This window comes from Pseudophryne corroboree, chromosome 6 (assembly GCF_028390025.1).
Source record: "Pseudophryne corroboree isolate aPseCor3 chromosome 6, aPseCor3.hap2, whole genome shotgun sequence".
Taxonomy (NCBI): Eukaryota; Metazoa; Chordata; class Amphibia; order Anura; family Myobatrachidae; genus Pseudophryne; species Pseudophryne corroboree.
Window position 1 is genome coordinate 131,395,133 of NC_086449.1, and position 144,179 is coordinate 131,539,311.

Genomic DNA, 144,179 nt, shown 5'->3' on the forward strand with positions numbered 1-144,179 from the left:
ACTGATACCACCTTAGGAAGGAATTGGGAACGAGTCCTCAATTCCGCCTTATCCATATAAAATACAGATCAGGGCTTTTGTATGACAAAGCCGCCAATTCTGATACACGCCTGGCCGACGCCATGGCCCACAGCATGACCACTTCCCACGTGAGGTATTGTAGCTCCACGGATTTAAGTGGCTCAACCCAATGCGACTTCAGGAAATCCAACACCACGTTGAGATCCCCCGGTGCCACTTGAGGCACAAACGGGGGCTGACTATGCAGCACTCCCTTAACAAAAGTCCGAACTTCAGGCAGTGAAGCCAGTTCTATTTTGGAAGAAAATCGATAGAGCCGAAATCTGGACCTTCATGGAACCCAATTTTAGGCCCATAGTCACCTCTGACTGAAGGAAGTGCAGAAATCGACCTAGCTGAAATTTCTCCTTTGGGGCCTTCCTGGCCTCATAGCACGCAACATATTTCCACCATATGCGGTGATAATGGTTTGCGTTCACTTCTTTCCTAGCTTTAAATAGCGTAGGGATAACTTCCTCCGGAATGCCCTTTTCCTTCAGGATCCGGCGTTCAACCGCCATGCCGTCAAACGCAGCCGCGGTACGTCTTGGAACAGACAGGCCCCCTGCTGCAGCAGGTGCTGTCTGAGCGGTAGAGGCCATGGGTCCTCTGAGATCATTTCTTGGAGTTCTGGTTACCAAGCTCTTCTTGGCCAACCCGGAACAATGAGTATAGTTCTTACTCCTCTCCTTCTTATTATTCTCATTACCCTGGGTAAGAGAGGCAGAGAAGGGAACGCATACACCGACTGGTACACCCACGGTGTTACCAGAGCGTCCACAGCTATCGCCTGAGGGTCCCTTGACCTGGCGCAATATCTTTGTAGCTTTTTGTTGAGGCGGGACGCCATCATGTCCACCTGTGGCCTTTCCCAACGGTGTACAATCATTTGGAAAACTTCTGGATGAAGTCCCCACTCTCCCGGGTGGAGGTCGTGTCTTCTGAGAAAGTCTGCTTCTCAGTTGTCCACTCCGGGAATGAACACTGCTGACAGTGCTAACACATGATTTTCCGCCCATCGGAGAATCCTTGTGGCTTCTGCCATCGCCATCCTGCTTCTTGTGCCGCTCTGTCGGTTTACATGAGCGACCGCCGTGATGTTGTCTGGACTGGATCAGCACCGGCCGGTGTTGAAGCAGGGGTCTAGCCTGACTTAGGGCATTGTAAATGGCCCTTAGTTCCAGAATATTTATGTGTAGGGATGTCTCCTGACTTTTCCATAGCCTTGGAAGTTTCTTCCCTGTGTGACTGCCCCCCAGCCTCGAAGGCTGGCATCCGTGGTCACCAGGACCCAGTCCTGTATGCCGAATCTGCGGCCCCCTAGAAGATGAGCACTCTGCAGCCACCACAACAGCGACACCCTGGCCCTTGGAGACAGGGTTATCCGCCGATGCATCTGAAGATGCGACCTGGACCACTTGTCCAACAGATCCCACTGGAAAATCCTTGCATGGGACCTGGCGAATGGAATTTCTTCGTAAGAAGCTACCATCCTTCCCAGGGCTCGCGTGCATTGATGCACCGACACCTGTATACGTATTAGGAGGTCTCTGTCTAGAGACGACAACTCCTTGGACTTCTCCTCCGGGAGAAACCCTTTTTATCCTGTTCTGTGTCCAGAACCATACCCAGGAACAGTAGACGCGTCGTAGGAACCAGCTGCGACTTTGGAATATTCAGAATCCAGCCGTGCTGTTGTAGCACTTCCCGAGATAGTGCTACTCCGCCGAACAACTGCTCCCTGGACCTCGCCTTCATAAGGAGATCGTCCAAGTACGGTATAATTATTTCGGCCATTACCTTGGTAATGACAATCCTGTACCACAATTTTGAGGTACTCCTGGTGAAGAGGGTAAATAGGGACATGCAGGTAAGCATCCTTGATGTCCAGTGATACCATGAAATTCTCCAGGCTTGCAATAATCGCCCTGAGCGATTCCATTTTGAACTTGAACCTTCGTATATAAGTGTTCAAGGCTTTCAATTTTAGAATGGGTCCCACCGAACCGTCTGGTTTCGGTACCACAACATTTTGGAATAGTAACCCCGGCCTTGTTGAAGGAGGGGTACCTTGATTTCACCTGCTGGAAGTACAGCTTGTGAATTGCCGCCAGTACTACCTTTCTCCGAGGGCAGCAGGCAAGGCTGATGTGAGGTAACGGCGAGGGGGAGTCGCCTCGAACTCCAGCCTGTATCCCTGTGATACTATTTGCAGAACCTAGGGATCCACCTGTGGGCAAGCCCACTGGTCCCTGAAGTTCCCGAGACGCGCCCCTACCGCACCTGTCTCCACCTGTGGAGCCCCAACGTCATGCGGTGGACTCAGAGGAAGCGGGGGAAGATTTTTGATCCTGGGAACTGGCTGCTGGTGCAGCTTTTTCCTTCTTCCCTTGTCTCTGTGCAGAAAGGAAGCGCCTTTGACCCGCTTGCTTTTCTGAAGCCGAAAGGACTGTACCTGAAAATACAGTGCTTTCTTAGGCTGTGAGGAAACCTGAGGTAAATGTTTTTCTTCCCAGCTGTTGCTGTGGATACGAGGTCCCAGAGACCATCCCCAAACAATTCCTCACCCTTATAAGGCAGAATCTCCATGTGCCTTTTATAGGCAGCATCACCTGTCCACTGCCGGGTTTCTAATACCCTCCTGGCAGAATGGACATTGCATTAATTCTGGATGCCAGCCGGCAAATATCCCTCTGTGCATCCTTTATATCTAAGACGACATCTTTAATATGCTCTATGTTAGCAAACTATTATCCCTGTCTTAGAGTATTAATATTATCTGACTGGGTATCAGACCACGCTGCAGCAGCACTATTTATGCTGAGGCAATTGCAGGTCTCAGTAAATAACCTGAGTGTGTATATACAGACTTCAGGATAGCCTCCTGCTTTTTATCAGCAGGCTCCTTCAAGGTGGCCGTATCCTAAGACGGCAGTGCCACCTTTTTTGACAAACGTGTGAGCGCCTTATCCACCCTAAGGGATATCTCCCAACGTGACCTATCCTCTGGCGGGAGAGGGTACGCCATCAGTAACTTTTTAGAAATTACCAGTTTCTTATCGGGGGAACCCACGCTACTTTACACACTTCATTCATTCATCTGATGGGGGAACAAAACACTGGCTGCTTTTTCTCCCCAAAAATAAAAACCCCTTTTACGTGGTACTTGGGTTCATGTCAGAAATGCGTAACACATTTTTCATTGCCGAGATCATGTAACGGATGTTCCTAGTGGATTGTGTATATGTCTCAACCTCGTCGACACTGAAGTCAGACTCCGTGTCGACATCTGTGTCTGCTATCTGAGGTAACGGGCGCTTTTTTTGAGCCCCTGATGGCCTTTGAGACGCTTGGGCAGGCGCGGGCTGAGAAGCCGGCTGTCCCACAGCTGTTTTACGTCATCCAGCCTTCTATGTAAGGAGTTGACATTGTCGGTTAATACCTTCCACCTATCCATCCACTCTGGTGTCGGCCCCACAGGGGGCGACATCCCATTTATCGGCCTCTGCTCCACCTCCACGTAACCTTCCTCATCCCACATGTCGACACAGCCGTACCGACACACAGCACACACACAGGGTATGCTCTGACTGAGGACAGGACCCCACAAAGTCCTTTGGGGAGACAGAGAGAGAGTATGCCAGCACACACCAGAGCGCTATATAATGCAGGGATTAACACTATAACGGAGTGATTTTTCCCCCAATAGCTGCTTGTATAAACAATATTGCGCCTAAATTTAGTGCCCCCCCCTCTCTTTTTAACCCTTTGAGCCTGAAAACTACAGGGGAGAGCCTGGGGAGCTGTCTTCCAGCTGCACTGTGAAGAGAAAATGGCGCCAGTGTGCTGAGGGAGATAGCTCCGCCCCTTTTTCGCAGACTTTTCTCCCGCTTTTTTATGGATTCTGGCAGGGGTATTTATCACATATATAGCCTCTGGGGCTATATATTGTGATGATTTTGCCAGGCAAGGTGTTTATATTGCTGCTCAGGGCGCCCCCCCCCAGCAGTGACCGGAGTGTGAGGTGTGCATGAGGAGCAATGGCGCACAGCTGCAGTGCTGTGCGCTACCTTGGTGAAGACTGAAGTCTTCTGCCGCCGATTTTCTGGAACACTTCTTGCTTCTGGCTCTGTAAGGGGGCCGGCGGCGCGGCTCCGGGACCGAACATCAATGGCCGGTTCCATGCGGTCGATCCCTCTGGAGCTAATGGTGTCCAGTAGCCTAAGAAGCCCAAGCTACCACCAGTTAGGTAGGTTCGCTTCTTCTCCCCTTAGTCCCTCGCTGCAGTGAGTCTGTTGCCAGCAGATCTCACTGTAAAATAAGAATTTACTTACCGATAATTCTATTTCTCATAGTCCGTAGTGGATGCTGGGGACTCCGTAAGGACCATGGGGAATAGCGGCTCCGCAGGAGACTGGGCACATCTAAAGAAAGCTTTAGGACTATCTGGTGTGCACTGGCCCCTCCCCCTATGACCCTCCTCCAAGCCTCAGTTAGGATACTGTGCCCGGACGAGCGTACACAATAAGGAAGGATTTTGAATCCCGGGTAAGACTCAAACCAGCCACACCAATCACACCGTATAACTTGTGATCTGAACCCAGTTAACAGCACGATAACAGAGGAGCCTCTGAAAGATGGCTCCCAACAATAATAACCCGATTTTTGTAACAATAACTATGTACAAGTATTGCAGACAATCCGCACTTGGGATGGGCGCCCAGCATCCACTACGGACTATGAGAAATAGAATTATCGGTAAGTAAATTCTTATTTTCTCTAACGTCCTAAGTGGATGCTTGGGACTCCGTAAGGACCATGGGGATTATACCAAAGCTCCCAAACGGGCGGGAGAGTGCGGATGACTCTGCAGCACCAAATGAGAGAACTCCAGGTCCTCCTCAGCCAGGATATCAATTTTGTATAATTTTACAAACGCATTTGCTCCTGACCAAGTAGCTGCTCGGCAAAGTTGTAAAGCCGAGACCCCTCGGGCAGCCGCCCAAGATGAGCCCACCTTCCTTGTGGAGTGGGCATTTACAGATTTTTGGCTGTGGCAGGCCTGCCACAGAATGTGCAAGCTGAATTGTACTACAAATCCAACGAGCAATAGTCTGCTTAGAAGCAGGAGCACCCAGCTTGTTGGGTGCATACAGGATAAACAGCGAGTCAGATTTCCTGACTCCAGCCCTCCTGGAAACATATATTTTCAGGGCCCTGACAACGTCTAGCAACTTGGAGTCCTCCAAGTCCCTAGTAGCCGCAGGCACCACCAATAGGTTGGTTCAGGTGAAACGCTGAAACCACCTTAGGGAGAAACTGAGGAGGAGTCCTCAATTCCGCCCTGTCCGAATGGAACATCAGATAAGGGCTTTTTTAGGATAAAGCCGCCAATTCTGACACGCGCCTGGCCCAGGCCAGGGCCAACAGCATGACCACTTTCCATGTGAGATATTTTAAGTCCACAGATTTAAGTGGTTCAAACCAATGTGACTTTTGGAACCCAAAACTACATTGAGATCCCAAAGTGCCCTGGAGGCACAAAAGGAGGCTGTATATGCAGTACCCCTTTTACAAACGTCTGAACTTCAGGGACTGAAGCTAGTTCTTTTTGGAAGAAAATTGACAGGGCCGAAATTTGAACCTTAATGGACCCCAATTTCAGGCCCATAGACACTCCTGTTTGCAGGAAATGTAGGAATCGACCCAGTTGAATTTCCACCGTCGGGCCTTACTGGCCTCGCACCACGCAACATATTTTCGCCAATTGCGGTGATAATGTTTTTGCGGTTACATCCTTCCTGGCTTTGATCAGGATAGGGATGACTTCATCCGGAATGCCTTTTTTTTTCCTTCAGGATCCGGCGTTCAACCGCCATGCCGTCAAACGCAGCCGCGGTAAGTCTTGGAACAGACAGGGTCCTTGCTGGAGCAGGTCCCTTCTTAGAGGTAGAGGCCACGGATCCTCCGTGAGCATCTCTTGAAGTTCCGGTTACCAAATCCTTCTTGGCCAATCCGGAGCCACGAATATAGTGCTTACTCCTCTCCATCTTACCAATCTCAGTACCTTGGGTATGAGAGGCAGAGGAGGGAACACATACCCTGACTGGTACACCCACGGTGTTACCAGAGTGTCTACAGCTATTGCCTGAGGGTCCCTGGACCTGGCGCAATACCTGTCGAGTTTGAATACTGCTGACAGTGCTATCACATGATTTTCCGCCCAGCGAAGAATCCTTGCAGCTTCTGCCATTGCCCTCCTGCTTCTTGTGCCACCCTGTCTGTTTACGTGGGTGACTGCCGTGATGTTGTCCGACTGGATCAACACCGGCTGACCTTGAAGCAGAGGTTGCTAAGCTTAGAGCAGGCCTGGCCAACCTGTGGCTCTCCAGATGTTGTGAAACTACACATCCCAGCATGCCCTGCCACAGTTTTAGCATTTCCTAATAGCAAAACTACGGCGAAGCGTGATGGGACTTGTAGTTTTACAACAGCTGGAGAGCCACAGGTTGGCCAGGCCTGGCTTAGAGCATTGTAAATGTCCCTTAGCTTCAGGATATTTATGTGAAGTGATGTCTCCAGGCTTGACCATAAGTCCTGGATATTCCTTCCCTGTGTGACTGCTCCCCAGCCTCGCAGGCTGGCATCCGTGGTCACCAGGACCCAGTCCTGAATGCCGAATCTGCGGCCCTCTAGAAGATGAGCACTCTGCAACCACCACAGGAGGGACCCCTTGTCCTTGGTGACAGGGTTATCCGCTGATGCATCTGAAGATGCGACCCGGACCATTTGTCCAGCAGGTCCCACTGGAAAGTTCTTGCGTGGAATCTGCCGAATGGGATTGCTTCGTAGGAAGCCACCATTTTTACCCAGAACCCTTGTGCATTGATGCACTCTTGGTTCGGTTTTAGGAGGTTCCTGACTAGCTCGGATAACTCCCTGGCTTTCTCCTCCGGGAGAAACACCTTCTTTCTGGACTGTGTCCAGGATCATCCCTAGGAACAGAAGACAAGTCGTCGGAACCAGCTGCGATTTTTGGAATATTGAGAATCCAATCGTGCTGCCGCAACACTACCTGAGATAGTGCTACACCGATCTCCAGCTGTTCCCTGGATCTTACCCTTATCAGGGAATCGTCCAAGTAAAGGATAACTAAAATTCCCTTCCTTCGAAGGAATATCATCATTTCGGTCATTACTTCAGTAAAGACCCGGGGTGCCGTGGCCCATCCCTACGGCAGCGTCTGAACTGATAGTGACAGTTCTGTACCATAACCTGAGATACCCTTGGTGAGAAGGGTAAATTTTGACATGAAGGTAAGCATCCTTGATGTCCCGAGACATCATGTAGTCCCCTTCTTCCAGGTTTGCAATCACTGCTCTGAGTGACTCAATTTTGAATTTGAACCTCTGTATGTAAGTGTTCAAAGATTTTAGATTTTAAAATCGGTCTCACCGAGCCGTCTGGCTTCGGTACCACAATAGTGTGGAATAATACCCCGTTCCCTGTTGCAGGAGGGGTACCTTAATTATCACCTGCTGGGAATACAGCTTGTGAATGGCTTCCAAAACTGCCTCCCTGTCAGCGGGAGACGTCGGTAAAACAGACTTTTGGAAACGGCGAGGGGAATATGTCTCGAATTCCAATTTGTACCCCTGAAAATATTACCTGAAGGATCCAGGGGTCTACTTGCGAGTGAGCCCACTGCGCACTGAAATTCATTGAGAACGGGCCCCCACCGTGCCTGAACTTGTAAAGCCCTAGCGACATACTGAGGGCTTTGCAGAGGCAGAAAAGGGTTTCTGTTCCTGGGAACTGGCTAATCTCTGCAGCCATTTTCCTCTCCCTCTGTCACGTGCAGAAAAGAGGAACCCTTTTGTCCGCTTGCCAACCAGGACTGCGCCTGATAATACGGCGTCTTATTTTGAGAGGCGACCAGGGGTACATCCCCTTTTTTTTTTTTTTTTTTGTAAGGCAATACTTCCAAATGCCGTTTGGAATCCGCATCACCTGACCATTTTACTGGTAGAATTGGACAACGCACTTATACTTGATGCCAGTCGGCAAACATTCCGCTGTGCATCATGCATTTTTTAATTGCTCTATAGGCAATAATATACTGTCCTTATCTAGGATATCAATATTTCCAGTCAGGGAATCCGACCACGCCAACCCAGCACTGCACATCCAGGCTGAGGCGATTGCTGGTCGCAGTATAACACCAGTATGTGTGTAAATACATTTTAGGATACCCTCCTGCTTTCTATCAGCAGGATCCTTAAGGGCGGCCATCTCAGGAGAGGATAGAGCCCTTGTTCTTAAAAGCGTGTGAGCGCCTTATCCCCCCTAGGGGGTGTTTCCCAACGCACCCTAACCTCTGGCGGGAAAAGGTATACTGCCAATAACTTTTTAGAAATTATCAATTGTTATCGGGGGGAAACCCACGCATCATCACACACCTCATTTTATTTCTCAGATTCAGGAAAACTACAGGAAGTTTTTCCTCACTAAACATAATACCCCTTTTTTTGGTGGTATTCATATTATCAGAAAAGTGTAAACATTTTCCATTGCCTCAATCATGCAATGTGTGGCCCTATTGGAAATCACGGTTGTCTCTTCACCGTCGACACAGGAGTCAGTATCCGTGTCGGCGTCTGTATCTGAGGTAACGGGCGCTTTAGAGCCCCTGTATGAGACGTCTGGACATGCACAAGCTGAGTAGCCGGCTGTCTCATGTCAACCACTGTCTTTAATACAAAGTTGACACTGTCACGCAATTTCAACAGTACATCCACTCAGGTGTCGACCCCCTAGGGGGTGACAACACTATTACAGACACTCTACTCCGTCTCCACATCATTTTTCTCCTCATACATGTCGACACAAACGTACCGACACACAGCACACACACAGGGAATGCTCTGATAGAGGACAGGACCCCACTAGCCCTTTGGGGAGACAGAGGGAGAGTTTGCCAGCACACACCAGAGCGCTATATATATACAGGGATAACCTTATATAAGTGTTTTTCCCTTTATAGCTGCTGTATTGTTTATACTGCGCCTAATTTGTGCCCCCCTCTCTTTTTTAACCCCTTTCTGTAGTGTAGTGACTGCAGGGGAGAGCCAGGGAGAGGGAAAATGGCGCCAGTGTGCTGAGGAGATAGGCTCCGCCCCTTTCTCGGCGTCCTTATCATCCGTTTTTCTGTATGTTTTGGCAGGGGTTAAATGCATCCATATAGCCCAGGAGTTATATGTGATGCATTTATTTTAGCCATATAAGGTTTTTATCGATTTATTGCGTCTCAGGGCGCTGCCCCCCCAGCGTCCTGCACCCTCAGTGACCGGAGTGTGAAGTGTGCTGAGAGCAATGGCGCACAGCTGCGGTGCTGTGCGCTACCTTATCTGAAGACAGGATCGTCTTCTGCCGCCGATTTTCCGGACCTCTTCGCTCTTCTGGCTCTGTAAGGGGGCCGGCGGCGCGGCTCCGGGACCCATCCAGGCTGAACCTGTGATCGTCCCTCTGGAGCTAATGTCCAGTAGCCTAAGAAACCCAATCCACTCTGCACGCAGGTGAGTTCGTTTCTTCTCCCCTTAGTCCCTCGATGCAGTGAGCCTGTTGCCAGCAGGTCTCACTGAAAATAATAAACCTAAACTAAAACTTTCACAAAGAGCTCAGGAGAGCCCCTAGTGTGCACCCTTCTCGTCGGGCACAGAAATCTAACTGAGGCTTGGAGGAGGGTCATAGGGGGAGGGGCCAGTGCACACCAGATAGTCCTAAAGCTTTCTTTAGATGTGCCCAGTCTCCTGCGGAGCCGCTATTCCCCATGGTCCTTACGGAGTCCCCAGCATCCACTTAGGACGTTAGAGAAAATAAAAAACCTAAAATATACTCTCTCTCTAGGAGCTCAGGAGAGCCCCTAGTGTGCATCCAGCTCAGCCGGGCACAGGATTCTAACTGAAGTCTGGAGGAGGGTCATAGTGGGAGGAGCCAGTGCACACCAGGTAGTCCTAAAGCTTTCTTTAGTTGTGCCCAGTCTCCTGCGGAGCCGCTAATCCCCATGGTCCTTACGGAGTCCCAGCATCCACTTAGGACGTCAAAGAAAGTAGATTTACCCGCGGTAGCTGTGGAAACCAGGTCCGCGAGACCTTCCCCAAATAAAACTTCACCCTTGTAAGGTAAAACCTCCATATGCTTCTTTGAGTCGGCATCACCCGTCCATTGGCGGGTCCACAGGGCTCGCCTAGCAGAAATCGCCATGGCGTTGGCTCTCGAACCTAGCAGTCCAACGTCTCTTTGAGCGTCTCTCATATATAAGACTGCGTCTTTAATGTGACCTAAGGTCAATAAAATGATATCCCTATCTAGGGTATCAAAGTCAGCTGACAAGGTATCTGTCCAAGCTGCAACTGCGCTACATACCCATGCCGATGCTATTGCCGGTCTGAGCAAAGCACCCGTATGCGTATAAATAGATTTTAAGGTAGTTTCCTGTCTGCGATCAGCAGGATCCTTGAGGGCTGGCGTGTCTGGAGACGGTAGCGCCACCTTCTTGGACAAGCGCGTTAAAGCTTTGTCCACCCTGGGCGAGGATTCCCACCGTACCCTGTCCTGTGTAGGGAAAGGATACGCCATAAGAATCCTCTTGGGAACCTGCAGTTTTTTGTCTGGAGTTTCCCATGCTTTTTCAAATAACTCGTTCAGCTCATGAGATGGGGGAAAGGTTACCTCAGATTTCTTTTCCTTATACATGCGCACCCTCGTGTCAGGGACAGAGGGGTCATTTGTCTGGAGTTTCCCAAGCTTTTACAAATAACTCGTTCAGCTCATGAGATGGGGGAAAGGTTACCTCAGGTTTCTTTTCCTTATACATGTGCACCCTCGTGTCAGGGACAGAGGGGTCATCTGTGATATGCAAAACATCTTTTATTGCAATAATCATATAATGAATACTTTTGGCCACCCTTGGGTGTAACCTTGCATCATCGTAGTCGACACTGGAGTCAGAATCCGTGTCGGTATCAGTGTCTGCTATTTGGGATAGAGAACGTTTTTGAGACCCTGAAGGGCCTTGTGACACAGTCAAAGCCATGGATTGAACCCTGTTTTTTCCCTGGACTCTGCTTTGTCCATCCTCTTATGTAATAAGGTCACATTTGCATTTAAAACATTCCACATGTCCAACCAATCAGGTGTCGGCGTTGCCGACGGAGACACCACAATCATCTGCTCCACCTCCTCCTTAGATGAGCCTACCGCTTCAGACATGTCGACACACTCGTACCGACACCCCCACACACAGGGATATATTTATATGGAGACAGTTCCCCAATAAGGCCCTTTGGAGAGACAGAGAGAGTACGCCAGCACACACCCAGCGCCAACTGACACTGGAAACAAATTCCCAGATAATATAGCGCTTTTATATCTAATTATCTGTATAATACACTCGCTGCGCCTTACAAATGCCCCCCCCCCCCTCCCCTCCTCTTTTCTGCCCTGTGTCACCGTGTTCAGCAGGGGAGAGTCCGGGGAGCCAGCTTCGCTGCAGTGCTCTGTGGAGAAAATGGCGCTGGTTAGTGCTGTGGAATCAAGCTCCGCCCCCTCCAGCGGCAGGCTTCGGTCCCGCTCAATTTTGTAATACTGGCGGGGGATTTTTATATCTACTGCCTCCGCAGCCTATATATATATGTATTTGCCAGTCCTAGAGGTTTATATTGCTGCCCAGGGCGCGCCCCCCCCTGCGCCCTGCACCCATCAGTGCCTGCAGTGTGTGTTGTGTGTGGGAGCAATGGCCTTACCTCAGGGAAGATCTGAAGTCTTCTGCCGCCTTTGAAATCTTCTTTTCTTCTTATACTCACCCGGCTACTGTCTTCCGGCTCTGTGTGAATAGGACGGCGGCGCGGCTCTGGGACGAACAGCAAGGGGTGACCTGCGTTCCGACTCCCTCTGGAGCTAATGGTGTCCAGTAGCCTAAGAAGCAGAGCCTATCAGTTAAGTAGGTCTGCTTCTCTCTCCTCAGTCCCACGATGCAGGGAGCCTGTTGCCAGCAGTGCTCCCTGAAAATAAAAAACAAAATTCTTTTTTCAGAGAAACTCAGGAGGAGAGCTCCCTGTAATGCACCCAGTCTCCTCTGTGCACAGGAACTAACCGAGGTCTGGAGGAGGGGCATAGAGGGAGGAGCCAGTGCACACCCATTCTAAAGTTCTTTGTAGTGCCCATGTCTCCTGCGGAGCCCGTCTATACCCCATGGTCCTTACGGAGTCCCAGCATCCTCTAGGACGTAAGAGAAAATTATTTTGTAATATCCCACTTTATGGGCGGTATTCAAATGACATATCACGCCCAATCTCCTTTCTAAAGTGATCCCTGTTATCGCGCATATCACGCCATAGTAATCAGGTTTAGCTGCATAAAGAGTTGTGCACCCTCGCTACCCTGGGGGTAGCGAGCTGAAATGATTATACCAAGCCCGTCAGCAGAAACAGAATATGTGTGTGTGAAAGGGGGTGAAAAGAATTGAATACCACCTTATATATGTAATGCGCTGTCTGCTTCTTCTGGCAAAATAGGAGTCTATAAATAGTATAGTTTTTCCACAATGACATGTCATTACCTCACTAAAAGGAAACCCAAGGCTTGAATGCTTTAGTTATGTCCCCAATGAATGGATAAGCAACATTATAATATATACTAATTTGTCCCACAAACACAGCAACATAAGTGTATTATGTCATCAAATCATTTAAGTAAAACTTCAGTTAAGTGCTAGTATAACGGTCAGCGACTCTAGGTCAAGTAAGTAACTTGTGAATGTAATAATAAGAATTTACTTACCGATAATTCTATTTCTCGGAGTCCGTAGTGGATGCTGGGGTTCCTGAAAGGACCATGGGGAATAGCGGCTCCGCAGGAGACAGGGCACAAAAGTAAAGCTTTCCGATCAGGTGGTGTGCACTGGCTCCTCCCCCTATGACCCTCCTCCAAGCCAGTTAGGTACTGTGCCCGGACGAGCGTACACAATAAGGGAGGAATTTTGAATCCCGGGTAAGACTCATACCAGCCACACCAATCACACCGTACAACTTGTGATCTAAACCCAGTTAACAGTATGATAACAGCGGAGCCTCTGAAAAGATGGCTCACAACAATAATAACCCGATTTTTGTAACTATGTACAAGTATTGCAGATAATCCGCACTTGGGATAGGCGCCCAGCATCCACTACGGACTCCGAGAAATAGAATTATCGGTAAGTAAATTCTTATTTTCTCTATCGTCCTAGTGGATGCTGGGGTTCCTGAAAGGACCATGGGGATTATACCAAAGCTCCCAAACGGGCGGGAGAGTGCGGATGACTCTGCAGCACCGAATGAGAGAACTCCAGGTCCTCCTTAGCCAGGGTATCAAATTTGTAGGATTTTACAAACGTGTTTGCCCCTGACTAAATAACCGCTCGGCAAAGTTGTAAAGCCGAGACCCCTCGGGCAGCCGCCCAAGATGAGCCCACCTTCCTTGTGGAATGGGCATTTACATATTTTGGCTGTGGCAGGCCTGCCACAGAATGTGCAAGCTGAATTGTATTACACATCCAACTAGCAATAGTCTGCTTAAAAGCAAGAGCACCCAGTTTGTTGGGTGCATACAGGATAACAGCAAGTCAGTTTTCCTGACTCCAGCCGTCCTGGAACCTATATTTTCAGGGCCCTGACAACATCTAGCAACTTGGAGTCCTCCAAGTCCCTAGTAGGTGCAAGGCACCACAATAAGCTGGTTCAGGTGAAACACTGACACCACCTTATGGAGAGAACTGGGGACGAGTCCGCAGCTCTGCCCTGTCCGAATGGACAAACAAATATGGGCTTTTTTGAGAAAAAAACCACCAATTTGACACTCGCCTGGTCCAGGCCAGGGCCAAGAACATGGTCACTTTTCATGTGAGATGCTTCAAATCCACAGATTTGACTGGTTTTAAACCAATGTGATTTGAAGAATCCCAGAACTACGTTGAGATCCCACAGTGCCACTGGAGGCACAAAAGAGGGTTGTATATGCAATACTCCCTTGACAAAGTTCTGGACTTCAGGAACTGAAGCCAATTCTTTCTGGAAGAAAATTGACAGGGCCGAAATTTGAACCTTAATGGACCCCAATTTGAGGCCCATAGACACTCCTGTTTGCAGGAAATGCAGGAATCGACCGAGTTGAAATTTCTTTGTGGGGCCTTCCTGGCCTCACACCACGCAACATATTTTCGCCACATGTGGTGATAATGTTGTGCGGTCACCTCCTTCCTGGCTTTGACCAGGGTAGGAATGACCTCTTCCGGAATGCCTTTTTCCCTTAGGATCCGGCGTTCCACCGCCATGCCAACAAACGCAGCTGCGGTAAGTCTTGGAACAGACATGGTACTTGCTGAAGCAAGTCCCTTCTTAGCGGCAGAGGCCATAAGACCTCTGTAAACATCTCTTGAAGTTCCGGGTACCAAGTCCTTCTTGGCCAATCCGGAGCCATGAGTATAGTTCTTACTCCTCTACGTCTTATAATTCTCAGCACCTTAGGTATGAGAAGCAGAGGAGGGAACACATACACCGACTGGTACACCCACGGTGTTACCAGAACGTCCACAGCTATTGCCTGAGGGTCTCTTGACCTGGCGCAATACCTGTCCCGTTTTTTGTTCAGACGGGACGCCATCATGTCCACCTTTGGTATTTCCCAACGGTTTACAATCATGTGGAAAAAACTTCCCGATGAAGTTTCCACTCTCCCGGGTGGAGGTCGTGCCTGCTGAGGAAGTCTGCTTCCCAGTTTCCATTCCCGGGATGAAACACTGCTGACAGTGCTATCACATGATTTTCCGCCCAGCGAAAAGTCCTTGCAGTTTTTGCCATTGCCCTCCTGCTTCTTGTGTCGCCCTGTCTGTTTACGTGGGCGACTGCCGTGATGTTTTTCCCACTGGATCAATACCGGCTGACCTTGAAGCAGAGGTCTTGCTAAGCTTAGAGCATTCTAAATTTACCCTTAGCTCCAGTATATTTATGTGGAGAAAAGTCTCCAGACTTTATCACACTCCCTGGAAATTTTTTCCTTGTGTGACTGCTCCCCAGCCTCTCGGGCTGGGCTCCGTGGTCACCAGCATCCAATCCTGAATGCCGAATCTGCGGCCCTCTAGAAGATGAGCACTCTATAACCACCACAGGAGAGACACCCTTGTCCTTGGATATAGGGTTATCCGCTGATGCATCTGAAGATGCGATCCGGACCATTTGTCCAGCAGATCCCACTGAAAAGTTCTTGCGTGAAATCTGCCGAATGGAATTGCTTCGTAGGAAGCCACCATTTTCTACCAGGACCCTTGTGCAATGATGCACTGTTTTTAGGAGGTTCCTGACTAGCTCGGATAACTCCCTGGCTTTCTCTTTCGGGAGAAACACCTTTTTCTGGACTGTGTCCAGAATCATCCCTAGGCACAGCAGACGTGTCGTCGGGATCAGCTGCGATTTTGGAATATTTAGAATCCACCCGTGCTGTTGTAGCAGTATCCGAGATAGTGCTACTCCTACCTCCAACTGTTCCCTGGACTATGCCCTTATCAGGAGATCGTCCAAGTAAGGGATAATTAAGACGCCTTTTCTTCGAAGAAGAATCATCATTTCGGCCATTACCTTAGTAAAGACCCGGGGTGCCGTGGACAATCCAAACGGCAGCGTCTGAAACTGATAGTGACAGTTCTGCACCACGAACCTGAGGTACCCTTAGTGAGAAGGGCAAATTTGGGACATAGAGGTAAGCATCCCTGATGTCCCGGGACACTATATAGTCCCCTTCTTCCTGTTCGTTATCACTGCTCTGAGTGACTCCATCTTGATTTGAACCTTTGTAAGTGTTCAAAAATTTTTTAGATTTAGAATAAGTCTCACCTAGCCTTCTGGCTTCAGTACCACAATATAGTGTGGAATAATACCCCTTTTCTTGTAGTAGGAGGGGTAATTTAATTATCACCTGCTGGGAATACAGCTTGTGAATTTTTTCCCATACTGCCTCCTTGTCGGAGGGAGACCTTGGTAAAGCAGACTTCAGGAGCCTGCGAAGGGGAAACGTCTCGACATTCCAATCTGTACCCCTGGGATACTACTTGTAGGATCCAGGGGTCCTGTACGGTCTCAGCGCCATGCTGAGAACTTGTCAGAAGCGGTGGAACGCTTCTGTTCCTGGGAATGGGCTGCCTGCTGCAGTCTTCTTCCCTTTCCTCTATCCCTGGGCAGATATGATCTTATAGGGACGAAAGGACTGAGGCTGAAAAGACGGTGTCTTTTTCTGCAGAGATGTGACTTAGGGTAAAAACGGTGGATTTTCCAGCAGTTGCCGTGGCCACCAGGTCCGATGGACCGACCCCAAATAACTCCTCTTCCTTTATACGGCAATACACCTTTGTGCCGTTTGGAATCTGCATCACCTGACCACTGTCGTGTCCATAACATCTTCTGGCAGTTATGGACATCGCATTTACTCTTGATGCCAGAGTGCAAATATCCCTCTGTGCATCTCGCATATATAGAAATGCATCCTTTAAATGCTCTATAGTCAATAAAATACTGTCCCTGTCAAGGGTATCAATATTTTTAGTCAGGGAATCCGACCAAGCCACCCCAGCTCTGCACATCCAGGCTGAGGCGATCGCTGGTCGCAGTATAACACCAGTATGTGTGTATATACTTTTTATGATATTTTCCAGCCTCCTGTCAGCTGGTCCTTGAGGACGGCCCTATCTATAGACGGTACCGCCACTTGTTTTGATAAGCGTGTGAGCGCCTTATCCACCCTAAGGGGTGTTTCCCAACGCGCCCTAACTTCTGGCGGGAAAGGGTATACCGCCCATAATTTTCTATCGGGGGGAACCCACGCATCATCACACACTTTATTTAATTTATCTGATTCAGGAAAAACTATGGTAGTTTTTTCACATCCCACATAATACCCTCTTTTGTGGTACTTGTAGTATCAGAAATATGTAACACCTCCTTCATTGCCTTTAACGTGTGGCCCTAATAAGGAATACGTTTGTTTATTCACCGTCGACACTGGATTCAGTGTCCCTGTCTGTGTCTGTGTCGACCGACTAAAGTAAACGGGCGTTTTAAAACCCCTGACGGTGTTTTTGAGACGTCTGGACCGGTACTAATTGTTTGTCGGCCGTCTCATGTCGTCAACCGACCTTGCAGCGTGTTGACATTATCACGTAATTCCCTAAATAAGCCATCCATTCCGGTGTCGACTCCCTAGAGAGTGACATCACCATTACAGGCAATTGCTCCGCCTCCTCACCAACATCGTCCTCCTACATGTCGACACACAGCACACACACAGGGAATGCTCTGATAGAGGACAGGACCCACTAGCCCTTTGGAGAGACAGAGGGAGAGTTTGCCAGCACACACCAAAAACGCTATAATTATATAGGGACAACCTTATATAAGTGTTTTCCCTTATAGCATCTTTTTTATATATTTCTAACGCCAAATTAGTGCCCCCCCTCTCTGTTTTAACCCTGTTTCTGTAGTGCAGTGCAGGGGAGAGCCTGGGAGCCTTCCCTCCAGCCTTTCTGTGAGGGAAAATGGCGCTGTGTGCTGAGGAGATAGGCCCCGCCCCTTTTTCGGCGGCCTCGTCTCCCGCTCTTAACGGATTCTGGCAGGGGTTAAATATCTCCATATAGCCTCCGGAGGCTATATGTGAGGTATTTTTAGCCAAAATAGGTTTTCATTTGCCTCCCAGGGCGCCCCCCTCCCAGCGCCCTGCACCCTCAGTGACTGCCGTGTGAAGTGTGCTGAGAGGAAAATGGCGCACAGCTGCAGTGCTGTGCGCTACCTTTAGAAGACTGAGGAGTCTTCTGCCGCCGATTCTGGACCTCTTCTTATTTCAGCATCTGCAAGGGGGCCGGCGGCAAGGCTCCGGTGACCATCCAGGCTGTACCTGTGATCGTCCCTCTGGAGCTGATGTCCAGTAGCCAAGAAGCCAATCCATCCTGCACGCAGGTGAGTTCACTTCTTCTCCCCTAAGTCCCTCGTTGCAGTGATCCTGTTGCCAGCAGGACTCACTGTAAAATAAAAAACCTAAGCTAAACTTTTCTAAGCAGCTCTTTAGGAGAGCCACCTAGATTGCACCCTTCTCGGCCGGGCACAAAAATCTAACTGGCTTGGAGGAGGGTCATAGGGGGAGGAGCCAGTGCACACCACCTGATCGGAAAGCTTTACTTTTGTGCACTGTCTCCTGCGGAGCCGCTATTCCCCATGGTCCTTTCAGGAACCCCAGCATCCACTAGGACGATAGAGAAAATTAGATAATGACGTGGTACAGATGTGTCGCTATACACTAATGCTGCAGCCCCTCTCGGTACGCAAGGTCCAGTGCAACTTAACTAGGACGCACCAGGAGGCTGCACTGATTAATTTGAGATGAGACACACACTTGTATATGTGTGTGCGGCTGAGTCTGAATCTATATGAAAATGCAGCAGCCGCGGCTTTTATTCAAGTTCTGTTGTGCTTCGTATGCAGACAGTCACACACAGATATACAAGTGTTTGTAAACAAAGTGGATGTTTTAAGAAAACGAGGATGTGTTTAACCCAAATATATGAACAATACAATAATTGGTTAATACTTGTAATCATTTCTTTAACACGCAAGTAATTTTTTCATTTGTCTTTTATTCAGTAGTTTTTATCCTTCGTTTTTTGGCTTTTTTTATTTTTAAGTCCTTTTGTTTTTCCCCCTTTTCGTCGCCAAACAAGGCAAGAAGTGATTACAGTCAGGTCGTCATTAAAATGAGAGACCAGGACACAACCCTCGGTAATAGCCTTGTTCCACCCTCCCCTCCCCCCCGCACACACATGCCACCAACCCTGCCACGGTCAACCCATTTCCCTGTGTGCTTTCGAGCGGTTGGATTTACACCAGCGCAGGGTAGGATGAGGAAGAGCAGGAAGTGATACAGGAAGTATGGAAGAAAGGATTCCTAAGGAGATAGCAAGGGGGAGAGAGAGAAAAATTGGAGAGGTCCAAAAAAAGGTACAAGCTGCAGAAAAAAAAAAAAAAATACATTAAAAGAAAATGGAGTGAATAAGAATAAAAAAAAAAAAAAAAAACCAACGGACTTTGCAAGGGGGAGAAAAATAAATGTATAATGTTACAGAGATTAAACCCAGCCTCACCAATCTCTAGTCCTAGAGAAAGAACCATACAGAGTGCAGGCTGGTACTGCAATTGACATCACAAAATAAAAAAAAGACAACAATTAAGTCTACACATCAGGCAAGATGGTTTAAAAAGTAAAAAAAAAAAAAATACAGTAAACCCTGCTATTACCCTCACAGGGCAAGAAAACAGCAGGAGCAGGGGTTTTCCCCGCGCAGCTATAAAAAGGATATTCGATGGCACCTTAAACACTGGAAAAGTCAGAATGGGGAGGAACTGGCAAAAGCTCCCGCACTGTCAGAAGTTTTCTTCTGTTTTGGAACAGGGTATGGATTCTAGGCTTGACTATCGAAACTAGGTGGACTAAGGACTGTCCCACACGGAAAAGGCCAGTACTAATTTACTCGGTCCTGGAATATATACAGGTTATTGGTGGTCGCCACAGCAATGATGTTCTCTTTAGGATGCCAGGCTGTATGCAGGATCTTCTTATTGAAGTCCAGACTGTCCACCGTGATCTCATCCTTCTTTCGTTTGCCGCTGGCGCACACTTTACGTGGTTTCAGCACCATGCGGGGCTTGCTGTTCTCCCGCGAAGCCTCCAGGGTGATGTCACGTTTGGTGTTGCGGTCAAACATTCGGAAGAAGTTGTTGTAGGAGCCGGTCATGACAACACTGCAGGCAGAGACAGACACAGGACTGTGAGTCACCATTACAATATAATTAAACAACATTCTAGAAATGGCACATACACCCTAATGGTTGGTACCAGGTCCAGGGTTGTCGGATACGATAAAAAGAAAAGATTACCAGCAGAGCTACATCTCGTAGTACACTATACCCCCACTCAACACAACCAACTGGACATCAGAAACGGTCATAGTATTAATGAGAACGGCCTGCAGCCAACTGGATGGTGGCAGCAACCTAACGCAATCAGATGCAGTCACCAGCTGAGAAATGAACCTGTTAGATACCATTAGTATGTACTTATTACCCATCAACCCTCACACCCAAACTTACTTGTCAGGTCCGTTCCAACAGCACTCGAACTTGTCAAAGATACAGTCATTCTCATACAAAGAGCAGAGCTTACTCCTGAGGTATTCATGTACCTGCAGAGACAAGGCAGTGTAAATATTCCTGTGTGTTCATGTTTACTCTGTAAATACCATTTAGTAATACATATGAAAATACCACTATAGTAAAATTACAGTCTGCACAGTTCCTCAACCTTAAAACATGTAAGGCCATTATTTCACATTCATATATCTCAAGGGTGGCGTATTATAAAGCCGACATACTCTATACATCTGAAACAAGTATAATAGCTAAACGTGTTCAGTAGGTTTCTTTACTGGAGCAGATAAAAGGTCTCATTTGCACTGAACACAGGGCAATCAATCAGTAACGTCACCTGTCTAAAGCAGTGGTTCTCAAACTCGGTCCTCAGGACCCCACACAGTGCATATTTTGCAGGTAACCCAGCGGGTGAACAGGTGTATTAATTACTCACGGACACATTTTAAAAGGTCCACGGGTGGAGTTAATTATTTCACTTGTGATTCTGTGAGGAGACCTGCAAAACATGCACTGTGTGGGGTCCTGAGGACCGAGTTTGAGAACCTGTGGTCTAAAGTATTAAACGTAAAGTAAATGTTTGTGGTTGACATGGTTTATGCAAAACTAAATGCAGAGCCAGAAAAAGAACTGTACAGTGACAGCCTGGAACACATGAATGTTGTGGATTGAATCGCTTATACCAGAGGTTCTCAAACTCGGTCCTCGGGGGCACACATAGTGCATGTTTTGCAGGTCTCCTCACAGAATCGCAAGTGAAATAATTAGCTCCACCTGTGGACCTTTTAAAATGTGTCAGTGAGTAATTAATACACCTGTGCACCTGCTGGGTTACCTGCAAAACATGCAGTGTGTGTGCCCCCAAGGACCGAGTTTGAGAACCTCTGGCTTATACAGTCAATGAGGTCACATGACTGCAGTCTCAACTTCTCCACCTTTATCAATTAATGGATTTTAACCTCACGGCTCATATAGGAAAAAAAATAAGAATTTACTTACCGATAATTCTATTTCTCGGAGTCCGTAGTGGATGCTGGGGTTCCTGAAAGGACCATGGGGGATAGCGGCTCCGCAGGAGACAGGGCACAAAAAGTAAAGCTTTAGGATCAGGTGGTGTGCACTGGCTCCTCCCCCTATGACCCTCCTCCAAGCCTCAGTTAGGATACTGTGCCCGGACGAGCGTACACAATAAGGAAGGATTTTGAATCCCGGGTAAGACTCAAACCAGCCACACCAATCACACTGTACAACCTGTGATCTGAACCCAGTTAACAGTATGATAACAGCGGAGCCTCTGAAAAGATGGCTCACAACAATAATAACCCGATTTTTGTAACTATGTACAAGTATTGCAGATAATCCGCACTTGGGATGGGCGCCCAGCATCCACTACGGACTCCGAGAAATAGAATTATCGGTAAGTAAATTCTTATTTTCTCTATCGTCCTAGTGGATGCTGGGGTTCCTGAAAGGACCATGGGGATTATACCAAAGCTCCCAAACGGGCGGGAGAGTGCGGATGACTCTGCAGCACCGAATGAGAGAACTCCAGGTCCTCCTTAGCCAGGGTATCAAATTTGTAGGATTTTACAAACGTGTTTGCCCCTGACTAAGTAGCCGCTCGGCAAAGTTGTAAAGCCGAGACCCCTCGGGCAGCCGCCCAAGATGAGCCCACCTTCCTTGTGGAATGGGCATTTACATATTTTGGCTGTGGCAGGCCTGCCACAGAATGTGCAAGCTGAATTGTATTACACATCCAACTAGCAATAGTCTGCTTAGAAGCAAGAGCACCCAGTTTGTTGGGTGCATACAGGATAACAGCAAGTCAGTTTTCCCGACTCCAGCCGTCCTGGAACCTATATTTTCAGGGCCCTGACAACATCTAGCAACTTGGAGTCCTCCAAGTCCCTAGTAGGCGCAAGGCACCACAATAAGCTGGTTCAGGTGAAACACTGACACCACCTTAGGGAGAGAACTGGGGACGAGTCCGCAGCTCTGCCCTGTCCGACTGGACAAACAGATATGGGCTTTTTTGAGAAAAAAACCACCAATTTGACACTCGCCTGGCCCAGGCCAGGGCCAAGAGCATGGTCACTTTTCATGTGAGATGCTTCAAATCCACAGATTTGACTGGTTTTAAACCAATGTGATTTGAGGAATCCCAGAACTACGTTGAGATCCCACAGTGCCACTGGAGGCACAAAAGGGGGTTGTATATGCAATACTCCCTTGACAAACTTCTGGACTTCAGGAACTGAAGCCAATTCTTTCTGGAAGAAAATCGACAGGGCCGAAATTTGAACCTTAATGGACCCCAATTTGAGGCCCATAGACACTCCTGTTTGCAGGAAATGCAGGAATCGACCGAGTTGAAATTTCTTCGTGGGGCCTTCCTGGCCTCACACCACGCAACATATTTTCGCCACATGTGGTGATAATGTTGTGCGGTCACCTCCTTCCTGGCTTTGACCAGGGTAGGAATGACCTCTTCCGGAATGCCTTTTTCCCTTAGGATCCGGCGTTCCACCGCCATGCCGTCAAACGCAGCTGCGGTAAGTCTTGGAACAGACATGGTACTTGCTGAAGCAAGTCCCTTCTTAGCGGCAGAGGCCATAAGTCCTCTGTGAGCATCTCTTGAAGTTCCGGGTACCAAGTCCTTCTTGGCCAATCCGGAGCCATGAGTATAGTTCTTACTCCTCTACGTCTTATAATTCTCAGTACCTTAGGTATGAGAAGCAGAGGAGGGAACACATACACCGACTGGTACACCCACGGTGTTACCAGAACGTCCACAGCTATTGCCTGAGGGTCTCTTGACCTGGCGCAATACCTGTCCCGTTTTTTGTTCAGACGGGACGCCATCATGTCCACCTTTGGTATTTCCCAACGGTTCACAATCATGTGGAAAAACTTCCAGATGAAGTTTCCACTCTCCCGGGTGGAGGTCGTGCCTGCTGAGGAAGTCTGCTTCCCAGTTTCCATTCCCGGAATGAAACACTGCTGACCGTGCTATCACATGATTTTCCGCCCAGCGAAAAGTCCTTGCAGTTTTTGCCATTGCCCTCCTGCTTCTTGTGCCGCCCTGTCTGTTTACGTGGGCGACTGCCGTGATGTTTTTCCCACTGGATCAATACCGGCTGACCTTGAAGCAGAGGTCTTGCTAAGCTTAGAGCATTATAAAATTACCCTTAGCTCCAGTATATTTATGTGGAGAAAAGTCTCCAGACTTGATCACACTCCCTGGAAATTTTTTCCTTGTGTGACTGCTCCCCAGCCTCTCGGGCTGGCCTCCGTGGTCACCAGCATCCAATCCTGAATGCCGAATCTGCGGCCCTCTAGAAGATGAGCACTCTGTAACCACCACAGGAGAGACACCCTTGTCCTTGGATATAGGGTTATCCGCTGATGCATCTGAAGATGCGATCCGGACCATTTGTCCAGCAGATCCCACTGAAAAGTTCTTGCGTGAAATCTGCCGAACGGAATTGCTTCGTAGGAAGCCACCATTTTTACCAGGACCCTTGTGCAATGATGCACTGACACTTTTCCTGGTTTTAGGAGGTTCCTGACTAGCTCGGATAACTCCCTGGCTTTCTCTTCCGGGAGAAACACCTTTTTCTGGACTGTGTCCAGAATCATCCCTAGGCACAGCAGACGTGTCGTCGGGATCAGCTGCGATTTTGGAATATTTAGAATCCACCCGTGCTGTTGTAGCAGTATCCGAGATAGTGCTACTCCGACCTCCAACTGTTCCCTGGACTTTGCCCTTATCAGGAGATCGTCCAAGTAAGGGATAATTAAGACGCCTTTTCTTCGAAGAAGAATCATCATTTCGGCCATTACCTTGGTAAAGACCCGGGGTGCCGTGGACAATCCAACGGCAGCGTCTGAAACTGATAGTGACAGTTCTGTACCACGAACCTGAAGTACCCTTAGTGAGAAGGGCAAATTTGGGACATGGAGGTAAGCATCCCTGATGTCCCGGGACACTATATAGTCCCCTTCTTCCTGGTTCGTTATCACTGCTCTGAGTGACTCCATCTTGATTTGAACCTTTGTAAGTGTTCAAATTTTTTAGATTTAGAATAGGTCTCACCTAGCCTTCTGGCTTCAGTACCACAATATAGTGTGGAATAATACCCCTTTCCTTGTTGTAGGAGGGGTAATTTGATTATCACCTGCTGGGAATACAGCTTGTGAATTGTTTCCCATACTGCCTCCTTGTCGGAGGGAGACCTTGGTAAAGCAGACTTCAGGAGCCTGCGAGGGGGAAACGTCTCGACATTCCAATCTGTACCCCTGGGATACTACTTGTAGGATCCAGGGGTCCTGTACGGTCCCAGCGTCATGCTGAGAGCTTGGCAGAAGCGGTGGAAGGCTTCTGTTCCTGGGAATGGGCTGCCTGCTGCAGTCTTCTTCCCTTTCCTCTATCCCTGGGCAGATATGACTCTTATAGGGACGAAAGGACTGAGGCTGAAAAGACGGTGTCTTTTTCTGCAGAGATGTGACTTAGGGTAAAAACGGTGGATTTTCCAGCAGTTGCCGTGGCCACCAGGTCCGATGGACCGACCCCAAATAACTCCTCTTCCTTTATACGGCAATACACCTTTGTGCCGTTTGGAATCTGCATCACCTGACCACTGTCGTGTCCATAAACATCTTCTGGCAGATATGGACATCGCACTTACTCTTGATGCCAGAGTGCAAATATCCCTCTGTGCATCTCGTATATATAGAAATGCATCCTTTAAATGCTCTATAGTCAATAAAATACTGTCCCTGTCAAGGGTATCAATATTTTTAGTCAGGGAATCCGACCAAGCCACCCCAGCTCTGCACATCCAGGCTGAGGCGATCGCTGGTCGCAGTATAACACCAGTATGTGTGTATATACTTTTTATGATATTTTCCAGCCTCCTGTCAGCTGGCTCCTTGAGGACGGCCCTATCTATAGACGGTACCGCCACTTGTTTTGATAAGCGTGTGAGCGCCTTATCCACCCTAAGGGGTGTTTCCCACCGCGCCCTAACTTCTGGCGGGAAAGGGTATACCGCCAATAATTTTCTAACGGGGGGAACCCACGCATCATCACACTTCATTTAATTTATCTGATTCAGGAAAAACTACAGGTAGTTTTTTCACATCCCACATAATACCCTCTTTTGTGGTACTTGTAGTATCAGAAATATGTAACACCTCCTTCATTGCCCTTAACAAGTAACGTGTGGCCCTAAAGGGAAATACGTTTGTTTCTTCACCGTCGACACTGAAATCAGTGTCCGTGTCTGTGTCTGTCGACCGACTGAGGTAAAAGGACGTTTTAACGCCCCTGACGGTGTTTGAGACGCCTGGACAGGTACTAATTTGTTTGCCAGCCGTCTCATGTCGCCAACCGACCTTGCAGCGTGTTGACATTATCACGTAATTCCATAAATAAGCCATCCATTCCGGTGTCGACTCCCAAGAGAGTGACATCACCATTACAGGCAATTTGCTCCGCCTCCTCACCAACATCGTCCTCATACATGTCGACACACACGTACCGACATATAGCACACACACACAGGGAATGCTCTGATAGAGGACAGGACCCCACTAGCCCCTTGGGGAGACAGAGGGAGAGTTTGCCAGCACACACCAAAGCGCTATATTTTACAGGGATAGCCTTATAATAAGTGCTCCCTTATAGCTGCTTTTATAAAATCACAATTTCGCCAAATTTTGCCCCCCCTCTCTTGATTTAACCCTGTTTCTGTAGTGCAGTGCAGGGGAGAGCCTGGGAGCCTTCCTGACCAGCGGAACTGTGTGAGGAAATGGCGCTGTGTGCTGAGGAGATAGGCCCCGCCCCCTTTTCGGCGGGCTCGTCTCCCGCTTAAAAATGGATTCTGGCAGGGGTTAAATATCTCCATATAGCCCCGGAGGCTATATGTGAGGTATTTTTTGCCAAAAAAAGGATTTTCATTGCTGCCCAGGGCGCCCCCCCCAGCGCCCTGCACCCTCAGTGACTGCCGTGTGAAGTGTGCTGAGAGCAATGGCGCACAGCTGCAGTGCTGTGCGCTACCTTAAGAAGACTGAGGAGTCTTCTGCCGCCGATTCTGGACCTTCTTCTCTTTTCAGCATCTGCAAGGGGGCCGGCGGCGAGGCTCCGGTGACCATCCAGGCTGTACCTGTGATCGTCCCTCTGGAGCTAATGTCCAGTAGCCAAAGAAGCCAATCCATCCTGCACGCAGGTGAGTTCACTTCTTCTCCCCTAAGTCCCTCGATGCAGTGATCCTGTTGCCAGCAGGACTCACTGTAAAATAAAAAACCTAAGCTAAACTTTTCTAAGCAGCTCTTTAGGAGAGCCACCTAGATTGCACCCTTCTCGGCCGGGCACAAAAACCTAACTGAGGCTTGGAGGAGGGTCATAGGGGGAGGAGCCAGTGCACACCACCTGATCCTAAAGCTTTACTTTTTGTGCCCTGTCTCCTGCGGAGCCGCTATCCCCCATGGTCCTTTCAGGAACCCCAGCATCCACTAGGACGATAGAGAAATTCAATTTTGGGAGCTTAGCATCAGATGCGACAATGTTAGGGAAAGGCCAGCTTGTCGTGGTCAGATTTGATGCATTCGCGCCTGGCAAGTGGGTAAATGGTCATGTCCAGCATGTGTACTACAGACACATGGGGGGAGATTCAAATGTTTGAAAAGTCAGTTGGGAGTCTGTTTTTCCCTATCTAATAGACAGGAAAAAACAGACACCCAACCGACTTTTCAAACATTTGAATGGAATTAGTGCTGTGCAATTCAAACTAAGGAACTCAGCATTAAGGTTATGAATCCTGCTGATGCATTTCATTTTTACAATGTACTAACCCAACAAAGCACAAAATATACAATACTTCCATGGAAAATGTACACCATAAAAAAACGGTACAAGCAATCTGCAGATCAGTCACAGAGATGCCAGAATCCATATGTATGACAGTCAATCCTATTCGCTGCGAGTTCTCTCCCAGGCTGGATGCTGCACCTCTGGCACCAAAGGACAGCATACAAAGATCTGAGAGTCCAGGGAGAGATCGGGTTGAGATGTCGTTTGCGAGCATTTCTATGCCATTCAACCTCCTCACGGCTAACAGGATTGAGCCCAGTGAGTTATTAGATACAACATGAAGTCAGCATTGCAGAGTACAATGTAAAGATGCATACTCAGAGCTCATATTTTCTTAAGAACTACTAGTGTCACGTGCTACCTCTGAAATAACAGGGAGAATATGGAGGTTTATAAATAGTTAAGTAATTGGTTTCGGACCGTTTGGGGTTTCTGGAAACAGATCAAAAAGTTCTTTCGGCTACAGGCTGTAGGGGATGGACTAGCTGCAACTCAATGAGGAAGTGAGATCCGGTGAGATGGAATATAAGCGGATTCGAGATCAGAGGGAAAATGTAAGGTGTGCCGCTATTGGTGGGGAGGGGGATCTGCCGCAACACATTAGGTGGGTAAACAACCAGTATAATTCAAACTGCAGCAATTGGTAGAAATTTCTTGGCCTGGCTTCCTATCATATCTCACTCACCTGATATGTTTCCACCGGACGGCTTTCCATGTTCAAGTCCCAGATTTTGACAGACAAGTAGTCCCTCGTCATCATGTATCGGCCATTATGGCTGAACTTGACATCCGATATAGAAGATATAATCTCTGAGAAGAATGACCTATTGCTGGGATCTTCTGGCTCTTCAAACACTGAAAATATAAATATAATGTTACTCAGGTAATTATTTATATGGCACCACAACTGTTTCGCAGCACATTACAAAGCACATAAATGAGCAAAACCAGAAAAGAAAAAAAAGAAAAAAAGAGAGACAGAACAAGAGAACGTAGGACAAGTACATGTTGGATAAACATTGCTGCATCAGTGAACAGGACACTGAAATAAGCATCAGGGTGGCAGAAAATGAGGGTCAGGTGCCGTAATGTAAAACAAAAAGACGAGGCAAGCAGTTCACCTCTAATTAAGAGCCAAATCCCAAAATCTCCTATGTGCCCAGATCTGCTGTAGGAAAGGACAGAAAAGGGGGCAGCGCAGTACTCCTGCACAGCCGATAGGGGCAGTGCAGTATAGTGACAGAGACTGCACTGTGGGATGCGGTAACTTACACTTGGAGTGGCGATCACACAGTGCGGACTCCCGCATGTCACAAAGACGGATGGTGCCTTTGCTGCTGCTGTATACAAAAGTGTTGCAGTGATGTGGGTGGAACTCCGCTGCTGTGATCACCTCCGTCAGCTCTTCCATATTGGCAGGTTTGATATCTACGATGTCTTGAGCAGAGAGTGAAGGAGCGCACTACAAACACTGGCAGGTAGGCAATACATATATATGGGGAGGAAAGGTATCTGTAAAGAGCTGACTTTTTAGCATGGCCATGAACACAAGGTAGAGCCAGTAACAAGATTATATTTATCTGTTTGTATACAATTACAGAGGTAGATGAAAATAAACAAACCATTAACGGCTCTAAGGGTGTGTAGTACACACGGTGAGATCCTTGCTATGCCCGATTTTCACTTGCGATTTCCCTTGAACTCCCCTGAGCCCAGCACCACCGATTTTGACTAACTTTTCTTGAGATATGGACTATGTGTGCTTATGATTTTGGCTTATGTGAGATTTCATTGACATGTGAGATGAACTAGATAGTACACCAATCTAGCAAGGATTGACTTGCCTGCACAGTCTATCTTTTCTTGCGATGCCGACCTGGCGGGACCGTGCATCGGTATCGAATCGGGATCGCAAGGTGACTTTCACCTTGCGATCTGCACCAACTTTTCTTGCGATTTTGACTATATAGTCAAAATCAAAAGAAAATATCTCACCGTGTGTACACACCCTTACAAAGAGTCCATTGTAAGTTTAAAGGAAAGTGAAACATCCAGTTCTTCATTACTACACGCACCCTAACAGCACCACTGCCCGTGAAACACCTTACACAGTATGTAACACAACAATCTTAGGCTTCTGAAATGTACATTTTCTCACAAACTGAATCCTCAGAGCATGGGAGTATGGAGTTCTCTTAGAAAATAATGGATGTATATTAATATAATTATCAGGAAAAAAAGGCCCTCTTGATGCTGATCATAAACATCACTGGATTAAAATGACCATGTGCCTTGGGCAGTATTAAGTCACAGACAGTAAAGGGAGGGATGTATCAAACCTTGGAGAGAGAAAGTGAAGTTGCCCATAGCAACCAATTGGCTTCCAGCTATCACTTATCTAGCACAGTCAATTAAATGACAGTTAGCAGCTAGCTGTTTGCTACAGGCAACTGCTCCACTTTATTTCCCCAAAGTATGACAGATCCCCCCCTGAAACAGTCAAACTTCTTAAATATTTTTCAATTAAGCACAAACTTTGAACCCAGAACAAGCCATTCAGCCCCACGTGTGTTGATATACACAGAAAGCAACGTCTTCCAGGAACGTACAAGCAAACAAATACAGTAATTTACCAAGGGGGCGGGGGGGGGATTAAATTGTTTTGTGCACCCGATCTCCTGCCTGAAGGGACATGAGATTGTGGGGCGCTACTTAACATGTCATGCCCAAGCAGACTGGGTTTAGCCGAGTAACATGGCTAAACTAATGGTCACGACGCAAGAAGTGCTGTTTGGGCACCCAAAAAGCTGACTTCTCGCATATTTCAGCTCACCAGCTCAGGCGGTGAACGGCTTCATCAGGCGCCATCTAGTGACAGCAGCGGGGAACAAAAACTGAATTACCCCCACCATGTTTGGAGTTAAAATTTCTATAAATCCAGATCAAGTATTTTTGTTTTCTTTTAAAAAAAAAAGCAGTACTGATTATGTATTGCAGGATACTAAAGCTCCTGTCTGTGATCTCCAAATGCCAAAGGTTGACGCGCAGGTCGTCTGCTGACAAGTAAGTCTCATAGTCGCTGTTGACAGAGATAGAATTGATGTGATACGTGTGGGCATTGGCAAATATCCTACGAGGACTTGCTTCAACCATCAGGTCCATGGGGCGGAATACTGGCACCTTTAACAACAAGAGAGAGCATAACAGAGTACAATACAGATGTCGTCATCACATGAGACACAGAACAATACTGAGGAAGCAACAAGTAAGATGTGCTAGAACTCTACGGTTATACTGAAGTGTACAGCCACAGATGGATGGCTTACCCTGAGCGTGGTCACAGTGGTTGGATCCCTGTATCTCCCATTCTCTTCCTTCAGATTGTAACCCTCTGGTCTTTTGTCACGTTCACTGATTTTCCACAGCTTGATAGTTTTATCTGTGAGAAACAATCAGAAGCTTATAGAATTGTGGGTGACACTGTATGCACTGCATAAACACTAACACCTCTGCTGCCTCATCACTGAAACACAAGATCTGAAGCCACACAAATGGAAGGTTGCGATATCCTGCGGTATGATCACTATGGAAGTAGATTTTTGGGGGGGGGGGGCATTTGACATTGTGAATGATGACTACACAGTACGGATGATGTCAGGGGTCTTCAAGCAAAAGCTTGGGTCTTTAGGGATGAGGTTAAGAAGAGCTATTATGTATGTAATATATGTATAAAAAGTAAATGTCAGATACAACACACTGCACAAGACTATGCAACACCAGATTTTACTGGCATTGGAAAAGGAGTATCTGACAGAATCAGTCATGCCGCCATTTTGATAAAACACATCAGAAAAAGGCAGAAGCTTCTCATTTACAAACTGTGCTTTTCAACTAATACAAATCTTTAGCAGCTACAGCAGTAAAAAAAAAAAAAAAAAAAAACACAACCCAAAACAACTATTTGCTTGCCTTATACCACAAGAAAAAAACAAAGCAAAAAAAAACACACACCTAAAATCTTCTCCTTACCATTTGTAGACAACAGGAACTGTGCTGCATTCTTCTGTGGTAGCCACCGGATCTTGTTGATCTTCTCTTCAATCTCTAAACTCTTCAAGTAGTCAAATTCAGGCTCGTGGCTCTGGAAAGTGCTATATACACTATATTCCCCTCTGTGATATGGACTCTTACTCTGCAAATGGCAGCACAGAGGAACATTTAAACTCTACTTGAACAGCCCATGCATTTTCAATTAACTTTATGTTCCATTGGCAATAATGTGCGTTCTTTCTGTGCACCACTAGATGGCAGTGGCTGGCTTATATACCATTACGGCAGCCAAAAGCAAAAGTCACTGTGAGGTGTAATAGGAAAAATACCAGCTACAAGTCTGGGAATGCCTGTCGACTTCTCAACAGATTAGCAGTGCAGCACAAAAGATACTGAAGATCACGGTGGGGCTAAAGGGCCCCACACATTACAACGATAACGATATGTCGGAGGCTGAAGTCAGAGGCGATTTCCCTTGAACTGCCCGGGACCTTCCCGGGCGGCAAGATCGCATACGATACATCGTATGCGGTCCTTTTGTATACGATGTATCGTATGCGATCCCAGCCATGCCTGCGGGGTCGGACATGATCGTTAGTGCAGCACATTCAATTTAGGGGATCCGATGCTCACGGGAACGCGCATCGGATCGGAAACACCTCCAAAATGCCCAATTTCACCCGATATATCGTCCCGAATTCGGATGAAATCAGGCATTCTCGTTCTAGTGTATGGGGCCCTTTAGGACCAAATTCATGTTTGTACGCACAGCTCCGTGACTGCCGATATTAGCTAGTGAAGATGTCACCCAGAAATGAAAAAAGACGCCCACCAGAGCTATCTTAAACTCATTAGTAATTGCGTAGTCTATACGCAAAAAGCATGCAGCGGACGGCAGATACATGCCCCAAAAACTGTCATGACACACCTGCGACCACTCCCCGTTAACCCCTCCAAATGGTCACTTCCTGACAACCACTCCCATAAATTCCTCAATGCGAGCAGGATGGCAGCGGCACATTGATGCATATGCAGTGCGATCACAGCACAGGCGCTGTCTGCCGATAATCGCTCACTTGCGTGAACATCGCCCGTTGCATAGAAACATGAAATAGACCCTAAGTGACTGGCAGTATAATTAGGAAGGGCCTCCTAGTGTTTAGGCCTCTACACATTTCAGTGGGCAACATACGTAGAAACCGACACAATGGGGAATGACAGACGGGCAATCACGCGATGTAGCCACTAAGCACGCACGTAACCCAGTTGTCTTTTAAGCTTTCAATTACATAACTCCTGTTGTAATCTACTCCCAAATGAATAATAATTATCCCACAAAAATATTGATGAACCATATTCTGGGTCCAGACACACAGGCTAAAGGCCCTAGATATCAGTTATATGGAATACAGAAGGGAGCGCTGCAGTACCACAGTCAACTAACTAACCTCTTGCTGGAAAATGACCACTCGTCCTCCTTTATCTCCAGTGGCTAATAATTCTCCAGAATGATTAAATTCTACTGTAGATATGATATCAGCTGCAATGACAGAAAAGAAACACATAAGGATACATTGATTTTTGGAAAAGACATGTCTGTACACACTACAGCAATACAAGCCCAGCACAGTCTGCCGTCACTCATCCTCCCGGAAGTAAAGTGTCCGTGCAGGAAGTACAGAGCAAAAATGCAAAACTATTTACCTGCTAAACAATGCGCCAACAGGAAATAATCAACTTCCCTAGTAAAAATAAAAGTGGAATACACCAGTTCAGTGCATACGTATAATCTTATGGTAATGTGTAATTGTATAGCTAGCCAGCACCTCGACAATAAAAACTTTATTTTCTCTTACGTCCTAGAGGATGCTGGGGACTCCGTAAGGACCAGGGAGTATAGACGGGCTCCGTAGGAGACATGGGCACTCTAAGACTTTAGAATGGGTGTGCACTGGCTCCTCCCTCTATGCCTCTCCTCCAGACCTCACTTAGATCGTGTGCCCAGAGGAGACTGGATGCACTGCAGGGGAGCTCTGCTGAGTTTCTCTGAAAAGACTTTTGTTAGGTTTTTTATTTTCAGGGAGCACTGCTGGCAACAGGCTCCCTGCATCGTGGGACTGAGGGGAGAGAAGCAGACCTACTTAAATGATAGGCTCTGCTTCTTAGGCTACTGGACAGCATTAGCTCCAGAGGGTCGGAACACAGGTGTCGTCCTCGCTGTTCATTCCGGAGCCGCGCCGCCGTCCTCCTCACAGAGACGAAAGATAGAAGCCGGGTGAGTATAAGAAGAAAGAAGACTTCACAGGCGGCAGAAGACTTCAGATCTTCACTGAGGTACCGCGCAGTGGTCACGCTGCGCGCCATTGCTCCCACACACACACACATAAGGCAATGTAAGGGTGCAGGGCGGGTGCCCTGGGCAGCAGTAATAACCTCAAGGGACACTGGCCAGCATAACAGATACTGCGGAGGCAGTATATTACAAAACCCCCGCCAGTATAAAGAATTTGAGCGGGACCGAAGCCTGCCGTTGAGGGGGCGGAGCTTGATCCTCCAGCACTAACCAGCGCCATTTTCTCCACAGCAAGCTGCAGAGAAGCTGCTCCCCGGACTCTCCCCTGCTGAACACAAGTACAGAGGGCAAAAATGAGGGGGGGGGGGGCACATTTAATTGGCGCAGTAAGTGTATTATATATCTATAAAAGCGCTGTACAGACTGGGAATTTGTTCCAGTGCCCAGTGTCGCTGGGTGTGTGCTGGCATACTCTCTCTCTGTCTCTGAAAGGGGCCTTATTGGGGGGCTGTCCCCATATTTGTATATCCCAGTGTGTGTGTGTGGGGGTCAGTACGTGTGTGTCGGCATGTCTGAAGCGGAAGGCTCGTCTAGGGAAAATGTAGAGCAGATGATGGCGGTGTCTCCGTCGGCACCGCCGACACCTGATTGGTTGGATATGTGGAATGTTTTAAATGCAAATGTAACTTTATTACATAAAAGATTGGACAAAGCAGAGTCCAGGGAAAAAGCTGGGAGTCAATCCATGGCTTTGACTGTGTCACAAGGCCCTTCGGGGTCTCAAACGTCACCTTTCCCAGATAGCAGACACTGATACCGACACGGATTCTGACTCCAGTGTCGACTATGCGAGGTTACACCCAAGGGTGGCCAAGAGCATTCATTATATGATTATTGCAATAAAAGATGTTTTGCATATCACAGAAGACCCCTCTGTCCCTGACACGAGGGTCTGCATGTTTAAGGAAAAGAAACCTGAGGTAACGTTTCCCCCATCTCATGAGCTGAACGCCTTATTTGAAAAAGCTTGGGAAACTCCAGACAAGAAACTGCAGATTCCCAAGAGAATTATTATGGTGTATCCTTTCCCCTCACAGGACTGGTTACGATGGGAATCATCACCCACGGTGGACAAGGCTTTAACGCGCTTGTCCAAAAAGGTGGCGCTACCATCTCCAGACATGGCAGCCCTCAAGGATCCCGCTGATCGCATACGGGTGCCTTGCTCAGACCGGCAGTAACGTCGGCATGGGTGGGTAGCGCAATTGCTGCATGGGCAGATAACTTGTCATCGGACATTGACACCTTAGATAAGGATAGCATTTTGTTGACCTTGGGTCACATTAAAGACGCAGCGTTATATATGAGAGAGGCTGTGAGGGACATTGGGCTGTTGGGTTCAAGAGCCAATGCCATGGCAATTTCTGCTAGACCAGAGATTTTCAACCTTTTACAACTCGCGGCACAATGAACAAGATTTAAATATTACCAAGGCACACTCAAATATAATGGTGATGCCTGGTGCAGTTGCATGTCCTAGGATATCATGTCGCAACTTCTCCATAGGTAACGCCTGAGCCACATCTGAGAAAGCCAGAAGAGCCAACACTGCCCTGGCCCAAAATTAGAACTGGCCCTGCAACCACTAAACCCACCAGTATTGATCGTTCCAGGTCCTCAGTAGTGGCAAAACACTGACGGGCCTGGCTCTGCTTCTATGGCGGCACACCTGGAGACTGCTTAGGGCACACTAGTGTGCCACGGCACAGTGGTTGAAAAACACTGTGCTAGACGGTCCCTGTGGACCCGCCAATGGATGGGTGATGCCGATTCAAAAAGACAAAACTTTACCTTACAGAGGTGAGGTTTTATTTGGGGAGGGCCTCGCGGACCTGGTTTCCACGGCTACCGCGGGTAAGTCTTCTTTTTTGCCTTATGTTCCCCCACAGCAAAAGAAAACACCTCAATATCAGATGCAGTCCTTTCGGTCGCATAAGATCAGAAAGGGTCAGGGCTCTTCCTTCATCGCCAGAGGTAAAGGTAGAGGGAAAAGAACGCCTGCTACGGCTAGTTCCCAGGAACAAAAGTCCTCACCGGCCTCTACAAAATCCACCGCATGACGCTGGGGCTCCGCTGAGGGAGTCCACACCGTTGGGGGCACGTCTTCGACTCTTCAGCCAGGTCTGGCTTCAGTCGGATTTGGATCCTTGGGCGATCGAAATTGTATCCCAAGGCTACAAGCTGGAGTTCGAAGAAGTGCCTCCTCGCCGATTTTTCAAATCGGCTTTGCCAGCTTTTCCCCCAGAGAGGGAAATAGTTTCAGCTGCCATTCAAAAGCTGTGTCAACAGCAAGTGATTATCAAAGTTCCCCTAATGCAACAGGGAAAAGGGTACTATTCAACCCTGTTTGTGGTCCCAAAGCCGGATGGCTCGGTCAGACCCATTCTGAATCTAAAATCCCTGAACCTGTATTTGAAAAGGTTCAAATTCAAGATGGAATCTCTCCGGGCAGTGATCTCCAGCCTGGAAGGGGGGGGGGGGGGATTTTATGGTATCACTAGACATAAAGGATGCATACCTTCATGTCCCCATTTATCCCCCTCATCAGGCGTACCTGAGATTCGCTGTACAGCAGGATTGTCATTGCCAGTTTCAGACGTTGCCGCTTGGGCTTTCCACGGCCCCGAGGATTTTCACCAAGGTAATGGCGGAAATGATGGTGCTCCTGCGCAGGCAAGGAGTCACAATTATCCCATACTTGGACGATCTCCTGATAAAAGCGAGATCGAGAGATCAATTACTGAAAAGCGTGTCGCTCTCCCTGAGAGTGCTGCAGCAACACGGCTGGATCCTAAATCTACCAAAGTCGCAGTTGTTTCCGACAACTCGGCTATCATTTTTGGGTATGATTCTGGACATGGAAATGAAGAGGGTTTTTCTCCCAACGGAAAAAGCCCAGGAACTCCAGAACATGGTCAGGGACCTGCTAAAACCAAAAAGAGTGTCAGTTCATCAATGCACTAGAGTATTGGGAAAAATGGTGGCGGCTTACGAGGCCATCCCCTTCGGCAGGTTCCATGCGAGAACGTTTCAGTGGGACCTTCTGGACAAGTGGTCGGGGTCCCATCTACAAATACATCAGAAAATAAGCCTGTCCCCCAGGGCCAGGGTGTCTCTCCTGTGGTGGCTTCAGAGTGCTCACCTCCTAGAGGGTCGAAGGTTCGGCATTCAAGACTGGGTTCTAGTGACCACGTACGCGAGCCTCCGAAGACGGGGAGCAGTCACACAAGGAAGAAATTTTCAGGGACTGTGGTCAAGCCAGGAGGCTTGTCTACACATCAAAATACTGGAATTAAGGGCCATATACAACGGTTTACGACAAGCGCAGAATCTTCTTCACGACCTACTGGTTCTGATTCAATCAGACAACGTCACAGCCGTGGCTCATGTAAACCACCAAGGCGGGACAAGGAGCAGAGTGGCAATGGCGGAAGCCACCAGAATTCTTCGCTGGGCGGAAAATCACGTAAGCGCTCTGTCAGCAGTCTTCATTCCGGGAGTGGACAACTGGGAAGCAGACTTTCTCAGCAGACACTATCTCCATCCAGGAGAGTGGGGTCTTCATCAAGAAGTTTTCGCAGAGATAACAAGTCGTTGGGGACTTCCCCAAATAGACATGATGGCGTCACGCCTCAACAAGAAACTTCGGATGTATTGTTCCAGGTCGAGGGACCCTCAGGCAGTAACGGTGGACGTCCTGGTGACACCATGGGTTTTTCAGTTGGTATATGTGTTCCCTCCTCTTCTGCTCATCTCAAAAATATTGAGAATCATAAGACGAACAAGAGTGCAGACAATACTCATTATTCCAGATTGGCCTCGAAGGGCCTGGTATTCAGATCTTCAGGAAATGATCGCAGAAGATCCGTGGCCTCTTCCTCCCAGGGAGGACCTGTTGCAACAGGGGTCCTGTGTGCTCCAGGACTTACCGCGGTTACGTTTGACGGCTGAACACCAAATCCTAGCTAGGAAAGGTATTCCGGGGGAAGTCATCCCTACTCTGATTAAAGCTAGGAAGGAGGTAACGGCGAGGCATTATCACCGTATCTGGAGGAAATGTGTGTCTTGGTGTGAAGCCAAGAATGCTCCGACGGAAGATTTTCAGCTGGGTCGTTTTCTCCATTTTCTTCAGACAGGAGTGGATATGGGCCTAAAGTTAGGCTCCATTAAGGTGCAGATTTCGGCCTTATCTATATTCTTTCAGAGGGAATTGGCTTCTCTCCCAGAGGTCCAGACTTTTGTAAAGGTAGTGCTGCACATCCAACCTCCTTTTGTGCCCCCCAGTGGCACCGTGGGACCTTAACGTGGTGTTACAGTTCCTTAAATCACACTGGTTTGAACCTCTTCAAACGGTTGAATTAAAATTTCTTACTTGGAAGGTGGTCATGTTGTTGGCCTTGGCATCTGCGAGGCGGGTGTCCGAATTGGCGGCCTTGTCTCACAAGATCCCCTATCTGATTTTCCATGTGGATCGAGCGGAGTTGAGGACTCGTCCTCAATTTCTACCTATTGTGGTGCCTGTGGCTACGGGTGACTTGGAGGATTCCAAGTCCCTTGATGTAGTCAGGGCCTTAAAAATGTATGTAGCCAGGACGGCTCGAGTTAGGAAAACAGAGGCCCTGTTTGTCCTATATGCGGCCAACAAGGTTGGCGTTCCTGCTTCTAAGCAGACTATTGCTCGCTGGATCTGTAACACGATTCAGCAGGCTCATTCTACGGCTGGATTGCCGTTACCTAATTCGGTAAAGGCCCATTCCACTAGGAAGGTGGGCTCTTCTTGGGCGGCTGCCCGAGGCGTCTCGGCATTACAGCTTTGCCGGGCAGCTTCTTGGTCGGGTTCAAACACTTTTGCAAAATTCTACAAGTTTGATACCCTGGCTAATGAGGACCTCATGTTTGCTCAATCGGTGCTGCAGAGTCATCCGCACTCTCCCGCCCGGTCCGGAGCTTTGGTATAATCCCCATGGTCCTTACAGAGTCCCCAGCATCTTCTAGGACTTGAGAAAAAATAAGAATTTACTTACCGATAATTCTATTTCTCGTAGTCCGTAGTGGATGCTGGGAGCTCCGTAAGGACCATGGGGAATAGCGGCTCCGCAGGAGACTGGGCACATCTAAAGAAAGCTTTAGGATCACCTGGTGTGCACTGGCTCCTCCCCCTATGACCCTCCTCCAAGCCTCAGTTAGGATACTGTGCCCGGACGAGCGTACACAATAAGGAAGGATTTTGAATCCCGGGTAAGACTCATACCAGCCACACCAATCACACTGTACAACTTGTGATCTGAACCCAGTTAACAGCATGATAATAGAGGAGCCTCTAGAAAAGATGGCTCACTACAACAATAACCCGAATTTTTTGGTAACAATAATTATGTACCAGTATTGCAGACAATCCGCACTTGGGATGGGCGCCCAGCATCCACTACGGACTACGAGAAATAGAATTATCGGTAAGTAAATTCTTATTTTCTCTGACGTCCTAGTGGATGCTGGGAACTCCGTAAGGACCATGGGGATTATACCAAAGCTCCCAAACGGGCGGGAGAGTGCGGATGACTCTGCAGCACCGAATGAGAGAACTCCAGGTCCTCCTCAGTCAAGATATCAAATTTGTAGAATTTTACAAACGTATTTGCTCCTGACCAAGTAACTGCTCGGCAAAGTTGTAAAGCCGAGACCCCTCGGGCAGCTGCCCAAGATGAGCCCACCTTCCTTGTGGAGTGGGCATTTTAAGATTTTTGGCTGTGGCAGGCCTGCCACAGAATGTGCAAGCTGAATTGTACTACAAATCCAACGAGCAATCGTCTGCTTAGAAGCAGAAGCACCCAGTTTGTTGGGTGCATACAGAATAAACAGCGAGTCAGATTTTCTGACTCCAGCCGTCCTGGAAACATGTATTTTCAGGGTCCTGACCACGTCAAGCAACTTGGAATCCTCCAAGTCCTTAGTAGCCGCAGGTACCACAATAGGTTGGTTCGTGTGAAATGCAGAAACCACCTTAGGTAGAAAATTTGAGGACGAGTCCTCAATTCTGTCCTTTCAGAATGAACTATTAAGTAAGGGCTTTTATATGATAAAGCCGCCAATTCTGACACCCGCCTGGCTGAAACCAGGGCTAACTCGTCACTTCCATGTGAGATATTTTAAGTCCACAGTGGTGAGTGGTTCAAACCAATGTGACTTTAGGAAAACTCAACACAACATTGAGATCCCCAAGGTGCCACTGGAGGCACAAAAGGAGACTGTATATGCAGTACCCCTTTTACAAATGTCTGAACTTCAGGCACTGAAGCCAGTTCTTTTTGGAAGAAAATCGACAGGGCCGAAATTTGAACCTTAATGGTCCCTAATTTTAGGCCCATAGACAGTCCTGTTTGCAGGAAATGGAGGAAACGACCCAGTTGAAATTCCTCTGTAGGGGCCTTCTTGGCCTCACCCCACGCAACATATTTTCGCCAAATGCGGTGATAATGTTTTGCGGTTACGTCTTTCCTGGCCTTGACCAGGGTAGGGATCTTCAGGATCCGGCGTTCAAACCGCCATGCCGTCAAACGCAGCCGCGGTAAGTCTTGGAACAGACAAGGCCCTTGCTGGAGCAGGTCCTTTCTTAGAGGTAGAGGCCACGGTTCGTCCGTGAGCATCTCTTGAAGTTCCAGATACCAAGTCCTTCTTGGCCAATCCGGAACCACGAGTATAGTTCTTACTCCTCTCCTTCTTATGATTCTCAGTACTTTTGGTATGAGGGGCAGAGGAGGGAACCCATACACTGACTGGTACACCCACGGTGTTACCAGAGCGTCCACCGCTATTGCCTGAGGGTCCCTTGACCTGGCGCAATATCTGTCTAGTTTTTTGTTTAGACGGGACGCCATTATGTCCACCTTTTGTTTTTCCCAACGGTTTACAATCAGGTAGAAGACTTCTGGGTGAAGTCCCCACTCTCCCGGGTGAAGGTCGTGTCTGCTGAGGAAGTCTGCTTCCCAGTTGTCCACTCCCGGAATGAACACTGCTGACAGTGCTATCACATGATTTTCCGCCCAGCGAAAATCCTTGCAGCTTCTGCCATTGCCCTCCTGCTTCTCGTGCCGCCCTGTCTGTTTACGTGGGCGACTGACGTGATGTTGTCCGATTGGATCAATACCGCCTGACCCTGAAGCAGGGGTTTCGCTTGACTTAGGGCATTGTAAATGGCCCTTAGTTCCAGAATGTTTTTATGAAGAGATGTCTCCAGGCTTGACCATAAGCCCTGGAAATTCCTTCCCTGTGTGACTGCTCCCCAGCCTCGCAGGCTGGCATCCGTGGCCACCAGGACCCAGTCCCGAATGCCGAATCTGCGGCCCTCTAGAAGATGAGCACTCTGCAACCACCACAGGAGGGATACCCTTGTCCCTGGTGACAGGGTTATCCGCTGAAGCATCTGAAGATGCGACCCGGACCATTTGTCCAGAAGGTTCCACTGTGCGTGGAATCTGCCGAATGGGATTGCTTCGTAGGAAGCCACCATTTTTACCCAGAACCCTTGTGCATTGATGCACTCTTGGTTCGGTTTTAGGAGGTTCCTGACTAGCTCGGATAACTCCCTGGCTTTCTCCTCCGGGAGAAGCACCTTCTTTCTGGACTATGTCCAGAATCATCCCTAGGAACAGAAGACAAGTCGTCGGAACCAGCTGCGATTTTTGGAATATTGAAAATCCAATCGTGCTGCCGCAACACTACCTGATATAGTGCTACACCGATCTCCAACTGTTCCCTGGATCTTACCCTTATCAGGGAATCGTCCAAGTAAAGGATAACTAAAATTCCCTTCCTTCGAAGGAATATCATCATTTCGGTCATTACTTCAGTAAAGACCCGGGGTGCCGTGGACCATCCCTACGGCAGCGTCCGAACTGATACAGTTCTGTACCATAACCTGAAATACCCTTGGTGAGAAGGGTAAATTTTGACATGAAGGTAAGCCTCCTTGATGTCCCGAGACATCATGTAGTCCCCTTCTTCCAGGTTTGCAATCACTGCTCTGAGTGACTCAATTTTGAATTTGAACCTCTGTATGCAAGTGTTCAAAGATTTTAGATTTAAAATCGGTCTCACCGAGCCGTCTGGCTTCGGTACCACAATAGTGTGGAATAATACCCCGTTCCCTGTTGCAGGAGGGGTACCTTGATTATCACCTGCTGGGAATACAGCTTGTGAATGGCTTCCAAAACTGCCTCCCTGTCAGCGGGAGACGTCGGTAAAACAGACTTTTGGAAATGGCGAGGGGAATACGTCTCGAATTCCAATTTGTACCCCTGAAATATTATCTGAAGGATCCAGGGGTCTACTTGCGAGTGAGCCCACTGCGCACTGAAATTCATTGAGAACGGGACCCCACCGTGCCTGAATTTGTAAAGCCCTAGCGTCATACTGAGGGCTTGGCAGCGGCGGAAAAGGGTTTCTGTTCCTTGGAACTGGCTGATCTCTGCAGCCATTTTCCTCTCCCTCTGTCACGAGCAGAAAAGAGGAACCCTTTTATCCGCTTGCCAACCAGGACTGCGCCTGATAATATGGCGTCTTATTTTGAGAGGCGACCTGGGGTACATCCCCTCTTTTAAGGCAATACTTCCAAATGCCGTTTGGAATCCGCATCACCTGACCACTTTACTGGAATAATTGGACAACGCACTTATACTTGATGCCAGTCGGCAAATATTCCGCTGTGCATCCTGCATATATAGAAATGCATCTTTTAATTGCTCTATAGGCAATAATATACTGTCCTTATCTAGGATATCATATTTCCAGTTAGGGAATCCGACCACGCCAACCCAGCACTGCACATCCAGGCTGAGGCGATTGCTGGTCGCAGTATAACACCAGTATGTGTGTAAATACATTTTAGGATACGCTCCTGCTTTCTATCAGCAGGATCCTTAAGGGCGGCCATCTCAGGAGAGGGTAGAGCCCTTGTTTTTACAAGCGTGTGAGCGCTTTATCCACCCTAGGGGGTGTTTCCCAACGCACCCTAACCTCTGGCGGGAAAAGGTATACTGCCAATAACTTTTTAGAAAATATCAATTGTTATCGGGGGGAAACCCACGCATCATCACACACCTCATTTTATTTCTCAGATTCAGGAAAACTACAGGAAGTTTTTCCTCACCAAACATAATACCCCTTTTTTTGGTGGTATTCATATTATCAGAAAAGTGTAAACTTTTTCCATTGCCTCAATCATGCAATGTGTGGCCCTATTGGAAATCACGGTTGTCTCTTCACCGTCGACACAGGAGTCAGTACCCCTGTCGGCGTCTGTATCTGAGGTAACGGGCGCTTTAGGGCCCCTGTATGAGACGTCTGGACATGCACAAGCTGAGTAGCCAGCTGTCTCATGTCAACCACTGTCTTTTATACAAAGCTGACACTGTCACGCAATTTCAACAGTACATCCACTCAGGTGTCGACCCCCTAGGGGGTGACAACACAATTTCAGACACTCTACTCCGTCTCCTTATCATTTTTCTCCTCATACATGTCGACACCAACGTACCGACACACAGCACACACACAGGGAATGCTCTGATAGAGGACAGGACCCCACTAGCCCTTTGGGGAGACAGAGGGAGAGTTTGCCAGCACACACCAGAGCGCTATATATATACAGGGATAACCTTATATAAGTGTTTTTCCCTTTATAGCTGCTGTATTGTTATATGTTATATACTGCGCCTAATTTGTGCCCCCCTCTCTTTTTTAACCCCTTTCTGTAGTGTAGTGACTGCAGGGGAGAGCCAGGGAGCTTCCCTCCAACTGAGCTGTGAGGGAAAATGGCGCCAGTGTGCTGAGGAGATAGGCTCCGCCCCTTTCTCGGCGTCCTTATCATCCTTTTTCTGTATGTTTTGGCAGGGGTTAAATGCATCCATATAGCCCAGGAGTTATATGTGATGCATTTATTTTGCCATATAAGGTTTTTTTATCGATTTATTGCGTCTCAGGGCGCTGCCCCCCCCAGCGCCCTGCACCCTCAGTGACCGGAGTGTGAAGTGTGCTGAGAGCAATGGCGCACAGCTGCGGTGCTGTGCGCTACCTTATCTGAAGACAGGATCGTCTTCTGCCGCCGATTTTTCCGGACCTCTTCGCTCTTCTGGCTCTGTAAGGGGGACGGCGGCGCGGCTCCGGTGACCCATCCAGGCTGAACCTGTGATCGTCCCTCTGGAGCTAATGTCCAGTAGCCTAAGAAGCCCAATCCACTCTGCACGCAGGTGAGTTCGCTTCTTCTCCCCTTAGTCCCTCGATGCAGTGAGCCTGTTGCCAGCAGGTCTCACTGAAAATAATAAACCTAAACTAAAACTTTCACAAAGAGCTCAGGAGAGCCCCTAGTGTGCACCCTTCTCGTCGGGCACAGAAATCTAACTGAGGCTTGGAGGAGGGTCATAGGGGGAGGAGCCAGTGCACACCAGGTGATCCTAAAGCTTTCTTTAGATGTGCCCAGTCTCCTGCGGAGCCGCTATTCCCCATGGTCCTTACGGAGTTCCCAGCATCCACTAGGACGTCAGAGAAAATAAGATTTTAAACCTACCGGTAAATCTTTTTCTCCTAGTCCGTAGAGGATGCTGGGCGCCCGTCCCAGTGCGGACTATTTCTGCAAGGCTTGTATATAGTTGTTGCTTACATAAGGGTTATGTTACAGTTGTGATCAGTCTCTGGCTGATGCTGTTTTGTTCATGCTGTTAACTGGTTTAGTGTATGCCAGGTTGTACGGTATGTATGGTGTGGGCTGGTATGTATCTCGCCCTTAGATTAACAAAAATACTTTCCTCGTACTGTCCGTCTCCTCTGTGCACAGTTCTTTAACTGAGGTCTGGAGGAGGGGCATAGAGGGAGGAGCCAGTGCACACCCATTCTAAAGTCTTAGAGTGCCCATGTCTCCTGTGGAGCCCGTCTATACCCCCATGTCCTTACGGAGTCCCTAGCATTCTCTACGGACTAGGAGAAAAAGATTTACCGGTAGGTTTAAAATCTTATTATAGTCCTGTCTTTTTAGGCAGCAGCCTGAACGATTGCGGCATAATCTCAAAGTTGACCAATATATATATATAAAAAAAAAAAAATTGTATATTGAACAAGAAATTTTAAAAAGGTGATGCAAACATGTTGGCGCTATAGAAATAGTAACAAATAAATGCTAACAACTTTCTAGTAGGATTGGGAAAAAATAAAAAGTAAATTTTTCTAACCAGTTCTTTTTTTAACATGTTTTAATGAAAAAACAAATTGAATCAACATTAACAATTTAAAGTTATTAGGCTTTCATAAAATTTATTTGAAATCTTTCAATAAAACTGAATGAATGAATGAATGAATGAATGAATGAATGTAGACTAAATATACTCAAACACACAAAGTACACTCCGACATCTCAATAGGACTGAACGTATTGAATTCAAATAAACATGAAGGATATTAAACCATGTTTCTCTGTGTATTGCCTCTTTAATGTGGTGGAGTTGTTTACCCTTTAAGACTGAGAATGTTATACCCCTTTCACACCGCACAAATAACCCGGTATCGACCCAGCATATTGCCAGGTCGATACGGGTCAGCGTGCGGTGTGAAAGCGCCATGTCGGAAATCCCGGGTCGCCAGACCCGGCAATTCAACCCAGGAATAAAGCAGTGTTATACCCGGGTTGAATACCGGGTCAATGGCAGCGTAAAACGGGCTCTCGGGTCGATGAGACCCGGGACCCGTTTACTACAACAGGGAGTGGCGTCGCGGAGATGATCTCATGTCCCAGCGCCGCCTCCTGCTGCTATGGCAACCCACCCGACATATTGCCAGGTCGGGAAAGCCTGCAGCAGCGTCCAATGCCGGATCCCACCCGGGAAGGACCAGTTTCCAATTCCCGGGTGGGATCCGGCATTGGTGATGTGAAAGGGGTATTAGTTGTGGTTTTCCCCTGTCCTATGGGATAGTTAGGGGAGGAGTTTAAGTCTTAGCTGGTGTTAGGAAGATTTAATACCTCTCTGATCTGGTCCACCCTCTCTATTTTCTGTTGTGCGTGTGAATTTACTGTATTGGTTCAGCTCACTCAAATGAAGTCCACAAGTAACAAGAATGTGGAATAATACCAATGGGATTCCCTTATAATAGGCTTTTTTTTTTAAAGAAGTCAGGGCAACATGCCTTGTAGTCACAGCATAATAAAAAAAACAAAGCAATTTTTCTTTAAAAAAATAAATATCTGGTTCAAAACAGCCAACCCTGCTTTCTAGGTAATACCGCTTTTATCTAGAACTCAAAAACACATGGCCACATGATTATCTGAGCATTCCTAAGGTGAAATGTAGTCTTACTTGTATAGGACCCACTGTCATAAGTAGCCTTAATTTAGTATAGTGGTCCAAAACGGATACAGACCAATTACATTTGCTTATCAAGGCATAATATGCACAGTCTTAGCACCTGTTTTATCACACCAGGATATAAAACAGACATAAAGACAATGAAAGATAACTGAAACAAACGAGAGAGTATTCATCAACACCTTTTGCTCCATTATGTAACAGTTTCCGTATCTTATGCATATTTAAGTTTTTGTGACATTCATTGATGTAGTAACGCAGGAGAGATCACGTATATCTTCCGCATGCACTACATATACAAAGTGCCACACTGAACCCTTACACGAGTTAGGGGTCCATGTACCAAGCTTTGGAAAAATATAAAATGGACGGAGATAAAGTAACAACCAACCAGCTCCTGTCATTTTTTTCAAACACAAGGGAAGATGTATTATAGCAGCATGTATCACGCCACTATAGAACTTCCTGCTTTGCCTCATTACAGAGGTGAAGCAGGAAGCTACACTGTACGCTGGAGCAGGGGAGTGAAAACTCCCCCATCTGGCGATCCCAGCCAGAGCACACAGCTTAGCGCTGATGCAATGTCTCTCCTCTGCCGGCCAGCTCACTAAGCATGCGCAAGATCCCGTTATCGCAAGAAAACATATCTGTAACATTATAATTAAGTTTGTGCAGCAAATTCCGTTGGGAGTTAGAAGCGGATTGGCTGTGAATTCATCTTCGTCCTCTTTAGCTCTCTTCAAGGATTAGTACATAGACCCCTGTAATCTACTCAAAGGACCAGGCGGATGATATAAGATTTCTCCCCTGCACTCTAGAAACATAGGAGAACCCTCAAAAGCAGTATAAATACAACACTGCGGTCACTTCTTCATTTTTGTAAGTACAGCTTCCATGATTATTACAATTCTTATTTAAGTAATTCTTAGTTCAAAATTTGTATATGTAAACTGTACCTATCTAATATATACTGTACATTAAAATACAAACCCCTTTGTGTAATAGTCATTTTTCAATAAATTAATTCAGGGTGAGGCAAGAAAAACCTCACAGATTTTAAAGGTTAACAAAAAAGGCATGTTTATAGTCAACTGGTTTTAAATACGATATTATTTCTTGGCATATGGCAGCCTTCAGTTTATCAATGGTTCTTGGTGGATGTGTGTAGACCTCAGCTCTCAGAAGCTCATGAGGATTGTTTTCTGCACAGTAATGAAAATTCTGATTGCTAAAGTAGCCAGACAAATGAAAGTGAACTTCGTCAAGAAATGACAGGCTAAGGGTCCATACACACTAGACGATGTCGCTCTAGTGTTTTCCCTGCTGGGCGGTCAGCAGCCGCCCGTACACACTGAGCGATATGACCGCTCATATCGTTCAGTGCTGTCACGCAGCCGCCGGCTGTGCATGGAGCTCCTGGACGGCATTCCAGATCGAGCTTGCATGCACAACTGACAGCAATCGTTGCCGACCCGCGGGGGCCGCGCATTGTTCGCCGCTGGCGGCATACACACTGGGCGACAAAATGAGCGATATCGTTCTTATTTTCGGCAAGTGTGTATGGGCCTTAAGTGATGCGAAATGTCAGAAATAGACTACAAACGTATATCACGATTAAAGGCCACCATCTGGACCACATCATATCAATACCAACTGAAAAATGAACTGTGTTCCATGCACTTTTAGAAATGTACTAACATTCTGAATAAGAGTTACCATGCCAATTTGTTAACCTTTAAAAACTGGGGGGGGGTTTGCCTCACCCTGTATTATTAGGAAGAGAGCGGCAACGTGCACGTTTTGTCACATTGCGTATGAGGGATATTATTGCGGAGCATGTGCAGATTTAGAAGCAAGATGTAGCATATCGCAGGCCTAAAGTGGGTCTTTTCTTATAGGAACATCAACAATGATGAACTCATTTGAAAATTAAGTGAAATCTGATGGTAATTAAACTAGCATGGCCACTAAAATCTTAACTACGGTAGGCAGTGCTAATTAATTTAAGGGGCGTCTGACGGAGCAATTTAGTTATTCCGGGAGCACATTAATTATTGTACTTGTCGCACCCAATGAAACCAGGTTTAGCCACATATAGCGGCTTAAACCATCTACAGTCCTGGTTAAAGTGCCAAAACACCTACTTGGGCGCCCAAACCATGGACTTTCACACATTTTTTCTCGCCACCTCAGGAGAAAAAACACACAAAAAAAAAAACAGCAACACGCACCTAAATGGGAATGACCCCAAAGTTTAAGATACAGACAAACCTTGATGAAAACATCCGATGTCGGCAAAAGAAACATCTTTGGAGAAGCTGTATATTACAAAGACCAAAAACTCAACACTGAAGTTCAGAAAAAACCATTGGCCTAAAAAACAGAAAATAAAATAATAAAAAAAATAATACTTAAGCTGGGTACAGATCGACCGGCTTGCCTGACACTGGACAAGTGTGTACCCTCCGCCTCCTGACCCGCACACCCGATCCTGGTCGCTTGTCAGGTCGCCTGATTTTTAAACCTGCTTACAAACTAGGAGACACAACCGCTGTACAGGCTGCAGAGACCGGAGCAGGCAACGGATCTCCAGTCCCGGCAGCCCCGCACACTATCAGCGTGGCGGCAGTGCGGGATCCAGAGGGATCTCGTAACCGTCCGCAGCTGCGGGACTCATGTAGGGTGAGGTAGCAGAGGGCATGGTAGCACCATTTTTTAAACCCATACTGTCCCACTCGATTACTGCGATCTGTAGATGAAGGACTTTTAGCAGTACCTAGAATCTCCCGTAATTCATCTGCGGGTCGAGCTTTTAGTCATGCGGCTCCGACTCTATGGAACTCACTTCCCCGCACAGTGCGAGAGGCCACTACTATAGAATCCTTCAAAAGTAGACTCAAGACTTTCCTGTTTACTCAAGTATTTACATAATGTCCCTTTAGTATCTACATGCTTCTGTATTTTAGGAAAAGCTGTTCTGTACTTCATTATTTTCTGTACTATATTATGCTATGTATCTGTTAAGCGCCTTTAGTCCTATTGGAGAAAAAGCACTATATAAATAATAATAATTATTATTATTAAGATGGCCACGGCTAGCCAATCGCAGATAACTGCGTCATCACTCTGCCCCCTGGGGCTGGCTAATATTAGCCAGTGCAAGGCAGCGAGTGTCAGTCTGACGGCGGAGGAGGATCGAGGAAGATTGAAGACGCCCTCCGGGTGAATACACTGGGAAATTCTTGGATGGATGGCATCCATGAAAAAAAGCTGAAAGGCCACCGCCCCCCAGGTGAAGGCGCAGAATAAAATACAGGTTGAGTATCCCATATCCAAAATGCTTGGGACCAGAAGTATTTTGGATATCGAATTTTTCCGTATTTTGGAATAACTGCATACCATAATGAGATATCATGGTGGTGGGACCTAAATCTAAGCACAGAATACATTTATGTTACATATACATCTTATACACACAGCCTGAAGGTCATTTTAGCCAATATTTTTTAAAACTTTGTGCATTAAACAATGTGTGTACATACACACAATTTGTTTCATATACACCTTATTCACACAGCCTGAAGGTCATTTCATACAATATTTTTTTGTATTAAACAAAGTTTGTATATTGAGCCATCAGAAAACAAAGGTTTCACTATCTCAGTCTCACTCAAACATTTCGGAATATTCCGTATTTCAGAATATTTGAATATGGGATACTCAACTTGTACTAAAACATTCAGGGGCAGATGTATTAACCTGGAGAAGGCATAAGGAAGTGATAAACCAGTGACATGTGTAAGGTGATAAAGGCACCAGCCAATCAGATCCTAACTGTTAATTTACATATTGGAGCTGATTGGCTGGTGTCTTTATCACCTTGCACATATCACTGGTTTATCACTTCCTTATGCCTTCTCCAGGTTAATACATCTGCCCCACAGTGTCCTGTTTTTATTTTAATATTACTTTTACAGGGGGCCTATAGGTACCAGCAGGCCCTTTATGTCCTGCATGCTGTTACTAGTGGTTCTCCAAGTTACCAGGATGCAGGGGAGGCTTGCTGGGACCTGTAGTCCTCCTGTAAAAGACAATATTGTCTTTTTAACAAGTGGACTATTAACTCAGCACCCACAGCCCAGGGGTAGCGGAGATAGCACAGGGCTTCAGCCCTGGCCTTGCGTGTCCTGAAGAGGGGGGACCCCTTTGTTGGGGCAGTCCCCACTTCCCTAGGAATCCCTGATCTGGGCTGACTATTGGGGAAGGGGGTGGATGCCTCGGCCACGGGACCTAGTCAAGTGTGTCCCCTGGCTGTTGCATTAGTCCCCTGTTAGAGGAGCCAGGCGCTGGTTCTGAAAATATGGGTAAACCCTACTCATTTTATCCCCATATTTTTAGAACCAGGGCCAGCTCCAAGAACACGGTGCTGGTTCATTAAATACGAGGGACCTCTACATGTTTCGTTCCCCGTATTTTTTAGACCAGTGCTGGCTCAAAGAGCCCGGGGGTTGGTTATGCCTTTTTCTTTTGGGGGGGTTTAAGGAACATTAAAATGCTCTCCCCATCCCCCTTGACCATTAAAATTAATTACATTCCTCAATAATATACCCCCCCTTCTCACAGAGCCGAATTAATTATTTCAGCAGAATTGGTCACAGATTGGTCTGCTGAGAAATTGGACAAGTGTGTAAAGCGGATCGGCTGTAGAATCTGAGAACAGGTCTGCACAAGGATTGTATAAACAATCTGATCTGCCGAGGATTGGACAAGGGTGCACCCAGATATATACTCGGCTAGAACGATTTTATTTATATTGTGTGTGGATCAGTGGCAGAATTCCAATGTGATTCCATGATGAAAGGGAATAATATGTAACAAAGGAAAAGTGAATACAGTCTCCGAAATCCAAAATACTTGGGACCAGAAGAGGTTTGGCTATCGGAATCTTCCATATTTTGGAATAGCTGCATACCATAAATGAGAGGTTTTGCAAATTATACCCAAGTCTAAGCATAAATTGCTATTATGTCTCATATATAGAAAAAACAACCCTGATCCAGGCGCTAATTGATTATTATAAATTAAAAATTAAGTAGTATAATCAGACTATAAGCTGCAATCTCTGTCCAGTTGTACCTGTGTACGTACAGCTAAAGCTTGATCATGAGGTGGAGAACTACCTTGTTCTCCCTCCTCATTAACCAAGGAACTGCACAAGAAAAAAGAAATGACTGATTGCGCTCTCTCTCCAGGTGCGTATATGAATAAAGACACGTTTAAATCACCTCTCTGGTTTTTATTTTAGTGCAAAAGTTATATCTCACACAACAATATATTAAAAAACTCAATATGCATGCATACTCATTAAGAACTCGTTCTAAAAGTTATAATATTATTTCTCTGTTTAAACATCCAGTGCTCAGACCTGTTAGGAACAATTGTTAGTTCCACTAAAGTAAGTGCAACATAGCTTGTATTTCCACAACATTAAATGGTGTTTTTCCAAAGATAATGGAACTCAGTCCTTTGTATATAGACACAGTTCTTATTCATATACTGGGCATAGTCCATAAACTGACAGTTTATTCACTGTAATAAGCCGCTTACCGCCGTGTCCGTGAATACAGACGTGCTGGGGAGATCCTCGCTGTGCACAGCGGCAGTGTTTACTCTCCCTTTCCCCGTCTGTCCTCCGTGGTGGTAGCGGTACTGGATGGTCTCTAACTCTCAGCGTGTTGGGGCCGCTTGTATGTGGACGCTTGCAGAGCAGACTCTCCACCTGGCTGGCCGCGTCTCCTCTAATTGCGGTTCAGCTTAGGCGGCAGGTGTGTGAGGTCTCGCTGGTTGTCCTTAGCTCCCAATCCGGCAGGGTAGATCCCAAATTGTGGTGTCGCTTGTCACTTGGCAGGGTGAACAGCAATTCTCTAACGCGTTTCACACACAGGTGCTTTTTCAAAAAGCACCTGTGTGCGAAACGCGTTAGAATTGCTGTTCACCCTGCCAAGTGACAAGTGACACCACAATTTGGGATCTACCCTGCCGGATTGGGTGGAGAGTCTGCTCTGCAAGCGTCCACATACAAGCGGCCCCAACACGCTGAGAGTTAGAGACCATCCAGTACCGCTACCACCACGGAGGACAGACGGGGAAAGGGAGAGTAAACACTGCCGCTGTGCACAGCGAGGATCTCCCCAGCACGTCTGTATTCACGGACACGGCGGTAAGCGGCTTATTACAGTGAATAAACTGTCAGTTTATGGACTATGCCCAGTATATGAATAAGAACTGTGCCTTATACAAAGGACTGAGTTCCATTATATTTGGAAAAACACCATTTAATGTTGTGGAAACTGTGTCTATATACAAAGGACTGAGTTCCATTATCTTTGGAAAAAAAACATTTAATGCTGTGGAAATACAAGCTATGCTGCACTTACTTTAGTGGAACTAACAATTGTTCCTAACAGGTCTGAGCACTGGATGTTTAAACAGAGAAATAATATTATAACTTTTAGAACGAGTTCTTAATGAGTATGCATGCATAGAGTTTTTTAATATATTGTTGTGTGAGATATAACTTTTGCACTAAAATAAAAACCAGAGAGGTGATTTAAACGTGTCTTTATTCATATACGCACCTGGAGAGATAGCGCAATCAGTAATTTCTTTTTTCTTATGTCTCATATATACCTTGCGCACAGCCTGAAGGTCATTTTACACAATAGGATTTATTATTTTGTGCATGAAACAAAGCGTGTGCACAGTGAACCATCAGAAAGCAAATGTGTCACGCTTTACATGTTTTGGAATTGTATTTTGGGAGGCTCAAACTGCAGTTTGCTTTGGGCTACCTTTATATTCAATGTAAACTATCATAGCAACTTCTCTTTTTTGTTACACCTGTGTGCTCATTGTAACTGAGCAGACATGTCCGTCCTGCATGTATGACTTGTTAATGTGATTTAAACATTTATTTTAGGTTTGAGGAATGTCTGAGCCAGTGGAAAACGACGCAGAAATCACTAATTGGCCCTTCTTTTAGACTGAAATACTGGATCGCATGTACACAGGTCAAACCTGGGTGCAACCCGGCTGGACCTGAGCTTATTTCCGGGTCGGTGACATCACCTCACAACTGACCAGTGCTGGCGCTTGGAGATAAGATCATCTCATACCGCCGGTTCTCCCTACGCTGTAAACTGGTATCGGGCCGATTCGACCTGGCTTACCCGATTACACTCCACCATGACCGAGGTTCTTCCCGGGACCAACCCTGCAAGCTAGCTGGGTTAGATTCCCTTTCCCATTGAACCGCTCCTGGGTTATCACCACAATAACCCAGGTTTTTAGCGGCAGTAGAAAAGAGATAACAGAATTCAGTGTACCACATATTTGGTCAGTGATGACTCTAATATAATAATTTGAAGTCACAATAGAAGCCATATACTTGTCAATACATTATAGTCAAAGAGAGAATATCTTAAAAACCATCATCATTACGCTCTGCCTGATGCCAGGTAAGTCCCTGACATCACACACAGATATGGAGGAGTCTGCAGGATACCAGGCTGCACATACACCCACAATGCAGCACTCCACATAAGCACACCGTCTAACCTGACACTGGAAAGCTCCAAAATCTATACTTGTAAAGGCAGGTCTGGTATAACTGGTCTAGGAGTTCACTCCTCAGTGGGGGAAAAAAAAAAAAAGCCACATTATCCAGCAAAAGACCAAACTAATCACAAACTCAGTTGGGAAAACACAGAAGCTTCTTTTTCACGCTTCTTGACTTGGAAAAACATTTTGAGGATTATTTGGAGGCTGCAACCTGACGTAACACAACTGGCACGTCTTGTGTACCAATAACAGTCACAGGCAAGCAGCTTTTATGTGGGCCAAACCAACACTGAGAAATATTTTGTGCATTAGGGATATGACTGGTTCCCTGAGAAGACATAGGGGTATATGCAATTGCGGTCGAATTCCCGAAATTGTCGAAAAACTGGACTTTTTCGCCCAAAAAAAAAAAAAAATCGACAATGCAATTCAGTACTTTCCGTCAAAAAAACGGGCTTTCAAAATTCGACTTTTTGAAATTCGACATTTGTCAAATTCGACTTTTCTGCAATGGTACAAATGCGGCAATTCGACAAAAGCATATTCAATTGAAGTTAGGAAATTCGACAACAGTGCTTTTAGACCGTAAATTCATCATTTTCAATCCGCCACACTTTGGTGGGTGAATCTAATAAAAAAAATTTAAAACACGTTTTTTTTGGTGTTTTTTTTTTTATTGGTAATAGCATATCTATTTATATTAGAAGGGATTAGGTACTTGGTTTGTCTTTTTGGGAGGCACAAGTATTATTTATATATTTTTTACATTATTATTATTATTTTTTTAAATGGAATGGTAAAATCAAAGAGTAGGGGTCCTGTATAAAAGTGACCCCCGGCTGTGGCATTATCTGTCCAGCTAGTGGAGCCCGATGCTGGTGTAAAAAATAGGGGGGACCCCTACTCTTTTTGTCCCCCGTATTTTTTGCACCAGCACCAGGCGCAGAGCCCGGTGCTGGTTTTAAAAATACGGGGGATCCCCTGTCCATTTTCCCCCCGGATTTTTAGAACCAGGACCAGCTCGAAGAGCTTGAGGCTGGTTATGCTTTGGAGGGGGGACCCCACGCCATTTTTTTCCGTGTTTTTTCCCGTTTTTAAAAAAACGGAACAAAATCCGTCAAATCGGCCGTTTTTCGTCAGCGGGACTGTCGAATCCGTTTTTTATTGAATATGGTCAATTTCGGCACCCACTTGCCGAAATTAGACTGTCGAATTGTGTCGAATTGAAAAACGGACGAAAAATTGCCGCAATTCGCCGCTAATTGCATATATCCCATAGGCTACATTATCACAGGCATTTGTTCAGCCTGCAAAAAAAGGCATGCTCCCTGTGTGTAGGCAACAAGGACAGGTTACTGGCGTTATCCAGATTATTTATACCTTCACATAAACCTGTACTACCCCCTTCACATCGCACAAATAACCCGGTATCGACCAGACATATTGCCGGGTCAACACGGGTCAGTGTGCGGTGTTAAAGGGCCATGTCCGAATTCCCGGGGTGCCTGACCCGGTAATTCAACCAGGGTAATAAGAAGGGTTATTCCGGGGTTGAATACCGGGTCAGGCTCAGTGTGAATGGGTACCGGGTCGATGCGACCCGGTACCCATTCATAGCATAGGGAAAGGTGGCGAGGAGATGAGCTCATCTCCCAGCGCCGCCTCCCCCCGCCGCTAGCAAGCAGACTCCAATGCCGGATCCCACCTGGGAAGGACCAATTTCCAATTCCCGGGCGGGATCTGGCATTGGAGATGTGAAAGCGGAGAAGGGAGAAATAGAAATGTTTCCTTCTACTCAGTCACCACTTATCATCTGTCCATTTATCCTAGACTAACACCCCCTGCTGTCAGCTCAGATGATGCTGTCACTTCTGGACCCTCCCAGGCTGATGCGCTTAGAGAAATCAGAGTTTGGAGGGTTTAGCTTTGATAGAAAAGGTGCCATGTACACACGCTACTGGTCACAAGGTAATGCAATTAATTACCCCCGCAGCTGCCCCCCCATAACACTGCCATAATTACCCCCAGAAGCCACCCCCCCGTCCCACTACCATAATTATCCCCAGAAGCCACCCCATCATCACACTGCCATAATTACCCCCAGAAGCAACCCCATCATCACACTGCCATATTTACCCCCAGAAGCCACCCCATCATCACACTGCCATATTTACCCTCAGAAGCCACCCCATCATCACACTGCCATAATTACTCCCAGAAGCCGCCCCATCATCACACTGCCATAATTATCCCCAGAAGCCGCCCCATCATCACACTGCCATATTTACCCCCAGAAGCCGCCCCATCATCACACTGCCATATTTACCCCTAGAAGCCACCCCATCATCACACTGCCATATTTACCCCCAGAAGCCACCCCGTCATCACACTGCCATATTTACCCCCAGAAGCCGCCCCACCATCACACTGCCATATTTACCCCCAGAAGCCGCCCCACCATCACACTGCCATAATTACTCCTGGGAGCCGACACCCCAATATACCGCAATCTGTCCTTACACTGCCTTAATTACCCCATCTAGCCGCCCCACATTCCACTGGGCAGGATATTCTATTGTGATGTGCAGTTCCAGGATAGCATATAGCAACAAGCAAAATGGCTAGTTTTTCCTCGTACCCTATAGGGGTGTGCAGGAGGAATAACGAAGTTAGGGACCGAATGTAACAGGTGGCTATGCGTACAGCTGAAACGCGGCACATGTCTTATTGAAATCTCCCCATAATGTTCCTAGTGTTCACGCTAGACTGTTTTAGCAGGACGCCACGCCCTGCCTGATTTTTAAAGGTCAAAAAACGCCCTGCTCCTTTAGCAGTGCCCTGAAACAGTCAGCCGCTGCTCACGCACAGCATCTATGCACATTGTAGGTAGAGCTTGGGGGAAGCCCGGCACCTCTGTAGGTGCAGTGCACGCCCCCATCAGTGATGCTGCAGGGTGTGACAAGCCCCATCAGTGATGTGGCTGGGGCTGGAACACCCCCATTAGTGAAGAGGACCGGCCCAACCCCCCGGCCATCCGCGCGCCCGCCCTGCCCATATACATTCCTGGAGGGAACACTAGTTCCTATAGGAGTGCAGGAGACAAATGTCAGGGCAACATTGGGAAAACGTGGAAAAAAAGAGCTAAAACAAATATGGAGTAGAAGGTGCATCTATATTTCATCCAATAATCTCCCTGTAACACACATCTTATTCTCCTTGGATATTACAAGCACCGCCTGATGTGTATCTCTAATCAGTTCACAGATACAGCTAGCTGTACCCCTAGGCCAGCTGTTTTATTGAGAAATTCTGAAAAAATATTCAATTGTTTTTATGTGTCATCCATAGGTTGTTATTTGGGTAGTTAAAGGATTTGCTTCATCCTGTCCACATACTTTAGGACTGGAAGCCATTAGCACTGGTTTCACCTATTACATAAATAAATTTGAATTGGTGCTGGCCCACCAACCAAGGGAACCCCTGTAAGTGCCCCAAGGCATCCAGTCTGGGAACCACTGCCCTATCCCAAATGCCTGCTCCTCAGAGCACTCTTCTCACTATGCATGGCTTCAAGGAGACCCGGCTGCACTCTGTACAGCCCCCACCCATCTCCAGCTGGCATCAGTCGGTGTTTGGGTGCTGGCTGATACTGTCAGGGAGCTATGGTATAGTGTTGGCTGTAATAGCAAACACTAAACTTCCCAATAGAGCTCAGCACTAATTAGGTGACTGAATTTAGGGGTCCTTTAAAGAGGTAACAACCAAATGAAGTCTTCCCTTTATAGCGACAACCCTCAATGCGTCTACCATTTCACAGTGGAAATTGGCAATTACAAAGAATACACAGAAAGAATTATCCTCGCATTCATTACTAGCTAATGTTAGGAAAAGATGTGTGTTTATACTATAGAACTAAAAATAGGATTTTACATACCTACCGGTAAATCCTTTTCTCGTAGTCCATAAGGGATATTGGGGACAGATTAGTACGATGGGTATAGACAGGTCCAAAAGAGCCAGTGCACTTTAAATTTCCTCAACTGGGTGTGCTGCGCCCTCCCCTCTATGCCTCCTCCTACAGGTCAGTTATAGGTAAAACAGTGCCCGAAGGGGAATGTCATACTTGAGAGAAGGAACATAATAAGTGTGGTGAGATTTACAAACCAGCAAACCAAAACATAACCGGGCCAGCAACATTAACAGCTGAACAGGTAACACCTAACAGAGAACCTGTAGAAAGTCACCACACAGAGGAGGGCACTCAATATCCCTTATGGACTACGAGAAAAGGATTTACCAGTATGTATTTAAAATCCTATTTTCTCTAGCATCCATAAGGGATATTGGGGACAGATTAGTGCAATGGGGATGTCCCAAAGCTTCCAGAACGGGCGGGAATGTGCGGAGACGTCTGCAGTCCCACCTGCCCAAACTGGGTATCCTCTTTGGCCAGGGTATCAAATTTATAGAACTTCACAAAGGTGTTCTTCCCTGACCAAGTAGCCACTCGGCACAGTTGGAGGGCCGAGACTCCATGGGCAGCCGCCCAGAAAGACCCCACCGATCTCGTAGAGTGGGCCTTCAGAGACTGTGGAACAGGTAAGGCTGCTGACACATAGGCCTGTTGGAAAGTAAGCCAAATCCAACGAGCAATGTACTGCTTTGAAGCAGGGCAACCCTTGTTCTGCGCATCGTACAGCACGAACAAGAAATCCGTTTTTCTGATCCGAGCCGTCCTCTTGACATAGATTTTTAAGGCTCACACTGCATCCAATGCCTCCGGAGGGGCAGAAGTGCCAGAATTGGACGGAATCACAATAGGTTGATTCAAGTGAAACGCGGAGACTACCTTCGTCAGGAACTGTTGTCTAGTCCTGAGCTCCGCTCTGTTTTCGTAAAAAAACAAAGTAGGGACTTTTTCACAATAATTCTGAGACACGTCTAGCAGAAGCCAGGGCCAGTAACATCACCGTCTTCCACGTGAGGTACTTGTCTTCTACCGTCATCAGAGGTTCAAACCAGTAGGACTGTAGAATGCGTAACACTACATCCAATTCCTAAGGTGCCGTAGGCGGCACAAACGGAGGTTGTATGTGAAGCACCCCTTGCAAGGTGGCCTGAACTTCTGGCAGGAGAGACAATTTCTTCTGGAATAAGACGGAAAGAGCTGAAATTTGGACCTTAATGGATCCAAGATGTAAACCTTTATCCACTCCCGTCTGCAGGAAATGAAGGGATCTCCCAAAGTGGAATTCCGCAGATGGATATGTACGTTCCTCGCACCAAGAGACATATCTTCGCCAGATATGATGATAGTGTTTTGACGTCACAGGTTTGCTGGCTTGCACCATAGTGGCAATTACCTTTTTGGAAAGCCCTTTGTTAGCTAGGATGTTCCGCTCAACTTCCGTGCCGTCAAACGAAGCCGCCTTAAGTTCGGGTAGACGAACGGTCCTTGCTGAAGATCTCTGCTTAGCGGCAGAGGCCAAGGGTCCTCTACGGATATGTCCAGAAGAGCTGCGTACCGCGCTCTTCGGGGACAATCCGGGGCAATCAAGATTGCCTGCACTCCTTGATGACTGATCCTCTCGAGTACCCTGGGGATCAACAGAATCGGAGGAAATAGGTAGACCAGCTGGTAAGGCCAAGGCGGTCAGCGAATCCACTGCGCTGTCCTGAGGGTCTCTGGTTTGCGAGCAATAGCAACAAAGTTTGTTGAGGCGAGAGGCCATCATGCCGATCTGTGGGCAGCCCCACCTGTCGATCTGTTGAAACACCTGAGGGTGTAGTCCCCACTCACCTGGGTGGAGATCGTGGCGACTGATGAAGTCCGCTACCCAGGTGTCCACCCCCGGGATGAAGATTGCGGACAGTGCTCTTGCATTTCTTTCTGCCCAGAAGAGTATTCTTCACACTTTTCTCGCATGCAGGCTCTGCTTTTTGTCCCTCCTTGTCGATTGATGTACGCCACAGCAGTGGCGTTGTCCGACTGAACCTGGATCGCCCGATCCCCGAGTAGAGGGGAGACCTGAATCAGAGCATTGTAGATGGCCCGAAGTTCCAGGATGTTGATCGGGAGGGCATCTTGGGCAGGCTACCTGCCCTGGAACTGCGCCCCCTGAGTGACCGCTCCCCAACCTCTCAAGGCTCGCATCCGTCGTGAGGAGGATTGAATCCTGAATCTCAAAGTGTCGCCCTTCCCACAGGTTGGAAGACTGTAGCCACCACAGGAGTGAAATCCTGGCCTGGGGTGACATCCGAATCATCCAGTGCATCTGAAGATGGGAGCCGGAGCACTTGTTCAGGATATCAAATTGGAATGGTCTGGCATGAAACCATCCGAACTGTATCGCCTCGTACGAGGCCACCATCTTTCCCAACAATTTTATGCTAAGATGAATGGATACTCGAGCAGGTCGGAGCATGCAAACCATTTCTTGAAGTGTTCTCACTTTTTCCTCTGGGAGGAACACTTTCTGTGCTACCGTATCCAGAATTATCCCAGAAACAGGAGCCGCTGAGACAGTTCCAGGTGGGACTTCTGTAGATTGAGGATCCGCCTGTGGCGAGACAGAAGTTGGATAGTGCAATCTATATGGAGCAATAGAAGCTTCCTGGAACTCGCTTTTATCAGGAGATCGTCCAGGTATGGAATTACATTGATCCCCTGGAACCCTGAGCTGAAACATAATTTCCACCATCACCTTCGTGAACACCCTCAGAGCTGTAGGCAGGCCGAAGGGTAACGCCTGAATCTGGTAGTGATCGTTCAGTAGAGCAACCGCAGATAGGCCTGATGAGGAGGCAGAATTGGGATATGGAAGCAAGCGTGATATCCAGGGACACTAGGAATTCCTATTGGTCCAAGCCGGCGATCACTGCTCTCAAAGATTACATCTTGAATTTGAAAACCTTCAGGTAAGGAATCAAGGACTTCAGATTCAGAATGGGTCTCACAGACCCGTCTGGTTTTGGTACTACGAACAGATTGGAGTAGTAACCCTGTCCTCGTTGTTGTAGGGGTACTGGAGCAATGACCTGGGACTGGACCAACTTGTTTATGGCCAGTAGTAGCGTACCACGCATATTTTCCAAAGCTGGTAAGCCTGATTTGAAAAATCGTTGCGGAGGAGCACCATCGAACTCCAGCTTGTAACCCTGAGAGATAAGGTCCCCTTACCCAAGCATCTTGGCAGGAACCGTCCCAGATGTAGCTGTAGTGACGTAACCGAGCTCCCACCAATGAGATCCCCATGCTGAAGTCTTTGCGGAACCAGAACTGGTGCTTTGGTCCTTAGATCCGGCAACGGCTGGTTTCTTAGGTTTTCCTCTGGAGCCTCTAGCTGCGTTGGAGGCCCCCCTGGCCCTAGATCGAAAATCTGGAAGACCGAAAAACTGAGTCGACGGTCACGGGTAGGTACGTCTAGCAGGCGGAGCCCCCAAAGGGAGAAACGTGGATTTCCCAGCAATAGCTTTGGAAATCCATGCGTCCAATTCACCTCCAAAAAGCCATTTATACCTGTTAAGGGAAGAGCTTCCACATTACGTTTGGAGTCAGCATCAGCAATCCACTGACGCAACCATATGGCTCTGCGCGCAAACACACCCATAGCCGTGGTCCTAGCATTAATATTGCCAATCTCTTTAAGGGAGTCACAGAGGACTGTTGCCGTGTCCTGAATGTGTTTTAGGAAAGTTACAGTAGTAACTAAGGTCATATCACCCGAGTAGCCCAGGAATGAATTACATGTGTCATCCAGCAACCTGCAATGACCGGTCTTTGAGCTACACCTGCAGCAGTGTAGATAGGAAAATTGACACCGCTCTAAAATCTATCTGCCAGGTCCTTTACTGTAAAGGCCCCCGGAGCAGGAAGTACCGCCTTTTTCAGTACGGATGGTGTAATGGTTAGCATTACTGCCTCACAGCAATGAGGTCATGGGTTCCATTCCCATCATGGCCCTAACTGTGCGGAGTTTGTATATTGTCCCCTTACTTGCGTGGGTTTCCTCCGGGTACTCCTGTTTCCTCCCGCGATTCAAAAATATACTAGTACGTTAATTGGCTCCCAACTAAATTAACCCTAGTGTGAATGTGTCTGTGTACATGTGGTAGGGAATATAGATTGTAAGCTCCACTGGAGCAGGGACTGAGGTGAATGGGCAAAATATTCTCTGTAAGGCGCTACGGAATATGTGTGCGCTATATAAATAACTGGTAATAATAATAATAATAAAAAAAGGCGAGAGACAGACGTCTGCTGCTGGAGATTCTTCCCAGAATTTTCTGCCTTCAGGGCAAAGGGGAAGGTATGCAAAAACCGCTTGGACACCTGATATTTTTTTTTCTGCATTTTTCCAAGCTATTTTAAATAAATCATCCAATTCCTTGGAGTCAGGAAATGTGACTGTCATTTCTCTATCGTCCTAGTGGATGCTGGGGTTCCTGAAAGGACCATGGGGAATAGCGGCTCCGCAGGAGACAGGGCACAAAAAGTAAAGCTTTAGGATCAGGTGGTGTGCACTGGCTCCTCCCCCTATGACCCTCCTCCAAGCCTCAGTTAGATTTTTGTGCCCGGCCGAGAAGGGTGCAATCTAGGTGGCTCTCCTAAAGAGCTGCTTAGAAAAGTTTAGCTTAGGTTTTTTATTTTACAGTGAGTCCTGCTGGCAACAGGATCACTGCAACGAGGGACTTAGGGGAGAAGAAGTGAACTCACCTGCGTGCAGGATGGATTGGCTTCTTGGCTACTGGACATTAGCTCCAGAGGGACGATCACAGGTACAGCCTGGATGGTCACCGGAGCCTCGCCGCCGGCCCCCTTGCAGATGCTGAAACGAGAAGAGGTCCAGAATCGGCGGCAGAAGACTCCTCAGTCTTCTTAAGGTAGCGCACAGCACTGCAGCTGTGCGCCATTTTCCTCTCAGCACACTTCACACGGCAGTCACTGAGGGTGCAGGGCGCTGGGAGGGGGGCGCCCTGGGAGGCAAATGAAAACCTTTTTTTGGCTAAAAATACCTCACATATAGCCTCCGGGGGCTATATGGAGATATTTAACCCCTGCCAGAATCCGTTAAGAGCGGGAGACGAGGCCGCCGAAAAAGGGGCGGGGCCTATCTCCTCAGCACACAGCGCCATTTTCCCTCACAGAAAGGCTGGAGGGAAGGCTCCCAGGCTCTCCCCTGCACTGCACTACAGAAACAGGGTTAAAACAGAGAGGGGGGGCACTAATTTGGCGTTAGAAATATATAAAAAAGATGCTATAAGGGAAAACACTTATATAAGGTTGTCCCTATATAATTATAGCGTTTTTGGTGTGTGCTGGCAAACTCTCCCTCTGTCTCTCCAAAGGGCTAGTGGGTCCTGTCCTCTATCAGAGCATTCCCTGTGTGTGTGCTGTGTGTCGGTACGTGTGTGTCGACATGTATGAGGACGATGTTGGTGAGGAGGCGGAGCAATTGCCTGTAATGGTGATGTCACTCTCTAGGGAGTCGACACCGGAATGGATGGCTTATTTAGGGAATTACGTGATAATGTCAACACGCGCCAAGGTCGGTTGACGACATGAGACGGCCGACAAACAATTAGTACCGGTCCAGACGTCTCAAAAACACCATCAGGGGTTTTTAAAACGCCCGTTTACTTTAGTCGGTCGACACAGACACAGACAGGGACACTGAATCCAGTGTCGACGGTGAATAAACAAACGTATTCCTTATTAGGGCCACACGTTAAGGGCAATGAAGGAGGTGTTACATATTTCTGATACTACAAGTACCACAAAAGAGGGTATTATGTGGGATGTGAAAAAACTACCGTAGTTTTTCCTGAATCAGATAAATTAAATGAAGTGTGTGATGATGCGTGGGTTCCCCCCGATAGAAAATATGGGCGGTATACCCTTTCCCACCAGAAGTTAGGGCGCGTTGGGAAACACCCCTTAGGGTGGATAAGGCGCTCACACGCTTATCAGAACAAGTGGCGGTACCGTCTATAGATAGGGCCGTCCTCAAGGAGCCAGCTGACAGGAGGCTGGAAAAATATCATAAAAAGTATATACACACATACTGGTGTTATACTGCGACCAGCGATCGCCTCAGCCTGGATGTGCAGAGCTGGGGTGGCTTGGTCGGATTCCCTGACTAAAAATATTGATACCCTTGACAGGGACAGTATTTTATTGACTATAGAGCATTTAAAGGATGTATTTCTATATATGCGAGATGCACAGAGGGATATTTGCACTCTGGCATCAAGAGTAAGTGCGATGTCCATATCTGCCAGAAGATGTTTATGGACACGACAGTGGTCAGGTGATGCAGATTCCAAACGGCACAAAGGTGTATTGCCGTATAAAGGAAGAGGAGTTATTTGGGGTCGGTCCATCGGACCTGGTGGCCACGGCAACTGCTGGAAAATCCACCGTTTTTACCCTAAGTCACATCTCTGCAGAAAAAGACACCGTCTTTTCAGCTTCAGTCCTTTCGTCCCTATAAGAGTCATATCTGCCCAGGGATAGAGGAAAGGGAAGAAGACTGCAGCAGGCAGCCCATTCCCAGGAACAGAAGCGTTCCACCGCTTCTGACAAGCTCTCAGCATGACGCTGAGACCGTACAGGACCCCTGGATCCTACAAGTAGTATCCCAGGGGTACAGTTTGGAATGTCGAGACGTTTCCCCTGCGCAGGCTCCTGAAGTCTGCTTTACCAAGGTCTCCCTCCGACAAGGAGGCAGTATGGGAAAAAATTCACGAGCTGTATTCCCAGCAGGTGATAATTAAATTACCCCTCCTACAACAAGAAAAGGGGGTATTATTCCACACTATATTGTGGTACTGAAGCCAGAAGGCTAGGTGAGACCTATTCTAAATCTAAAAAAATTTGAACACTTACAAAGGTTCAAATCAAGATGGAGTCACTCAGAGCAGTGATAACGAACCGGGAAGAAGGGGACTATCTGGTGTCCCGAGACATCAGGGATGCTTACCTCCATGTCCAAAATTTGCCCTTATCACTAAGGGTACCTCAGGTTCGTGGTACAGAACTGTCACTATCAGTTTCAGACGCTGCCGTTTGGATTGTCTACGGCACCCCGGGTCTTTACCAAGGTAATGGCCGAAATGATGGTTCTTCTTCGAAGAAAAGGCGTCTTAATTATCCCTTACTTGGACGATCTCCTGATAAGGGCAAAGTCCAGGGAACAGTTGGAGGTCGGAGTAGCACTATCTCGGATACTGTTACAACAGCAGGAGTGGATTCTAAATATTCCAAAATCGCAGCTGATCCCGACAACAAGTCTCCTGTGCTTAGGGATGATTCTGGACACAGTCCAGAAAAAGGTGTTTCTCCCGGAAGAGAAAGCCAGGGAGTTATCCGAGCTAGTCAGGAACCTCCTAAAATCAGTGCATCATTGCACAAGGGCCATGGTAAAAAAATGGTGACTTCCTTCGAAGCAATTCCAGTCGGCAGATTTCATGCAAGAACTTTTCAGTGGGATCTGCTGGACAAATGGTCCGGATCGCATCTTCAGATGCATCAGCGGATAACCCTATATCCAAGGACAAGGGTGTCTCTCCTGTGGTGGTTACAGAGTGCTCATCTTCTAGAGGGCCGCAGATTCGGCATTCAGTTTTGGATGTTGGTGACCACGGAGGCCAGCCCGAGAGGCTGGGGAGCAGTCACACAAGGAAAAAATTTCCAGGGAGTGTGATCAAGTCTGGAGATTTTTCTCCACATAAATATAGCTAAGGGTAAATTTATAATGCTCTAAGCTTAGCAAGACCTCTGCTTCAAGGTCAGCCGGTATTGATCCAGTGGGATAAAACATCACGGCAGTCGCCCACGTAAATAGACAGGGCGGCACAAGAAGCAGGAGGGCAGTGGCAAAAACTGCAAGGACTTTTCGCTGGGCGGAAAATCATGTGATAGCACTGTCAGCAGTGTTTCATTCCGGGAATGGAAACTGGGAAGCAGACTTCCTCAGTAGGCACGACCTCCACCCGGCAGAGTGGGAACTTCATGGGGAAGTTTTCCACATAATTGTAAACCGTTGGGAATTACCAAAGGTGGACATGATGGCGTCCCGTCTGAACAAAAAACGGGACAGGTATTGCGCCAGGTTAAGAGACCCTCAGGCAATAGCTGTGGACGTTCTGGTAACACCGTGGGTGTACCAGTCGGTGTATGTGTTCCATCCTCTGCTTTTCATACCTACGGTACTGAGAATTATAAGACGTAGAGGAGTAAGAACTATACTCATGGCTCCGGATTGGCCAAGAAGGACTTGGTACCTGGAACTTCAAGAGATGCTCACAGAGGACTTATGGCCTCTGCCGCTAAGAAGGGACTTGTTTCAGCAAGTACCATGTCTGTTCCAAGACTTACCGCAGCTGCGTTTGACGGCATGGCGGTGGAACGCCGGATCCTAAGGGAAAAGGCATTCAGGAAGAGGTCATTCCTACCCTGGTCAAAGCCAGAAAGGAGGTGACCGCACAACATTATCACCACATGTGGCGAAAATATGTTGCGTGGTGTGAGGCCAGGAAGGCCCCACGAAGAAATTTCAACTCGGTCGATTCCTGCATTTCTTGCAAACAGGAGTGTCTATGGGCCTCAAATTGGGGTCCATTAAGGTTCAAATTTCGGCCCTGTCGATTTTTCTTCCAGAAAGAATTGGCTTCAGTTCCTGAAGTCCAGAAGTTTGTCAAGGGAGTATTGCATATACAACCCCCTTTTGTGCCTCCAGTGGCACTGTGGGATCTCAACGTAGTTCTGGGATTCCTCAAAACACATTGGTTTAAAACCAGTCAAATCTGTGGATTTGAAGCATCTCACATGAAAAGTGAACATGCTCTTGGACCTGACCTGGACCAGGCGAGTGTCAAATTGGTGGGTTTTTTCTCAAAAAAGCCCATATCTGTTTGTCCATTCGGACAGGGCAGAGCTGCGGACTCGTCCCCAGTTCTCTCCCTAAGGTGGTGTCAGTGTTTCACCTGAACCAGCTTATTGTGGTGTCTTGCGCCTACTAGGGACTTGGAGGACTCCAAGTTGCTAGATGAGGTCAGGGCCCTGAAAATATAGGTTCCAGGACGGCTGGAGTCAGGAAAACTGACTTGCTGTTATCCTGTATGCACCCAACAAACTGGGTGCTCTTGCTTTTAAGCAGACTTTTGCTAGTTGGATGTGTAATACAATTCAGCTTGCACATTCTGTGGCAGGCCTGCCACAGCCAAAATATGTAAATGCCCATTCCACAAGGAAGGTGGGCTCATCTTGGGCGGCTGCCCGAGGGGTCTCGGCTTTACAACTTTGCCGAGCGGCTATTTAGTCAGGGGCAAACACGTTTGTAAAATCCTACAAATTTGATACCCTGGCTAAGGAGGACCTGGAGTTCTCTCATTCGGTGCTGCAGAGTCATCCGCACTCTCCCGCCCGTTTGGGAGCTTTGGTATAATCCCCATGGTCCTTTCAGGAACCCCAGCATCCACTAGGACGATAGAGAAAATAAGAATTTACTTACCGATAATTCTATTTCTCGGAGTCCGTAGTGGATGCTGGGCGCCCATCCCAAGTGCGGATTATCTGCATTACTTGTACATAGTTACAAAAATCGGGTTATTATTGTTGTGAGCCATCTTTTCAGAGGCTCCGCTGTTATCATACTGTTAACTGGGTTCAGATCACAGGTTGTACAGTGTGATTGGTGTGGCTGGTATGAGTCTTACCCGGGATTCATAAATCCTTCCTTATTGTGTACGCTCGTCCGGGCACAGTACCTAACTGAGGCTTGGAGGAGGGTCATAGGGGGAGGAGCCAGTGCACACCACCTGATCCTAAAGCTTTACTTTTTGTGCCCTGTCTCCTGCGGAGCCGCTATTCCCCATGGTCCTTTCAGGAACCCCAGCATCCACTACAGACTCCGAGAAATAGAATTATCGGTAAGTAAATTCTTATTTTTGTCTTGTGGGAGGAAAAATAAGAATTTACTTACCGATAATTCTATTTCTCGGAGTCCGTAGTGGATGCTGGGGTTCCTGAAAGGACCATGGGGAATAGCGGCTCCGCAGGAGACAGGGCACAAAAAAGTAAAGCTTTTACCAGATCAGGTGGTGTGCACTGGCTCCTCCCCCTATGACCCTCCTCCAGACTCCAGTTAGGTACTGTGCCCGGACGAGCGTACACAATAAGGGAGGCAATTTGAATCCCGGGTAAGACTCATACCAGCCACACCAATCACACCGTACAACTTGTGATCTAAACCCAGTTAACAGTATGATAACAGAAAGAGCCTCTTAAAGATGGCTCCTTAACAATATAACCCGAATTTGTTAACAATAACTATGTACAGTATTGCAGATAATCCGCACTTGGGATGGGCGCCCAGCATCCACTACGGACTCCGAGAAATAGAATTATCGGTAAGTAAATTCTTATTTTCTCTATCGTCCTAAGTGGATGCTGGGGTTCCTGAAAGGACCATGGGGATTATACCAAAGCTCCCAAACGGGCGGGAGAGTGCGGATGACTCTGCAGCACCGAATGAGAGAATTCCAAGTCCTCTTTTGCCAGGGTATCAAATTTGTAGAATTTTACAAACGTGTTTTCCCCCGACCACGTAGCTGCTCGACAGAATTGTAATGCCGAGACCCCTCGGGCAGCCGCCCAAGATGAGCCCACCTTCCTTGTGGAATGGGCCTTAACAGATTTAGGCTGTGGCAGGCCTGCCACAGAATGAGCAAGTTGAATTGTGTTACAAATCCAACGAGCAATCGTCTGCTTAGAAGCAGGGGCACCCAACTTGTTGGGTGCATATAGTATCAACAGCGAGTCAGATTTTCTGACTTCAGCCGTCCTTGAAATGTATATTTTTAAGGCTCTGACAACGTCCAACAACTTGGAGTCCTCCAAGTCGCCAGTGGCCGCAGGCACCACAATAGGTTGGTTCAGGTGAAACGCTGATACCACCTTAGGGAGAAAATGCGGACGAGTCCTCAGTTCTGCCCTATCCGAATGGAAGATTAGATAAGGGCTTTTATAAGATAAAGCCGCCAATTTAGATACTCTCCTGGCGGAAGCCAGGGCCAGTAACATAGTCACTTTCCATGTGAGATATTTAAAATCCACCTTTTTCAATGGTTCAAACCAATGGGATTTGAGGAAATCTAAAACTACATTTAGATCCCACGGTGCCACCGGAGGCACCACAGGAGGCTGTATATGCAGTACTCCTTTAACAAAAGTCTGTACCTCAGGAACTGAGGCCAATTCTTTTTGGAAGAATATTGACAGGGCCGAAATTTGAACCTTAATAGATCTCAATTTGAGACCCATAGACAATCCTGATTGTAGGAAATGTAGGAAACGACCCAGTTGAAATTCCTCCGTCGGAACACTCCGATCCTCGCACCACGCGACATATTTTCGCCAAATGCGGTGATAATGTTTCGCGGTGACTTCCTTCCTTGCCTTAATCAAGGTAGGAATGACTTCTTCTGGAATGCCTTTCCCTTTTAGGATCTGGCGTTCAACCGCCATGCCGTCAAACGCAGCCGCGGTAAGTCTTGAAAGAGACAGGGACCCTGTTGTAGCAGGTCCCTTCTCAGAAGTAGAGGGCACGGGTCGTCCGTGACCAACTCTTGAAGTTCCGGGTACCAAGTCCTTCTTGGCCAATCCGGAGCCACTAGTATTGTTCTTACTCCTCCTCACCGTATAATCTTCAATACCTTTGGTATGAGAGGCAGAGGAGGAAACACATATACTGATTTGTACACCCAAGGTGTTACCAGTGCGTCCACAGCTATTGCCTGTGGATCTCTTGACCTGGCGCAATACTTGTCCAGTTTCTTGTTGAGGCGAGACGCCATCATGTCTACCATTGGTCTTTCCCAACAGTTTATTAGCATGTGGAAGACTTCTGGATGAAGACCCCCCTCTCCCGGGTGAATATCGTGTCTGCTGAGGAAGTCTGCTTCCCAGTTGTCCACGCCCGGGAAGAACACTGCTGACAGTGCTATTACGTGATTCTCCGCCCAGCGAAGAATCTTGGCAGCTTCTGCCATTGCACTCCTGCTTCTTGTGCCGCCCTGTCTGTTTACATGGGCGACCGCCGTGATGTTGTCCGACTGAATCAACACCGGTTTTCCTTGCAGGAGTGGTTCCGCCTGGCTTAGAGCATTTTAGATTGCTCTTAGTACCAGAATGTTTATGTGAAGAGACTTTTCCAGGTTCGTCCATACCCCCTGGAAGTTTCTTCCTTGTGTGACTGCTCCCCAACCTCTCAGGCTGGCGTCCGTGGTCACCAGGATCAAATCCTGTATGCCGAATCTGCGGCCCTCCAATAGATGAGCCTTTTGCAACCACCACAGAAGATATACCCTTGTCCTTGGCGACAGGGTTATTCGCAGGTGCATCTGAGGATGCGACCCTGACCATTTGTCCAACAGATCCCTTTGGAAAATTCTTGCATGGAATCTGCCGAATGGAATTGCTTCGTAAAAAGCCACCATTTTTCCCAGGACTCTTGTGCATTGATGTACAGACACCTTTCCTGGTTTTAGGAGGTTCCTGACAGGTCGGATAACTCCTTGGCTTTTTCCTCGGGAAGAAAAACCTTTTTCTGAACCGTGTCCAGAATCATCCCTAGGAACAGCAGACGTATCGTCGGAAAACAGCTGCGATTCTTGGAATATTTAGAATCCAGTCGTGCCGTCGAAGAACTACTTTAGATAGTGCTCTTCCGACCTCCAACTGTTCTCTGGAACTTGCCCTTTTTAGGTCGTGCAAGTAAGGGATAATTTAGATGCCTTTTTTCTTTGAAGAAACATCTTTTCGGCCATTACCTTGGTAAAAAGGCCCGGGGTGCCGTGGATAATTCAAACGGCATCGTCTGAAACTGATATTGACAGTTCTGTACCACGAACCAGAGGTACCCTTGATGAGAAGGACAAAATTTGGACATGGAGGTAATCCTTGATGTCCAGGGACACCATATAGTCCCCTTTTTTCCGGTTCGCTATCACTGCTCTGAGTGACTTTATCTCGATTTGAACCTTTTATGTAAGTGTTCAAAACATTTTAGATTTAGACTATGTGTCACCAAGCCGTCTGGCTTCAGTACCACAATATAGTGTGGAAAAATAATACCCTTTTCCTTGTCGTAGGAGGGGTACTTTGATTATCACCTGCTGGATATACCGCTTGTGAATTGTTTCCAATGCTGCCTCCCTGTCGGAGGGAGCCGTTGGTAAAGCAGACTTCAGGAACCTGCGAGGAGAAGATGTCTCGACTCTCCAATCTTTACCCCTGGGATAATACTCGTACGATCTAGGGGTCAACTTGCGAGTGATCCCACTGCGCCCTGAGACTCTTGAGACTACCCCCCCACCTTGAGTCCGCTTGCACGGCCCCAGCGTCATGCTGAGGACTTGGCAGACGCGGTGGAGGGCTTCTTTTCCTGGGAAAGGGCTGCCTGCTGCAGTCTACTTCCCTTACCTCTATGTCTGGGCAGATATGACTGGCCTTTTGCCTGCATGCCCTCATGGGAAAGGAAAGATTGAGGCTGAAAAGACGGTGTCTTTTTTAGCTGAGATGTAACTTGGGGTAAAAAAGGTTGGATTTCCCAGCTGTTGCTGTGGTCCCCAGGTCCGATGGACCGACCCCCAAATAACTCCTTCCCTTTATACAGCAATACTTCCATCTGCCGTATGGGATCTGTATCACCTGACCACTGTCGTGTCCCTGACATCTTCTGGGAGATATGGACAACGCACTTATCTTGATGCCAGAGAGCAAATATCCCTCTGTGCATCTCACATACATATATATAGAATGCATCCTATTAAATGCTCTACATGAATAAAATATTTTCAGTCAGGGAATCCGACCAAGCCAACCCAGCACTGCATCTCCAGGCTGATGGCGATCGCTGGTCGCAGTATAACCACCGTATGTGTGTATATACTTTTTAGGATATTTTTCCAGCTTCCTATCAGCTGGCTCCTTGAGGGCGGCCGTATCTGGAGACGGTAACGCCACTTGATAAGCGTGTGAGCGCCTTATCACCCTAAGGGGTGTTTCCCAACGTACCCTAATTTCTGGCGGGAAAGGGTATAACGCCAATATTTGCTATCGGGGTAACCCTACGCATCATCACACACTTCATTTTATTTTATCTGATTCAGGAAAAACTACAGGTAGTTTTTTCCACTCCCACATAATACCCTTTCTTGTGGTACTTGTAGTATCAGAAACACGTAACACCTCCTTCATTGCCCTTAACGTGTGGCCCTAATGAGAAATACGTTTGTTTATTCACCGTCGACACTGTATTCAGTGTCCGTGTCTGTGTCTGTGTCGACCGACTGAGGTAAATGGGCGTTTTTAAAACCCCTGACGGTGTTTCTGAGCCGCCTGGACCGGTCCTAATAGATTGTCGGCCGTCTCATGTCGTCAACCGACCCACGTAATTCTCTAAATAAGCCATCCATTCCGGTGTCGACTCCCTAGAGAGTGACATCACCATTACAGGCAATTTCTCCGCCTCCTCACCAACATCGTCCTCATACATGTCGACACACACGTGCCGACACACAGCACACACACCGGGAATGCTCTGACAGAGGACAGGACCCACTAGCCCTTTGGGGAGACAGAGGGAGAGTCTGCCAGCACACACCAAAAACGCTATAATTATATAGGGACAACCTTATATAAGTGTTTCTCCCTTATAGCATCTTTTATATATATACAATATCGCCAAAATCAGTGCCCCCCCTCTCTGTTTTAACCCTGTTTCTGTAGTGCAGTGCAGGGGAGAGCCTGGGAGCCTTCTCTCCAGTTTTTCTGTGAGAGAAAATGGCGCTGTGTGCTGAGGAGATAGGCCCCGCCCCTTTTACGGCGGGCTCGTCTCCCGCTATTTTTGAAGTTAGGCAGGGGTTAAATATCTCCATATAGCCTCTGTGGGCTATATGTGAGGTATTTTTTGCCTCTAATAAGGTTTTTATTTGCCTCTCAGAGCGCCCCCCCCAGCGCTCTGCACCCTCAGTGACTGTTGTGTGAAGTGTGCTGAGAGGAAAATGGCGCACAGCTGCAGTGCTGTGCGCTACCTTTATGAAGACTCAGGAGTCTTCAGCCGCCGATTTTGGACCTCTTCTCTCTTCAGCGTCTGCAAGGGGGCCGGCGGCGCGGCTCCGGTGACCATCCAGGCTGTACCTGTGATCGTCCCTCTGGAGCTAGTGTCCAGTAGCCAAGCAGCAAATCCACTCTGCACGCAGGTGAGTTCACTACTTCTCCCCTAAGTCCCTCGTTGCAGTGATCCTGTTGCCAGCAGGACTCACTGTAAAGTAAAAAACCTAAGCTAAACTTTCTCTAAGCAGCTCTTTAGGAGAGCCACCTAGATTGCACCCTTCTCGTTCGGGCACAAAATCTAACTGGAGTCTGGAGGAGGGTCATAGGGGGAGGAGCCAGTGCACACCACCTGATCTGGTAAAAGCTTTACTTTTTTGTGCCCTGTCTCCTGCGGAGCCGCTATTCCCCATGGTCCTTTCAGGAACCCCAGCATCCACTTAGGACGATAGAGAAAATGACTGCTCATTATTAGCATCCTCCAGTGGGAGCTGTAACACATCCCGAATAGCCAATATGAGGGGTTCAATACCCTGTGTAGGTGTGGCGTCCCCACTTACGGGAACCACATCATCCTGTATATCATCATCAGTATCTGATAGTGCAGGTAAAGCGCGTTTTTGTGCACCTGCAGTAGACAGGGTGGGAGTTTAGCAGCTAGATTTAACACTGCTTGTTGCTGTTCCTGAGGTTTATTGGCATTTGCAGTGAGTTGAGATGACATATCAGACATCATAGTTTTAATAGCCCCCAGCCAGACGGGCTCTTGACTGTCCCCCACATCGTTATCAGCATTTTGTGATGACTGACTACACTGCTCACATGATATGGAGCCAGATGAGATAGGGGAGAATCTAGCATTACATACACTGCATAACTTCTGTTTACCATTGCGAAGAAGAAAAACAGGTACAATACACATACAACACAGCCTCAAAAAATAAGAATTTACTTACCGATAATTCTATTTCTCGTAGTCCGTAGTGGATGCTGGGAACTCCGTAAGGACCATGGGGAATAGCGGCTCCGCAGGAGACTGGGCACAAAAAGAAAGCTTTAGGACTACCTGGTGTGCACTGGCTCCTCCCCCTATGACCCTCCTCCAAGCCTCAGTTAGGATACTGTGCCCGGACGAACGTACACAATAAGGAAGGATTTTGAATCCCGGGTAAGACTCCTACCAGCCACACCAATCACACCGTACAACTTGTGATATGAAACCCAGTTAACAGCATGATAACAGAGGAGCCTCTGAATAGATGGCTCACAACAAGAACCCGATTAGTTAACAATAACTATGTACAAGTATTGCAGACAATCCGCACTTGGGATGGGCGCCCAGCATCCACTACGGACTACGAGAAATAGAATTATCGGTAAGTAAATTCTTATTTTCTCTGACGTCCTAGTGGATGCTGGGAACTCCGTAAGGACCATGGGGATTATACCAAAGCTCCCAAACAGGCGGGAGAGTGCGGATGACTCTGCAGCACCGAATGAGAGAACTCCAGGTCCTCCTCAGCCAGGGTATCAAATTCATAGAATTTTGCAAACGTGTTTGCCCCTGACCAAGTAGCTGCTCGGCAAAGTTGTAAAGCCGAGACCCCTCGGGCAGCCGCCCAAGATGAGCCCACCTTCCTTGTGGAATGGGCTTTTATTGATTTAGGCTGCGGTCATCCTACCGCAGAATGCGCCAGCTGAATAGTGCTACAAATCCAGCGCGCAATAGACTGCTTAGAAGCAGGAGCACCCAGCTTGTTGGGTGCCATCAGGATAAACAGCGAGTCAGTTTTCCTGACTCCAGCCGTCAGTTCCTAGTAGCCGCAGGCACCACAATAGGTTGGATCAAGTGAAAACCTGAGACCACCTTTGGGAGAAACTGAGGACGAGTCCTCAACTCTGCCCTATCCATATAGAAAATCAGATAAGGGCTTTTACATGACAAAGCCGCCAATTCTGACACACGCCTGGCCAAGGCCAACAGCATGACCACTTTCCACGCGAGATACTTTAGCTCCATGGTTTTAAGTGGCTCAACCAATGCGACTTTAGGAAATCCAACACCACGTTGAGATCCAAAAAGAGCCACAGGAGGCACAAAAGGAGGCTGAATATGTAGTACTCCTTTAACCAAAGTCTGAACTTCAGGCAGTGAAGCCAGTTCTTTCTGGAAGAAAATCGACAGAGCCGAAATCTGGACCTTGATGGACCCCAATTTGAGGCCCAAACGTCACCCCTGCTTGCAGGAATCGACATAGTTGAAATTCCTCCGTCGGGGCCTTCATGGCCTCCCACCAAGCAACAAATTTTCGCCAAACGCGGCGATAATGTCTTGCGGTGACATCCTTCCTGGCTATGATCAGGGTAGGGATGACTTCCTTCGGAATACCCTTTTCCTTTAGGATCCGGTGTTCTACCGCCATGCCGTCAAACGCAGCCGCGGTAAGTCTTGGAACAGACAGGGTCCCTGCTGCAGCAGGTCTTGTCTAAGCGGCAGAGGCCAAGGGTCCTCTGCCAGCATCTCTTGAAATTTCCGGGTACCAAGCTCTTCATGGCCAATCCGGAACCCCGAGTATGGTTTTCACTCCTCGCCTTCTTATTATTCTCAGTACCTTGGGTATGAGAGGTAGAGGAGGAGACACAAACCGACTGGTACACCCACGGTGTCACTAGAGCGTCCCCAGCGATCGCCTGAGGGTCCCTTGACCAGGCGCAATATCTTTTCAACTTCTTGTTGAGGCGGGACGCCATCATGTCCACCCGTGGTCATTCCCAACGGTTTACCCGCATTTGGAAAACTTCTGAATGAAGTCCCCATTCTCCTGGGTGTAGGTCGCCCATCGGAGAATCCTTGTGGCTTCTGCCATCGCCATCCTGCTTCTTGTGCCGCCCTGTCTGTTTACATGGGCGACCGCCGTGATGTCGTCTGATTGGATCAGTACCGGCTGGTTCTGAAGCAGGGGCCTTGCTTGGCTTAGGGTATTGTAAAAGGCCCTTAGCTGCAGAATATTTATGTGAAGCGAAATCTCCTTGGAAATTTCTTCCCTGTGTGACTGCACCCCAGCCCCGAAGGCTGGCATCCGTGGTCACCAGGACCCAGTCCTGTATTCCGAATCTGCGGCCCTCTAGTAGATGAGCCCTCTGCAGCCACCACAGCAGCGACACCCTGTTTCTTGCTGACAGGGTTATCCGCTGTTGTATCTGTAGATGGGACCCGTACCTTTAGTCCCACAGGTCCCACTGGAACGTCCTTGCGTGGAGTCTTCCGAATGGAATTATGCTTCGTACGAAGCTACCATTTTTCCCAGGACCCGTGTGCATTGATGTACCGACACCTGTCCTGGTTTTAGGATGTCTCTGACTAGAGATGACAACTCCTCGGCTTTTTCCACTGGAAGAAACACTCTTTTCTGGTCTGCGTTCAGAAACATTCCCAGGAACAGAAGACGTGTCGTCGGGACCAGCTGTGACTTTGGAATATTGAGAATCCAGTCGTGCTGTTGTAGCACTTCCCGAGAGAGTGCTACCCCCACTACCAACTGTTCTTTGGACCTCGCCTTTATCAGGAGATCGTCTAAGTACGGGATAATAAAAACTTCCTTGTTGCGAAGGAGTATCATCACTTCTGCCATTACCTAGGTAAAGACCTTCGGTGCCGTGGACAACTCCACCGGCCGCGTCTGGAACTGATAGTGACAGTCCTGTACCACATATCTGAGGTACTCCTGGTGAGGAGGGTAAATGGGGACATGCAGGTACGCATCCTTGATGTCCAGGGAGACCCTGTAATCCCCCTCGTCCAGGCTCGTAATATCCGCCCTGAGCGATTTCATCTTGAACTTGAATCTTCTGATATAAAAGTTCAAGTATTTTAATTTCAAGATGGGTCTCACCGAAACGTTTCGGTACCACAACCACTGTGGAATAGTAACCCCTTCCTTGCTGAAGGAGGGGCACCTTGACAATCACTTGTTGTGATTATAGTGTTGAATATCCACCAACACCATCTCCCTGGCAGAGGGAGGTGCCGGTAAGGCAGATTTTAGGAAACGGCGGGGGGAAGAACGTCTCGAACTCCAGCCTGTACCCCTGAGATACTACTTGAAGGACCCAGGGATCCATGTGAGAGAGCCCACTGTCCGCTGAAATTTCTGAGACGGGCCCCCACCGTACCCGGGTCCGCCTGAGCAGCCCCCGCACCATGCTGTGGACCTACCGGACGCAGGGAGGACTTCTGCTCTTGGGAACTAGCTGTGTGTTGCAGCTTTTTCCTCTGCCTTTGCCTCTCGGCAGAAAGGATGAGCCTCTAGCCCTCTTGCTTTTCTGGGGCCGAAAGGACTGTACTTGATGATACGGTGCTTTCTTTTGTTGTGGGGTAGCCTGTGGCAAAAAAATCGATTTCCCAACAGTAGCTGTGGAAACGAGGTCTGAAAAACCATCCCCAAACAGTTTTACCCCCTTATAGGGCAACTTCCATGTGCCGATTCGAGTCGGCATCGCCTGACCATTGCCAAGTCCATAACCCCCGTCTGGACCTAGCGCTTATTTTTGATGCCAGCCGGCAAATATCCCTCTGTGCATCACGCATGTATAAGACCATGTCTTTTATATGCTCTATTTTCAGCAAAATATTGTCCCTATCCATAGTTATTTTCCGACAGGGAATCTGACCACGCAGCGGGAGCACTGCACATCCATGCCGAAGCAACGGCTGGTCGCAATATAATGCCCTAGTGTGTGACTATATCTTATAGGGTAACCTCCTGCTTTCTATCAGCAGGTCCCTTCAGGGCAGCCGTATCCGGAGACGGTAGTGCCACCTTTTCTGATAAGCGTGTAAGCGCTGTATCTACCCTATGGGGTGTTTCCCCGCGTGACCTATCCTCTGGCGGGAAAGGGTACGCTGCCAATAACCGTTTTAGAAATTATCAATTTCTTACCGGGGGAAGACCACTCTTCCTCACACACACCTCATTTAATTTCTCAGATGCAGGAAAAACTACTAATAGTTTTCTCTCACCAAACACAATACCCTTTTATGTGGTACCTGGGGTATAATCATAAATGTGTAATAAATTTTTCATTGCCTCAATCCTGTAACGGGTGGACCTATTTGGAGGGTACACCAGTCTCATCGACGTCGACACTGGAGTCAGTATCCGTGTCGACACCTGTGTCTGTTATCTGAGGTAGCGGGCGATTTTAGAGCCCCCCATGACATTTGAGACGCTGGAACAGGCACAAGCTGAGTAGCTGGCTGTTCTGTGTCGTCGACCTTTTATGTAAGGAGTTGACACTTTCACGTAATCCTTCCATAAGTTCAACCACACCGGTGTCGACCCCGCAGGGGGTGACAACATATTTACAGGCATTCGCTCCGCCTCCACCTCATTATCCTCCACATACCTGTCGACACAGCCGTACCGACACACAGCACACACACAGGGAATGCTCTGATAGAGGACAGGACCCCACAAAGCCCTTTGGGGAGACAGAGGGAGAGTATGCCAGCACACACCAGGGCGCTATATATCACAGGGATAGCACCTATAAAAAGTATTTTCCCTTATAGCTGCATATATATATATGTATACTGCGCCTAAATTGTGCCCCCCCTCTCTTTTTAACCCTTTCTGTAGTGTATTAACTGCAGGGGAGAGCCAGGGAGCTTCCCTCCAACGGAGCTGTGAGGGGAAAATGGCGCCAGTGTGCTAAGATAGGCTCCGCCCCTTTTTCGCGGACTTTTCTCCCGCATTTTTATGGATTCTGGCAGGGGTTAATGTACATCCATATAGCCCTGGGGGTTATATGTGATGTATTTTTGCCAGCCAAGGTGTTAATATTGCTGCTCAGGGCGCCCCCCCCCAGCGCCCTGCACCCATCAGTGACCGCAGTGTGAGGTGTGCATGAGGAGCAATGGCGCACAGCAGCAGTGCTGTGCGCTACCTTGATGAAGACTGATGTCTTCTGCCGCCGATTTTCCGGACCTCTTCTTGCTTCTGGCTCTGTAAGGGGGCCGGCGGCGCGGCTCTGGGACCGGACTCCGAGGCTGGGCCTGTGTTCGATCCCTCTGGAGCTAATGGTGTCCAGTAGCCTAAGAAGCCCAAGCTGGCTGCAAGCAGGCAGGTTCGCTTCTTCTCCCTTTAGTCCCTCGATGCAGTGAGCCTGTTGCCAGCAGGTCTCACTGAAAATAAAAAACCTAAAATTAACTTTTATCTAAGAAGCTCAGGAGAGCCCCCTAGATTGCACCCTGCTCGGTCGGGCACAAAAATCTAACTGGGGCTTGGAGGAGGGTCATAGGGGGAGGAGCCAGTGCACACCAGGTAGTCCTAAAGCTTTCTTTTTGTGCCCAGTCTCCTGCGGAGCCGCTATTCCCCATGGTCCTTACGGAGTTCCCAGCATCCACTAGGACGTCAGAGAAACAATACAAGCCTGCCCTATTGCATGTGAGGAAACACAGGAGAGAGGACACCAGTGCACCCAACGCTGCACAGCCCCAGTGAGGCTGTCAGCGTTTTTCATATACATAACCAACAGTGAGAGTGTCTTATGAAAATTCCCAGAGGAATGATATTTGTGCACAATATAGTGGCTCTCCCCCTCTACACCCGGTACCAGTGATCCAGCGTGTGACCGTTATGGAGGAGCTGTATGAGGCTGCTGCTGCTTACGCAGAGGAAGGCACCAAAATGCAGCTGAGCCCGCTCTGATGTAGCTCCGCCCCGCGTAATTACACAGTAGCTCCGGAGCCATATTTATACTGGCAATGTCTCAGTATGTTTGTAGCCTCACATAAATGGTTGGTACAAGAATATTTAGCCAGTCTCACGCAGGGGCTACAGCGGGTCCCCGCCCAGGAGGGACCCGTACGCCTTAACCGCGCTTCTGACGCACAGTGAACCGGGGGGGACCCCCCTAGCTTGGTCCCCGGTGTGTACTCACCACCGACGATCACCTTCAGGCAGCGTTAGGGGTGTGCGGTATGCTGCATCTGCGACAGCCAAGGCGCCATGCCATGCTGAACAAACAGCCCCTTAGGACAGTGGTCTGCAGCGGGGAAGCAGCTCTGCACCCCAAGAGGCCAGTGACCGCCCCCCTTAACTCCCACGGTACAGGTGTGCTGTTGCCCAAACAGCATACCGAAAGAAATAAAAGTTTAAAAGAAATTGAAGAAAACTCTCTGGAGCTGCAGGGTGTGCATCCTCTCCTGAGGGCACTATTTCATAAACTGACCTGTAGGAGGAGGCATAGAGTGGGGGAGCCAGCACACCCAGTTGAAGAAATTTAAAGTGCACTGGCTCCTTTGGACCCATCTATACCCCATCGTACTAATCAGTCCCCAATATCCCTTATGGATGCTAGAGAAATAGGCAAAATACTTCTCATACATCTATAAATGTAATCATAAAACACACACTGAGGTTATGAAACTAACCGTCTTGTTCAAGTATGGTTAATCACTGCACAAATATACATACTTATCTATCTCTAATAAATGTATGTATATTATATATATATATTTATATTACACACACACACACACACACACCCTAACCAAAACTTAAGATCCGTTTAGCACGACAAGAGCTATAATTAATGGGCCCCCAGGACAACTGCATTTTCCCCCTTAGACGTTTCTCCAGTAATCCCACAGAAGAGTACTGCAGGCAGCCTATTGCACCATCCTTTAGCCAAAAATGCAGATTACACAGAATAGCTCACACTCAACTGCATTGCAAAAGTAAATTCGATGTCACATTTTTCAAGTCATTGTCTTTCAAAGCATGGGATCTTTTACGCATATAAAAGGACTACAAATAGTATTCACAATTATATAAGGCAACTTAAAAGTTTACTAGCTCTTTCAGAAGTATTTAAGGAAGCAGAAAAGTAAATACTATTGTTTGCATTATCTACCCTACAAGCATCATTAATGACTTAGCTGTCCATAAAGAGATTTAGAGCCCTTTCACATGTGCATAAAAACAGATATTACATGAAGGCGTACTATAAACCATCTGGAGTAATTCTTGACTCCTCTCTGTCCTTCAAACCACACATTCAGTACCTCTCACAACTGCCGATTCCATCTCAAAAACATTTCCAGGATCAGACCCTCTCACCCAGGATGCTACTAATGGGCCCTACACACTTTGCGATCCGCCACGAGCTGCCAGACGGCGGATACGGCCGACGGGCGACCCGGCGGTGGGGGGCAGTGAAGTTTCTTCACTCTCTCCCCCCCCCCCCCCCCCCCCCGTCTCCATAGCAGTGCAGGCAAATATGGATAAGATTGTCCATATTGGCCTGCATGCACAAGCGACGGGGCACCAGCGACGAACGAGCGCAGGGCCGCGCATCGTTCATCGCTGGTGCCTCCACACTGAAAGATATAAACGGTATCTCGTTCATTAATGAATGAGATCGTTCATATCCTTCAGTGTTATCGTGTAGTGTGTAGGGCCCATAAGACACTGATCATCTTCAGATTGGACTACTGTAATGTCCTCCTTTCTGGCCTCCCTGACATACACCTCTCTCCACTTCAATCTATCCTCAATGCTACTGCCGGTCTCACATTCCTTATCAAACACACTACATCCACCTCCCCTGTCTTACAAGCTCTTCACTGTCTCCCCTTCCCATTCAGTATCCAATTCAAGCGTCTCACACTCGCCTTCAAAGCCCTTACCCAGTCCTCTCCCATTTACATCTCTGACCTTATCTCTCTATATTCTCCCATCCATCCTCTTCCCTCTATGCCAGCGTTTTTCAACCGCTGTGCCGCGGCACACTAGTGTGCCGCCAGCGATTGTCAGGTGTGCCTCAGCCTGCCGCTCACCAGAGATGCCCTGCACAGTGCTCCGCCGCCGCCCGCCAGAGATACATGGGTCCTTCTCCTGCCGTCGTGCACAGGCAGCACAGTCAGCTCTCCTGCTGCCCAGTCCGTGACCTATGGTGACGTGCTGATAGGTCACTCATGGTAAGTCTCATTCCCGCCCACGCTTGGTGCTGGTGTCTGCTGCAGCGTGCGGACTGCCCTGCACATCCTAATCCAGCTCAGATATACAGGACTTCGGGCTGACATTACAGAGGGGGCTGAGAGTACTATTACATGGGGTACCAGTGTGTGTGCCATTACTGTGTGTATGGGGGGGGTAGTGTGGAATTATTGTGGGGGCCAGTGTGTTTGATAAATGTTCAGGTCAATGTATTTGATATCTGTGGGGACTAATGTGTTTTTTTCCCCCCATGGGTAACCGATAGCGTGCCTTGGGAATTTTAAAGTCTTGTTAGGTGTGCCGCGAGTCTAGAAAGGTTGAAAATCACTGATCTACGCTAATGTGCACCGCCTCTCCTGCCAACCGATTATCACCTCCCACTACTACCGCCAGATTTTGCACGTGCTGCTCCCTATCTCTGGAATTCTCTACCTCTATCCCCTTTGCCCCTTTCACATCGCACAAATAACCCGGTATCGACACGGCATATTGCCGTGTCGAAACGGGTCAGTGTGCGATGTGAAAGCTCCTTTGGTGAATTAGCGTGTCGCCTGACCCGGTAATTCAACCCGGTAAAAAAGAAGGGTTATTACCGGGTTGAATACCGGGTCAGGTGCAGTGTGAATGGGAGCCGTTCCGATGCGACACGGCTCCCATTCACAGCATAGGCAGAGACGGCGCAGGACATGAGCTCATCTCCCAGCACCGCCTCCACCCCCGCTGCTATGGCAACCGACCCGGTATATTGCCGGGTCGGAAAGCCAGCAAAGGAGCACAAATGCCGGATCCCACCCGGTAAGGACACGTTTCTCTTACCGGGTGGGATCCGGCATTTGCGATCTGAAACCAGCATTAGACTCTCCACCTCTCTACAGAACTTCAAACAGGCTCTCAAGACCCACTTCTTCACCAAACCCAGACAACTGTCCTCCTAACCTGTTTCACCTTGTCTGTCAGCCCTTCACCTTTAAGATTGTAAATTTGCAAGAGGAGGGCCTTCTCCCCTCATGTGCCTTTCTTTTCTTACTTACACTATCTTATACTCCATACTCCTGTTGATGGCACCTAACCCCTGGTTTTCTGTATATACCTTGTACTAGTCCTGTAAGTGTTTTTTTCTTCTTCTTGGTTTGATTACTTATGTACTGTAATTGGCGCTTCGGATCTCATGTGGCACCATATAAATAAAAGTTAGAATTATTTTTATTAATAAAAATCTGCAAATGCTACGTAAACAAAACTATGTGGGTTTTTATACTTTTTTGGTGAGCAACGTTATTGTAAAAGTTAGATTTGGGCCAATAACATTCTGGATTTCTATAAAAATGTGTATATAGCTTTAAACCAACCCAGGTGCTGACCCTGTGGAGACAATGGACCCGGAAGAAGAAATACATCTAAAACTATGTATAGGTTATAATTATATATAGAGAAGAAGAAGAAGAAAAAACAGCACCCTACGCATTTTATTGTTAGTGCTTATTAAACATACAGGTTCAAAGAGAACAATTTGTGCTTTACCTTCGGATACATCGTCCTCCACTGCTCCCTTCACCTGAGAAAAACACCATTGAATATCATTGCCTCCGCCAGCTCCTGAAACAAAATATTAAATATTACATGTAGCAGACAAGAAGAGAAGACTGGAAACTGACAGATACAATAATAATGAGTTTGCAGCCATCAACAGAAGGATTAATGGGTACAATACTGGGGTTGGTAATCTCAGGGTACGCTTAGGATAGAGGTAGATAGCTGCTATCAGCGCTTCCAACCTAGGCATCTATGTATGGGTGAGGAGGACACATGACCCAAATTATTATTTGTCTATGGAGCTGCTAAACGTGGAGCGGAAACATGGCATGTCAACCTTCCCCAACGCAGTGGGACATGTAACCTGCCTAGGAAACTAGATAAGAAACACGCAGCAAATGAAACCACAGATCACCTTTGCAGTTATCCTATGCCATGCGGTGTGGCCAGACAATGGGATATCTGCCATACTACTAGTAGTGGCAGTACCACACTTATTTTAAAGACAGGACATATTAATGTGTCAAAGATGTTCAAGCACCCTGAAATTTCATACCATGCAATAAAGAGTTCCAGAACAACACATCAAAAATAGAAACAGCTCTATATTAACGAGCTGTCAGCGTTATCTTGTAAGATGTTGCATTAGTTAAGCATTGTGTAAATAGAGCCCCTTCTGTGGTACAGAAACGAAAACCGGAGTCAGTGGGCCGGATTCAGATCATACCACACCCGCTATCTCCAGTCTAAAGTGACAGGAGATAGAGGGGCGATATTCAAATGTGCCCCACTACCGCACTCATTACAGTCTGCCTAAACCCGACTAAAGTAATGGGCACGATCGTCAGAGACCCGTTTGGGCGCCCAACTGGGTCTCTTTACACGCATTTCAGCTCGCTCCGGGGGTAGCGAGCTGAAATGAAGTTGTCGCGCCCGTCAGCAGTAACATTAGAATACCACCGGCAGGCGTAATAGGAGGCGGGAGGGACGTATATTTGACTCCTGCCCAGTCAGTCAGTATGCAGAACAAAAGGACATTTTCCCACAAAACTATAGGAGTGCAGGACAAGTTATTTTGTTGCAGAAAAAATAAATAGCTGCCATATAATGGTTAACCCAACGGGACAGGTTCTCAAACATGGTCATCGAGGCACCCCAACGGGCAGATTTTAGGTATATCTATGGCACAGCACATATGGTTAAATCAAACTGACTGAGCTACTAATTAAGTCACCTGCAGCCAAGCATGGTGAAACTTAAAACCTGGACCGTTGAGGTGTCTTAAGGACCGCATTTGAGAACCTCTGGATTAACCATTACAGGGTGGGGATAAGTCATTTTGCCAAATCGCTTCTTTACATTGGGTTGGGTACGGGATCCCAGCGGTCAGTATACAGACGCCGGGATCCCGACCGCCAGAATGCCGCCAGGGTGGCGGGCGCAACGAAGCGCCTTGCGAGTTAGAGTTCTATTCCCACTCCATAGGTGTCGTGGACACCCAGGAGTCGGAATAGCTGTGGTGCCGCTGCCGGCATTCTGGCGGTCGGGATCCCGGCGTCTGTATTCTGACCGCCGGCATCCTGACTACATCCCGCTACATTTATTATCTATTATTTCAGAAATTCCCAAAGGCAGTCCTCAAGGCATCCTAACGGTCCAGCGACTAGGACACATGAGGAGACTGTGCGGATTAATTTGAAATATGACATAATATATATTTATATTGTGTGTGACAGAGTTTGCATACAGGGCACAACAGAACTTGTATTGGAAAAAAGCAGCGACTGCTACATTGTAGCACTTCGTATACACATACGGAGACTCAATCGCACACAGATATACAAGTGTCATAATTAATCAGCACAGTCTCCTGGTGCATCGTAGTGACATTGTGTTGGGATTAAGATGCATTTTTGGCAATAAAGCAGTAAAAAATTTTAACCGCCCGCCTCTAAAAGATTCTCACGCGACCTGGCGTGCCAAAAGAGGCTGTTCGACGTAATTGCAGCAAATGAGGACGTAACTATAGGCATAAACAGAGCACACAAAACAAGGAAACAAATGCAAAAGACTTGCATTACAAAACATTCGAGAACACACACATATATCTACCTATACACACACAGGTTGATTATCCCTTATCCAAAATCCCACATTTTTGGGTCCCCTACTGAAATAATGACATATGTATTATATACATTAGATTTATAAATAATATATATAATATTTATGTTATTATCTCAGTAGGGGACCCAAAAATGTGGGATTTGGAATAAGGGATACGATAGATAGATAGATAGATAGATAGATAGATAGATAGATAGATAGATAGATAGATAGATAGATAGATAGATAGATAGATAGATAGATAGATAGATAGATATTGCCATAAAATGGGAGATACTCTTTCAGCAAATTAGACTGTACCTATGAAGATTATACTTTACAGGACTAAGTAAAAACTGCTTGCTAGATGACACCCATTATTTTCCTTTTGAGTTATTTTATCCTCATGCAAACCACAAACAGTAAAGAGCTTGGTGACCCAAAGAAGCATTAATGCCACACTATAGCCAATGTGTCTGAAACTATTTTATATTAGAGGAAAAAAAAAAAAGAAAAAAAAAAGAAGGATTGGTGTCTACAGATGCAGAGGACAGACATGACCAAACAAGAAATGGAAAGTTCCCACTTCCAGACAAAAAGGGAACAGCAGTGAGAAAGCTAGCTACACTATCGCTTCTACCCTGGACGTAGAGACTGTGCAGAAGAGGCTACCCAGAAATACTGCTCTCGGAGAAAACTTCAGGAACATCGATTGCATCTGGGGACACGGCTGCCATTCGCAGGATCCCTCTGCCGCCCACACACTAAAGAGTTACTAGTTCCGCCGATACAGGAAGGAGCAAATGTCTCAATCTCCTCGCCCCTCAAGAGGTGCGCGCAGAAACCAAACTCAGCCGTGTAATAACATGCCCAACACAACCATGGTGCAGGTCTCAGGAGGTAGCGGGCAGGACCAAGAAAGGGGAGAGTGATATAATACCAGGCAATAGGAGCTGCTGCTTGGAGTACACCATGGGCAGTGATTGATGTGCTTTGTCAGGATGTGCTGAAAGGATGCAGTGATGCTGTGCTGGGGAAGGGGGGGGCTAGGACTACAGCACAATGTATGAAACAGACAGAGGGAGGACCTCCCCACAGGAAGAAAATGCAGGGGTGGTAGGAGCAGGCATCCGGTTCAGAGAAAGGTTTTCTGAATCTCTCATTCCAAGATGCAATAGAAATCCCTAGATGTGCCGTGGCTGGGAGAGGTCACAAAGGAAATGGGGATTCCAGATACAAAAGCGGAAAACACACAAATGCATCCCATGGGAACTATCTATCTTATAGGAAAGGCCAACTCAAAGGCTAGGACAGTTACTTCAGGGGTTAGGAACGCTTACAAAACAGATAGCCAACTGCAGAAAAGCAACTGCACTGGACATAGGACACAAGTCATGGTGTACAAGCACAGGAAGCCCCTGAGGGCTTTGGAAAGAATTACATTCCTGGACAGGAAATGCTTGGCTGCTGTGCAATACTTAATACATGCATTTAATAGGTATGATATCAATTAAAACCAAGACATACATCTAATTCTCAAGTATATAAGTAATTTATAAGTACTAATTATTCCCCTAATATTCAGCACCACAATTCTCACAGAGCAAAAACAACCCTATAAGTAGCAGCTGGATTAAGGGTCACAAAGATTAAACACTGTGACTGTAAATTGTTCTAAAGGGCACAAGTACCTTACTGAGAAATTCAGACTCTAGGTACATACACACTGTGAGATTCGGGCTAACCCCGATTCTCACTGTGCGACGGGGACTAGGTCGGTATCGCAAGCATGTAATGACTGTGCTTGCGATACTGGCTTTGTCCGATTTTGGCCAAGTATCAATTTTTACTATCTTTTCTACGAGATAGGCAAAATTGACTTGCCTGCACAGTCTATCTAGACTTGCGAAGCCGACCGCACGAGACCACATTGGCATCACATGGCGACTTTCACCTTGCGATCGGCACTAACTTTCCTTACAATTTTGACTATATAGTCAAAATCGTAAGAAAAAATCTCACTGTGTGTACACACCTTCTGTCTGACATGCAAGTACACTGTGCCTATACGTCATCCTTGGGCTGTTATAATATAGTGGACAGGGTGGCGCTTCTATTTGTCCACATGTTTTATGATTGGCAGCCACCAGCACTGGTTCTGCCTATAATATTGAGCAGAAATAATAGAATTTGGTCCTGGACATGCACCCGTGGCACCCAGTTTGAGAAACACGGTTCTAAGGGTTATTAAAAAAAAAACAACAACTTAAAACTGTGTATGCAATAAAAAAGAATACATACTATGGGAGGAATTCAAATGCCCATCTAAAGTGATTGAGGGGCGATAATCAAATGCCCCCCCTTACCGCGCCCATTATACTTGGGTTTAGGTGCGCAAAGTCCCTATACCAGACTAAAGTAATGGGCGCGAGCGTGAAAAGACCCGCTTGGGCACCCAAACGGGTCTCTTTCCGTGCCTTATAGCTCGCTGAAATTAACTTGTCACGCCAGTCTTCAGCAACAATAGGATACTGCCGGCAGGCGTTATCAAGTGCGGGAGGGAGGGACATTTGAATCCGGCCCTATGGGGTCGACTCAATTTAGCAGCAGTTGAATAGTGCCGGGAATTATCTCCCGGCGCTAGTCAACACAGCGACTAGTTACCCTCAATTGTCGAGAATTCTTCTCTCAGCCCCGGGGGGTGAGAGAAGAAAACCGAGAAAAGAGCTGCCGCAAGGCTGATTCTGTCGGGAATCAGCATCACCGCGGGTAGTTAAGTCGGAGAATGCTCGTTTTCCCGACAAAACTACCTGTTAAGTCGGCGAGAACGGGCATTCTCCGACTTAACTTTAGCTGAATTGAATAGCGTTGGGAGCTAATTCCCGGCGCTATTCAACTGTTGCTGAATTGAATCGACCCCTATGTGTATATAAAATGATGTGTGTATGTAGTTGGGGGGGGGAGCATGGGTTGTGGGCTGGCCTCATCCAGGGAGCAATAAAAAGGGTAACAACGTTAATAGCTATACACATTTAGGGGGCGATACAATCCCAAGCGATGTGCCCCCAAAGATCACTGCGCTACTCAGCTGTGCACATTGCCTATTACAGTATTCTGCATAACACTAAAAGTCTTGCGCACCTCCATGGGATGGCAGGGAACACTGTGAAAAGCCCCTTTAAAAAGGAACAAGAGGTAATTAAATCAGTATCATACTTGAAACATGCCATAATATTAAATCAACAAAACATTCCACTACTCTTATTACTCAAAAACACAGACATTCAAGGGAGGGTCAAACCTCAGAATTAACTTTTCACTTAATAACCTTCCTCATATTAGCGATGGATGTGGTATTTTGCCACAATGCTCAGCAACATCATTAAAAATAAGGCACGGAGCACAGTATGACACATACATGTCACTGCCCAGAAACCAGTTTCTGCAGCGTGCGCATTATTAAAAGTGTAGGTAGATGTTGGGATAAGTCTTAACAAGAGTTCATACAGCAGTCTTGCAACACAAGCCCAATATGCCATTACTATTGGGCTGCGGAGTAATGATCTGCAATGCACTAAGTTCAGAAGAAAGAGGATAGATTTTATATATATATATATATATATATATATATATATATATATATATATATATTTTTATATATATATATATATATATATATATACATACATACACACACACACGCAAATATATGCCTATGACAGGCAACAACCCAGGAGTAGCAGTGATATACGCAGTATTCCATCTTTATTGTGCGTTTTGCAATTTATTAGCACAGTGCTGTCAGTAGACACAAAATTTGAGTGTGCTCTATGCACTGCTGCCCCAGTGTTATCCCAGAGGGTGTACCCGGGCACTGAATGCACCTGCTTTAGGTGGATGGCACTCAGTGTGATGGTATAAGGCAGTGATGGGGAACCGTTGCCAAGACAACTGCTGTTGAACTACACATCCCAGCATGCCCTGCTACAGTTTTAGCAGGCCAAATAGCAAAACTGTAGCAGGACATATGGGAAAGGTCCTCTCCACGAAGGTAAACTAGACGCTACCCAAAGGTTCCCTATCACTGGTATAAGGTGTGTGCAGTAGGTCACGGGCAGTGGTTCATCAGGGACTTGTAGTGCCACAGTGACTGTATAGCCACAGGTGTCCGAGGTCTCTGTTACAGCACCAACAAATGTACTTACTAGGATGGATAGATGGATAGATAGATAGATATTAAGGACTGCCGCCGCTGCATAGAGGGTGAGCACAGGGCTGGTGGCAGGCTGGCCCCATTCATACACAGGCTGCAGGGAAGCCGCTGATCACACACATCTGCAGGGAGTGCTGGGGACATAGAGGGCAGGGACGCTGCACGGATGGAAGAGCTGGGACACCGGTCACTGAGCAGCGCATCCCCCGGCTCCCCGCACACCCGGCGGCTGCACATACACATCACACACAGGAAGACCTTCCCTTCCCCCCAATGCCCCCGCCATGCTCCCCGCCCGCTGCTTCTCTCTCACCCGCCATGCTGCGCCCTGGCCACTGCTGGTCCCGGGCTCCGGATGGAGGCGGATACCGGGGAGGCCGCTGCCCGGGGCGGGAGGACCGGACTCTGAGGCCGCGGCTTCAAGATGGAGGCCGCAAACACGGTGACGTCAGTGGGCAAGGAGCGGGGGAGGACCTGTCCGGGGGGCGGAACTGGTGTGTGTGACGTCATCACGTCGGAGGAGGGAGAGGGCGGGCGGCAGACGCAGATGATGCTGCTGCTTTCAGTTCGTGAGTGACCGTGTTCATTCATTTCAGCCTGACTTTGAGAGTGACTGGCTGCTCCCCAATGTATATCACCCATGTCACCAGTACATTATAAACACACAGAAAAAGAAGCCATTTCCTGGGTGCACTGAGAGCCTAATAATTACAATTTGTTATATAAAACATATTTTATTGTTATCATTTAAAATTTTCAGCCATATGAAATATATAAAAATAGAGTAAGATAGGTGAAAAAAGATTCAGAAATTGTGATTTTAAAATAAATGTCTTTTCCACAGACACTGCTGCTGCTATGTTGAAGATTTTTCTTCTAATAAAGGCATAATAGCCCCCGCTACTATTGAAAGCTATGTTTATAGGATTCTGCTGACTTCCAGTATTACTGTTCAGCAGTCATCAGTAGTTCTTACTTTCTCTGACGTCCTAGTGGATGCTGGGAACTCCGAAAGGACCATGGGGAATAGCGGCTCCGCAGGAGACTGGGCACAACTAAAGAAAGCTTTTAGGTCACCTGGTGTGCACTGGCTCCTCCCACTATGACCCTCCTCCAAGCCTCAGTTAGATTTTGTGCCCGGCCGAGGTTCGATGCACACTAGGGGCTCTCCTGAGCTTCTAGAAAGAAAGTATATAATTAGGTTTTTTATTTTACAGTGAGACCTGCTGGCAACAGGCTCACTGCAGCGAGGGACTAAGGGGAGAAGAAGCGAACCTACCTGCTTGCAGCTAGCTTGGGCTTCTTAGGCTACTGGACACCATTAGCTTCAGAGGGACCGACCGCATGGAACTGGCCTTGGTGTTCGGTCCCGGAGCCGCGCCCCCGTCCCCCTTACAGAGCCAGAAGTAAGAAGAGGTCCGGAAAATCGGCGGCAGAAGACATCAGTCTTCACCAAGGTAGCGCACAGCACTGCAGCTGTGCGCCATTGCTCCTCATACACACTTCACACTCCGGTCACTGAGGGTGCAGGGCGCTAGGGGGGGGGGGGGGGGGCCCTGAGCAGCAATAAAAAGACCTTGGCTGGCAAAAATACCACAATATATAGCCCCAGAGGCTATATATGTGATAATTACCCCTGCCAGAATCCATAAAAAAGCGGGAGGATAGTCCGCGAAAAAGGGGCGGAGCTATCTCCTTCAGCACACTGGCGCCATTTCTCCCTCACAGCTCCGCTGGAAGGAAGCTCCCTGGCTCTCCCCTGCAGTCTACACTACAGAAAAGGGTAAAAAAGAGAGGGGGGGCACTAAATTTAGGCGCAGTATATATAACAGCAGCTATAGGGGACATAATTCAGTTAGTCCCTGCATTATATAGCGCTCTGGTGTGTGCTGGCATACTCTCACTCTGTCTCCCCAAAGGGCTTTTGTGGGTCCTGTCCTCTGTTAGAGCATTCCCTGTGTGTGTGCGGTGTGTCGGTACGGCTGTGTCGACATGTTTGATGAGGATAATGATGTGGAGGCGGAGCAAATGCCTATAGAAGGGATGTCACCCCCTGCGGGGCAGACACCTGAGTGGATGGACTTATGGAAGGAATTGCGTGCACGTGTCGACTCCTTACACAAAAAATTTGACGACATGCCAAATGCGGGACAGCCGGCTTCTCAGCTCGTGCCTGTCCAGGCGTCTCAAAGGCCATCGGGGGCTCTAAAACGCCCGCTACCTCAGATGGCAGACGCGGATGTCGACACGGATACTGACACCAGTGTCGACGACGATGAGTCTAGTCTAATGTCCACTAAGGCCATTCGTTGCATGATTGAAGCAATGAAAGAGGTGTTACAAATTTCTGATATAAACCCAGGTACCACTAAAAAGGGTATTATGTTTGGGGAGAAAAAACTACCCGTAGTTTTTCCCCCATCAGAAGAATTAAATGAAGTGTGTGAAGAAGCGTGGGCTTTCCCTGATAAAAGATTGGTAATCTCTAAGAAGTTACTAATGGCGTTCCCTTTCCCGCCAGAGGATAGGTCACGTTGGGAGACACCACCTAGGGTGGATAAAGCGCTCACACGTTTGTCTAAAAAGGTGGCACTACCATCTCCGGATACGGCCGCCCTCAAGGAACCTGCTGATAGAAAGCAGGAGGCTATCCTGAAGTCTGTATATACACACTCAGGCATTATACTTAGACCAGCTATTGCGTCAGCATGGATGTGCAGTGCTGCCGCTGCGTGGTCAGATTCCCTGTCAGAAAATATTGACACCCTAGACAGGGACACTATTCTGCTAACCATAGAGCATATAAAAGACTCAGTCTTATACATGAGAGATGCACAGAGGGAGATCTGCCGGCTGGCATCTAAAATAAGTGCACTGTCCATTTCTGCTAGGAGAGGCTTATGGACTCGCCAGTGGACAGGGGATGCAGATTCAAAAAGGCACATGGAAGTTTTGCCTTATAAGGGTGAGGAGTTATTCGGGGATGGTCTCTCGGACCTAGTTTCCACAGCAACTGCTGGGAAGTCAGCATTTTTACCCCATGTTCCCTCACAGCCTAAAAAGGCGCCGTTTTATCAGGTACAGTCCTTTCGGACTCAGAAAAACAGGCGTGGAAAAGGCGGGTCTATTCTGTCCAGAGGCAGAGGTAGGGGAAAAAGGCTGCAACAAACAGCAGGTTCCCAGGAGCAAAAGTCCTCCCCCGCTTCTTCCAAGTCCGCCGCATGACGGTGGGGCTCCACAGGCGGAGCCAGGTACGGTGGGGGGCCGCCTCAAAAATTTCAGCGATCAGTGGGCTCGCTCACAGGTGGATCCCTGGATCCTGCAAATAGTATCTCAAGGGTACAAACTGGAATTCGAGGCGTCTCCACCCCACCGGTTCCTAAAATCTGCCTTGCCGACAACTCCCTCAGGCAGGGAGGCTGTGCTAGAGGCAATTCACAAGCTGTATTCCCAGCAGGTGATAGTCAAGGTGCCCCTACTTCAACAAGGACGGGGTTACTATTCCACACTGTTTGTGGTACCGAAACCGGACGGTTCGGTGAGACCCATTTTAAATTTGAAATCCTTGAACACATACATAAAAAAAAAAAATTCAAGTTCAAGATGGAATCGCTCAGGGCGGTTATTGCAAGCCTGGACGAGGGGGATTACATGGTATCCCTGGACATCAAGGATGCTTACCTGCATGTCCCCATTTACTATCCTCACCAGGAGTACCTCAGATTTGTGGTACAGGATTGCCATTACCAATTCCAGACGCTGCCGTTTGGACTCTCCACGGCACCGAGGGTGTTTACCAAAGTAATGGCGGAAATGATGATACTCCTTCGAAGAAAGGGAGTTTTAATTATCCCGTACTTGGACGATCTCCTAATAAAGGCGACGTCCAAAGAGCAGTTGTTGGTGGGAGTAGCACTATCTCAGGAGGTGCTACACCAGCACGGTTGGAATCTGAATATTCCAAAATCACAGCTGGTTCCGACGACACGTCTACTGTTCCTGGGTATGATTCTGGACACAGTCCAGAAAAAAGTGTTTCTCCCGGAGGAGAAAGCCAAGGAGCTGTCATCTCTAGTCAGAGACCTCCTGAAACCGAAACAGGTATCGGTGCATCACTGCACGCGGGTCCTGGGAAAGTTGGTGGCTTCTTACGAAGCAATTCCTTTCGGCAGGTTCCATGCCAGAATCTTTCAGTGGGACCTGTTGGACCAATGGTCCGGATCGCATCTTCAGATGCATCGCCTAATAACCCTGTCTCCAAGAACCAGGGTGTCTCTGCTGTGGTGGCTGCAGAGTGCTCATCTTCTAGAGGGCCGCAGATTCGGCATACAGGACTGGGTCCTGGTGACCACGGATGCCAGCCTTCAGGGCTGGGGGGCAGTCACACAGGGAAGAAACTTCCAAGGACTATGGTCGAGTCAGGAGACTTCCCTACACATAAATATTCTGGAACTAAGGGCCATTTACAACGCCCTTAGTCAGGCAAAATCCCTGCTTCTACACCAGCCGGTACTGATCCAGTCAGACAACATCACGGCAGTCGCCCATGTAAATCGACAGGGCGGCACAAGAAGCAGGATGGCAATGGCAGAAGCCACAAGGATTCTCCGATGGGCGGAAAATCACGTACTAGCACTGTCAGCAGTGTTCATTCTGGGAGTGGACAACTGGGAAACAGACTTTCTCAGCAGGCACGACCTCCACCCGGGAGAGTGGGGACTTCATCCAGAAGTCTTCACGCTGATTGTAAATCGATGGGAACGTCCACAGGTGGACATGATGGCGTCCCGCCTAAACAAAAAACTAGAGAGATATTGCGCCAGGTCAAGGGACCCTCAGGCGATAGCTGTGGACGCTCTAGTGACACCGTGGGTGTACCAGTCAGTTTATGTGTTCCCTCCTCTGCCTCTCATACCAATGGTACTGAGAATAATAAGAAAACGAGGAGTAAGAACAATACTCGTGGTTCCGGATTGGCCAAGACGAGCGTGGTACCCGGAACTTCAAGAGATGATCTCAGAGGACCCATGGCCTCTGCCGCTCAGACAGGACCTGTTGCAGCAGGGGCCCTATCTGTTCCAAGACTTACCGCGGCTGCGTTTGACGGCATGGCGGTTGAACGCCGGATCCTGAAGGAAAAGGGCATTCCGGAGGAGGTCATTCCTACGCTGATTAAAGCCAGGAAAGATGTAACTGCAAAGCATTATCACCGCATATGGCGGAAATATGTTGCTTGGTGTGAGGCCAAAAAGGCCCCAACAGAGGAATTTCAACTAGGTCGATTTCTGCATTTCCTACAAGCAGGAGTGACTATGGGCCTGAAATTAGTCTCCATTAAGGTACAGATCTCGGCTCTGTCGATTTTCTTCCAGAAAGAACTGGCTTCACTACCTGAAGTTCAGACGTTTGTGAAGGGAGTGCTGCATATTCAGCCCCCGTTTGTGCCTCCAGTGGCACCTTGGGATCTCAACGTGGTGTTGAGTTTCTTAAAATCACATTGGTTTGAGCCACTTAAAACCGTGGATCTAAAATATCTCACGTGGAAAGTGGTCATGTTATTGGCCTTGGCTTCGGCCAGGCGTGTGTCAGAATTGGCAGCTTTGTCATGTAAAAGCCCTTATCTGATTTTCCATATGGATAGGGCAGAATTGAGGACTCGTCCCCAGTTTCTCCCTAAGGTGGTATCAGCTTTTCACTTGAACCAACCTATTGTGGTGCCTGCGGCTACTAGGGACTTGGAGGATTCCAAGTTGCTGGACGTAGTCAGGGCCTTGAAAATTTATGTTTCCAGGACGGCTGGAGTCAGGAAAACTGACTCGCTATTTATCCTGTATGCACCCAACAAGCTGGGTGCTCCTGCTTCTAAGCAGACTATTGCTCGCTGGATTTGTAGCACAATTCAGCTGGCGCATTCTGCGGCTGGACTGCCGCATCCTAAATCAGTAAAAGCCCATTCCACAAGGAAGGTGGGTTCATCTTGGGCCCGTCCCAAGTGCGGATTGTCTGCAATACTTGTACATAGTTACTGTTAACTAAAGGGTTATTGTTGAGCCATCTGTTGAGAGGCTCAGTTGTTTTTTCATACTGTTAAACTGGGTATAGTATCACGAGTTATACAGTGTGATTGGTGTGGCTGGTAAGAGTCTTACCCGGGATTCAAAATCCTTCCTTATTATGTCAGCTCGTCCGGGCACAGTGTCCTAACTGAGGCTTGGAGGAGGGTCATAGTGGGAGGAGCCAGTGCACACCAGGTGACCTAAAAGCTTTCTTTAGTTGTGCCCAGTCTCCTGCGGAGCCGCTATTCCCCATGGTCCTTTCGGAGTTCCCAGCATCCACTACGGACTACGAGAAATAGATTTACCGGTGAGTAAAATCTTATTTTATATTGCTAAAGAGTATCAAATGACACATATAAAATGTAACTCTTATTTTATATCAATAAAGCTGTTTCACAGAAATATGTGTCTTGTTAATAGCTCTTGCTGTCACAATAAATGCTGTAGATATGCATCTTTCTTATCATTTGTATTAAAAATATACACTGTACTGTCCTTATTCCACTTGTGTTCTGTGTGGTCTCTCTATACAATTTATTTCACTGTGCCGATGTCCTGCATATCGCTAGTGGCACCGCATCATGTGTTTTTGTAACCACATGTATAGCGTCAATGCCAAAAAGGTACAGTTGGAGGGTATGTCACCCATGTCACCAGTACATGCCTCCCAGCATCACCCACGTCACCAGTACATGCCTCCCAGCATCACGCACGTCACCAGTACATGCCTCCCAGCATCACCCATGTCACCAGTACGTGCCTCCCAGCATCACCCATGTCACCAGTACGTGCCTCCCAGCATCACCCACGTCACCAGTACGTGCCTCCCAGCATCACCCACGTCACCAGTACATGCCTCCCAGCATCACCCACGTCACCAGTACATGCCTCCCAGCATCACCCATGTCACCAGTACGTGCCTCCCAGCATCACCCATGTCACCAGTATGTGCCTCCCAGCGTCACCCCGTCACCAGTACACCCACGTCACCAGTACGTGCCTCCCAGCATCACCCACGTCACCAGTACGTGCCTCCCAGCATCACCCACGTCACCAGTACGTGCCTCCCAGCATCACCCATGTCACCAGTATATGCCTCCCAGCGTCACCCATGTCACCAGTACATGCCTCCCATCATCACCCCGTCACCAGTACATGCCTCCCAGCATCACCCATGTCACCAGTATATGCCTCCCAGCGTCACCCATGTCACCAGTACATGCCTCCCATCATCACCCCGTCACCAGTACGTGCCTCCCAGCATCACCCACGTCACCAGTACGTGCCTCCCAGCATCACCCACGTCACCAGTACGTGCCTCCCAGCATCACCCACGTCACCAGTACATGCCTCCCAGCATCACCCACGTCACCAGTACATGCCTCCCAGCATCACCCATGTCACCAGTACGTGCCTCCCAGCATCACCCATGTCACCAGTACGTGCCTCCCAGCATCACCCATGTCACCAGTACATGCCTCCCATCATCACCCCGTCACCAGTACATGCCTCCCATCATCACCCTGTCACCAGTACATGCCTCCCAGCATCACCCAATTCACCAGTACATGCCTCCCAGCATCACCCATGTCACCAGTACATGCCTCCCAGCGTCACCCATGTCACCAGTACATGCCTCCCGGCGTCACCCATGTCACCAGTACATGCCTCCCGGCGTCACCCATGTCACCAGTACATGCCTCCCAGCATCACCCATGTCACCTGTGACCTGTATATGCATCCCAGCCAGGGGCGTAACTAGAACATTGTGGTCCCCATAGCAACATTTTGAAGGGGTCGACATCCCAATGCTTCTAGAGAGACTCCTCTCCGCAGCAGTTGTTAATTTTATACCCTATAATAGTGCCCTAGTTCATTTTCTGAACCATAGTAGAGCCTTATTTAATGTTATGCTCCATAGTAGTGCCCTAGTTTCTTAAGTTCACCCTATGTCACATTTCAGAGCTGCCAGTACACATTATACCACACAGTACCCCCAGGGGCGGATCCAGAAAAAAATGAAAGGGGGGGCCCCATGACAGTGGAAGAGGAGAATGTCTGTGGTATCAGTTGTATTTGCACGCACCTTCTGTGCGCGTGCTCACAGAAAAGGGGGGTGGTCTCACTACAAGGGGCATGGCCTCACAAGATATGCAATCCCTATGAACCACACCTCTCATTATAGTCACACTGGGAGGTACATACAAAAGACAAGGCCATTCCACTTACCTGCTTGCCATGCAGTGGGTCTTTTGTCTCCTAGTCGATGACCAATCCTTTCCGGATGACTGTTTCAAGTGATGTCAGCCTGGCTCCTCTCCACAGCCTGTGCATTATAGTCAGTTGTAAAAATAAAATGGAGACAGCATAGTTAAAAAGAAATGTCCAGCTCACAGCACTCCCCCTTCAATAACCCCCCCTTCAATAACCATAATACCCCCTCCCCCACCAGTCCCTTCAATGTCCACACCACAGCACTCTCACAGCCCCTTCAATATCATCAGTACAGTACTCCCCCAACCATGGCGCCTTCAGTGTCAACTCCACAGCACTCTCCCACCCTGCGGCACCTTCCAAGGTCAAACACAGGTTTTTTAAGGGGGTTTCCGTATAAGTATGTATAATATACAGGGGTGTATTTAGGGGTCCGGGCGCCCATGGCAAAGTAAAGGACTGGTGCCCCCCCCCCCCCCCTCAATATTTGAAATAGGGAAGGCACGTGTGCCAAAAAAAGGGTCGTGGCCACTCAATAGTACCCCAATTCAAATTACACCACAGTAGTGTGCCTTACTCACATTACACAGCACAGTAATGTACATTATTCACGTTATGCTACACAGTAGTACCCCTAAAACACATTACGCCACACAGTAGTGCCCATATATATATATATATATTTATATATATATATATATATATATATATGGGAAGGCGTGCACGCTCCTGGGAAAGTGGGTGTGGCCTCACAATTTTATATATCAAACTATAAATATATAATCACACCCCCTACACATACGCACACACACAGTTAGAAGCCTTACACACAATACCCACAGTAGTTCTCCTTACACATAATGTATAGTGTCAGATGCACATAATGTCCCCCAGTATAGTGCCAGTTACACATATGCCCCCACAGTACCAGATACACATATGCCGCCACCGTGCCAGACACTCGTATGTCCCTACAGTGCCGGACACTCGTATGCCCCTACAGTGCCATACAATCGTATGCCCCCACAGTGCCGGACACTCAAATGCCCCCACAGTGCCAGATACATGTATGCCCCCATAGTGTCAGATACACATATGCCCCCACAGTGCCAGACACACATATGCCCCATGTTGATTTTACTATTAAAGGCAGCACTTTTAGGTAAATTCACTTTTAGAGGCGACAGCTATCCCCCCACCCCTATGTAGTTCCTCAACAGCAGGGATGCCCATTAATGATCAAAGAATGCAGCAGCAGCAGCAGCCACCGTAATTGGCGCCGGGGTCCAGCACCGCACCACAATACAGGCAAGAAACTCTACATAATCTACACCCCCCAGCAGCTGCTGCTGCATACTGTGATCATTACCGTGCATCCCTGCTGCTGAGGAACTACACGGGGGTGGGGGTATAGCTGCTGCCTCTAAAAGTGAATCTACTTACTACCCGCGGGTGGCACCTCTGGATGGCGCCCTCCCTTGGCTGGCGCCCCTGGCGAGTGCCATCCTGGCCAATAGGAAGATACACCCCTGATAATATATATATATATATATATATATATATATATATACACATACACAGCTGGAACTTGAATAAGAAGTTAATAAGAAGCTGGCCGAATAAGAAGCTAACTTCAGCCTCGTCACACAGTACATATATATATATATAGATATATATAGATATAAAATCCAATAATTCAATCTTCTCCAGTACTCGAACATATAACATGTAAATGCCATCCAGGAACCGCACTCAGAGACAAATAATAGCTAAATATACTTCAAGTTGGCTATTATTTGTCTCCAAGTGCCGTTCCTGGATGGGATAACTAACGCTCTCTCTCTCTCTCTCTCTCTCTATACTCTCACATATATGCAGACCACCCATATGCATCTTACACATGTATACATTTTTACAATGTGTTATATAGGTAAAGGCATATTTCCCAGGTGGCACAGCCCCCCCCCCCCCCAACACACACACTCACTCAAACAGCAAACTACCCCCTCCAATGCACTCACTAGGACCGCTCTTACCCCCATACACACTTGGACTGAAAACTGACTCCCCCACCACATAGACACACACTAACTGCAGACTGTCACTTCCCCCACACAGACACACACTCAGTGGCGTAACTACTGCCCCCGCAGTCCTCGCGGTGGCTTGGGGGCGAGGGGCTGCGGGGGCGCCACTGATTTAGAACAGATTGACATGCGGACGAGCGTCCGCATGTCAATCTGCGATCTCCTCTCCCTCCCTGCGGTGCCTGCTCCCCCGGCCCCCCCCTATGTGTTGGAGGGACACGAGCGCATCGCGCGTCTCTCCTGTGTCCCTCCTGGCTCTCCCCCGGTCGGTCTAAGGAAGCAAGTGCCGTTCGTGAGCTCTGATTGGCTCACGAACGGCACTTCCTTTATTAGACCAGCCGGGGGAGAGCCAGGAGGGACACAGGAGAGACGCGCGATGCGCTCGTGTCCCTCCAACACATAGGGGGGGGCCGGGGGAGCAGGCACTGGGGCATATACCCGGCACTGGGGACATATACCTGGCACTGGGGGGGCAGATCTGGCACTGGGGACATATACCTGGCACTGGGGGGGCATATACCCGGCACTGAGGGCATGTACCTGGCACTGGGGGCATATACCTGGCACTGGGGGGGCATATACCCGGCACTGGGGGCATGTACCTGGCACTGGGGGCATATACCCGGCACTGGGGGGGCATATACCTGGCACTGGGGGGGCATATACCCGGCACTGGAGGCATATACCTGGCACTGGGGGGGAAGCAGGCACTGGGGGGGGATATCTGGCACTGGGGGCATGTACCTGGCACTGGGGGCATATACCCGGCACTGGGGGGGCATATACCCGGCACTGGGGGCATATACCTGGCACTGGGGGGGCATATACCCGGCACTGGGGGCATATACCTGGCACTGGGGGGGAAGCAGGCACTGGGGGGGATATCTGGCACTGGGGGCATATACCTGGCACTGGGGGCATATAACTGGCACTGGGGGGGTATGTACCTGGCACTGGGGGCATATACATGGCACTGGGGGCATATACCTGGCACTGGGGCATATTCCTGGCACTGGGGGGGAATATCTGGCACTGTGGGAGAATATCTGGCACTGGGGGGGCATATACCTGGCACTGGGGGCATATACCTGGCACTGGGGGGGCATATACCTGGCACTGGGGGAATATACCTGGCACTGGGGGGGTATATACCCGGCACTGGGGGCATATACCCGGGACTGGGGGGGCATATACCTGGCACTGGGGGGGGAAGCAGGCACTGTGGGGGAATATCTGGCACTGGGTGCATATACCTGGCACTGTGGGGGAATATCTGGCACTGGGTGCATATACCTGGCACTGTGGGGGAATATCTGGCACTGGGAGCATATGTGGCACTGGGAGCACGGCCCTAGCAACAAGCACTACCCCCTAGCAACGAGCATGACACCCAGTGCATGAAACCCCTGGCAATGAGCATGACATCCTGGCACCGTGCATGGAACCAAGAGCATGAAACCCCTGGCAACGAGCAGGTAATTTAAAAGTAATTGGAAGCCTTACTGTAGAACTTAATGTGTAATGGGCATTGCGGTGTGTGGCATAATGTATCACGGACATTGCAGTGTGTGTCATAATGTATCTGGCATTACGGTGTGTTGTATGCTATGTCACGGGCATTGTGGTATGTGGTATAATGTCTCAGGATCATTGTGGTGTGTGTCATACTGTGTCACAGACATTGTATGTGCTATAATGTATCAGGGGCATTGCAGTGTGTAGCATAATGTATAACGGGCATTGCGATTCCTGTCATAATGTGTCACAGGCATTACGGTGTGTGGCATAATGTGTCGGGGGCATTACGGTGTGTGGCATAATGTGTCGGCATTACGGTGTGTGGCATAATGTGTAGGGGGCATTACGGTGTGTGCATATTGTGTCATGTGCATTATTGTCAGTGATCGCAAAAACCCGATATGGCGCGTATTTTACCCAGAAACAGCCGCCCGGGACTCACATTTAGAAGATGAGCGGGTCCCACAGGACGCGCTCATCTGAATATGTGTTTGCATGTGTTAAGCCTGTCAGCGGAATGCAGGAGGTGACTGGCTGTTTCCTCGGCCAATCACCTCCTGTAGTCTCCATCCAATCACAGCCTGCAGCATCTTCCGCTTTGAATCCTGCTCCCCGCCAGCACATGAATCTGTGCTGCAGGGCTGACAGACTGGCCCCGCTCATCCGGCTCCACTGCCGCTCTGCCGCCAGCACCCTCCTCTGCGACTGGGAGTACAGCTCCGGATCTGCCCGCCGCCACCCCCCCTACCCGGGACCCGCTCAACGCCCCACCGAGACCCGACAACTACCTTCCAGCAGGAGCCGGCCGGGCTGCACAGCTCCCGCTGTAGGTAAGCAGTAGACAGTGCTGCATCGCCCCGCTTCACCTGGAGTAGCTGGTGCAGATGCGGGATGTCCGGGGGCTGCAAGCTCCGTGTGTGCAATGTGAGGCCGCTCAGAGTGTCAGGGCCTCACTGACACCATTTTTCTGACAGCACAGTGCAGTGAGTGCACTGGCACAAGTAGCCAGCCATCGCCGCAGCATGAAGGAGCTATCTGTGAAATCGCAAGCAGAGGCTGGCAAGAAGGAGCTCCTCCGATCGCTTCCCCTGACGGGCTGGCCACTGCTAAATATACCAGTAATCAGTACAACTGTGCAGTGACACTGACTTTCCCATTGCACCTGGGGCTCCACTACTTTGACACAGTTGGAACTGATTATCGGTATATTTAGCAGTGGCCAGCCCGTCAGGGGAAGCGATTGGACGAGCTCGTTCTTGCCAGAGAACAGCCTCTGCTTGCGATTTCACATAGAGCTCCTCCAGGCTGCGGCTACTACAGGCGCAGGCTGGCTACTTGTGCCAGTGCACTCACTGCACTGTGCTGTCAGAAAAAATGGTGAGTGTCAGTGAGTTGCTGCTGGGGGCGGAGCCACTTGTGTCAAACGGCCCCTTCGTGCAACTGGAGGTGATAAGTGAGTGGTTACTGCAATGTGCCTCAGTGCTCTACCAGGCGCATTGTGTATAATAACGTGCTCTACCAGGCGCATTGTGTATAATAACGTGTTCTACCTGGCGCAATGTGTATAATAACTAGAGATGAGCGGGTTCGGTTTCTCTGAATCCGAACCCGCCAGAACTTCATGTTTTTTTTCACGGGTCCGAGCGACTCGGATCTTCCCGCCTTGCTCGGTTAACCCGAGCGCGCCCGAACGTCATCATGACGCTGTCGGATTCTCGCGAGGCTCGGATTCTATCGCGAGACTCGGATTCTATATAAGGAGCCGCGCGTCGCCGCCATTTTCACACGTGCATTGAGATTGATAGGGAGAGGACGTGGCTGGCGTCCTCTCCGTTTAGAATAGATTAGAGAGACACTTGATTTACTAATTTTGGGGAGCATTAGGAGTACTCAGTACAGTGCAGAGTTTTGCTGATAGTGACCAGTGACCACCAGTTTTATTTATAATCCGTTCTCTGCCTGAAAAAAGTGATACACAGCACACAGTGACTCAGTCACATACCATATCTGTGTGCACTGCTCAGGCTCAGGCCAGTGTGCTGCATCATCTATTATCTATATATAATATTATATATATCTGTCTGACTGCTCAGCTCACACAGCTTATAATTGTGGGGGAGACTGGGGAGCACTACTGCAGTGCCAGTTATAGGTTATAGCAGGAGCCAGGAGTACATAATATATTATATAGTGAGTAGAGATGAGCGCCTGAAATTTTTCGGGTTTTGTGTTTTGGTTTTGGGTTCGGTTCCGCGGCCGTGTTTTGGGTTCGAACGCGTTTTGGCAAAACCTCACCGAATTATTTTTGTCGGATTCGGGTGTGTTTTGGATTCGGGTGTTTTTTTCCAAAAACACTAAAAAACAGCTTAAATCATAGAATTTGGGGGTCATTTTGATCCCAAAGTATTATTAACCTCAAAAACCATAATTTACACTCATTTTCAGTCTATTCTGAATACCTCACACCTCACAATATTATTTTTAGTCCTAAAATTTGCACCGAGGTCGCTGTGTGAGTAAGATAAGCGACCCTAGTGGCCGACACAAACACCGGGCCCATCTAGGAGTGGCACTGCAGTGTCACGCAGGATGTCCCTTCCAAAAAACCCTCCCCAAACAGCACATGACACAAAGAAAAAAAGAGGCGCAATGAGGTAGCTGTGTGAGTAAGATTAGCGACCCTAGTGGCCGACACAAACACCGGGCCCATCTAGGAGTGGCACTGCAGTGTCACGCAGGATGGCCCTTCCAAAAAACCCTCCCCAAACAGCACATGACGCAAAGAAAAAAAGAGGCGCAATGAGGTAGCTGTGTGAGTAAGATTAGCGACCCTAGTGGCCGACACAAACACCGGGCCCATCTAGGAGTGGCACTGCAGTGTCACGCAGGATGGCCCTTCCAAAAAACCCTCCCCAAACAGCACATGACGCAAAGAAAAAAAGAGGCGCAATGAGGTAGCTGACTGTGTGAGTAAGATTAGCGACCCTAGTGGCCGACACAAACACCGGGCCCATCTAGGAGTGGCACTGCAGTGTCACGCAGGATGTCCCTTCCAAAAAACCCTCCCCAAACAGCACATGACGCAAAGAAAAAAAGAGGCGCAATGAGGTAGCTGTGTGAGTAAGATTAGCGACCCTAGTGGCCGACACAAACACCGGGCCCATCTAGGAGTGGCACTGCAGTGTCACGCAGGATGTCCCTTCCAAAAAACCCTCCCCAATCAGCACATGATGCAAAGAAAAAGAAAAGAAAAAAGAGGTGCAAGATGGAATTATCCTTGGGCCCTCCCACCCACCCTTATGTTGTATAAACAAAACAGGACATGCACACTTTAACCAACCCATCATTTCAGTGACAGGGTCTGCCACACGACTGTGACTGATATGACGGGTTGGTTTGGACCCCCCCCAAAAAAGAAGCAATTAATCTCTCCTTGCACAAACTGGCTCTACAGAGGCAAGATGTCCACCTCATCTTCACCCTCCGATATATCACCGTGTACATCCCCCTCCTCACAGATTATCAATTCGTCCCCACTGGAATCCACCATCTCAGCTCCCTGTGTACTTTGTGGAGGCAATTGCTGCTGGTCAATGTCTCCGCGGAGGAATTGATTATAATTCATTTTAATGAACATCATCTTCTCCACATTTTCTGGATGTAACCTCGTACGCCGATTGCTGACAAGGTGAGCGGCGGCACTAAACACTCTTTCGGAGTACACACTTGTGGGAGGGCAACTTAGGTAGAATAAAGCCAGTTTGTGCAAGGGCCTCCAAATTGCCTCTTTTTCCTGCCAGTATAAGTACGGACTGTGTGACGTGCCTACTTGGATGCGGTCACTCATATAATCCTCCACCATTCTATCAATGTTGAGAGAATCATATGCAGTGACAGTAGACGACATGTCCGTAATCGTTGTCAGGTCCTTCAGTCCGGACCAGATGTCAGCATCAGCAGTCGCTCCAGACTGCCCTGCATCACCGCCAGCGGGTGGGCTCGGAATTCTGAGCCTTTTCCTCGCACCCCCAGTTGCGGGAGAATGTGAAGGAGGAGATGTTGACAGGTCGCGTTCCGCTTGACTTGACAATTTTGTCACCAGCAGGTCTTTCAACCCCAGCAGACCTGTGTCTGCCGGAAAGAGAGATCCAAGGTAGGCTTTAAATCTAGGATCGAGCACGGTGGCCAAAATGTAGTGCTCTGATTTCAACAGATTGACCACCCGTGAATCCTTGTTAAGCGAATTAAGGGCTGCATCCACAAGTCCCACATGCCTAGCGGAATCGCTCCGTGTTAGCTCCTTCTTCAATGCCTCCAGCTTCTTCTGCAAAAGCCTGATGAGGGGAATGACCTGACTCAGGCTGGCAGTGTCTGAACTGACTTCACGTGTGGCAAGTTCAAAGGGCATCAGAACCTTGCACAACGTTGAAATCATTCTCCACTGCACTTGAGACAGGTGCATTCCATCTCCTATATCGTGCTCAATTGTATAGGCTTGAATGGCCTTTTGCTGCTCCTCCAACCTCTGAAGCATATAGAGGGTTGAATTCCACCTCGTTACCACTTCTTGCTTCAGATGATGGCAGGGCAGGTTCAGTAGTTTTTGGTGGTGCTCCAGTCTTCTGTACGTGGTGCCTGTACGCCGAAAGTGTCCCGCAATTTTTCTGGCCACCGACAGCATCTCTTGCACGCCCCTGTCGTTTTTTTAAAAATTCTGCACCACCAAATTCAAGGTATGTGCAAAACATGGGACGTGCTGGAATTTGCCCATATTTAATGCACACACAATATTGCTGGCGTTGTCCGATGCCACAAATCCACAGGAGAGTCCAATTGGGGTAAGCCATTCCGCGATGATCTTCCTCAGTTGCCGTAAGAGGTTTTCAGCTGTGTGCGTATTCTGGAAAGCGGTGATACAAAGCGTAGCCTGCCTAGGAAAGAGTTGGCGTTTGCGAGATGCTGCTACTGGTGCCGCCGCTGCTGTTCTTGCGGCGGGAGTCCATACATCTACCCAGTGGGCTGTCACAGTCATATAGTCCTGACCCTGCCCTGCTCCACTTGTCCACATGTCCGTGGTTAAGTGGACATTGGGTACAACTGCATTTTTTAGGACACTGGTGAGTCTTTTTCTGACGTCCGTGTACATTCTCGGTATCGCCTGCCTAGAGAAGTGGAACCTAGATGGTATTTGGTAACGGGGGCACACTGCCTCAATAAATTGTCTAGTTCCCTGTGAACTAACGGCGGATACCGGACGCACGTCTAACACCAACATAGTTGTCAAGGACTCAGTTATCCGCTTTGCAGTAGGATGTCTGCTGTGATATTTCATCTTCCTCGCAAAGGACTGTTGAACAGTCAATTGCTTACTGGAAGTAGTACAAGTGGGCTTACGACTTCCCCTCTGGGATGACCATCGACTCCCAGCGGCAACAACAGCAGCGCCAGCAGCAGTAGGCGTTACACGCAAGGATGCATCGGAGGAATCCCAGGCAGGAGAGGACTCGTCAGACTTGCCAGTGACATGGCCTGCAGGACTATTGGCATTCCTGGGGAAGGAGGAAATTGACACTGAGGGAGTTGGTGGGGTGGTTTGCGTGAGCTTGGTTACAAGAGGAAGGGATTTACTGGTCAGTGGACTGCTTCCGCTGTCACCCAAAGTTTTTGAACTTGTCACTGACTTATTATGAATGCGCTGCAGGTGACGTATAAGGGAGGATGTTCCGAGGTGGTTAACGTCCTTACCCCTACTTATTACAGCTTGACAAAGGGAACACACGGCTTGACACCTGTTGTCCGCATTTCTGGTGAAATACCTCCACACCGAAGAGCTGATTTTTTTGGTATTTTCACCTGGCATGTCAACGGCCATATTCCTCCCACGGACAACAGGTGTCTCCCCGGGTGCCTGACTTAAACAAACCACCTCACCATCAGAATCCTTCTGGTCAATTTCCTCCCCAGCGCCAGCAACACCCATATCCTCCTCATCCTGGTGTACTTCAACACTGACATCTTCAATCTGACTATCAGGAACTGGACTGCGGGTGCTCCTTCCAGCACTTGCAGGGGGCATGCAAATAGTGGAAGGCGCATGCTCTTCACGTCCAGTGTTGGGAAGGTCAGGCATCGCAACCGACACAATTGGACTCTCCTTGTGGATTTGGGATTTCAAAGAACGCACAGTTCTTTGCGGTGCTTTTGCCAGCTTGAGTCTTTTCAGTTTTCTAGCGAGAGGCTGAGTGCTTCCATCCTCATGTGAAGCTGAACCACTAGCCATGAACATAGGCCAGGGCCTCAGCCGTTCCTTGCCACTCCGTGTGGTAAATGGCATATTGGCAAGTTTACGCTTCTCCTCCGACAATTTTATTTTAGGTTTTGGAGTCCTTTTTTTTCTGATATTTGGTGTTTTGGATTTGACATGCTCTGTACTATGACATTGGGCATCGGCCTTGGCAGACGACGTTGCTGGCATTTCATCGTCTCGGCCATGACTAGTGGCAGCAGCTTCAGCACGAGGTGGAAGTGGATCTTGATCTTTCCCTAATTTTGGAACCTCAACTTTTTTGTTCTCCATATTTTATAGGCAGAACTAAAAGGCACCTCAGGTAAACAATGGAGATGGATGGATTGGATACTAGTATACAATTATGGACGGACTGCCACGGTTAGGTGGTATAAAAAAACCACGGTTAGGTGGTATATATTGTAATACAATTATGGATGGACGGACTGCCTGCCGAGTGCCGACACAGAGGTAGCCACAGCCGTGAACTACCGCACTGTACACTGGTTGATAAAGAGATAGTAGTATACTCGTAACAACTAGTATGACTGACTATGACGGTATAAAGAATGAAAAAAAAACCACGGTTAGGTGGTATATATTGTAATACAATTATGGATGGACGGACTGCCTGCCGAGTTCCGACACAGAGGTAGCCACAGCCGTGAACTACCGCACTGTACACTGGTTGATAAAGAGATAGTAGTATACTCGTAACAACTAGTATGACTGACTATGACGGTATAAAGAATGAAAAAAAAACCACGGTTAGGTGGTATATATTATAATACAATTATGGATGGACGGACTGCCTGCCGACTGCCGACACAGAGGTAGCCACAGCCGTGAACTACCGCACTGTACACTGGTTGATAAAGAGATAGTAGTATACTCGTAACAACTAGTATGACACTATGACGGTATAAAGAATGAAAAAAAAACCACGGTTAGGTGGTATATATTATAATAATACAATTATGGATGGACGGACTGCCTGCCGAGTTCCGACACAGAGGTAGCCACAGCCGTGAACTACCGCACTGTACACTGGTTGATAAAGAGATAGTAGTATACTCGTAACAACTAGTATGACTGACTATGACGGTATAAAGAATGAAAAAAAAACCACGGTTAGGTGGTATATATTGTAATACAATTATGGATGGACGGACTGCCTGCCGAGTTCCGACACAGAGGTAGCCACAGCCGTGAACTACCGCACTGTACACTGGTTGATAAAGAGATAGTAGTATACTCGTAACAACTAGTATGACTGACTATGACGGTATAAAGAATGAAAAAAAAACCACGGTTAGGTGGTATATATTGTAATACAATTATGGATGGACGGACTGCCTGCCGAGTTCCGACACAGAGGTAGCCACAGCCGTGAACTACCGCACTGTACACTGGTTGATAAAGAGATAGTAGTATACTCGTAACAACTAGTATGACTGACTATGACGGTATAAAGAATGAAAAAAAAACCACGGTTAGGTGGTATATATTATAATACAATTATGGATGGACGGACTGCCTGCCGACTGCCGACACAGAGGTAGCCACAGCCGTGAACTACCGCACTGTACACTGGTTGATAAAGAGATAGTAGTATACTCGTAACAACTAGTATGACACTATGACGGTATAAAGAATGAAAAAAAAACCACGGTTAGGTGGTATATATTATAATACAATTATGGATGGACGGACTGCCTGCCGACTGCCGACACAGAGGTAGCCACAGCCGTGAACTACCGCACTGTACACTGGTTGATAAAGAGATAGTAGTATACTCGTAACAACTAGTATGACACTATGACGGTATAAAGAATGAAAAAAAAACCACGGTTAGGTGGTATATATTATAATACAATTATGGATGGACGGACTGCCTGCCGAGTGCCGACACAGAGGTAGCCACAGCCGTGAACTACCGCACTGTACACTGGTTGATAAAGAGATAGTAGTATACTCGTAACAACTAGTATGACTGACTATGACGGTATAAAGAATGAAAAAAAAACCACGGTTAGGTGGTATATATTATAATACAATTATGGATGGACGGACTGCCTGCCGACTGCCGACACAGAGGTAGCCACAGCCGTGAACTACCGCACTGTACACTGGTTGATAAAGAGATAGTAGTATACTCGTAACAACTAGTATGACACTATGACGGTATAAAGAATGAAAAAAAAACCACGGTTAGGTGGTATATATTATAATACAATTATGGATGGACGGACTGCCTGCCGACTGCCGACACAGAGGTAGCCACAGCCGTGAACTACCGCACTGTACACTGGTTGATAAAGAGATAGTAGTATACTCGTAACAACTAGTATGACACTATGACGGTATAAAGAATGAAAAAAAAACCACGGTTAGGTGGTATATATTATAATAATACAATTATGGATGGACGGACTGCCTGCCGACTGCCGACACAGAGGTAGCCACAGCCGTGAACTACCGCACTGTACACTGGTTGATAAAGAGATAGTAGTATACTCGTAACAACTAGTATGACTATGACGACGGTATAAAGAAAGAAAAAAAAATACCACGGTTAGGTGGTATATAATTATACAATTATGGATGGACGGACTGCCTGCCGAGTGCCGACTGCCGACACAGAGGTAGCCACAGCCGTGAACTACCGCACTGTACTGTGTCTGCTGCTAATATAGACTGGTTGATAAAGAGATAGTATACAACAATATACTACTATACTGGTGGTCAGGCACTGGTCACCACTAGTCACACTGGCAGTGGCACTCCTGCAGCAAAAGTGTGCACTGTTTAATTTTAAATTAATATAATATTATGTACTCCTGGCTCCTGCTATAACAACCTGCAGTGCTCCCCAGTCTCCCCCACAATTATTATAAGCTTTTATACATTGATGTGCAGCACACTGGGCTGAGCTGAGTGCACACAGACTGAGTCACACTGTGTGACTGCTGTGTATCGTTTTTTTCAGGCAGAGAACGGATATAGCAGAGAACGGATATATTAAATAAAAGTTAACTTAACAACAACTGCACTGGTCACTGTGGTAAACTCTGTCTGCACAATCTCTCTCTCTCTCTCTCTCTTCTAATCTATTCTAATGGAGAGGACGCCAGCCACGTCCTCTCCCTATCAATCTCAATGCACGTGTGAAAATGGCGGCGACGCGCGGCTCCTTATATAGAATCCGAGTCTCGCGAGAATCCGACAGCGTCATGATGACGTTCGGGCGCGCTCGGGTTAACCGAGCAAGGCGGGAAGATCCGAGTCGCTCGGACCCGTGAAAAAAAAAGTGAAGTTCGTGCGGGTTCGGATTCAAAGAAACCGAACCCGCTCATCTCTAATAGTGAGTGACCACCAGACACACAGTGCAGTTTATTTAATATATCCGTTCTCTGCCTGAAAAAAGCGATACACACAGTGACTCAGTCAGTCACATACCATATCTGTGTGCACTGCTCAGGCTCAGGCCAGTGTGCTGCATCATCTATATATATTATATATCTGTCTGACTGCTCAGCTCACACAGCTTATAATTGTGGGGGAGACTGGGGAGCACTACTGCAGTGCCAGTTATAGGTTATAGCAGGAGCCAGGAGTACATAATATTATATTAAAATTAAACAGTGCACACTTTTGCTGCAGGAGTGCCACTGCCAGTGTGACTAGTGACCAGTGACCTGACCACCAGTATATATAATATTAGTAGTATACTATCTCTTTATCAACCAGTCTATATATTAGCAGCAGACACAGTACAGTGCGGTAGTTCACGGCTGTGGCTACCTCTGTGTCGGCACTCGGCAGCCCGTCCATAATTGTATATACCACCTAACCGTGGTTTTTTTTTCTTTCTTTATACATACATACTAGTTACGAGTATACTATCTCTTTATCAACCAGTCTATATTAGCAGCAGACACAGTACAGTGCGGTAGTTCACGGCTGTGGCTACCTCTGTGTCGGCACTCGGCAGCCCGTCCATAATTGTATATACCACCTAACCGTGGTTTTTTTTTCTTTCTTTATACATACATACTAGTTACGAGTATACTATCTCTTTATCAACCAGTCTATATATTAGCAGCAGACACAGTACAGTGCGGTAGTTCACGGCTGTGGCTACCTCTGTGTCGGCACTCGGCAGCCCGTCCATAATTGTATATACCACCTAACCGTGGTTTTTTTTTCTTTCTTTATACATACATACTAGTTACGAGTATACTATCTCTTTATCAACCAGTCTATATTAGCAGCAGACACAGTACAGTGCGGTAGTTCACGGCTGTGGCTACCTCTGTGTCGGCACTCGGCAGCCCGTCCATAATTGTATATACCACCTAACCGTGGTTTTTTTTTCTTTCTTTATACATACATACTAGTTACGAGTATACTATCTCTTTATCAACCAGTCTATATTAGCAGCAGACACAGTACAGTGCGGTAGTTCACGGCTGTGGCTACCTCTGTGTCGGCACTCGGCAGCCCGTCCATAATTGTATATACCACCTAACCGTGTTTTTTTTTTCTTTCTTTATACATACATACTAGTTACGAGTATACTATCTCTTTATCAACCAGTCTATATATTAGCAGCAGACACAGTACAGTGCGGTAGTTCACGGCTGTGGCTACCTCTGTGTCGGCACTCGGCAGCCCGTCCATAATTGTATATACCACCTAACCGTGGTTTTTTTTTCTTTCTTTATACATACATACTAGTTACGAGTATACTATCTCTTTATCAACCAGTCTATATTAGCAGCAGACACAGTACAGTGCGGTAGTTCATGGCTGTGGCTACCTCTGTGTCGGCACTCGGCAGCCCGTCCATAATTGTATATACCACCTAACCGTGGTTTTTTTTTCTTTCTTTATACATACATACTAGTTACGAGTATACTATCTCTTTATCAACCAGTCTATATATTAGCAGCAGACACAGTACAGTGCGGTAGTTCACGGCTGTGGCTACCTCTGTGTCGGCACTCGGCAGCCCGTCCATAATTGTATATACCACCTAACCGTGGTTTTTTTTTCTTTCTTTATACATACATACTAGTTACGAGTATACTATCTCTTTATCAACCAGTCTATATATTAGCAGCAGACACAGTACAGTGCGGTAGTTCACGGCTGTGGCTACCTCTGTGTCGGCACTCGGCAGCCCGTCCATAATTGTATATACCACCTAACCGTGGTTTTTTTTTCTTTCTTTATACATACATACTAGTTACGAGTATACTATCTCTTTATCAACCAGTCTATATATTAGCAGCAGACACAGTACAGTGCGGAAGTTCACGGCTGTGGCTACCTCTGTGTCGGCACTCGGCAGCCCGTCCATAATTGTATATACCACCTAACCGTGGTTTTTTTTTTCTTTCTTTATACATACATACTAGTTACGAGTATACTATCTCTTTATCAACCAGTCTATATATTAGCAGCAGACACAGTACAGTGCGGTAGTTCATGGCTGTGGCTACCTCTGTGTCGGCACTCGGCAGCCCGTCCATAATTGTATATACCACCTAACCGTGGTTTTTTTTTCTTTCTTTATACATACATACTAGTTACGAGTATACTATCTCTTTATCAACCAGTCTATATTAGCAGCAGACACAGTACAGTGCGGTAGTGCACGGCTGTGGCTACCTCTGTGTCGGCACTCGGCAGCCCGTCCATAATTGTATATACCACCTAACCGTGGTTTTTTTTTCTTTCTTTATACATACATACTAGTTACGAGTATACTATCTCTTTATCAACCAGTCTATATATTAGCAGCAGACACAGTACAGTGCGGTAGTTCACGGCTGTGGCTACCTCTGTGTCGGCACTCGGCAGCCCGTCCATAATTGTATATACCACCTAACCGTGGTTTTTTTTTCTTTCTTTATACATACATACTAGTTACGAGTATACTATCTCTTTATCAACCAGTCTATATATTAGCAGCAGACACAGTACAGTGCGGTAGTTCACGGCTGTGGCTACCTCTGTGTCGGCACTCGGCAGCCCGTCCATAATTGTATATACCACCTAACCGTGGTTTTTTTTTCTTTCTTTATACATACATACTAGTTACGAGTATACTATCTCTTTATCAACCAGTCTATATTAGCAGCAGACACAGTACAGTGCGGTAGTTCACGGCTGTGGCTACCTCTGTGTCGGCACTCGGCAGCCCGTCCATAATTGTATATACCACCTAACCGTGGTTTTTTTTTCTTTCTTTATACATACATACTAGTTACGAGTATACTATCTCTTTATCAACCAGTCTATATTAGCAGCAGACACAGTACAGTGCGGTAGTTCACGGCTGTGGCTACCTCTGTGTCGGCACTCGGCAGCCCGTCCATAATTGTATATACCACCTAACCGTGTTTTTTTTTCCGTTCTTTATACATACATACTAGTTACGAGTATACTATCTCTTTATCAACCAGTCTATATATTAGCAGCAGACACAGTACAGTGCGGTAGTTCACGGCTGTGGCTACCTCTGTGTCGGCACTCGGCAGCCCGTCCATAATTGTATATACCACCTAACCGTGGTTTTTTTTTTCTTTCTTTATACATACATACTAGTTACGAGTATACTATCTCTTTATCAACCAGTCTATATTAGCAGCAGACACAGTACAGTGCGGTAGTTCACGGCTGTGGCTACCTCTGTGTCGGCACTCGGCAGCCCGTCCATAATTGTATATACCACCTAACCGTGGTTTTTTTTTCTTTCTTTATACATACATACTAGTTACGAGTATACTATCTCTTTATCAACCAGTCTATATATTAGCAGCAGACACAGTACAGTGCGGTAGTTCACGGCTGTGGCTACCTCTGTGTCGGCACTCGGCAGCCCGTCCATAATTGTATATACCACCTAACCGTGGTTTTTTTTTCTTTCTTTATACATACATACTAGTTACGAGTATACTATCTCTTTATCAACCAGTCTATATATTAGCAGCAGACACAGTACAGTGCGGTAGTTCACGGCTGTGGCTACCTCTGTGTCGGCACTCGGCAGCCCGTCCATAATTGTATATACCACCTAACCGTGGTTTTTTTTTTCTTTCTTTATACATACATACTAGTTACGAGTATACTATCTCTTTATCAACCAGTCTATATATTAGCAGCAGACACAGTACAGTGCGGTAGTTCACGGCTGTGGCTACCTCTGTGTCGGCACTCGGCAGCCCGTCCATAATTGTATATACCACCTAACCGTGGTTTTTTTTTTCTTTCTTTATACATACATACTAGTTACGAGTATACTATCTCTTTATCAACCAGTCTATATATTAGCAGCAGACACAGTACAGTGCGGTAGTTCATGGCTGTGGCTACCTCTGTGTCGGCACTCGGCAGCCCGTCCATAATTGTATATACCACCTAACCGTGGTTTTTTTTTCTTTCTTTATACATACATACTAGTTACGAGTATACTATCTCTTTATCAACCAGTCTATATTAGCAGCAGACACAGTACAGTGCGGTAGTTCACGGCTGTGGCTACCTCTGTGTCGGCACTCGGCAGCCCGTCCATAATTGTATATACCACCTAACCGTGGTTTTTTTTTCTTTCTTTATACATACATACTAGTTACGAGTATACTATCTCTTTATCAACCAGTCTATATATTAGCAGCAGACACAGTACAGTGCGGTAGTTCACGGCTGTGGCTACCTCTGTGTCGGCACTCGGCAGCCCGTCCATAATTGTATATACCACCTAACCGTGGTTTTTTTTTCTTTCTTTATACATACATACTAGTTACGACGAGTATACTATCTCTTTATCAACCAGTCTATATATTAGCAGCAGACACAGTACAGTGCGGTAGTTCACGGCTGTGGCTACCTCTGTGTCGGCACTCGGCAGCCCGTCCATAATTGTATACTAGTATCCAATCCATCCATCTCCATTGTTTACCTGAGGTGCCTTTTAGTTGTGCCTATTAAAATATGGAGAACAAAAATGTTGAGGTTCCAAAATTAGGGAAAGATCAAGATCCACTTCCACCTCGTGCTGAAGCTGCTGCCACTAGTCATGGCCGAGACGATGAAATGCCAGCAACGTCGTCTGCCAAGGCCGATGCCCAATGTCATAGTACAGAGCATGTCAAATCCAAAACACCAAATATCAGTAAAAAAAGGACTCCAAAACCTAAAATAAAATTGTCGGAGGAGAAGCGTAAACTTGCCAATATGCCATTTACCACACGGAGTGGCAAGGAACGGCTGAGGCCCTGGCCTATGTTCATGGCTAGTGGTTCAGCTTCACATGAGGATGGAAGCACTCAGCCTCTCGCTAGAAAAATGAAAAGACTCAAGCTGGCAAAAGCAGCACAGCAAAGAACTGTGCATTCTTCGAAATCCCAAATCCACTAGGAGAGTCCAATTGTGTCGGTTGCGATGCCTGACCTTCCCAACACTGGACGTGAAGAGCATGCGCCTTCCACCATTTGCACGCCCCCTGCAAGTGCTGGAAGGAGCACCCGCAGTCCAGTTCCTGATAGTCAGATTGAAGATGTCAGTGTTGAAGTACACCAGGATGAGGAGGATATGGGTGTTGCTGGCGCTGGGGAGGAAATTGACCAGGAGGATTCTGATGGTGAGGTGGTTTGTTTAAGTCAGGCACCCGGGGAGACACCTGTTGTCCGTGGGAGGAATATGGCCGTTGACATGCCAGGTGAAAATACCAAAAAAATCAGCTCTTCGGTGTGGAGGTATTTCACCAGAAATGCGGACAACAGGTGTCAAGCCGTGTGTTCCCTTTGTCAAGCTGTAATAAGTAGGGGTAAGGACGTTAACCACCTCGGAACATCCTCCCTTATACGTCACCTGCAGCGCATTCATAATAAGTCAGTGACAAGTTCAAAAACTTTGGGTGACAGCGGAAGCAGTCCACTGACCAGTAAATCCCTTCCTCTTGTAACCAAGCTCACGCAAACCACCCCACCAACTCCCTCAGTGTCAATTTCCTCCTTCCCCAGGAATGCCAATAGTCCTGCAGGCCATGTCACTGGCAATTCTGACGAGTCCTCTCCTGCCTGGGATTCCTCCGATGCATCCTTGCGTGTAACGCCTACTGCTGCTGGCGCTGCTGTTGTTGCCGCTGGGAGTCGATGGTCATCCCAGAGGGGAAGTCGTAAGCCCACTTGTACTACTTCCAGTAAGCAATTGACTGTTCAACAGTCCTTTGCGAGGAAGATGAAATATCACAGCAGTCATCCTACTGCAAAGCGGATAACTGAGTCCTTGACAACTATGTTGGTGTTAGACGTGCGTCCGGTATCCGCCGTTAGTTCACAGGGAACTAGACAATTTATTGAGGCAGTGTGCCCCCGTTACCAAATACCATCTAGGTTCCACTTCTCTAGGCAGGCGATACCGAGAATGTACACGGACGTCAGAAAAAGACTCACCAGTGTCCTAAAAAATGCAGTTGTACCCAATGTCCACTTAACCACGGACATGTGGACAAGTGGAGCAGGGCAGGGTCAGGACTATATGACTGTGACAGCCCACTGGGTAGATGTATGGACTCCCGCCGCAAGAACAGCAGCGGCGGCACCAGTAGCAGCATCTCGCAAACGCCAACTCTTTCCTAGGCAGGCTACGCTTTGTATCACCGCTTTCCAGAATACGCACACAGCTGAAAACCTCTTACGGCAACTGAGGAAGATCATCGCGGAATGGCTTACCCCAATTGGACTCTCCTGTGGATTTGTGGCATCGGACAACGCCAGCAATATTGTGTGTGCATTAAATATGGGCAAATTCCAGCACGTCCCATGTTTTGCACATACCTTGAATTTGGTGGTGCAGAATTTTTTAAAAAACGACAGGGGCGTGCAAGAGATGCTGTCGGTGGCCAGAAGAATTGCGGGACACTTTCGGCGTACAGGCACCACGTACAGAAGACTGGAGCACCACCAAAAACTACTGAACCTGCCCTGCCATCATCTGAAGCAAGAAGTGGTAACGAGGTGGAATTCAACCCTCTATATGCTTCAGAGGTTGGAGGAGCAGCAAAAGGCCATTCAAGCCTATACAATTGAGCACGATATAGTAGGTGGAATGCACCTGTCTCAGGCGCAGTGGAGAATGATTTCAACGTTGTGCAAGGTTCTGATGCCCTTTGAACTTGCCACACGTGAAGTCAGTTCAGACACTGCCAGCCTGAGTCAGGTCATTCCCCTCATCAGGCTTTTGCAGAAGAAGCTGGAGGCATTGAAGAAGGAGCTAAAAGGGAGCGATTCCGCTAGGCATGTGGGACTTGTGGATGCAGCCCTTAATTCGCTTAACAAGGATTCACGGGTGGTCAATCTGTTGAAATCAGAGCACTACATTTTGGCCACCGTGCTCGATCCTAGATTTAAAGCCTACCTTGGATCTCTCTTTCCGGCAGACACAGGTCTGCTGGGGTTGAAAGACCTGCTGGTGACAAAATTGTCAAGTCAAGCGGAACGCGACCTGTCAACATCTCCTCCTTCACATTCTCCCGCAACTGGGGGTGCGAGGAAAAGGCTCAGAATTCCGAGCCCACCCGCTGGCGGTGATGCAGGGCAGTCTGGAGCGACTGCTGATGCTGACATCTGGTCCGGACTGAAGGACCTGACAACGATTACGGACATGTCGTCTACTGTCACTGCATATGATTCTCTCAACATTGATAGAATGGTGGAGGATTATATGAGTGACCGCATCCAAGTAGGCACGTCACACAGTCCGTACTTATACTGGCAGGAAAAAGAGGCAATTTGGAGGCCCTTGCACAAACTGGCTTTATTCTACCTAAGTTGCCCTCCCACAAGTGTGTACTCCGAAAGAGTGTTTAGTGCCGCCGCTCACCTTGTCAGCAATCGGCGTACGAGGTTACATCCAGAAAATGTGGAGAAGATGATGTTCATTAAAATGAATTATAATCAATTCCTCCGCGGAGACATTGACCAGCAGCAATTGCCTCCACAAAGTACACAGGGAGCTGAGATGGTGGATTCCAGTGGGGACGAATTGATAATCTGTGAGGAGGGGGATGTACACGGTGATATATCGGAGGGTGAAGATGAGGTGGACATCTTGCCTCTGTAGAGCCAGTTTGTGCAAGGAGAGATTAATTGCTTCTTTTTTGGGGGGGGTCCAAACCAACCCGTCATATCAGTCACAGTCGTGTGGCAGACCCTGTCACTGAAATGATGGGTTGGTTAAAGTGTGCATGTCCTGTTTTGTTTATACAACATAAGGGTGGGTGGGAGGGCCCAAGGACAATTCCATCTTGCACCTCTTTTTTCTTTTCTTTTTCTTTGCATCATGTGCTGATTGGGGAGGGTTTTTTGGAAGGGACATCCTGCGTGACACTGCAGTGCCACTCCTAGATGGGCCCGGTGTTTGTGTCGGCCACTAGGGTCGCTAATCTTACTCACACAGTCAGCTACCTCATTGCGCCTCTTTTTTTCTTTGCGTCATGTGCTGTTTGGGGAGGGTTTTTTGGAAGGGACATCCTGCGTGACACTGCAGTGCCACTCCTAGATGGGCCCGGTGTTTGTGTCGGCCACTAGGGTCGCTAATCTTACTCACACAGCTACCTCATTGCGCCTCTTTTTTTCTTTGCGTCATGTGCTGTTTGGGGAGGGTTTTTTGGAAGGGACATCCTGCGTGACACTGCAGTGCCACTCCTAGATGGGCCCGGTGTTTGTGTCGGCCACTAGGGTCGCTAATCTTACTCACACAGCTACCTCATTGCGCCTCTTTTTTTCTTTGCGTCATGTGCTGTTTGGGGAGGGTTTTTTGGAAGGGCCATCCTGCGTGACACTGCAGTGCCACTCCTAGATGGGCCCGGTGTTTGTGTCGGCCACTAGGGTCGCTAATCTTACTCACACAGCTACCTCATTGCGCCTCTTTTTTTCTTTGCATCATGTGCTGTTTGGGGAGGGTTTTTTGGAAGGGACATCCTGCGTGACACTGCAGTGCCACTCCTAGATGGGCCCGGTGTTTGTGTCGGCCACTAGGGTCGCTTATCTTACTCACACAGCGACCTCGGTGCAAATTTTAGGACTAAAAATAATATTGTGAGGTGTGAGGTATTCAGAATAGACTGAAAATGAGTGTAAATTATGGTTTTTGAGGTTAATAATACTTTGGGATCAAAATGACCCCCAAATTCTATGATTTAAGCTGTTTTTTAGTGTTTTTTGAAAAAAACACCCGAATCCAAAACACACCCGAATCCGACAAAAAAAATTCGGTGAGGTTTTGCCAAAACGCGTTCGAACCCAAAACACGGCCGCGGAACCGAACCCAAAACCAAAACACAAAACCCGAAAAATTTCAGGCGCTCATCTCTAATAATAACGTGTTCTACCTGGCGCAATGTGTATGATAACGTGCTCTACCTGGCGCAATGTGTATGATAACGTGCTCTACCTGGTGCAATGTGTATAATAACGTGCTCTACCAGGCGCAATGTGTATGATAACGTGCTCTACCTAGTGCAATGTGTATAATAACGTGCTCTACCAGGCGCATTGTGTATAATAACGTGTTCTACCTAGTGCAATGTGTATTATAACGTGCTCTACCAGGCGCATTGTGTATAATAACGTGTTCTACCAGGCGCATTGTGTATAATAACGTGCTCTACCAGGCGCATTGTGTATAATAACGTGTTCTACCTGACGCAATGTGTATGATAACTTGCTCTACCTAGCGGCAATGTGTATGATAACTTGCTCTACCTAGCGGCAATGTGTATGATAACATGCTCTACCTGATGCAATGTGTATGATAACGTGCTCTACCTGGTGCAAAGTGTATGACGTGCTGTACCTGGTGCAAAGTGTATGACGTGCTGTACCTGGTGCAAAGTGTATGATGTGCTGTACCTGGTGCAAAGTGTATGACGTGCTGTACCTGGAGCAAAGTGTATGACGTGATCTACCTGGATCAGTGTGCATAGGAGGTTCTACCTGGTGCAATGTGTATAAGCGCCACTACTGTGTGGTGTAATGTGAATTGACACTATTATGTGGCCACGCCCCTTCCCTATGAAGCCACGCCCCTAAAATTTTGCGGCGCGCCTACGGCGCGCACTACCTGTTCTTTATGTCCTGAGTGGCTTTATGGCCTAAGTGGTCTAACACCAATTCACTTTCTGCCTAAGGGCACCAAAATGTCTAGTTACAGCTCTGGTGCAGGGTGTCCTGCATGCTACACAGCCCAGCAGCATTGTCACCCCATCCCCCCCATCTTGCAACACTTTTGTAGTGTCCAAACAAGATTAAAATTAATAAGAACCTTCATTCCGATGGGACCCAGAAAAAGACCGGTAGGACCCCAATTTTTAAAAGTGAAGGGTCCCTGGGACCCACTTTTTTTTTGGCTCAGCGCGATCACTGATTGTGTGTGGAATAATGTCTAAGGGCCATTGCAGTATGTGGAATAATGTATACTGGGCATTACTATAAGGAGGAAAAATGACAAATAATGTAAGGGGCATGAATCAGGATTATTTTTCTTTCCTGTGGTGGCCAACGTCTGGGCGTGCAGGTTGCGAAACTGGGGTATAAGGTAGTCTTTTCCTGCAATGCCACGCCCTCCACGCAAAGCCATGCCCATTTCGACAAAGCCACACCCCTTTTTGCCAGCGCGCGCCTGCGGCATGCGCATTTTTCTACCTTTGCTAGTGCCAATTCCGGGGTGTATGGGGGGGGGGGGGGGCGCCGAAGGATTTTTTGGCTTGGGGGAGAAAAATTTCTAGTTACGCCACTGCACACACTAACTGCAGACTGTCACTTCCCCACACAGACACACACTAGCTGCAGACTGTCACTTCCCCACACAGACACACACTAGCTGCAGACTGTCACTTCCCCAAACAGACACACACTAACTGCAGACTGTCACTTCCCCACACAGACACACACTAGCTGCAGACTGTCACTTCCCCACACAGACACACACTAACTGCAGACTGTCACTTCCCCCACACACAGTGGCGTAACTAGAAGTTTTTCTCCCCCGAGCCAAAAATTTATTCATGCTCGTTGCCAGGGGTTTCATGCACTGGGTGTCATGCTCGTTGCTAGGGGGTAGTGCTTGTTGCTAGGGCTGTGCTCCCAGTGTCACATATGTCCCCAGTGCCAGATATTCCCCCACGGTGCCAGGTACTCACATGCCACCAGTGCCAAATATAGCCCCCACAGTGTCACATATGCCCCCAGTGCCAGATATTCCCCCACAGTGCCAGGTGCACACGTGCCCCCAGTGCCAAATATAGCCCCCCCCCATGTGCCAGGTACACATGCAGTGCCATATATCCCCCTCAGTACCCCCCCAGTGCCATATATGCCCCCTCAGTGCCATATATGCCCCCACACTTCCCCCCCAGTGCCATATATACCCCCTCAGTGCCCCCCAGTGCCATATATGCCCCCTCAGTGCCCCCCGTGCCATACATGCCCCCTCAGTGCCATATGTGCCCCCTCTCAGTGTTCCCCCCCCCCCCCCCGCTGCTGTGAAGGAGGGCACAGCGCGCGCCTCTCTCATATGCCTCCTGCGTCTCCGTCTCTCTGGTCTAATAAAGGAAGTGCCGGTTCGTGGGCACTTCCTTTATTAGACCAGACGGACGGAGACGCAGGATGGTCACGGGAGAGGCGCGCGCGGCACGCTGCTCCCTCCGTGTCCCTCCTTACAGCAGGGAGGGAGAGGAGACAGCAGATTGACATGCGGACGCTCGTCCGCATGTCAATCTGCTCTAAATCAGTGGCGGCGCCCCCGCAGCCCCTCGCCCCCAAGCCACCGCGAGGGCTGCGGGGGCAGTAGTTACGCCACTGCCCACACAGACACACACTAACTGCAGACTGTCACTTCCCCCACACAGACACACACTAACTGCAGACTGTCACGCTTTTCAGTCAGACACACTTCCTGCCCAACCAAAAGCTTCACACTCTCTCACTAGACTGACTTGAATTAGATGTGATGACTCACCGCAGTCACTGCTCCACATATCACTGACTGTAGCTTTGAGAGGCTCCTCCAGACTGCCACTGTAATGTAGGGGCAGAGAAGACAGGGCGCTCCGCAGTACAGTAGCAGGAGAGCAGCTCGTTGCTGCAGTAGGATGTGCGCAACAGCTCCCCCTCAGTCACCTCCGTTATTACACTGAATAGAGAGCTCTTAATCAGAGCTCTCGGAAGATCTGTTGTTTAGTGCCGCGGCTCTAATATTACTGACGAAGACAGCAGCGGAGTGTTGCTGCTGCTCACCTTTGGGAGAAAAAAAAGTGCTAGAAATGACAGGGGGGGCACGGGCCTGTGTGCCCCTCCCCTGGATCCGCCACTGAGTACCCCCAATTCACATTATCATATATAGTGCTCCCCGTTCATATTGTGCCTCATTACAGTGCGCCGGTTCATATAACATTAAAATGCCCTCCAGTTCATTTTATACCACACTACAATGAGCAGGTCCTGGGGCGGGTTGAGGCTGATTCACCTGCATCCGGGATCCCGGCGATCAGCATCCCGACGCCGGAATCCCGGCCGCAGAATGCCAGCAGGCGAGCTATGCTCACCACAGGTTCTATTCCCACTCTATGGGTGTCGTGGACCACAAGTGCGAATAGTCCCTGTTAGTCGGCATGCCGACTGTCAGGATGTTTAGGGGGCGGGATAGAGGTGTAGGTATTGTGACCGGTGGTCTCCTGACTACATCCCCCAGGGGCATACCTAGATACACTGCTCAAAAAAATAAAGGGAACACTAAAATAACACATCCTAGATCTGAATGAATGAAATATTCTTATTAAATACTTTGTTCTTTACATAGTTGAATGTGCTGACAACAAAATCACACAAAAATTATCAATGGAATTCAAATTTATTAACGCATGGAGGTCTGGATTTGGAGTCACACTCAAAATTAAAGTAGAAAAACACACTACAGGCTGATCCAACTTTGATGTAATGTCCTTAAAACAAGTCAAAATGAGGCTCAGTAGTGTGTGTGGCCTCCACGTGCCTGTATGACCTCCCTACAATGCCTGGTCATGCTCCTGATGAGGTGGCGGATGGTCTCCTGAGGCATCTCCTCCCAGACCTGGACTAAAGCATCCGCCAACTCCTGGACAGTCTGTGGTGCAATGTGGCGTTGATGGATGAAGCGAGACATGATGTCCCAGATGTGCTCAGTTGGATTCAGGTCTGGGGAACGGGCGGGCCAGTCCATAGCATCAATGCCTTCATCTTGCAGGAACTGCTGACACACTCCAGCCACATGAGGTCTAGCATTGTCTTGCATTAGGAGGAACCCAGGACCAACCGCACCAGCATATGGTCTCACAAGGGGTCTGAGGATCTCATCTCGGTACCTAATGACAGTCAGGCTACCTCTGGTGAGCACATGGAGGGCTGTGCGGCCCCCCAAAGTACTGCCACCCCACACCATTACTGACCCACTGCCAATCTGGTCATGCTGGAGGATGTTGCAGGCAGCAGAACGTTCTCCTTGGCATCTCCAGACTCTCTCACATCTGTCACATGTGCTCAGTGAGAACCTGCTTTCATCTGTGAAGAGCACAGGGCGCCAGTGGCGAATTTGCCAATCTTGGTGTTCTCTGGCAATTACCAAACGTCCTGCACGGTGTTGGGCTGTAAGCACAACTCCCACCTGTGGACGTTGGGCCCTCATACCACCCTCATGGAGTCTGTTTCTGATCGTTTGAGTAGATACATGCACATTTGTGGCTTGCTGAAGGTCATTTTGCAGGGCTCTGGCAGTGCTCCTCCTGTTCCTCCTTGCACAAAGGCGGAGGTAGCGGTCCTGCTGCTGGGTTGTTGCCCTCCTACGGCCTCCTTCACGTCTCCTGATGTACTGGCCTGTCTCCTGGTAGTGCCTCCATGCTCTGGACACTACGCTGACAGACACAGCAAAACGTCTTGCCACAGCTCACATTGATGTGCCATCCTGGATGAGCTGCACTACCTGAGCCACTTGTGCGGGTTGTAGACTCCGTCTCATGCTACCACTAGAGTGAAAGCACCGCCAGCTTTCAAAAGTGACCAAAACATCAGCCAGAAAGCATAGGAGCTGAGAAGTGGTCTGTGGTCACCACCTGCAGAACAACTCCTTTATTGGGGGTGTCTTGCTAATTGCCTATAATTTCCACCTGTTGTCTATTCCATTTGCACAACAGCATGTGAAATTGATTGTCAATCAGTATTGATTCCTAAGTGGACAGTTTGATTTCACAGAAGTGTGATTGACTTGGAGTTACATTGTGTTGTTTAAGTGTTCCCTTTATTTTTTTGAGCAGTGTATATTGAGGCCCCAGGGAAAAAGTTTGAAAGGACCCCAATGTACCACCCAATGGCGAAAAAGGGAAGGTGGCCCCTCTCAGCTCTGGGCCCCATAGCAGCTGCACTGCCTGCACCTATGGTAGCTACGCCCTTGCTGATACCATAAAATGTGAATAGAAGAAATGATTCATATTTTGAATGGGGCAATCATTACTATTGTTTTGAAAGGAAGTAATTAGTCTGTGAGAGTAGCTGCCAGGAAGAAGAGGCGTGAGGTGGGCTAATATGAGCTTAGAAAGTGCAGTTCTGTCTCTACTGGTTCTACTATGTTTGTGTATTTATGATGGTATGTTTATTGTTGGGGTATATGCAATTTTAAATTCAACACAATTCGACAGTCACACACCCTCCCGCCGGGACCCGAATTCGACACACACCGTGAAAGTAAAACTTTATTACATACATGCACGCCGACACACACATACTTACCTATGTTCACACGCCGACTCGGTCCCCTTCACCAGTAGAATCCATGGGGTACCTGTAAATAAAATGATACTCACAAAAATCCAGTGTAGATCTGTCCTCTTCTTGTTTGTAATCCACGTACTTGGCAAAATAATAAAATGCCAAACCCGGACCACGCACTGAAAGGGGTCCCATGTTTACACATGGGACCCCTTTCCCCGACTGCTGAGACCCCCCCCCCCCCCCGCCCCTCGTGACTCCTGTCACAGAGGGTCCCTTCAGCCAATCAGGGAGCGCCCCGTCGTGGCACTCTCCTGATTGGCTGTGCGCGTCTGAGCTGTCAGACAGCGCATAGCACTATGCCGCTCCATTATCTTCAATGGTGGGAACTTTGCGGTCAGCGGTTGACCGCGAGTAACCTCACCGCTGACTGCAAAGTTCCCACCATTGAAGATAATGGAGCGGCATAGTGCTATGCGCCGTCTGACAGCTCAGACGCGCACAGCCAATCAGGAGAGTGCCACGACTTGGTGCTCCCTGATTGGCTGAAGGGACCCTCTGTGACAGGAGTCACGGGGGGTCCCGACATTCGGGGATAGAGTTCCCATGTGTAAACATGGGACCCCTTTCAGTGCGTGGTCCGGGTAATGCGTTTTATTATTTTGCCAAGTACGTGGATTACAAGGAGAAGACGACAGATCTACACAGGATTTTGGTGAGTATAATTTTATTTTCAGGTACCCCATGGATTCTACGTGGAGAAGGGGACCGAGTCGGCGTGTGAACATAGGTAAGTACGTGTGTGTCGGCGTGCATGTATGTAATAAAGTTTTACTTTCACGGTGTGCTTTTACTGTTTTTATTTGGATATTTTTTTCGCAGTAGAACTACAGGTACCAGCGGGCCCGTCCCCCCCCCCCCCCGCATGCTGGTACTTATGGTTCTCCAAGTACCAGCTTGCGGGGGAGGCTTGCTGGGACTTGTAGTTCTGCTACAAAAAAACAATATTCTTTATTTTTGTCACTTGGCTATCAACCTCCCATCCGCAGCCCTTGGATGGGGGGGACAGCCTTGGGCTTCATCCCTGGCCCTTGGGTGGCTGGAGGGGGGGACCCCTTGATTTAAGGGGTCCCCACTCCTTCAGGGTACCCCGGCCAGGGGTGACTAGTTACTGATTTAATGCCACTGCCGCAGGGACCGATATAAAAGTGTCCCCCAGCTGTGGCATTATCTCTCTGACTAGTGGAGCCCGGTGCTGGTGTTAAAAATACGGGGGACCCCTACATTTTTTGTCCCCTGTATTTTTGGCACCAGGACCGGATGCAGAGCCCGGTGCTGGTTGATAAAATATGGGGGATCCCCTGTCATTTCCCCCCCCCCATATTTTTACAACCAGGACCAGCTCAAAGAGCCCGAGGCTGGTTATGCTTAGGTGGGGGGGACCCACGCATTTTTTTTCAGGATTTTTTACACATTCCCACCCCTTACCACTGAAAAACATGCTCTGATCTCTCCATATTATTTTAGTCAGTAAAAAAAAAAATATTCTTTTAAAAAATATATAAATAATACTTGTGGCTCCTAATAGACAAACCAAGTACATAATCCCTTCTAATATAAATAGATATGCTATTAGCAATAAAAAAAACAAAAAAAATGTTTTTAATTTTTTTTATTAGATCCCGCCAGCAAAATGAGGCAGACTGAAATTGACGAAATGACTGTCAAAAAGCACTGTTGTCGAATCGACATTCTTCAATTGAATATACTTTTGTCGAAAAGCCGCATTTTTACCATTGCAGACATGTCGAATTTGACAACTGTCGAATTGCAAAAAGTCGAATTTGAAACGGCCGTTTTTTTATTGAAAAGTACTGTATTGCATTGTCGAATCATTTTTTTTGTGTCGAAAATGCCCCGTTATTCGACATTTGAGGCAATTCGACCGCAATTGCATATATACCCCATAATCTCTTACTGACCACTTATTTTATTTACATTAGTTAAATATGTTTGATACAGTCTATCCTATAGACCATCTGTCATACCTCCCAACTGTCCCCATTTTCGTGGGACTGTCCCGTTTCTTTGGGACTGTCCCGCTGTCCCACCCGCAGGCTTCAGTGTCCTGCGGTGGGGAGGGGCAACTGGGAGGCTCCTGTAACTGCTGAGAATAAATCATAGTTGCCTACCCTCCCTCATTCTGCAGGAGACTCCCTGAAATAGCAGCAATCTCCCTGACTCCCTAAAAAGTCCAGCAATCTCCCTGATTGCACCTTACCCCCATTATACAGCTATTACATTCTTGTGGGAAAAATTAATCAGAGATACATACATTCAGATGGGATCATCTGTGCCATTTCCTTGCATTGGTTATAAGGCACAATGATCCCTATGGCCATTTACAGTATATGTAACCTCTTGTAAAACACAATACACAAACAAATCCTGCAAAATATCAGTGTCTTTTCTTCAACAAGTAGATCTTACTAACTTTGGAGCTCATTTACATTTGGCTGTAAGTCATTTTCATGACACGCTTCTCCGATGTAGTAGTACACGTCCACGCTGATAGGTGTTACTTTCACATCTCCCTGAAATGCTTTTTCAAAAGTAGGCAAGTATGGAATAAATGCTGTGCGTGTGCGTGTGCGTGTGCGCACAGCGTCTATTCACAAGAGATAGAGGGAGAGGGAGCATGTCAGCAGCTCACAGAGCGCTTCGCATACCCCTTCAGTGACGGCAAACCCCCCCGTTTCGAGATCATGGCAGTGCAGTGAGGCCATGCCCCCTTTGGAATAGGCCACGTCCCTTTTGAAGATCCCTCTTCAAAAGATTGAAATGTTGAGAGGTATGATCTATAGTGTAATGATTAATACTGTATTTCATACACTATCAAGTGTTTAATAAGACTAATGTGCACATATATGCATACCTACCAACTGTATCCTGATTTTCGCGGGACAGTCCCATTTTTTTAGGACTGTCCCGCTGTCCCACCCACGGGCCACAGTGTCCCCCGGTGGGGGGCTGCTCTGCTCAGTTCAGAGCAGAGGTAAATAGAGTCTAACAGCGTCTATTCACTAGAGACGGAGGGACAGGGCGCATGCCAGCAGCTCCCAGAGCACTGGCCATGCCCCCATACTGACGAAAAACGGGGGCGTGGCTTGCAATCGTGGCACTCCCGTGAAGCCACACCAGTGTCGGACTGGGGCATGAAGGGCCCACCGGGGGAATGCAATGGTAGGGGCCCATATTTTGGGTTGTGGCCAGTCTCCAGAGGGGCAGAGGCTGGGCTAACCATTAGAGGGAGTGCATGGTCTGAGCCCCTTGATAAATAGATATAGTAAATGCTGATAGTGCATGCATGATAATGTACCACATTAATAACCGCAATCAGACCCTCCAACATGACCCGCCCCACTAGGTACAAAATGCTCTGTTTCTGGACTTCCCTCTTAATTTATGATTTCCATCATCTGTGTTGAACTAGTTAAATGATAAGAAAGCTGTTTCTTCACAGGTGATGGCAATAATAAATTAAGAGGGAAGTCCAGAAACAGAGCATTTTGTACCTAGTGGGGCGGGTCATGTTGGAGGGTATGTGCAATGCACTATAGAAAATACACCATAGTAATGTGCAGTATAAAGATAACATTTATAATGAGTAATTCACGTGCACAGACTGAAACCTGATCCGTAGAGGAGGAGGTGGGACCCCAGGCAGTGGGGCCTACCGGTGGTTTCCCCTGTACCCCTGTGGGCCAGGCCAACCTTGAGCCACACCCCCTTTTCTATGAGCCACCCCCCCTTTTCGGGCCCTCCTTCACTTGTCCCAATGTTGGGAGGTATGTATATGTTCCAGGGTAAGTACTGTTTCTTCTACTGCTCCTTCAGACTCCCGCCTTTGCTCCAATATTTTGCAGGGTGGGAGACTGTAGATTGCATTTGGAAACCCCCCTCTAGAAATACTGCGTTTGCCCCTGGATTGGTTCGGTAATGTGCCGCACTGAGAAGCAGCCCTGTTTAGGCAGGAGTGTTGTGTATAGCAAAATTACCTATACTCCAAATGATTGGTTAGATTTGGTTTTTAATTATGTGAGGGAGATGAGGATAACACACTGGGCTAGATGCATCATCGCTTGGAGAGTGATAAAATGGAGAGAGAAAAAGTACCAGCCAATCAGCAATCAGCTCCTAACTGCCACGTAACATGCCACGTAACTAGACGCGTCTAGTTTCCCTTCGTGAACAGGTCCTTTACTGTGCGGTGCGCGATGACATCATCGCGCACCGCACAGCAAAGGTCCTCTCCACGAAGGGAACTAGACGCGCGTCTAGTTCCCTTCGTGGAGAGGACCTTTGCTGTGAGGTGCGCGATGACGTCATCGCGCACCGCACATCATTTCAGTCTGTACAGGGGGGCGTAAATGACCACACCCCCTGTACGAAGCCACGCCCCCTATTGCCGCCCGGGGCGCACAGAGCCCCAGAACCGGCCCTGTCTGGGGCAGATGTATTAACCTGGAGAAGGCATAAGGAAGTGATAAACCAGTGATATGTGCAAGGTGATAAATGCACCAGTCAATCAGCTCCAATATGTAAATGAACAGTTAGGATCTGATTGGCTGGTGCCTTTATCACCTTGCACATATCACTGGTTTATCACTTCCTTATACCTTCTCCAGGTTAATACATCTGCCCCACTATTTGAAAAATGGCAGTTAGGAGCTGACTGTCTGGTACTTTTCCACTCTCCATTTTATCACTCTCCAAGCGATGATGCATCTCGCACCCTGGGCCTAATTCAGACCTGATCGCACGCAGGCTGTTTTTTGCACTGCTCCGACCAGGTAATCGCCGCCTACAGGTGAGGGGGTAATGCCTTTGCAGTGGTGCGTTCGCTAATGCAGAGAGCTGCACAAACAAAAAGTTTGTGCAGTCTCTGCACAGCTCACGACTTAGTCAGCCGCTGCAATGATCCTTGCTGGAGCTGACGTCAGGATCCCTCCCTGGAAACGGCCGGGCATGCCTGCGTTTTCCTCGACATTCCCAGAAAACGGTGAGTTGACACGGCCTCTTCCTGTCAATCTTCTTGCGTTCACCGCTGTGAACGCTTTCTTCGTTCTTTTCGTCGCTGCCCGGCGACGTCCGTTGCCAGCCAGCGGCGTGCCTGCGCATTGCGGCTTGCACGCATGCGCTGTTCAGACACGATCGCACGGCTGCAGAAAACTGCAGCGTACGATTTGGTCTGAATGACACCCACTATTCCTAGCCTTGAAAAAGATTCCAGAAACACATTGGCAGATGGTGAAGGAGTCTGGAGCCATTGCCTGACTGGGAGCTATGCCGTAGTTGTGTTCCGGGACACCCGCAGGTATTTCTTTAAACATCTATGCAGAGAGCTAATTTACATTGGTTCATGCACAGTCTGTTATTGCACCTTGAGGAATACTTATCTTTTATATGTGTTTTTTATACCTTTCTACTTTTTTTTTTTAAAAACTGCATGTTAGATTAGAATGTACTACACACTATGGACCATACTAGTGATGTGCACCGGAAATTTTTCGGGTTTTGTGTTTTGGTTTTGGGTTCGGTTCCGCGGCCGTGTTTTGGATTCGGACGCGTTTTGGCAAAACCTCACCGAAATTTTTTTGTCGGATTCGGGTGTGTTTTGGATTCGGGTGTTTTTTTCAAAAAACCCTAAAAAACAGTTTAAATCATAGAATTTGGGGGTCATTTTGATCCCATAGTATTATTAACCTCAATAACCATAATTTCCACTAATTTCCAGTCTATTCTGAACACCTCACACCAATATTATTTTTAGTCCTAAAATTTGCACCGAGGTCGCTGGATGGCTAAGCTAAGCGACACAAGTGGCCGACACAAACACCTGGCCCATCTAGGAGTGGCACTGCAGTGTCAGGCAGGATGGCCTTTCAAAAAAATTGTCCCCAAACAGCACATGATGCAAAGAAAAAAAGAGGCGCACCAAGGTCGCTGTGTGACTAAGCTAAGCGACACAAGTGGCCGACACAAACATTTGGCCCATCTAGGAGTGGCACTGCAGTGTCAGGCAGGATGGCACTTCAAAAAAATAGTCCCCAAACAGCACATGATGCAAAGAAAAATAGAGGCGCACCAAGGTCGCTGTGTGACTAAGCTAAGCGACACAAGTGGCCGACACAAACACCTGGCCCATCTAGGAGTGGCACTGCAGTGTCAGGCAGGATGGCCCTTCAAAAAAATTGTCCCCAAACAGCACATGATGCAAAGAAAAAAAGAGGCACACCAAGGTCGCTGTGTGACTAAGCTAAGCGACACAAGTGGCCGACACAAACACCTGGCCCATCTAGGAGTGGCACTGCAGTGTCAGGCAGGATGCCCTTCAAAAAAATTGTCCCCAAACAGCACATGATGCAAAGAAAAAAAGAGGCGCACCAAGGTCGCTGTGTGACTAAGCTAAGCGACACAAGTGGCCGACACAAACACCTGGCCCATCTAGGAGTGGCACTGCAGTGTCAATCAAGACAGGATGGGACTTCCAAAAAATTGTCCCCAAACAGCACATGATGCAAAGAAAAAAAGAGGCGCACCAAGGTGGCTGTGTGACTAAGCTAAGCGACACAAGTGGCCGACACAAACACCTGGCCCATCTAGGAGTGGCACTGCAGTGTCAGCCAGGATGGCACTTCAAAAAAATTGTCCCCAAACAGCACATGATGCAAAGAAAAATGAAAGAAAAAAGAGGTGCAAGATGGAATTGTCCTTGGGCCCTCCCACCCACCCTTATGTTATATAAACAGGACATGCACACTTTAACGAACCCATCATTTCAGCGACAGGGTCTGCCACACGACTGTGACTGAAATGACTGGTTGGTTTGGGCCCCCACCAAAAAAAGAAGCAATCAATCTCTCCTTGGACAAACTGGCTCTACAGAGGCAAGATGTCCACCTCATCATCATCCTCCGATTCCTCACCCCTTTCACTGTGTACATCCCCCTCCTCACAGATTATTAATTCGTCCCCACTGGAATCCACCATCTCAGGTCCCTGTGTACTTTGTGGAGGCAATTGCTGCTGGTGAATGTCTCCACGGAGGAATTGATTATAATTAATTTTGATGAACATCATCTTCTCCACATTTTCTGGAAGTAACCTCAGTTTCCGTAAGAGGTTGTCAGCTGTGTGCCTATTCTGGAAAGCGGTGATACAAAGCGTAGCCTGCCTAGGAACGAGTTGGCGTTTGCGAGATGCTGCTACTGGTGCCGCCGCTGCTGTTCTTGCTGCGGGAGGCAATACATCTACCCAGTGGGCTGTCACAGTCATATAGTCCTGAGTCTGCCCTGCTCCACTTGTCCACATGTCCGTGGTTAAGTGGACATTGGGTACAACTGCATTTTTTAGGACACTGGTGAGTCTTTTTTTGAGGTCTGTGTACATTTTCGGTATCGCCTGCCTAGAGAAATGGAACCTAGATGGTATTTGGTACCGGGAACACAGTACCTCAATCAAGTCTCTAGTTGCCTCTGAATTAACGGTGGATACCGGAAACGACGTTTCTCACCGCCCAGGCTGCCAAGGCCTGAGTTATCTGCTTTACAGCAGGATGACTGCTGTGATATTTCATCTTCCTCGCAAAGGACTGTTGGACAGTCAATTGCTTACTGGAAGTAGTACAAGTGGTCTTCCGACTTCCCCTCTGGGATGACGATCGACTCCCAGCAGCTACAACAGCAGCGCCAGCAGCAGTAGGCGTTACACTCAAGGATGTATCGGAGGAATCCCAGGCAGGAGAGGACTCGTCAGACTTGCCAGTGACATGGCCTGTAGGACTATTGGCTTTCCTGTGTAAGGAGGAAATTGACACTGAGGGAGTTGGTGGTGTGGTTTGCAGGACCTTGGTTACAAGAGGAAGGGATTTAGTGGTCAGTGGACTGCTGTCATCCAAAGTTTTTGAACTTGTCACTGACTTCTTATGAATGCGCTGCAGGTGACGTATAAGGGAGGATGCTCCGAGGTGGTTAACGTCCTTACCCCTACTTATTACAGCTTGACAAAGGCAACACATGGCTTGACACCTGTTGTCCACATTTGTGTTAAAATAATTCCACACCGAAGAGGTGATTTTTTTTGTAATTTGACCAGGCATGTCAATGGCCATATTCGTCCCACGGACAACAGGTGTCTCCCCGGGTGCCTGACTTAAACAAACCACCTCACCATCAGAATCCTCCTTGTCAATTTCCTCCCCAGCGCCAGCAACACCCATATCCTCATCTTGGTGTACTTCAACAGTGACATCTTCAATTTGACTATCAGGAACTGGACTACGGGTGCTCCTTCCAGCACTTGCAGGGGGCGTGCAAATGGTGGAAGGCGCCACCTCTTCCCGTCCAGTGTTGGGAAGGTCAGGCATCGCAGCCGACACACTTGGACTCTCCTTGGGGATTTGTGATTTAGAAGAACGCCATGTTCTTTGCTGTGCTTTTGCCAGCTTAAGTCTTTTCATTTTTCTAGCGAGAGGATGAGTGCTTCCATCCTCATGTGAAGCTGAACCACTAGCCATGAACATAGGCCAGGGCCTCAGCCGTTCCTTGCCACTCCGTGTCATAAATGGCATATTGGCAAGTTTACGCTTCTCCTCAGACGCTTTTAATTTTGATTTTTGGGTCATTTTACTGAACTTTTGTTTTTTGGATTTTACATGCTCTCTACTATGACATTGGGCATCGGCTTTGGCAGACGACGTTGATGGCATTTCATCGTCTCGGCCATGACTAGTGGCAGCAGCTTCAGCACGAGGTGGAAGTGGATCTTGATCTTTCCCTATTCTACCCTCCACATTTTTGTTCTCCATTTTTTTGATGTGTGGAATAATATGCCAGTATCAATAGCAATGGCCTACTACTATATATACTGCGCACAACTGAAATGCACCACAGGTATGAATGGATAGTATACTTGATGACACAGAGGTAGGTAGAGCAGTGGCCTACTGTACCGTACTGCTATATATTATATACTGGTGGTCAGCAAACTGTGCAAAACTGAAATGCACCACAGGTATGGATGGATAGTATACTTGACGACACAGAGGTAGGTAGAGCAGTGGCCTACTGTACCGTACTGCTATATATTATATACTGGGGGTCAGCAAACTGTGCAAAACTGAAATGCACCAGAGGTATGGATGGATAGTATACTTGACGACACAGAGGTAGGTAGAGCAGTGGCCTACTGTACCGTACTGCTATATATTATATACTGGTGGTCAGCAAACTGTGCAAAACTGAAATGCACCACAGGTATGGATGGATAGTATACTTGACGATACAGAGGTAGGTAGAGCAGTGGCCTACTGTACCGTACTGCCATATATTATATACTGGTGGTCAGCAAACTGTGCAAAACTGAAATGCACCACAGGTATGGATGGATAGTATAATTGACGACACAGAGGTAGGTAGAGCAGTGGCCTACTGTACCGTACTGCTATATATTATATACTGGTGGTCTGCAAACTGTGCAAAACTGAAATGCACCACAGGTATGGATGGATAGTATACTTGACGACACAGAGGTAGGTAGAGCAGTGGCCTACTGTACCGTACTGCTATATATTATATACTGGTTGTCAGCAAACTGTGCAAAACTGAAATGCACCACAGGTATGGATAGATAGTATACTTGACGACAGAGCAGGTAGAGCAGTGGCCTTCTGTACCGTACTCCTATATATTATATACTGGTGGTCAACAAAATTATGCACTGTACTCCTACTATATACTACAATGCAGCACAGATATGGGCCCTCATTGCGAGTTGTTCGCTCGCAAGCTGCTTTTAGCAGCATTGCACACGCTAAGCCGCCGCCTACTGGGAGTGAATCTTAGCTTAGCAGAATTGCGAACGAAAGATTTGCAATATTGCGAAAAGATTTCTCTGTGCAGTTTCTGAGTAGCTCGAGACTTACTCTTCCAGTGCGATCAGTTCAGTGCTTGTCGTTCCTGGTTTGACGTCACAAACACACCCAGCGTTCGCCCAGACACTCCCCCGTTTCTTCAGCCACTCCCGCGTTTTTCCCAGAAACGGCAGCGTTTTTTCACATACTCCCATAAAACGCCCAGTTTCCGCCCAGAAACACCCACTTCCTGTCAATCACACTCCGATCACCAGAACGAAGTAAAAACCTCGTAGTGCCGTGAGTAAAATACCAAACTTCTTAGCAAATTTACTTGGCGCAGTCGCAGTGCGAACATTGCGCATGCGCAATTAGCGGAAAATCGCTGCGATGCAAAGAAAATTACCGAGCGAACAACTCGGAATGAGGGCCATGGAGCGTTTTTCAGGCAGAGAACGTATAATACTGGTGGTCACTGGTCAGCAAAACTCTGCACTGTACTCCTCCTATATAATACTGCTGGTCCCCAGTCCCCACAAGGGCCACAATAAAGCAGTGTGAGCACAGATATATGCAGCATACTGAGCACAGATATGGAGCGTTTTTCAGGCAGAGAACGTATAATACTGGTGGTCACTGGTCAGCAAAACTCTGCACTGTACTCCTCCTATATAATACTGGTGGTCCCCAGTCCCCACAATAAAGCAGTGTGAGCACAGATATATGCAGCACACTGAGCACAGATATGGAGCGTTTTTCAGGCAGAGAACGTATAATACTGGTGGTCACTGGTCAGCAAAACTCTGCACTGTACTCCTCCTATATAATACTGCTGGTCCCCAGTCCCCACAAGGGCCACAATAAAGCAGTGTGAGCACAGATATATGCAGCACACTGAGCACAGATATGGAGCGTTTTTCAGGCAGACAACGTATACTGGTGGTCACTGGTCAGCAAAACTCTGCACTGTACTCCTTCTATATAATATACTGGTGGTCCCCAGTACCCACAATAAAGCAGTGTGAGCAGTGAGCACAGATATATGCAGCACACTGAGCACAGATATGGAGCGTTTTTCAGGCAGAAAACGTATACTGGTGGTCACTGGTCAGCAAAACTCTGCACTGTACTCCTCCTATATAATACTGCTGGTCCCCAGTCCCCACAATAAAGCAGTGTGAGCACAGATATATGCAGCACACTGAGCACAGATGTGGAGCGTTTTTCAGGCAGAGAACGTACAATACTGGTGGTCACTGGTCAGCAAAACTCGGCACTGTACTCCTCCTATATACTGCTGGTCCCCAGTCCCCACAATAAAGCAGTGTGAGCACAGATATATGCAGCACACTGAGCACAGATATGGAGCGTTTTTCAGACAGAGAACGTATAATACTGGTGGTCACTGGTCAGCAAAACTCTGCACTGTACTCCTCCTATATAATACTGCTGGTCCCCAGTCCCCACAATAAAGCAGTATGAGCACAGATATATGCAGCACACTGAGCACAGATATGGAGCGTTTTTCAGGCAGAGAACGTATAATACTGGTGGTCACTGGTCAGCAAAACTCTGCACTGTACTCCTCCTATAATACTGCTGGTCCCCAGAATAAAGATATTTGCAGCCCCCTGAAACAAAGTGAGAGGACGCCAGCCACGTCCTCTCACTATCATTTCCAATGCACGAGTGAAAAATGGCGGCGACGCGCGGCTCCTTATATAGAATCCGAATCTCGTGAGAATCCGACAGCGGGATGATGACGTTCGGCGCGCTCGGGTTAACCGAGCCATACGGGAGAATCCGAGTCTGCCTCGGACCCGTGTAAAATGGGTGAAGTTCGAGGGGGTTCGGATTCCGAGGAACCGAACCCGCTCATCACTACCGCATCCACCCACATCCCAGAGCAGGCAGTCATGTCAGCTATCTTCTGCTCTTAAGTGCAAAACAAAAGATATCTGACGTCTTATACAACCCACGGGAGCGCGCATCATATACAATATCTCCTGTACACACTGGTCCTAATTCAGACCTGATCACTCGCTAGGGATTTTTTTGCAGTCCTGCGTTTGCATAGTCGCCGCCCATAGGGGAGTGTATTTTCACTTTGCAAATATGCGAACGCATGAGTAGCTGAGCTGTACAAACAGATCTTGTGCAGTCTCTGAGCAGCCCAGGACTTACTCAGAAGCTGCAAACACTTCAGCCTGTCCGGGCCTGGAATTGACGTCAGGAACCCTCCCTGCAAATGCTTGGACACGCCTACATTTTTCCAAACACCCCCAGAAAACGGTCAGTTGACACCCACAAATGGCTTCTTCCTGTCAATCTCCTTGCGAACGCCCGTGTGAATGGATTCTTCGCACAAACCCATCACTGAGCGGCGATCCACTTTGTACCCATGCAACGCGCCTGCGCATTGCGGTGCATACACATGCGCAGTTTAGACCTGATCACCCGCTTTACGATAACTTAACCTTAGATATGCACAAAACTACACATAAACACATTGTGATGCAGATGCCACAAAAAAAAAATCACATGTTCAAATATATCTGAGGCCCACAGTTACATTAAAGGGCTGAAACACAGCGCACAGAAATACGTTTGCAGGTAGATCTTACTAGTCTCTGCATTGTACATGTGTTCAAGCTGCGCATACGCTACTATTAGCAACTACAGGCAATTCAGAGTCATTTGCATCTCGCCTTCATCTCAACTTGCAGCTGAATAATTGTAACTGGGCAGCAACCGGGCGTCCGTTCTTAGGCTAGGCGTTCTGAGGCCATGTCTTGGGCATGTAGACAAAATTGCAGCCTATTCTAGGGTACGCAGAGATCCGTCTGTTTTCTGGCGGGGCTCATGCACCGTGGGTCCGCCTCAGGCGTTGTATTACATTGCAGAATAATTTTATGGCCTAATGACGTATCCATTAAAATCTTCCATTTAATTAAATACTGACATTTTGAGACTTGAGACCAAAATCTGACTGTAAAAAAATAGTGAGTTTGCAGGTCGGTTGGTTTGTTTGATCTTTGGGTCGACTTGAAAATGGTCGACAGTGTCTAGGTCAACCTCAAAAGGTCGACATAGGAAAAAGCTTGACATGGAGAAATGGTCGACATGAGCCTTTTTATTTTTTTGGGTGTTGTTTAATGACAGGAAACCTCAATTAATGCACCGCGTCCCCTTGCATGGCAAGTGAAGGGCAAGGTGCTTCGCTTCGCTCAGCTCCGGTTACTATTCTCAATCATAGTCCACGTGTAAACTTTAGTATGAGAAAGTTGAAAATGCAAAGAATTTTTTTTAAAAACCCATGTTGACCTTTTGACAATGTCGACCTTTTGACTATGTCGACCTAATGCATGTTGACCAATAGTGGTCGACTTATTGACTTTTGACCTATCATCCGGATACTGCTTTGGCTGAACTAGGTCATCTCCGTTTACAGAGTAGCCTGCTGTCCAGTATAGCAGTGAGGGGCCTTCTCCTGGAATCCCCATCATTACCTTGAGGCATTGGAGAGGAATAGGAATGGTGACTTTTCAGTGGCTGTAAGTATGCATAGAATGGGAGGTGTTTCTCAAATGCAAATGCTGATTCAACCAGGTCATGGAGTCTGTGCACACCTCACACTGTACGTGCTAAAGATGGGAGAAAGCTCCTGAGTTTGTGTGGGATACCAATAGATGTTCTAGAAAGTGGAGCCCCACCTATGTGTTAAACTGGGGGCAGGTATACTTAGCAAAGAGCAAGGTTCCATCTGTGTTAAACTCCCAATGCTGCTCTTGAGTACTGAGCCCCACAGTGTGTGACTGAGGTGTTGCTGATGCAGTCGTTGTTGAATTGGGAGCGTCTTGTTAAATGGATAGAATGAATTGAGGGGGTAATTCAGAGTTGATTGCAGCAGCAAATTTATTAGCAGTTGGGCAAAACCATGTGCACTGCAGGGGGGGGGGGGAGGCAGATATAACGTGCAGAGAGAGTTATATTTGGGTGGGATGTATTCAAACTGAAATCTAACTTGCAGTGTAGTGTAAAAATAAAGCAGTCAGTATTTACCCTGCACAGATACAATATAACCCACCCAAATCTAACGCTCTCTGCACATGTTATATCTGCCTCCAGAGCCGACCCTAGGCATAGGTAAACTAGGCAAATGCCTAGGGCATTTGGAATGCCTGGGGCACAAGCAGCTTCTGCTGATTAAAATGATATGCAGCATGCCTGTATTCTGTGTGTGACTGTGGCTCTATCTGCATACGAAATGCATTACTAAAGTATGGCATTATGTGTATAAGGTGTACTACAGTACTTTGTGGCATAACGTATAGAAAGGGCACTACTGTTGTCTAATGTGAATAAAGAGCTATATAGTATGGTGTAATGTGAATAAGAACACTACTGTGAGGAGTAACGTGAGTAAGAGACACTATTGCATGATACAAGAGAATAAAGTTGCCGTACTGTGTGGCGTAATTTCAACTGGGGGTATTATAGTGTGGCCATGCCCCTTCCCAGCAAGAACACATACCGTTTTGGGCTGCGCTCTGAATGTGCACACTGTTCCTATTTAAATATAGAGGGTAGGAGCACCAAAATGAGGACTGCTATGGGTGAGGGGTGATGGTGCTGGGAAAGGGGTATAGGGTCAGAGGCAGAACTAGTGGTGGAGATAGGGGGCACCAGCCACAAAATCTTGCCTAGGACATCATATTGGTTAGGGCCGGCTCTGTCTGCCTCCTCTGCAGTGCACATGGTTTTGCCCATCTGCTAACAAAATTGCTGCTACGATCATGTCTGAATTAGGCCCATAGAGGTACCATGAGTGAGAACAGATAACTGGTTGTTAAATGGGAATAACGGTTGTTTTTTCTGATGAACGTGGTCTAGGTGTATCTGCTAGAACTCTGAGGTTGATTCAGATATAAACCCAATTTTTATGCAGTTGAGCAATTATTGTCCGATTGCGCATGCATCTAGGTTGTACTGCGCACGTGCTGCGATGGTCTTGCAATGGCTGTTGCAGAGTGGTTTATATGCAAAGTGATTGACAGTCATTTGGAGGTGGATACAGAGAGTGGCAGCAAAAACGCAGGCATGTCGTGAAAGCTTTCTGAACGTGTCTCTGGCTGCATCTGCGATCCCGTATGCAGCTGCAATGGCTCCAGCATCTCGCTTCCTGCGGCCATGTTGTGCAACCGTAGGGCTACCAATCATCTGATCTGTGACCAACACTGCCGGCGGGATGTAATGGAATCCGAGATCACCAGAGGTGCGGGATGCTGTCTCTGACTTTTTTTTAAAAGGGCATGGTTTTGCCTTGAAAGTGTTTGCCCCTTTAAAAAAAAACGTCTGACATACTGCCGCACCTCCAGTGATCTCAGACTCCATTACATCCCGACGTGCATCTTTATACACAGCCGTTGGGATTCGCAAAGCCATTGGTGGGCGTATCAATACAAAGCCAGGCGGCTACGGCATTTGCATATTTTCACACAGTCGCTGCGCACACATTCGCAGCTGCAGCGGCATTTGCGCCCATCTCTGATACAGGCCGTCTATTATAGTATGAGATAGAGATGTCAAAACTGGAATTAATGAATGTAAACCTCATTCAGGGAGGTGTTCTATGAGATACAGAATGTGAATGTCGCTGTTTTGGAATCAATCCAGTTAAGAAATTATACTGGAAGTAATTATTAAGACTCTGGGGTAGAGCTTGAAATAAGAGAATACATCATAATCCACCACCTGTATAAAGTTTATATTTTAGTTAGATAAAGTGAAATCAGTTTGCATGACTTAATTGAAGGAATATACTCAGTGGACTGATGAGAGTATAGAATTACTTTCATCATTTCCTCTGCCTTAGTCTATGTTACATTTATATCACAGGCTGGCTACTCTTCTCCTGTTACTGCAGTAACCCTTATTAACTATTGGATAGCGCTCAGCGCTGTCTCCTCTCTCTCGGCTGCCGGGACCCCGCACATAACCCCGCGATCTCTGATCTGATGGTCTATGTTTGTACGCAGTGGCCTATGTTTTCACAGTGGAGCAATTATCAGCAGACTGCATATGTGCTGAGATTGCACTGCGCATACACCTAGGTACCTTAGGGATTGCGCTCACCATGACATTTTATACACAGAGTGATTGACAGAAAGGGATTGTTTGTGGGACTTACCGTGGGAGTGGCAGCAAAAACGCAGGAGTGTCATGGCCATTTTTGAGGCATGTATCTGCCTTCAGCTGCGATTATGTATGCAAAGAAACATGGCGCCAGTGTTGCTATTGCTGTGGCCAGTCTGTGTAGCCATTGGTCAACCCTGGGAGAACTTTGTGATGGCTCCGGTGGGCATCTATCTTCTTTTCTTGGCGCCAGTTTCACTGTAATGATTAGCAGTTCTGAACCTAGAAAAACGCAGCTGCAGATGCATTTGCACGCAAATGTGAATTAGGCCTTTAGTGCGTTACTGCACCTTTATTGCGCATCTTCAACTCCATCCTCCATAGAGAAAGGGAAAATAAGAAAGGAAAATTACCCTAAGGTAATTTTGCTCCTGGCGCTTGATCGTGAGGTTCTACACAGCTGCTAAAACAAAAATGGGGTTGGTCAGGCCCCAAATAGATACAGAAATAATAGAGTGTATAGCGCTAATTGGTCATATATGAGAAGAGCAGATCAATACAACACACATATTTAATAGCATGAATAACTCACATAGCATGACAATACTTTTTATAAGAAGAAAAATACCTTTGTTTACCTTTAGTAAAGGGCGCGGCCGGATGACGCGGCGGGACGCGATCCGGCCGTGCATCCTGTTCCAGACGGACCTCAAAGAGGAGGCGGGGATCATGTGGGGAGGCCAGATAGAAAATGTGAAGTCTATCCCCATTTGCACCTCCATTATAGATATAACTAGAGAGTACCAGGTATTTATCCAGATATTATATTGGACACACTTTTTTATAACCAGTGGTCATGTGACCATATTACATAAATAATTGTTCTTGTCCTATATCTAGCTTTCTCTATCGTCCTAGTGGATGCTGGCGTTCCTGAAAGGACCATGGGGAATAGCGGCTCCGCAGGAGACAGGGCACAAAAAGTAAAGCTTTACGATCAGGTGGTGTGTACTGGCTCCTCCCCCTATGACCCTCCTCCAAGCCTCAGTTAGATTTTTGTGCCCGGCCGAGAAGGGTGCAATCTAGGTGGCTCTCCTAAAGAGCTGCTTAGAAAAGTTTAGCTTAGGTTTTTTATTTTACAGTGAGTCCTGCTGGCAACAGGATCACTGCAACGAGGGACTTAGGGGAGAAGAAGTGAACTCACCTGCGTGCAGGATGGATTGGCTTCTTGGCTACTGGACATTAGCTCCAGAGGGACGATCACAGGTACAGCCTGGATGGTCACCGGAGCCTCGCCGCCGGCCCCCTTGCAGATGCTGAAACGAGAAGAGGTCCAGAATCGGCGGCAGAAGACTCCTCAGTCTTCTTAAGGTAGCGCACAGCACTGCAGCTGTGCGCCATTTTCCTCTCAGCACACTTCACACGGCAGTCACTGAGGGTGCAGGGCGCTGGGAGGGGGGCGCCCTGGGAGGCAAATGAAAACCTTTTTTGGCTAAAATACCTCACATATAGCCTCCGGGGGCTATATGGAGATATTTAACCCCTGCCAGAATCCACTAAAGAGCGGGAGACGAGCCCGCCGAAAAAGGGGCGGGGCCTATCTCCTCAGCACACAGCGCCATTTTCCTCACACAGCTCCGCTGGTCAGGAAGGCTCCCAGGCTCTCCCCTGCACTGCACTACAGAAACAGGGTAAAACAAGAGAGGGGGGGCAAAATTGTGGCAAAACTATATTATTAAAGCAGCTATCCAGGGAGCACTTATTATAAGGCTATCCCTGTCATATATAGCGCTTTTGGTGTGTGCTGGCAAACTCTCCCTCTGTCTCCCCAAAGGGCTAGTGGGGTCCTGTCTTCGTTAAGAGCATTCCCTGTGTGTCTGCTGTGTGTCGGTACGTGTGTGTCGACATGTATGAGGACGATATTGGTGTGGAGGCGGAGCAATTGCCAAATATGGGGATGTCACCTCCTAGGGGGTCGACACCAGAATGGATGCCTTTATTTATGGAATTACGGGATAGTGTCAACACGCTAAAGCAGTCGTTTGACGACATGAGACGGCCGGACAATCAATTAGTGCCTGTCCAGGCGCCTCAAACACCGTCAGGGGCTGTAAAACGCCCTTTGCCTCAGTCGGTCGACACAGACCCAGACACAGGCACTGATTCCAGTGGCGACGGTGACGAATCAACCGTATTTTCTAGTAGGGCCACACGTTATATGATTTTGGCAATGAAGGAGGCGTTACATATTGCTGATACTACAGGTACCACAAAACAGGGTATCATGTGGGGTGTGAAAAAACTACCTATAGTTTTTCCTGAATCAGATGAATTAAATGAGGTGTGTGATGAAGCGTGGGTTGCCCCCGATAAAAAAATGCTAATTTCAAAGAAGTTATTGGCTTTATACCCTTTCCCGCCAGAGGTTAGGGCGCGCTGGGAAACACCTCCTAGGGTGGACAAGGCGCTCACACGCTTATCAAAACAAGTGGCGTTACCCTCTCCTGAGACGGCCGCACTTAAAGATCCAGCAGATAGGAGGATAGAAAATATCCAAAAAAGTATATACACACATACAGGTGTTATACTACGACCAGCTATAGCGACAG

The 144,179-nt window shown here is 47.8% G+C and overlaps 1 protein-coding gene across 2 annotated transcripts; it reads right to left on the minus strand.

Moving 5' to 3' along the window:
* Positions 1-18,752: 18,752 nt before the first annotated feature.
* On the minus strand, positions 18,753-90,026 carry PPP2R2A (protein phosphatase 2 regulatory subunit Balpha). Of its 2 annotated transcripts, XM_063931849.1 has the most exons (11): positions 89,868-90,026; positions 83,224-83,298; positions 32,968-33,005; positions 32,712-32,803; positions 31,243-31,405; positions 30,540-30,652; positions 30,216-30,393; positions 28,486-28,650; positions 27,899-28,068; positions 20,283-20,374; positions 18,753-19,934 (listed from the first exon to the last, which is right to left on the minus strand). In XM_063931849.1, exons 2-11 carry the CDS (start codon positions 83,271-83,273, stop codon positions 19,655-19,657), a joined length of 1,341 nt encoding a protein of 446 aa, XP_063787919.1. In that variant the 5' UTR covers positions 83,274-83,298; positions 89,868-90,026; the 3' UTR covers positions 18,753-19,654. The 2 variants fall into 2 exon arrangements, with proteins under 2 accessions (XP_063787919.1, XP_063787920.1); XM_063931850.1 differs by lacking the exon at positions 32,968-33,005 and having other exon boundaries at positions 89,868-90,024.
* Between the last annotated feature and the right edge of the window lie 54,153 nt (positions 90,027-144,179).

What these genes read in the sequence shown, in the direction of transcription:
- PPP2R2A (XM_063931849.1), bottom strand. Translation starts at nt 83,273, where the DNA reads ATGGTGTTTTTCTCAGGTGAAGGGAGCAGTGGAGGACGATGTATCCGA. An exon ending in GTTGGCGCATTGTTTAGCAG is followed by an intron (nt 32,804 to 32,967) that starts GTAAATAGTTTT and finishes CTGTCATTGCAG; the next exon opens with CTGATATCATATCTACAGTA. An exon ending in CCACTGTGACCACGCTCAGG is followed by an intron (nt 30,394 to 30,539) that starts GTAAGCCATCCA and finishes TTGTTGTTAAAG; the next exon opens with GTGCCAGTATTCCGCCCCAT.